General features: G+C 45.7%; 6 protein-coding genes and 1 long non-coding RNA gene across 26 annotated transcripts in view; 4 read left to right on the forward strand and 3 right to left on the reverse strand.

Moving 5' to 3' along the window:
* The first annotated feature begins 506 nt into the window (after positions 1 to 506).
* On the forward strand, positions 507 to 20,349 carry C1S (complement C1s). Of its 11 annotated transcripts, none has more exons than XM_036252632.1 (14): positions 507 to 523; positions 7,149 to 7,214; positions 7,408 to 7,503; positions 11,533 to 11,698; positions 11,946 to 12,153; positions 12,612 to 12,789; positions 14,221 to 14,346; positions 14,782 to 14,981; positions 15,687 to 15,840; positions 16,198 to 16,313; positions 16,720 to 16,798; positions 17,311 to 17,439; positions 18,001 to 18,075; positions 19,070 to 20,347. In XM_036252632.1, exons 4-14 carry the CDS (start codon positions 11,658 to 11,660, stop codon positions 19,867 to 19,869), a joined length of 2,106 nt encoding a protein of 701 aa, XP_036108525.1. In that variant the 5' UTR covers positions 507 to 523; positions 7,149 to 7,214; positions 7,408 to 7,503; positions 11,533 to 11,657; the 3' UTR covers positions 19,870 to 20,347. The 11 variants fall into 11 exon arrangements, with proteins under 11 accessions (XP_036108525.1, XP_036108530.1, XP_036108534.1 ...); XM_036252631.1 differs by lacking the exon at positions 507 to 523 and adding an exon at positions 5,192 to 5,412; XM_036252637.1 differs by lacking the exons at positions 507 to 523; positions 11,946 to 12,153 and adding an exon at positions 5,189 to 5,412 and having other exon boundaries at positions 19,070 to 20,349.
* Positions 20,350 to 30,840: 10,491 nt separating this feature from the next.
* Positions 30,841 to 40,572, reverse strand: C1R (complement C1r). Its single transcript, XM_036250787.1, has 11 exons — positions 40,461 to 40,572; positions 39,543 to 39,771; positions 38,143 to 38,335; positions 37,678 to 37,824; positions 37,380 to 37,576; positions 36,937 to 37,084; positions 36,705 to 36,826; positions 34,171 to 34,249; positions 33,660 to 33,815; positions 32,357 to 32,431; positions 30,841 to 31,896 (listed from the first exon to the last, which is right to left on the reverse strand). Coding segments are annotated over exons 1-11 (2,118 nt in total). The 5' UTR covers positions 40,463 to 40,572; the 3' UTR covers positions 30,841 to 31,126.
* A 2,403-nt stretch (positions 40,573 to 42,975) lies between these two features.
* Positions 42,976 to 53,051, reverse strand: C1RL (complement C1r subcomponent like). 3 transcript variants are annotated; one of them, XM_036250788.1, is made up of 6 exons: positions 52,949 to 53,051; positions 52,172 to 52,400; positions 48,354 to 48,531; positions 47,053 to 47,187; positions 46,846 to 46,920; positions 42,976 to 44,906 (listed from the first exon to the last, which is right to left on the reverse strand). In XM_036250788.1, the coding sequence occupies exons 1-6, from the start codon at positions 53,029 to 53,031 to the stop codon at positions 44,134 to 44,136; spliced, it is 1,473 nt and encodes a 490-aa protein (XP_036106681.1). In that variant the 5' UTR covers positions 53,032 to 53,051; the 3' UTR covers positions 42,976 to 44,133. The 3 variants fall into 3 exon arrangements, with proteins under 3 accessions (XP_036106681.1, XP_036106682.1, XP_036106683.1); XM_036250789.1 differs by lacking the exon at positions 47,053 to 47,187; XM_036250790.1 differs by lacking the exon at positions 52,172 to 52,400 and having other exon boundaries at positions 52,949 to 53,023.
* Positions 53,052 to 58,960: 5,909 nt separating this feature from the next.
* LOC118623289 lies at positions 58,961 to 77,501 on the forward strand. The gene is made up of 4 exons (XR_004958265.1): positions 58,961 to 59,071; positions 76,661 to 76,766; positions 76,879 to 77,028; positions 77,385 to 77,501. It is a non-coding gene; the product is annotated as an uncharacterized LOC118623289 (long non-coding RNA).
* Positions 77,502 to 80,828: 3,327 nt separating this feature from the next.
* On the reverse strand, positions 80,829 to 84,673 carry RBP5 (retinol binding protein 5). The gene is made up of 4 exons (XM_036250791.1): positions 84,531 to 84,673; positions 84,035 to 84,213; positions 81,351 to 81,452; positions 80,829 to 80,882 (listed from the first exon to the last, which is right to left on the reverse strand). Exons 1-4 carry the CDS (start codon positions 84,601 to 84,603, stop codon positions 80,829 to 80,831), a joined length of 408 nt encoding a protein of 135 aa, XP_036106684.1. The 5' UTR covers positions 84,604 to 84,673.
* Positions 84,674 to 86,273: 1,600 nt separating this feature from the next.
* CLSTN3 (calsyntenin 3) lies at positions 86,274 to 111,331 on the forward strand. Its single transcript, XM_036250792.1, has 18 exons — positions 86,274 to 86,605; positions 89,178 to 89,300; positions 89,750 to 89,945; positions 91,218 to 91,426; positions 91,657 to 91,806; positions 92,049 to 92,234; positions 92,684 to 92,965; positions 93,769 to 93,881; positions 96,125 to 96,287; positions 97,086 to 97,142; positions 97,796 to 97,953; positions 98,087 to 98,235; positions 103,152 to 103,378; positions 103,679 to 103,849; positions 104,660 to 104,805; positions 105,042 to 105,177; positions 109,931 to 110,133; positions 110,424 to 111,331. Exons 1-18 carry the CDS (start codon positions 86,542 to 86,544, stop codon positions 110,562 to 110,564), a joined length of 2,874 nt encoding a protein of 957 aa, XP_036106685.1. The 5' UTR covers positions 86,274 to 86,541; the 3' UTR covers positions 110,565 to 111,331.
* Positions 111,332 to 125,085: 13,754 nt separating this feature from the next.
* The window catches only part of PEX5 (peroxisomal biogenesis factor 5), a 24,604-nt gene continuing 9,289 nt past the window's right edge, over positions 125,086 to 140,400 (forward strand). For 2 of the 8 annotated variants that reach the window (XM_036251158.1, XM_036251155.1), the window contains exons 1-10: positions 125,086 to 125,148; positions 125,772 to 125,934; positions 126,528 to 126,563; positions 126,827 to 126,959; positions 127,172 to 127,303; positions 134,128 to 134,233; positions 134,710 to 134,800; positions 135,200 to 135,310; positions 135,570 to 135,662; positions 136,013 to 136,132. In XM_036251158.1, the coding sequence (XP_036107051.1) occupies positions 125,788 to 125,934; positions 126,528 to 126,563; positions 126,827 to 126,959; positions 127,172 to 127,303; positions 134,128 to 134,233; positions 134,710 to 134,800; positions 135,200 to 135,310; positions 135,570 to 135,662; positions 136,013 to 136,132 (969 nt within the window). In that variant the 5' untranslated portion in view covers positions 125,086 to 125,148; positions 125,772 to 125,787. Of the gene's footprint in view, positions 125,149 to 125,705; positions 125,935 to 126,527; positions 126,564 to 126,826; positions 126,960 to 127,171; positions 127,304 to 134,127; positions 134,234 to 134,709; positions 134,801 to 135,199; positions 135,311 to 135,569; positions 135,663 to 136,012; positions 136,133 to 140,400 lie in introns of all 8 variants that reach the window. The other 6 variants (XM_036251159.1, XM_036251156.1, XM_036251162.1 and 3 more) reach the window with 6 other exon arrangements.

A 140,400-nucleotide genomic window follows, 5' to 3' on the forward strand; every position in this document is an offset into this window, starting at 1 on the left:
CCAGGGCCAGGGACAAACTGCAGCCAAGGTACACTCCCTTAGCGGGAACAGAACCCGGGTCTCTCTGGACCACAGGCTGATGCTCTAACCACTGAACCAAACCGGCCAGGGCAGATTGTGTTCATTTTGTTTACACTGTACATTCAGGGCTTAGCAGAGCCGAGCACATAGTAGATACTCAATAAGTATTTATTGACTGACTGACTGAATTCTTATTACTGCCCAGTGAATGTCACTCAAGTTGAATTTTGTCTCAGGGCTGATGAATTAATATCTGGATCCAGGAGGCTATCTGTAACAAAATAAAATAAAAAAAGCAGGAATTATGCCACAGAAAACTCTGTAAGACATTGCCTTGGTACTCCCAAAAAGGAATAGCCAGAAAGACGGAAGGAAGTATTTTCTTCTCTGCGTTACTTTCCTCAATTTACATTACTGTGCAATTTTAGGGCTTCAGTGTAACAGCAGGAGGTTCCTTCCAGAAGATGTTACAGTCCCCACAGTACAGTGAGGAATTTGCCAGGTAATAGACAAGAATGTTTATGAATAAGGAGCTAGAGATCTGGTGTAAATGGGTAGAGGGGATGAGCCAGGGAAATATTAATGGGACCCCATTTGTATCCACAGCTTGGGGAAACATGGGTTATATTTGGGGGGTTGTGGCAGAGATTTCTAGCTGCTCTCATCCTAACTTCCTCATTTTCTGAGCACTACCTTGCAGTTAGGTGTGACCTTGTGGTTGAGTTCTAGCCAATGGAATATGAGTACAAGTTATGTGTACCACACCTAAATTTCCACTGTGTTCTAACCAAAATATTTAAAAAATGTATTTGTTATTGCATTAGCTTACTCAATTAACACAGCTAAGACTTTTACATGTCCTGCTATTATATATATAGTCAGTCCTCTGCGGGTTCCACATCTGCGGATCAAAAATATTTTTAAAAAAAAGTCCGGCCGCTGTGGCTCAGTGGTTGAGTGTTGACCCATGCACCAAGAGATAGCCAGTTTGATTCCTGGTCAGGGCACATGCCCAGGTTGTGGGCCAAATCCCCTGTGGGGGCATGCAGGAGGTGGCCAATCGATGTTCTCTCTCATCGATGTTTCTATCTCTCTCTCCCTCTCCCTTCTTATCTCTCTAAACAATATCAATAAAGAAAAAAACATTAAAAAAAAATTCCAAAAAGGTGATTCCTAAATAATACAATGTAACAACTATTTACATAGCATTTACATTGTATTAGATATCATAAGTAATCTAGAGATGATTTAAAATAGGAATGTTAATGTAATAGGAAGTTATGTGCAAATACTATGCCATTTTATTTAAGGGACTTAAGCACCATTGGATTTTGTTATCTGCACCGGGTCCTGGAACCAATCCCCTGCTGATACCGAGGGATGACTGTACCTGTAACATGGATGTTTGGGAATGAAAATGGAGGCTTAGAGATTATTGCAGTTTTTTTTTTTTTTTTTTTTTTTTTATCCTCACCTGAGGACATTTTTCGATATTTTTGTTCAGGTAGAGTGGGAGGGAGAGAGAGAGAAAGAAAGATCGATGTGAAAGGGACACATCAAGTGGTTGCCACCCACACGACCCAACCAGGGCCAGGGACAAACTGCAACCAAGGTACGTGCCCTTAGTGGGAACCGAACCCGGGTCTCTCTGGACCACAGGCCGACGCTCTAACCGCTGAGCCAAACTGGCCAGGGCGATTATTGCAGTTTTGAAGGTACTAGTTAGTTATGAAGAAGCTGAAGTTGAAGAGATGTCTTAGGCTGACTTAGGGAACTTGGCAGGATTTTCAAAAGGAAAGGAAACATGAATACAGCTTATAGAGCTTTAGGAACGGTAGCAGGAAATGGGCTTCCTATAAAGTGATCTTAAAGTGCTCTGACTCAGACAATAAATTTCAAAAAGACCACAGCTTTTCCCGGAGAGTTGTTAAGAGAGTGAGATGGTACAAAGTGTGTATTTGAGCTCAAGACCAGAGTCTCACACCTGAGTATTTCACTGGAGAGACAGGCTACCTATTGGGTTGGGTAGTGGGGGAGTCTGCTCAGCTTCCTGTGGAAATCATGAAGCAGTGGAATTCTCTGAGGATGGGTGGACCTGGCTCAGAGATGCTTGCAGAACTCAGGAGTTATTTTTTCCAGGAAATCTCCCTGCTCTCTTCCTCCACCCAAATCTGGGATAAGAATACTTGTTGTGCATTCCTCTAACATCCCATTTTTACTGCTGTTCCAGATACCTATAATCGAATAATGAAATCACTTCAAAACTTACTGAGTTAAAACAGAAATACTCATTTTTTTTCTTATATTATTTCTCATGGTTCTGGGTGTTCACTGGGCTCAGCTATACAGTTCTCACTTGGGGATGGTGTCATGCTGTTGCAGTCAGATGGGGCTGGACTCATCACGGAAGCTTCCTCAGTCATATACCTGGTGTTGAGGTTGATACTCATTGACAGCTGCAACCTCAGCGGGCTCAGCCAGGACACCCACATGTAGCTTCTCCATGTGGCCTGGGCTTCTCCACAGCATGGCAGCTGGGTTCTGAGAGTGAGTGTGCCGTGAGAACTGGGTGGGTGCAGGATAGTCTTTTCTTTTCTTTTTTTTATCCTTACCCGGGAAATTTTTGCATCTATCTTCAGATAGAGTGGGAGGAAGAAAGGGAGAAAGAGAAGAGAGAAACATCGATGTGAGAGAGACACATCGACTGGTTGACACTCACACGACCCCAACTGGGGCTGGGGACAAACTCCAACCGAGGTACGTGGCCCTGGTGGGAACTGAACCCGGGACTCCCTGGTCTGCAGGCCGACGCTCTAACCTCTGAGCCAGACCGGCCAGGGCCAGGATAGTCTTTTCTAACCTAGCTTTGGAAGTCATGCAGAGTCACTTTCACTATATCCTCTTTTGTTACAGCAGTCACAAGCCCTCAGCCACATTCAGGGGGTGTGAACATAGGAATCAAGAATTTTGGGGCATGTTTAAAAACTACTACAACTGCTATCATAGGACTTTCACATAATTTTGTCTTCCTCTCCTACTAGAAAGTAAGCCCCCTGAGGATATTGGGAATTCTTATTTGTGTTTGGATCCCCAGCATATAGTAGGCATTCAATAGGTGTTTGTCAGATGAATGACTAATTTAGCATAGCAATATTGGAGGTTTCAATAAGCTCTCATCAGAGAAAGGATGCTTTGTTTGAGAGGAGTAAAATATTTGGAGGAACTACCTTCCACATCTAATTCTGAAGACAAAGGACAGACATTAAAGTTTTAAAAATGAAATTAGAGTTGTCATTAAGGAAGATTAATTTTTCAGTTTATAGGATAGATTTAGGGATGATGACAGAGGAGGAAGGGGAGAAGTTTGAAGGCAGTCTATCCAGATGAGATGTAATGAGGCTCTGACTTGCAGGAGTGGATGTGAAAGTCATCAAAAGATAGAATCAAGCAGTCTCAGGGAGGATTGGGGGCAGAGAAGAGGAAGAGTGAAAGATAACTAAACTTTTGAACCTGGGTGGCTGGGAAAATGGTAGGGTCATTAACAGAAAAGGGGAAGAGTAAGATCACTGTTGAAATGCTAGCCATTCAAGTCCTATTTCAAATCTCATTTTTTCCATATAACCCTTCTGATTTCTCCTTAGTCAGATGCAATATTTTTCTCCTTTTAATGCCCAAGCCCTTTGTTATTTTGTCATGTTGCTTAACTTTCTCTACCTCTTACAATGGCTCTGATCCTATCATTTTTGCAAACCACTTATCGCCTAAAATAGTGCTTTGTACTTTATAAGCCATAGTACATTTACCTTTAATTATTCAGTTTGGCATGGAGAAAAGTAGTCCCTCAAATTGGCTTTACTTTGTCACTGTCTTTGTCCATTTGGGTTGTTATAACAAACTACCACGGACTGGGTAGCTTATAAACAACAGAAATGTATTTCACGGTTCTGGACACTGGTAGTTTGAAATCAGGGTGTCAGCATGGTTAGATGTGTCAGCATGGTCAGATGAGGGCCCTCTTTCTGGTCACAAAGTTCTAGTTGTATTCTTATGTGCCAGAATGGCTCGGTGGGACCTCTTGTATAAGAGCACTAATCCCATTGATAAGAGTGCTACTCTTATGACCTAATCACTTCCCAAAGACCTCACTTTCTATTTATTTATTTATTTATTTATTTATTTATTTATTTATTTATTTATTTATTTGTGGTGCGTGCCCCTAGTGGGAACCGAACCTGGGACTCTCTGGTCCGCAGGCCGACGCCCAACCACTGAGCCAAACTGTCCAGGGCAGACCTCACTTTCTTATGCCTTACATTGGGTGTTAGGATTCTAAGGTGAATTTGGGGAGGACACTAATATTCAGACTATAGTAATTACTGTTCCTTTCCCACACTTATCTTTTTTTTTTTCCCCTCTACATTCGTGTTATTTCTTCTGTTTTTCATCAAAAAAGTAGATTAAAAAAACTATCACTCTTTAGCTTTCCTGAATAATAAATGAATGGGTATTTTGGCAAACATTGTTTATAGATAGAGTCTTTGATAATAATCTTGGTATACAGTATGTTGTAGGGGTGGAATTCTTCTTGCCCCCAATATTTCTTTATAGGACTACCTCCTGCAAGGAAGCCTGAGTTTTGCCTGTGTTACAGAGCACTAGGGAAAGTCTAGCTTTCATTTGTGAGTACCTGGTTAAGGTAGGAAGTGCTAATTGGCAAATTCCATTCTACATTAAGGGCCTAGGAGGAAATTGGAAAGTCTGACCTTGAATTCACGTGGCTTGTTCATAGGTGTGAGAGTGAAAAATTCTCAAACGATTACTGGGTGAATTTCAAGGTGATATATTTATTGATGCTTCTGAAACCAGCGATATTGGAGGACACTAGAGAGGAACAGTGGTTGTCATTGGGTGAACAGACTGCCCTAGTTAGATTCCTGATCTCTTCCCCCAGCAGCCACATTCCTGGTTGATTATAGGCTTGTCAAACCTAACAGGTTAAAGAAGAAAGACCTTGCCCTGGCCAGTTTGGCCCAGTGGTTGGAGCGTCGGCCTGCGGACCAGAGAGTCCCGGGTTCAGTTCCCACTAGGGGCACGTACAAAAAAAAAGAAGAAAGACCTTGGGAATGTTAGGGGGGAAATGTTTCTACTACCTCTGAGAGATTTGTCCTGATGGAGAGAGCTCCATGATATGACTCTTCTGGTCACGCTCCATTTTGTCACTCACTTTGCCCTGGGGAGGTGGAGTGACTTAACTGACTGGTAAATGGAAAAAAATAACTGGGCATGTCTTGCTTGGCTTGGCTCTTCTTCCTTGGGGGTGTGAGCTGTCCACAGGAAGAGTATGTTCTCTGGCAGGTTTCTCCTGGTCTACTGTTGCCTGTATCTAGAAAGGTAATTCTGTTTATTTATTTACTTTTTATTTTTTGTATTTATCTTCAGATAAAGTGGGAGGGAGAGAGAGAGAGAAACATCGATGTGAGAGAGACACAACAAGTGGCTGCTACCCGCAAAACCCCAACTGGTTCCGGGTACAAGCTGCAACCAAGGTGTGTGCCCTTAGCAGGAACCAAATCCGGGACTCTCTGGTCCACAGGCCGATGCTCTAACCGCTGAGCAAAACCTGCCAAGGCAACTTTTATTGCTATTAAAGAGAATACTTTGATCTGTATTTGCTGTTTTTGTTTTATTTCTGTTTCTCTAGAACTTGGACCGGGAAGAGGGATTCTGTTATTCACCCCCTCAGAGACCTAACATTGTGAATATGATAATTATGACTCCGTGGAACATTATTGATTATTTTCTAAAATGTCCAATCATATCATGTACATGTGTATTAGTTACATTTAATATTAACATGTAAGATTCTAATTTCTGCTTTGTATATCAGCATTATAACATCAGCTGGGTTCAGAGGACCCTGAGGGTGACAATAAGCAGCGTTGTTTTTATGAATCCCTGCAATACTGAGAAGATTATCTAACATGGCTCCTGTTCTTTCTTTTTTTTTTTATCCTCACCTGAGGACACTTTTTACATTTATCTTCAGATAGAGCAGGAGGGAGAGAGGGAGGAAGAGAGAGAGAGAAACATCGATGTGAGAGAGACACACATAGACTGGTCGCCACTTACAGGGCCCCAACCGGGGCCGGGGACAAACTGCAACCTAGGTACATGCCCTCAGCAGGAACCGAACCTGGGGCTCTCTGGTCTGCGGGCCGATGCTCTAACCGCTGAGCCAAACCATCCAGGGCGGCCCCTGCTCTTTCAAGGATATCACTTGAAATTGAACTTAAAGTCAGGTAGCTATTCCTCCAGTAAAAACAGTTTATTTGGGAAAAAAGAGAGACTTGCAGTTGGGAACATGAGGACCTGGCGAGTCATGTGCAAGTTTGCTAGAACAACAAAGAGGAAAACATTTTTTTTCCCATTGATTTTTTTATTTTTTAGAGAGAGTGGAAGGGAGGGAGAGAGAGAGCGAGCAAGAGAAAGAGAGAGTGAGAGGAACACTGATATTGAGAGAGACACATCAGTTGGTTGCCTCCCCACAGCCCGGGTCTCATCCAGGGAAACCTGCAACCCAGGTATGTGCCTTTGACCAGATCCAAGACCCTATTGGTCGGCAGGCCGATTTCTAACGCTGAGCCAAACTGGCCAGGGCTAGGACATTTTTTATAGAAAGGAAGAGAAGGCCCTGGCCGGTTTTCTAAGGGGTTAGAACATCTGCTAGTGGACCATTGAGTCATGGATTCAATTCTAGTCAAGGACACGAACCTTTCTTTGCAGTTTGTACCTGGCCCTGGTAGGGGTCATGTGGCGAGAGGCAACATTGATGTTTCTCTCTCTCCCTCTCTCTCCCTTCCATGCTATCTGAAGATAAATAGAAAAATATCCTCGATTGAGGATTAAAAAAAGAAAATAAATAAGGAAGAGAAGTTAGGAGGACTGTTATAGAGTTCTTCCTTTAGGGTGTGAGAGCTCCCCCTACAGGCCCTCCGACTTCTAATCTTGGTTGAGATTTTTTTACACACTATTAGAAGTTTTGGCTTGAGTTCTTGCTGAACTGGGAAAGGAAGTGGAGGCCCAGACATGCCATTACATGTGTGATTTGTTGTCTCCTTGAGCTTTAGAGAGAAAAGTACGATATTTCACTTGGATGGCAATATTGAAGAAGAGAAGACAAAACACACATGAAGGTAAGTGGGTCATGAATTTTTCTTGCAAGTGTTAGATTCAGCAGTAAAAGGAGGAGGAATCCTGGACAACGTGGTAAGATGCTCTCTATTTTCTTGCTGTATATTGAAGCATGCTCCCAAGCCCTTGAAAAGAATGATGCTGCTATTGCCACTGTTGGCATTTGGAGATGAAGTTTTTGTTTATTTATTAAAGGCTTGCTGAGTACCAGATATATGCTGAATGCTTAGCATACATCATCTCATTTAATCATGGTCACAACAGGCCCTGACGATGATAGCTCTGTCTGAGGTAGGTGATATTTCCATTTTACACATGATGAAGCTGGAGCTTAGAGGGGTTACGTAAACTCCTTAGGCCACATAGCTAAAAACAGTTAGTAAATAATCTGAATTTACCTTGGCTCATTTATTCAATCATTCATTTCTCAGGTACTCAGCAATTGCTCTTAGTTGTAAGCAACAGAAACCAACTCTGGTAGATTTTAGCAGAAGAGGAATTTATTAAAGGTACCCTGGCCCTGGCCGGTTTGACTCAGCTGTTGGTGCGTTGGCCTGCAGACCAGAGAGTCCCGGGTTCGGTTCCCACTAGGGGCATGAACCAAAAAAATAATAAAATTAAATAAATAAATAAAAGTACCCTGGATTGCTTACAGAAATTCCAAGAGCAGGAGAGCCAAGCACGGAAGCTTCACAGCAGGAGCAATGGCTGCTCTGCTGTCATTGCAGTGGCCATGTCCTAGGCAGTTCAGCTTGTGATATTTATTCACTGGGGCTGGATGCTGGATGCTGCTTGCGAGCACAACCTCCTCCTCCATCTTGCTGCAGTCATCACTGTCCTCAGAGATTCTATAGACCCTGATTCTTGGCATCACTCTCTCTGGATTCAAAGCCTAGGCAGATGTCTCTAATGAATGAAGTGTGAGTGCATGGGCTGTTCCAGAGCTGCTAGAGTGGTGAGGGACAGGCTTTCTGCACTTACACCTTCTCTCTTGGGTGGTGGGCTTGGAGGACGTTCAAATGCTAGGCAGCCAAAGGAACAACAGGTGATCATCTGTCCATCTATTATACGAATGACACTGCTAGTCATGGTGGGAATACAAAGATGAATCAGACTCAGAATCTGCCTGCAGAGACCTGATGGGCTCATAATTCTTTTCTTCATAACGTTTACATTTATTTGGTATCATAGTTTGCAAAGCCCTTTTACTCTGATTGTTTTATCAGACCCTTTTTGACAGCCATATAAGGTAGGCAGAACTAATATTATCTTTATTTTATAACTGAAGACACTAAGAAGTTAGGCTATGAGCCCAAAATGTCACCACTGGTGAGTGTCAGAGATGGGACTTGAACCTGTCCTCTGACTCCAGGCCCAGTGCTGAGTTAACCAGAACACAAACACCATGCTTCATGTATTTCAGGGCTCATGGTCCCCCATTCCCCATTTTAACACTTCTGAAATCAGGATGCATCATACAATCAATGGTATACCATAATTTAATTGGCAACTTAAAAAAAAATCCTCACCTGAGGATACGTTTTTATTGATTTTGGAGAGAGAGGAAGGGAGAAAGAGAGAGAGAAAAACATTGATCAGCTGTCTCCCGTACATGTCCCAACCAGGGGGCGGAGGTCAAACCCGCAACCTAGGTATATACATGACCAGTAATTGAACCCACAACCTTTTGACACTCCATCCAACTAAGCCACCTGGCCAGGGTAATTGGCAGCTTTTTTTATTCCTAGTGGTATGTAAAATAAGGGAGGATCTTCATTTGATGAAATTGTAGATTCATTGGAATGCAGTCATTAAGATAGTGGTAGAGCCCTGGCCGGTTTGGCTCAGTGGTTAGAGCATCAGCCCGCAGACCAGAGAGTCCCGGGTTCCGTTCCCGCTAAGGGCATGTACCTCAGTTGCAGTTTGTCCCTGGCCCCGGTTAGAGTCGTGTGGGTGGCGACCAGTCAATGTGTTTCTCTCACACTGATGTTTCTCTCTCTCTTCCCTCCTCTCTCCCTCCCGCTCTATCTAAAGATAAATGTGAAAGTGTCCTCGGGTGAAGATAAAAAAAAGATAGGGGTAGAAAGTGATAAGGGACATAAAGGAGATCTGGGAGATCTGGGAGAGCTGGGAGATCTGGGAGGGTTTGTGAAGATACTGTACAGGCCCTTAGTCCCTTACTTGCAATTCTAAATTCCAAAAGGCTGTGAAAACAAAGTTTGGGTTTTTTTTTGCATTTATCTTCAGATAGAGTGGGGTGGGGGGAGAGAAACATCATGTGAGAGAGACACATCAACTGGTCGCAACCCACAGGACCCCAACCGGGGCTGGGAACAAATTGCAACTGAGGTACATGCTCTTAGCTGGAACCGAACCCGGGACTCTCTGATCTGCGGGCTGACGCTTTCACCGCTGAGCCAAACCAGCCAGGGGGGCGCTCTCTCTCTCTCTCTCTCTCTCTCTAAGTTTGGCACCAGCACTCATTTGGCAGCAAAATTGAACTGATGTGAAACACGTAATTTATAATTCTAAGTAATTTATAAATATAATATATAATTATAACTAAGTTATAATTTTAGTTATTCCACTTACTGTGAAGATCAATCTGTTTAGCTGCAGAAATATTAATGTTTGATAATGGTGTGTTATCCAGGCCCCTCGAGGGGAGGGAGAGGAAAAAGTGTTACCTAATATTGAGTCCATGTACTGCACTTTCCAAAAATCTTAAAATTCTGAATTTGGAAACGTATCTGTACTCAAGGATTATGGATAAGAGACTCTGGATTATATTTGAACTGGGGCTTGATTGGTGAATATAATTTAGATGGTTGGACATAGAGGGGATTTTAGGAAGAGGAAAAAAGCATCATCCCATACCAGCTTGAGTCCAGATATGTCATTGTTTCAACCATTAAATATGCTTTAAAGGCAGAGAAGACCTACATTACTGATAACTATTTTCCCTTAATTCATGATTCATAAAGAACTGGAGGGTTGGACTTTCTGGGTTTGACTTTTCCCCCACAGTATTAACCCCCTCCTTCTCCCACAAATCACCTGACTTCCCCGAAAATTCTGTAACACACCCCTTGGCTAAAAAAGAGCATTGGGCAATCCGTGAAATTCCCCATTCCTCCTTTCTCCCTCTGTAGCCCTGGATAGAGGAATCTCAGGCCTGAGAGAAGTATGCAGTTCTTGTTTCAAAAGCAGAGGGAGCTCCAAGATCAAGGCTGAGTTACCCTTTCCCTATGTCATGGTCTCCCAGCCCCCTCTGTTTAGATCAGGGAATTTCAGACATGCACACTGGGGTAGAGAATCACATCAACAGAACCAGGACAGGGAGGCCGGCAGAGGTTCCTGCAGCCCCGTGCTTCTCTCCCTGGGAGCTGGCAGAGTCGCCCAGCATGCCCACTGGCAAGAGAAGGGACTAACCCACTTGCTCCTATCACCTTCTGAAGGTAAAACCTTGAAAACGAAGAGCAGAGCTTTGATGGAGGAAAAAAGAAAGGCAGAAAACGTCACAAACGAAGGTTTTGGGCAAAAATGGAGGGCTGGAAAGAGCAGAATAAAAAGAAGGCAAAATATAGACAACCTAATTCTCTTAGGTTGACCTCATCCATGCTCACATCACCTCATTGCCTAGCGCTGTTTTCAGGGTTTACATTTGGTAAAACTTTTCTAGGAACTGGAGGAAGATATCTTATCTTTTTAGTAAAGGGGGGAAATTAATGTGGAGAATTGAAGGAGTACCTTTCTTTTCCTTTTATGTTTCTTGTGACTCAGCTGCCCCCCTTCTCCTTCCCCACCCAACCTGTCTCAGACCACTTCTCCCAAGGTCACTGCCTTCCTCTAGTGAAAGCAGCTCATTGCTCCCTCAGTGCTCATTGGGGGCATCAACAGAAATGCATGCAATAATACACATAGTAAGAGAGCTGGTTTGAAGTGATAGGGGGGTATTGTCAAAAGAGGAGGGAGAAAATGTCCAAGATGAATGGTTACGATGGGGAAAGACTCTTGAAAACATGAGTGGAAATGGGAATATTGTTCTGTGAGGGCAGGAGCGAGATGGGTGGAGTGGGGGTGGGGATGGGGAGTGAGGGTGAGAAGGAGAGCAGAAGAGGAAGAAAACTGGGAGAAAGTACTCATTCTTTTGGAGAAAAATTAGTATAAGGTCCAGAGAAGCAATGGGAGAAGGATAAGATTTAGTTTCAGTCTAGAAAATTAGTTGAAGTAGAACCAGGGAGGGTATGAGAAAGTAGGAGTCATATGGTGATGATTGGTGACATGGCTCTGTTTAACCTGTGTGTTATTCTTATGAAGGTGACACTGAACCCAGGTGATCCTCTACCACCAAAGTAGGTGCCTGTGTTTGTTAGACAAATACAGTCAGACCCGCCACCCCTTTAGTTCCAAAGTCCAGAGGTGCTGAGAGCCAGGTCCAAGACATGTGCTGCTCACCAGGGATGAACAAATTGCCAACCATGTGGTAAGTAACCACGAGTCTACAGAGATATGTACAGACTTCATTCTCTTCATCTTCTCAAGAAGACACCTCAGATCTGAAGCCTGTATTTTGGTTTGATCTATGCTTTTTTTGCTTTATTCCAATGTAAGATTCTCCTCCACATGCTGTTGCCCTTCACCCTGTGACGAATGTTGGAGCTTTGCACTAGTCTGCTGTACCTGTGTCACACACCTCTTTATATGCTTTTTTAATTTTTTTATTTTTTCAGGTGCATTGCCCTGTTTTCCCTTTTGGCATGGGTTTATGCTGAGCCTACTATGTATGGGGAGATCCTGTCCCCTAACTATCCTCAGGCATACCCCAATGAGGTAGAGAAATCTTGGGATATAGAAGTTCCTGAAGGGTACGGGATCCATCTCTACTTCACCCATCTGGACCTAGAGCTGTCAGAGAACTGCGCATATGACTCAGTGCAGGTATATTATAATAAGCACATACAAGATAGGACTGGGGGGATCAAATGAGGAGGATGTAGGAGGGAGTATCACAGGTGTACAGTGAACTAGAGTCAAATAGTCCAAAGGTGGTATGTGTTCTACTCTCTCTGTTCCTTTTTCTCTCATGTCTGTATCAAAATATTACCCTTTCCTAGCTTCTTTTTTTTTGAATCATCACCGGAGGATATTTTTCCAGTTTTTGTTCAGATAGAGTGGGAGAGAGAGAGAGGGAGGGAGGGAGAGACATTGACATGAGAGAGACACATCCACTGGTTGCCTCCTGCATGACTCCAAACACGGCCAGGGGCAAACCACAACCGAGGTATGTACCCTTGACTGAAATCGAACCCGAGACTCATTGGTCCGCAGGCTGACACTCTAACCATTGAGCCGGACCAGCCAGGGCTTTCCTAGCTTCTTTTTGACTCTTCTCTTAGATAATGGCAGGGGACCTTGAAGAAGGGAAAGTCTGTGGACAGAGGACCAGCAAGAATCCCAACTCCCCAATCGTGGAAGAGTTCCAAGTCCCATACAATAGACTCCAGGTGATCTTTAAGTCAGACTTCTCCAATGAAGAGCGTTTCACTGGGTTTGCTGCATACTATGTTGCCGTAGGTAAGGCTTACCCTTCTCTATTGACTCATTGATCCACTTAAAAGAATAGAAGCAGAATAGACATTGAACAATGCAGTGACTAAAGATTCTGTTTATAACTCTTATGAAGCATTGACTTGACTCGGATCCCTCTATGAGTTGCTTTTATTATTATTTTATTTATTTTTTAATCCTCACCCAAGGACATTTTTCCATTTATTGTTCAGATAGAGTGGGAGGGAGGGAAGGAGGGAGGAAGAGAGAGAGAGAGAGAGAGAGAGAGAGAGAGAGAGAGGGAGAGAGAGAGAGAGAAACATCAATGTGAAAGGGACACATCGAGTGGCTGCCACCCGCATGACCCAACTAGGGCCGGGGACAAACTGCAACTGGGGTACATGCCCTTAGCGGTAACGGAACCCGGGTCTCTCTGGACCACAGGCCGACGCTCTAACTGCTGAGCCAAACCGGCCAGGGCTATGAGTTGCTTTTATGAAATTCAAGCATATCTTAGTGGTGATGACAATAATGTTAACAATAGGTAATAAACAGTAATTTATTGAGCACCATTATGAAGTGGGCACTATATTAGGAATTTTACCTATATTAATTTTTTTTTTATCCTCACCCGAAGACATTTTTGCATTTATCTTCAGATAGAGCAGGAGGGAGAGAGGGAGAAGGAGAGACAGAGAAACATAGATATAAGAGAGACTAATTGAGTGATTGCCACCTACACGACCCCAACCGAGGCTGGGGACAAACTGCAAAGGAGGTACATGCCCTTAGTGGGAAGTGAACCTGGTCTGCAGGCCGACGCTCTAACTGCTGAGCCAAACAGGCCAGGGCTACCTATATTAATTTAATCTTCACCTCAACTCTTCCAGGTAGGTATTATTATCTCCATTTAGAGAGAAGAAAAATGAGGACTAGGAAAGTGAAATAACTTGCCAGGACTCACACGAAGAATGTATGGCATTCAAACCCGTTCAGTATATGGCAAACAAACCTTCAAATTCTGTGTGCTCCTATACCTAAAATAAAGTTAGAACATCTCATAAAGCCAAACTATGGATTCGATTTGACAGAAGTGCCAACATCATACAAAATAATAAATTTACTAATTGTCCCTGCAGAAGACATATCATCATGTTTAGCTTGCAGAGTGCTTTCTTTGGAGCTGAAATGCTCTGTTTGTGAGAAAGCCCTGAAATGCTCTATAAGGGAGCTCTCTGGTGGTGAGAGCTCCCTTATAGCTGTACAATGTTAAGGCACGATTCTGGAATCACATATCAGGAGAGCGATATAGAATAATACCATCCTGAAATGTGATTTGTTGAATGTCTTTAAGTAACAGTCCTTTCTTACTTTTTCTTGCCCTTATAGTTTTGGGTTTAACCTCATTCTTCCTTCTAGGTCTTTGTCCTTGACCTCGGTCTTTCTCTACTTTTGTAGATATAAATGAGTGCTCAGACTTTGCAGATGCCCCTTGTAGCCACTTCTGCAACAACTTCATTGGTGGTTACTTCTGCTCCTGCCCCTCAGAATACTTCCTCCATGATGATATGAAAAATTGTGGAGGTAAGTTTGGCATCGAGACAGGTGCATGGTCCCTGAGATTTGGGATGCCTTGAGGATTCAGTGAGGGCTTTATCTACCCTTCCAATTTTGATTGGCTTCAGCCTTGATTTGGCATCTGTTCTTAGCTGAGGGGGGAGGGGCACAAGAGTGGAGAAAGACAAGGCTACAGAATCAAGTAAGTTAATTGGAGAAGAGAGATAGATGCCTGTGAAGAGTCTACCTGGGACTGTCATAGCTATGAAAGGCTCTATCATAAGCACTGTGATGGAAACCCAATAGGCACTAGGTATCTCTACTAATATTTATTGGATGTGTAATTGCTGCATATGGGCTCCAGTGAGGGACTGTCATTTTATAAGAGGAGTCACGGAATAGGGCAGGAGCTTCTTCGTTTGAGCCTATGTTTGATTCCCTCTTTCTCTTTTTTTCTCTTAGTCAATTGCAGTGGGGATGTATTCACTGAACTGATGGGGGAGATCACAAGCCCCAATTATCCTGATTCATACCCAGAGAACTCAAGGTGTGAATATCAGATCCTGTTGGAGCAGGGTTTCCAAGTGGTGGTGACTGTGCGGAGAGAAGATTTTGATGTGGAACCAGCTGATTCAGAGGGCAACTGCCCTGACAGTTTAGTTGTGCGTGATAGATAATTAATTCTCTTCCCAACTCACACAGAGAGATTTCTCCTTAAAAATAAATCATCTTTCCTTCTGCCCTTTCTTCCCCACCTTTTAATTTTTTATTATTTTAATTTACCCCCTTTACTTTTTAAAAAAAAAATCCTCACTGGAGGATATTTTTTCATTTATCTTCAGGTAAAGTGGGAGGGAGGGAGGGAGGGAGAGAGGAAGAAACATTGATGTGAGAGAGACACATTGATTGGTTGCCTCCTGCACAACCTGGACCAGGGCCAGGGACTGAACTGTAACCGAGATATGTGCCCTTGACAGGAATCAAACCCGAGACCCTTTGGTCTGCAGGCTGACTCTCTAACCACCGGGAAACCCGGCCAGGGCTACCTCCCTTACTTTTATCCTCTTCATTTTACCTCTTTCTTTCCTTTTTAAAAAAATATTTTTTCTTTATTGATTTTAGAGAGGAAGGGAGAGGGAGAGAGAGAGATAGAAACATCCATGAGAGAGAACATTGATTGGCCGCTTCCTGCATGCCCCACACTGGAGATTGGGCCCACAACCTGGGCATGTGTCCTGAATGGGAATCGAACTGGCGACCTCTTGGTGAATGGGTTGATGCTCAACCAGTGAGCCACACTGGCTGGACTTGACCTCTTTCTTTCAGTTCTTCCTCTCTTCTGATTTAATCATTTTGTGTCCTTTCAGTTTGTTACAAGAGACCAGCAATTTGGTCCTTACTGTGGAAATGGATTCCCTGGGCCACTAACTATTGAAACCAAGAGTAATGCTCTTAATATCATCTTCCAAACTGACCAAACAGGGCAAAAGAAGGGCTGGAAACTTCGCTATCATGGAGATCGTGAGTAATCTGGAAGTTATTCTTTCGCGGTTGTGACCAAGTCCCTGGACAATGTAAAATCAATGTAGATTGTTGTATGGAGGAGTATCCTGATTACTCCCCTTCCTCAACAAGATCTAAACCTGTCAGTGGTCGCTAGAAATGCCTCGACATCTAGGAATACGTCAACTGGACCTGTGAATGCAGACAACTTGGGGGTGGCTAGTTAGTAATGTCATTATTTTAGACATCCACATTTTGCAGTGTGAGGAATGAGGTTTGAGTCTGACTGAATGATTTTATAAAGTGTGAGAGTGATGTAAATGGAACAGAGATTATCCAACTATTTGGCTAATTATTTTCTCTGTCCTTTCCAAGCAATCCCCTGTCCTCAAGAAGTCTCTGCTAATTCTGTTTGGGAGCCTCAGAAGGAAAAATATGTGTTCAGAGATGTGGTGAAGATAGTCTGTCTGGAGGGGTTTGAAGTTGTACAGGTAAAGTACTGTAAAGGGCTTCTTCCTGATCCCTAGGTGAGGATGAGCATAATGGAATTATCCAATTGTTTGCAGAATGTTTTTGTTTGAGCAAGGTATAACATTTTTGTCCATAAACAGAACAGCTCAGAATCTTTAGTCCGTCTTTGTAAGTCATGGAGCTCCTTGGCCAGGCTGGTATTATCTCTATGCCCACAGTCCTCCTGGGGAAAGGGAGATGATGTGATGGGGTGAATTTGTCTTTTAGTATCAACACCTGGGTGCTTTGTGTTATTTTGCTAAGATATCCCCAAGATTTTTGTGGTGAGGATTTCTCTGTGATCCAAGGCCAGAGATTGATTCCATTTTAATTTTATTTCTCCGTATCCCTCCTTATAAATTAACGGTGATGTCTATCATGCTCTAGGGAAGTGGTAGCTCGACATATTTCTACTCTACTTGTCAAAGCAATGGGAAGTGGAGTAATTCCAAACTGGATTGTCAACGTATGTATCTCTTTAAAATGGGACTTTTTTTTTTTTTCCTCCCAAAGAGAATCAAAAGATCAGCACATCAAGATTCAAATGTATGATTTCCCTTTAGGCTTGTGAGAGTGGGTTGGGTTTTTGAAGGGAAGCCAGTCATGGAGTACCAGCCCTGATCTGGTCCCAGGCCAGCCTGGCAGATCTCTTTCAAGAAAAGAGACTGTGGGATTGGTAGAGTTGATAGCACCATATGGTCCATTCCTGGCTTTTGCAGAGGCTTCTACCAACCACTGAGAACTAGATTCTTCCTTGTAGCTTTTAAGGGGCTATCTAATTGGCAGGAGTGAGTAATGCCAGTTGGAGAGCATGGCTATAGAGAGGCTGGTGTGAGAGTCATTTCAGGTGTATTTATGGATATGGTAGTGGGGAAGAATGAGGGCCATGGCTGGGAGGATGGAACTGGCCTAATAACTGATGACTTTTTGGGAAGAAGTGGCTATCCTGGCCATCACTCTCCTGCCTTCCTTTTATAGCTGTGGACTGTGGCTCTCCTGAACCCATTCAGCATGGTAAAATTGAAGAACCAGAAGATACTTTATTTGGTTCTATGGCTCGCTACACTTGTGAGGAACCATATTACTACCTGCAAAGTGAAGAAAGTGGTAGGTTTCTTTGACTAGAGAAAAGAGAGAGAAAGGGTGAGAGTGTGGGTGGATGAATAGCACAATTTTTGGAGTTGAAGAAGTTTGGAGAGAAATGAAGGAAATTAGATGGACTCTGTTCATCTTTTTGGCTTATTCTAAAGATAAAGATATAGTTTTCATGTGGGGCAGGGTAGGTTCCATAGGGTCATTCATAGTGAATCATAGAGGTCACTTAACTTAGTTTCACAATTAGGCAGGAATTTCTCCTACAATATCCATTTTCATTGCTTTTTATTAAATTAATTAATTAATTTTCTTTTTCCTCCTGAAGCACTTTCCCAGTCTCTACCATAATGCTCTTCTTTCTGCTTTGGAGACTGTCGTCTCATCTTCCTATTCCCCCTAGGCATGATAGAGGTCAGAGAAATTGTTTGGAAGATGTTCTCAAGATTCTTTCTAATTTATTTGGTCTAATCTCCTCCTCAAATCCCAGAGGAGTGGAGGCTCTGAATGAAAGGGGGGAATAGAAGATAGAAGAATGGGTGGTAAGTGTGTCCTATGTCCCTTGTGCTATTCCAGGGGAGTATCGCTGCGCTGGAAATGGGAGCTGGGTGAATGAGTTGCTGGGCACAGAGCTGCCAACGTGTATTCCAGGTAATCAGGGCTCAGGCTTGGGTAGAAACCATAGCCATCGGTGCATGTGTGTGGGGTCACCTTCTGAAAGTAGCTGTAATCCTCCAGGGAAAGGATTTAACAATCTGGACCCACCAGAGTCTAGCTCAGTGAGGTGGAGACAATAAAAGAAATGAAGGGTTGCAGACAGATCAGAGTTGAGTAGAGGAAGGCTCTCAGGCAAAGCCAAGATGATAATGATCCTGGTAGTAACAACAGTGTTACTGAAAGATATGGACTTAATTACATTTATTATCTCATTTAAGTCCTTGAACAAACCTCTGAGGTGGGTATTATTAATCCCATGTTACAGATGAATGAATTAAGTGCAAATTCACAAAGTTAGTGAGGAGCAGGGGTAGGCTTTGAATCCAGGTCTGAGTCCTGTTATGCTTAACTTAGAGTCCATTCAGGCTGACTAGTGAGGGATTTAGGTAAGCCAACTTTATCTGAAATAAAATTCATTTTTAGTTATACTGGGTAATGGCAAAGTAATCAAACCTAGAAATAGTCAGTGGGAATGAGATGAAAGAAGAGAACCCCCTCTCTGCCCTACTTGCATGGATCTCTAGGACTTCAGTAAAGAAGGTGATAAGTGTTTGACTCGGGCGTCAGATGAAGGTAGAATGCTTGTCTCCCCCATTACTTGTATGAGGAAAGAGTTTCCCAGCCTGGATCCCAGATGGGCACTGTCTGCTGAGCCTGGGGTGACATCTATGGGGTGGTGAGTCAAGCTGTCCATAGTGTAAAGCAGTAGTAGTTTATACACTACCTTGGTTTACCCAGTCTCTCCCATAGCCTGCTGGTAGAATTGGCAACACGGAATGTTTGGTCCTTAGGTACGTTCAGAGTGAGTCAGGTACTGAGGTGGTTGAGAAATCTGAAGCCAGACAGGTTTTTAAATGATTAGAGGACTTGTAGGAGGCCAATAATCTATTTCCTGCTCTCTCCCCACCTTGTTCTTGTTCCTTCTTAGCCTGTGGCATTCCCAGTGAGCCCTTCATAGAAAAACAGAGGATATTTGGAGGATCTCTTGCAGAGATTCAAAGTTTCCCCTGGCAAGTCTACTTTTCAAGCCCACGGGCTGGTGGGGCTCTCATTGATGAGTACTGGGTGCTGACAGCTGCCCACGTCGTGGAGAAAAACCTGAACCCAGTAATGTATGTTGGATCTTCCTTAGTGACTCAAAATCATCTGAAAAATGGCCAGATGCTCACTGCTGAGCGTGTGATTATTCATCCGGGTTGGAATTTCCTGGAGAACCCAGAGACACGGACAAACTTTGACAATGACATTGCGCTGATACAGCTTAAAGACCCAGTGAAAATGGGACCCACTGTCTCCCTTATCTGCCTACCAGGCAGCTCTTCAGAATACGACCCCTCAGTGGGAGACCTGGGATTGATCTCAGGCTGGGGCAGAACAAACCAAAGAGATAATGTTGTAAAACTTAGAGGGGCAAAGTTACCCATTGCTTCTTTATCAAAGTGCCAGGAGGTGAAGGTAAAAAATCCACAATTGAATATAAATGCTTATGTTTTTACTGATAACATGATCTGTGCTGGAGGAGAGAGAGGTGTTGATAGCTGTGATGGGGACAGTGGTGGGGCCCTTGCTATACAACACCCCAATCAAGAGAAACCCAAATTCTATGTAGCTGGCTTGGTGTCCTGGGGTCCCGAATGTGGGACCTATGGGATCTACACACGAGTGAAAAACTACATTGACTGGATAATGAAGACTATGCAGGAAAATAGTGCCCCTAGTATGAACTAATCCACACGTATTCCACCAGCCCCTCCAAGGGCTTGGACCAATCTGTTGCTTTCTGTTCCTCACAATATTCCCATTATTTCACCATGACTGAGAGAAGACCTAGAACTATGATTTAAATAGAACTTGGGTATAGGCATACACGGCTGGAGGTAGTGTTTAATCATGACATTGTGTTGGTCATTTAGTGTGGTCTAAATCTGTGGATAACAACATGGGAAGGGGACTGCTCTCTTGCACTATTCCACAGGGAGTCCCCTTTCCTGATGATTGTCTGGTGTTCCATTTCTGACTCTGAAATTTATTACTGGGCATATCCTTGATGTTTTGCTTCCCCTTTATCTGTTCAAAGTTCCACTTCCTTTATCATTCTCAATGTCTACTATCTAGTTGTAATAAAGCAGGTTTATAACCCAGTCCTGGCTGACTTACCTTATTCCACATCAAGACCTCAGCACACAGAAGGAGAGTGTGATGAGAGGGCTGTTGTGTCATGGAATTAACATACATACATACATATACATATACACATACATGCACACACATATGTGTGTGTGTGTATATATATATGTATATATATATATATTTCTAGCACCTAATATTTAAATGGCATGGAAATGGGGAATTCAGCTTTTCTCTTTTCTTCCAGTTGAAATGTACTGAATATTATGGATTAGCACAAACATCATCAATACAAGGTACCATATTCTGGTTTTGAAACTCATTACACATACCTGACCTCATCAAGAAGTCCACATAACAGTTAGAATTCGCTGTTTAAGTATAAACATTTGACATATAAATTGTTTCAATGTTACCTGAACATTAATTTTCCTTTAATACTCATTTGTATAATACAATATTATGACTTAATAAAAAAGAAAAAAAGAAATCAGCATGTTCTTTTCTGCTTTCCTGGTGGTTTCGGTCAATTAATCAGTCAAGCAAAAATGTTATCTCTGGCCCTGGCCGGTTTGGCTCAGCGGTTAGAGTGTCAGCCTGCGGACCAGAGAGTCCCGGGTTCAGTTCCTGCTAAGGGCATGCACCTTGGTTGCAGTTTGTCCCCGGCCCCAGTTGGGGTCGTGTGGGTGGCAACCACTCCATGTGTCTCTCTCATGTCGATGTTTCTCTCTCTCTGTTCCCATTTCTCTCCTTCCCACTCTATCTGAACAAAAAATGGAAAAATGTCCTCGGGTGAGGATAAAAATAAAAGTTATCTCTGGATTGAACTCTATATCAAGAAATTACAGCCAAGTCCCTGTAAGGATAAACCCAAAACTCTCCCTTCTATTTTTTTCAAGGGAATGGGGAAAAAAAAATCCCACAAAACTCCTGCCCTCAAAATGATTAGTGATGAAAAATAACAGAATAGAGACTAGTCTTTTATTTTTTATTTTTTTTATCCTCATCCGAGAACATTTTGCATTTATCTTCAGATAGAGCAGGAAGGAGAGAGGGAGGAAGAGAGAGAGAAACATCGATGTGAGAGAGACACATCAACTGGCTGCCTCCCACACAACCCCATGGGGACGGGAACAAATTGCAACCGAGGTACGTACCCTTAGTGGGAACCAAACCCAGAACTCTCTGGTCGACGGGTGACACTCTAACCGCTGAGTCAAACCGGCCAGGGAGAGAGAGAAACATAGACGTGAGAGAGACACATGAATTGGTTGCCTCCCGCATGACCCCGACCGAACTGCAACCAAGGTATGTACTCTTGACCAGAAACGAACCGGAGACTCTTTGGTCTGCAGGCTAACCCTCATACTGCTGAGCCAAACTGGCCAGGGCCATTTACATTATTTCTTAACTGTATTAAGTTGAATGCCCTTCCCCCACCTGCCTGTCATTACATGCGCAATGGAATTGACGTTGTACCCTGTACTGCAGTATTTTGGGTGGGAGGAGGGGAATTTCTCTAGCAAAAAAAAGAATTGGCCCTGGCCAGTTTGGCTCAGTGCTTAGAGCCTCAGCCCACAGACAGAAGCGTTTTGGGTTCGATTCTGATCCAGGGCACATACCTGGGTTGCAGGTTTGATCCCTGGTCCTGGTCTGGTGGTGTGGAAGGCAACCAATCGATGTGTCTTTCTCACATTGATATTTAGCTCTCTCTCCTTCTCTCACTCCTTTCCTTCCACTGTATCTAGAAATCAGTGGAAAAATATCCTTGGGTGAGGATTAACAACAACAAAAGAATTGGAAAAATATTAAGATTAAGAAACACGCTCATGATGTAGAAATTTCCTTCTTTCTCATAACTGGGTAATAGAATCTGACAAGTAACAGAAAAAAGAAGTCCACCCCCAGCGGAGAGAATCTTCAGTCTAGTTGGGTTCTGCTCCTGCTGATAGGCTGAGGTGTAGGTGAAAGAATTCTCTCATCCCAGCTGCATTGTACAGTGGAATGGGTGTGGTTTTTGCATGGTTAATTCTACCCCAGTATCATTTCCCTGGGTGAATGGCAGGGAGGGTTTAGAAATGAATCATCATCAGAGACTTCAGGGCTGGAAAGGGCTCATCACCAAGGCCTAGAAAATCATTTATTGTGCCTTAAAAGGTGTCAATCATACTGCCTTGCAAGTCACTTGGGAACAACGTGTGTCTGTTTCACCTGAAATTCAGGAAAGGACTTAACTTTTATTTTTCCTTTTTATTTTTTTTAAATCCTCACCCGAGAATATTTTTCCATTTTATCTTCAGATAGAGTGGGTGGGGAGAGAGAGAGAGAGAGAGAGAGAGAGAGAGAGAGAGAGAGAAACATTGATGTGAGAGAGACACATTGATTGGTTGCCTCCTGCACGACCCCCACCAGGGCTGGGGACCAAATTGCTACCAAGGTACGTGCCCTGGACGGGAATCGAAGCCGAGACTTTTCAGTTCGTGGGCTGATGTTCTAACTGCTGAGCCAAAGCAGCCAGGGCAAGGACTTAACTTTTTTTTTTTTGGTACGTGCCCCTAGCAGGAACCAAACCCAGGACTCTCTGGTCCGCAGGTCGACACTCCAACTGCTGAGCCAAACTGGCCAGGGCAGGACTTAACTTTTTGAAGGAGGTGAATTGTCACATTTCTTTGGTCAGAAGAAAATGAACTGGTGCATCATCTCCTCATGCTGGGGAGAAAAGAAGGTGCCCAGAGGCCAAGAGGACTGGATAGGAAGGAACCTAGTTAAAACTGGACTAGTCCAGAAGGGGCTAGAGGAATTTTGGGACTCTCTAAGGTTTTTTTTTGTTTTGTTTTTATCCTTACCCGAGGGCATTTTTGCATTTATCTTCAGATAGAGTGGGAGGTAGAGAGGAAGGAAGAGAGAGAGAAACATCGATGTGAGAGACACATCCACTGGTTGCCACCCACATGACCCCAACCGGGGCTGGGGACAAACTGCAACCAAGGTACGTGCCCTTAGCAGGAACTGAACCCGGGTCTCTCTGGTCTGCGGGCAGACACTCTAACCAGTTAGCCAAACAGGCCAGGGCTAAAGTTTTTTTTAATTTTATTTTTTATCCTCACCTGAGGACATTTTTTTGATATTTTGTTCAGATAGAATGGGAGGAAGAGAGAGAGAGACAGAGAGAGAGAGAGAGAGAAAGAGAGAGAGAGAGAGAGAGAGAGAGAGAAACATCGATGTGAAAGGGACACATCGAGTGGTTGCCACCCACACGACCCAACCAGGGCCGGGGACAAACTGCAACCAAGGTACATGCCCTTAGCGGGAACCGAACCCGGGTCTCTCTGGACTGCAGGCCGACTCTCTAACCGCTGAGCCAAACCGGCCAGGGCAACTTTTTTTTTTTTTTATCCTCACCTGAGGACATTTTTCCATTTTTTTGTTCAGATAGAGTGGGAGGGAGAGAGAGGAAGCGCGCGCGAGAGAGAAACATCGACGTGAAAGGGACACATCGAGTGGCTGCCACCCGCACAACCAACCAGGGCCAGGGACAAACTGCAACTGAGGTACATGCCCTTAGCAGGAACCAAACTCGGGTCTCTCTGGACCGCAGGCCGACTCTCTAACCGCTGAGCAAAACTGGCCAGGGCCAACTTTTTTAAAATTGTGATTCCTAGAATCAGAAATATATTCTGTGGAAACGTGACTTAATACTTTCTGCATATCTGTTTTTTTAATTAAAAATAAGAGAAAACCATTTTTCAGCTTTATTGAGATGTGATTGACAAATAAAATTGTAAGATATTTAAAGTGTACAATGTAATGATTTGAGATATGTGTGTGTGTGTGTGTATATATGAAATGAAAAAATTTCTTTCATCAAGTTAGTTAACATATCCATCACCAGACATAGTAACCTTTAAAAATTCTTTTTTTTGGGTGAGAACATTTAAGTTCTACTCTCAGCAAATCTCAGTTATGCAATATAGTATTATCACATATAGTCACCATGCTGTACATTACATCCTCAGACCTTATTCATCTTAAAACTAAAATTAGTTACCCTTTTACCAAACTCTCCCTATTTCCTCACCTCCCCACTCCTGGCAATCATTTTTCTATTCTCTATATCTATGAGTTTGCTCCCCCCCCCCTTTTTTAAAGAAGATTGTGCATGGAAGTGATATCATGCAGTATTTGCCTTTCTCTGACTAGCTTATTCACTTAGCACAATGCCCTCCAGACTCATTCATGTTGTCACAAATAACAGGATTCCTTTATTTTTTTAAAAGACTGAAAAATATTCTATATTATATATATAATTATAATATTTTCTTGATCCACTCATCTGTTGACGGACACTTTGGTTGTTTCCATACCTTGGCTATTCTGACTAATGCTGCAATGAACATGGGAGTAGAGGTATCACTTAGAGATAATGGTTTCACTTCCTTTGAATATGTACCCAGAAGTGGGATTGCTGGGCCATATGGTAAATTCTGTTTTTAATTTTTTGCAAAATCTCCATACTGTTGTCCATAGTGGCTATCCCAGTTCACATTCCCAACAACAGTGTGTACAAGGGTTCTCTTTTCTCCACATCCTGGACAGCATTTCTTTTTGATAATAGCTATCCTAACAGGTGAGGTAATATTTCACGGGGTTTGAATTGCCATCCTCCTGATGATTAATGATGTTGAGCACCTTTTCATGTACCTGTTGGCCATTTGTATGTCTTCTTTGAAAAAATGTCTACTCAGGTTCTTTGCCCATTTTTAAATTGGGTTATTTTCTTTTTTGCTATTGAGTTGTATGAGTTCCTTGTATGTTTTGGATAATAACCCCTTATCAGCTATGTGGTTCACAAATATTTTCTCTCATCTGATAGTCTGACTTTACATTCTGTTGATGGTTTCGTTTGCTGAGCATACTTTTTTTTTTTTTTAGTGTGATGTAATCCCACATGTTTATTTTTGCTTTGGTTGCTTTTGGTGTCAAATTTAAAAAGTATTGCCAACACCAATGTCAAGGAGCCTTATCCCCTATGTTTTCTTTTAGGAGTTTTATGGTTTCAAGTTATTAGGATTAAATACTTTATTTAGTTGATTTTTGTGTATAATCTAAGATAGGGACTAGTTTTGTTCTTTTGCATGTGGCAGTAATCCAGTTTTCCCAAAACCATCTATTGAAAAGATTATTGTTTCCCTTTATAATTTTTGGCTCCTTTCTCAAAAATTAATTGACTATATATGTGTGGGTTTATTTCTGTGCTCTCTATTATGTTTCATTGATCTATGTGTCGGTTTTTATGACAATACCATACAGTTCAGATTACTATAGCTTTTTCAAAACTATATATTTATTTATTTATTCATTTTTTTAGGAGAGGGGGAGAGGGAGAGATAGAAACATCGATGTGAGAAACATTGATTAGCTGCCTCCTGCACGCCCCCTACTGGGAATCTAGCAAGAAAGGTACATGCCCTGACCAGGAATCCAACAGGAACCTCTCAGTCCATGGGATGATGCTCAGTCCACTGACCCACACCAGCCGGGCTGATTATTATAGCTTTGTAATGTAATTTGAAACAAGGAAGTACTATGCCTTCAGCTTTGTTCTTCTTGTTCAAGACTGCCTTGGCTAGTCAGGGTCTTCTTTGATTCTATATAAATTTTAGAATTTTTTTTCTATTTCTGCAAAAAATGTCATTGCCATTTTGATGGGGATTGCATTGAATCTAGAGATAGCTTGGGTAGTAGTATAGACATTTTAACAATATTGATTCTTTCAATCTATGAGCATGAAATACCTTTACATTAATGTATCTTCTTTGATTTCTTTCATCAATGTTTTATAGTTTTTAGTGTATAGATCGTTCACCTCCTTGGTTAAACATATTCCTAAATATTTTATTCTTTTTGGTACTGTTAAAATGGGGTTGTTTTCTTAATTTATTTTTATTATAGTTTGTTGTTACTGTATAGAAACATGACTGATATTTTAATATTGATTTGGTATCCTGAAACTTCACATTTTTCTTTACATGTGGGAGGGAGGGAGAAAGAGAGAGAGAGAGTGAGAGAGAAACATCGACGTCAGAGAGACACACTGACCAGCCACCTCCCTCATGACCCCAACCAGGGCTGGGGACAAACTGCAACTGAGGTACATGCTCTTGACCAGAATCGAACCCGAGACTCTTTGGTCCATGGGCCGATGCTCCAACTGCTAAGCCAAACAGGCCAGGGCAAAACTTCACACTTTTATTTTATTTATTTATTTATTTTATCCTCACCCGAGGACACTTTTCCATTTTTTGTTCAGATAGAGCGGGAGGGAGAGAGAGGAAGAGAGAGAGAGAGAAACATCGACGTGAAGGGACACATCGAGTGGCTGCCACCCGCACGACCAACCAGGGCCGGGGACAAACTGCAACCGAGGTACATGCCCTTAGCGGGAACCGAACCCGGGTCTCTCTGTACCGCAGGCCGACGCTCTAACCACTGAGCCAAACCGGCCAGGGCAAAACTTCACACTTTTAAATTAAACATATTTTAATAGATATCCATCTCTGTTTTTGAACAGATAAAACATCTACATGGCTCAGAAATGGAAAGATCAAAAGAATATATAGTAATAACTTTTCTTCTCATTCCTGTCCTCCTCCAGAGCCCCCCCCCCTCATTTCTTGTATATTCTTCAGCAATATTTTACACATATAAAAGCAATGTACACTCACTCCATTTTAAAAAATACAAATGGAGACTTCTGGTCAAGATGGCGGTGTAGGTAAACACAGTGTCGCATCCTCCCACAACCACATCAAAGTTACAACTAAACTACAGAACAACCATCATTCAAAACCGCCTGAAATCAACCTGATTGGGAGTCCTACAACTACGGAATTAAAGAAGCTGCCACATCGAGCCCTGGCTGGTTTGGCTCAGCGGTTAGAGTGTCGGCCTGCGGTCTCTCCCTCTCTCCCTCCCACTCTATCTGAACAAAAAATGGAAAAATATCCTCGGGTGAGGATAAAAAAATAAAAAAATAAAGAAGCAGCCACATCGAGACTGGTAGGAGGGGCGGAGGCGGACGGGCTGGCACTACACCCACGTATGGTGGATAAAAATCGGGAGGACAACCATCCTTCTGGGAAACAAATTTCCAGAGAGGCTGGGAAGGTCCTCTCTGAGGACTAAGGGGTCCCTGTCCCACAGCAGGCACCCTGCTCAGGGTTCCAGTGCCAGGAAGAGAAGTCCTCATAACTTCTGGCTGGAAAAACCAGCGGGAACTGAGGCTCAGGAAGGCTGAGGCGGCTGGAGCCCCAGGCAGCTCCTTAAGGGCCCGTGCACAGACTTTTCGGACTCACTCCCTCTAAGCTTGGAGGGGAGGCAGCTTGAGGGGTGCCAGAGACATACAGGGGAGAACTGAGCTGTTTGGCACTGGAGCGAGGGCTGGAGAGGGGGCTTTCTCCAGGACAAATTGAGGGCCTCAAGAGCATAATAATGAACCAGTCAGAAATGAAGAATGCACAGTCAGAAATGAAGGAGGCACTAACTGAAATAAAAAATAATTTACACAGATTCAATAGTAGAGTAGGTAAAGCCAAGAAGCAACCCATTGATTTGGAATATAAGGAAGCAAAAAACACCCAATCAGAACAGCAAAAAGAAAAAAGAATCCAAAAAATGAGGATAGTGTAAGGAGCCTCTGGGACAACTTCAAGTGTACCAACATTCGCATCTTGGGGGTGCCAGGAGAAGAGAGAGAACAAGAAACTGAAAACCTATTTGAAACAATAATGGCAGAAAACTTCCCTAACTTAGTGAAGGAAATAGACATATAAGTCCACGAAGCACAGAGAGTCCCAAACAAGATGAACCCCAAGAGGCCCACACCAAGACACATCATCATCAAAATGCAAAAGGTTCAAGACAAAGAGAGACTCTTAAAAGCAGCAAGAGAAAAGCAGTTAGTTACCTACAAGGGAGTTCCCAGAAGACTGTCAGCTGATTTTTCAAAAGGAACTTTGCAGACCAGAAGGGAGTGGTAAGAAATATTCAGAGTGATGAAAAGCGAGAACCTACAACCAAGATTACTCTATCCTGCAAAGCTGTCATTTAGAATCGATGGCCATATAAAGAGTTTCCCAGACAAGAAAAAGTTAAAGGAGTTCATCACCACCAAACTGTTATTATATGAAATGTTGAAGGGTCTTTTTGAAGAAAAAGATAAAATATATGAACAAACAAAATGGCAGTGAATACATATCTATCAACAATTGAATCTACAAACAAATTGAACAGGCAGAACAGAAATATTCTCATAGATACAGAGAACATTTTTTTGGTTGCCAGATGGGAGGGGGGTTGGGGGAATGGGTGAAAAAGGTGAAGGGATTAAGAAGTACAAATTGGGCCCTGGCCGATTTGGCTCAGCGGTTAGAGCGTCGGCCTGTGGTCTGGAGAGACCTGGGTTCGGTTCCTGCTAAGGGCACATGCCTCGGTTGCAGTTTGTCCCCAGCCCTGGTTGGGGTCGTGCGGGTGGCAACCACTTGATGTGTCCCTTTCATGTCGATGTTTCTCTCTCTCTCTTCCTCTCTCTCCCTCCCACTCTATCTGAATAAATATGGAAAAATGTCCTCAGGTGAGGATAAAAAAAATAAAGAAGTACAAATTGGTTGCTAGACTGACAAACCTCAAAGGGAAGGGGGTTAGGGGTGGGAAGAAATAAACCAAAGAACTTATATGCATAACCAATGGACACAGACAACAGTGTGGGGAAAGGCAGGGTGGGGCAGAAGGGGGTCAATGGGGGAAAAATGAGGAACATCTGTAATACATTCAACAATAAAGATAAAAAAAGAAAAAAGCAAAAGAGATACAAATGGTAATATGTTATACACACTGTTCTGTTTCTTACATTTTTCATTTATCTATCTTGGAGATTGACTGGGTACATTGTATTCCATTATTTGAATATTCCATAATTTACTCTAAACTTTGGTACCAGACCTTTCAGAATTCAGGATTCTTTTTTTTTTAAATCCTCACCCGAGGACATTTTTCCATATTTTGTTCAGATAGAGTGGGAGGGAGAGAGAGAGAGAAACATCGACGTGAAAGGGACATATCAAGTGGTTGCCACCCGCATGACCCAACCAGGGCTGGGGACAAACTGCAACCAAAGTACATGTCCTTGACCAGAATCGAACCTGCGACTCTTTGGTCTGTGGGTCCATGCTCTAACTGCTAGGCCTAACTGGCCAGGGCTTGGGAAAGTTTTTTTTTGTTTTTAATCCTCATCTGAGGATACTTTTGCATTCATCGTCAGATAGAATGAGAGGGAGAGAGGGAGGAAGAGAGAGAGAGAAACATGAATGTGAGAGGGATACATTGACTAGTTGCCTCCCGCAGGACCCCAACCAGGGCTGGGGATGAACTGCAACATACCCTTGGCTGGAATTGAACCCACGACTCTTTGATCCGTGGGCTGATGCTCTACTGCTGAGCCAAACTGGCCAGGGTGGGCTTGGGAAAGTTTTAACACTGCACTGGTCTTCTTAAATTCAGGCATGTGTGGGTTGACTCATCTAAAGTTATTCAGACAAATCCAGAAGAGTCAGTTGTGTAATAACATCACAATAACGGTCTATTATAAATACTTATAAAGGCCCTGGCCAGTTTGGCTCAGTGGTTACAGCATCCACTTTCAAACTGAAGGGTTGCAGGTTTGATTCCTGGTCAAGGGCACGTACCTGGGTTGCAGGTTTCATGCCCAGCCCTTGTCAGTGTTGTGTGGGAGGCAAACAATCAGTGTGTCTCTTTCATATCAGTGGATGTTCGTCTCTCTCTCTCCCCTTCACTTTCTTACACTCTATCTAAAAATTAATGGAAAAATATCCTCGGGTGAGGAGTAACAAAAAAACAAAACAAAAAATAAATACTTATAATGCTTATTCCAAGTTTTGGGTTCTCCTCTGATTTTTAAATGTATTTTAAGGAGCATAAGTTATTTAGAAATATTGTTAATGATTCAACTTGGAAACAAAAATTTCACACCCTCCTCGCTTAAGTAATGTATAGAAATTGGAAGGCAAGCTGTTTAAAAAAGCTGTTATATTTGCAACTATGTATGTAGGAAAATCAGAATTTTCTTCATATTGTAACATCAAAACAAAATACAGAAATAAATGCTCTACAATTGTAATTATAAATGTGTGCATGAATTTAATTGTTCTCATTGCCTTCCTAAGTAAAATATTTTAAATATGACCTTACTAATTTTTTTTTCTTCTCAGCCAAGGACATTTTTGCATTTATCTTAAGGTAGAGCAGAGGGAGGGAGGGAGGAAGAGAGAGAGAGAAACATCGATGTGAGAGACACATCGACTGGTTGCCACCCACACGACCCCAACCGGGCTGGGGACAAACTGCAACTGAAGTACATGCCCTTTGCGGGAACCGAACCCAGGTCTCTCTGGACAGCGGGCTGACGCTCTAAGCACTGAGCGAAACCGGCCGGGGCACTAAATATTTTTACATTGATTAAATACATTGATTAAATACTATGTTTAACTCATTTTACACACTGGAATTTCTCATAAAATTTTATACACTTATCCAGTGGTATAAAAATGGAGCAGGACAATGATAACTAGAGTTGTGGAATATATCTTCCGCAATCCTTGCAGAAAAAGGTGACCTTTGGGTTGTCTCAGAGGAAGAGCGTGGGTGGGATTATAGAAAAGAGAATTTTTTCACAGTGTTTTTCTGCATCAGTGATTTTAATATGGATTCTTAGTGGTTATCAACAACTAGTCAGATAATTTTTATTTACACACTATGGATTCTGACTGAGTGAATTGTGGGCTCAGTCCTCTTCCTCCATCTCTTTCTTGATCCAGTCCACGTAGTTGAGTAATTTGGTGTAGAAGCCATATCCCTTGCTACACCCGATGCCCCAGGATACTATGCCCGTGGCCACCCAGCGGTCATTGTCCTGATCCTTCACAGCAAAGACCCCTCCACTATCTCCCTGACAGGCATCCTCCTTTGAAGTTGGGTCTCCAGCACAGAACATATTTTGAGAGAACACATCATTTCTTTTTTTATCCCGGAGCCACTTGTCACATGCCTGTCGGTCAGCTACAGGCAGACGGACAAATCTGAGATTGTAAGCAAGCTTTTCCCCCATTATCCCAAAGCCACTGACATAGCCCATGAGGTGTCTATCATAGAAGGTCTCATTGTCAGGGAGGCAGATGGGGAGGAGGTTAGGGCCCAGGGTGACACTATTTTCCAGTTCCAGGAGGGCGATGTCCCCCTCAAAATTGTGGGGCTCGTCCTGGCGGTAGTCTGGGTGGATGCTGACCCTGCGGATAGGGTGGTTTGCTAGTTTTGTGATCTGTTCCACGTTTGTGTGGCCCAGGAACACATCTATGCTGGCATTGGCTTGTGCATTGTTTTCCTTGGGGTAGAGGGTGTGGGCAGCAGTGAGGATCCAGCGGTCGCCCAGCAGGGCTCCACCTCCTCTCCCGTAGATGTTGGTGAATGCTTGCCAGGGGAAGTTGCCCATCTTGGCTTTTTGCCCTCCGATGATGCGCTGCGTCGTTTCCACAGGGTGGACGGGTTTCCCACACACTGGAGAAAAGAGACAGTGAAGGCAAGGACAAGTCAGTTCTAGGCCCGTCCCTCTTCCCTCCTGTGGTCAGTCAGTTCCCCTTTTGTCCCCTCTTATTGGCTCTGGGCCCTTTCCTCTGTCTCCTCCCACTCCAACAGCTCCATCGCTGGCCTATTGTCAGCCTGTTCTCCTTGTTCTTGTGTATTGCTTCCTTTTTGTTGTTGTTGCTGTTTTTATTCCTGATTTCCCATCTGCTCAGCGAAAATGCTGGAATGTCAGGACTTCGTCCAGTTCTCTGCGTCTCTCTCTCCCTTTCTCCTGGGACATCTCCTCTCTTTTCCCCTTACTCCTCATGTCAATTTTTAATTTCAAGCTGGTGTGTCTCTCTACTCGCTTTGTGTTCATTCTTCGTGCATGCTTTTCTGTGCCCCACCAGGTTGCAGAAGTCACCAGGGATGTCTCCAAAGGGTTTCCACTCACCTGGCAAACACCGAGGAATCTTCTCTCCTTCCTGTTCATTCTTCCAAATGCCCTGGGCTGTGCAGGTATACATCCCTAGGGGAGAAGGGGCAATGATCAGGCTGGAAGGTGGTGGGCAGGGAAGCCAGGTTGCTGAGGTCGATGAGCACTGAGTGTGCTGGGCAGGGGCAGGGGAGAATCAGAACCAGCGTGGACAAGGATCAAGGGAAAGGTTAAAATATATAAGGGTGGAGTATCAAAAGTATGAAGAGGCTTCATACATATATTTTTGTTTTAATGTTATATGAGAATGTTAGAGTACTTAACTATATGTTTGATATGATCCCTATTTGTGAAAGTAGACACAAACACTGGGAGGAACATATCAAGATCTTATCAGTGACTTAGTATCTTGCTAGTGGGATTGTAGATAATAATGGCAGCTACATTTCTGATTGCTGACAAGGTGCCATGCTTTATCAGCATTATCTCATTTAAGTGCCACAATGGCACTTGTAGGTGTGCATTATTATCTTAATTCTATAGATGAGGAAACTGAACTTAAATAGTTCACATAACTTCTAAGTTCCAAAACTAAGATGCAAAGTAACGGTTGCCTAACTTCAAAGCCCAGCTCTTAAGTAACACCATATATGACCCACATATAAGATTTTTTCCTTTTTTGCATGTTTCAAACCAGAAAGTATGTGATTTCTTTTATTTAAAGAAAGTTTTAAAGATGTCTATAGAGGAATTTGAGAGTAATTTAGCAAAACTAAATATGGAACATCACCACATAGCAGCCTGAGGGGTATGTGGGGAGAATACTGTGGGAGGTCCCACTGATATAATTGTAGTGGTACTGATGGTGTTGGTGTTGGTGATGGTAGTAATGATGGTGATTGTGTGTTTGTTGGTACGGATGATGGTGTTTTGTTGTTGGTATTAGTGGTGATGTTAGTGATGGTAGTAGTGATGGTTATGGTGGTGATGATAATAGCGGTGATGGTGATAGTGATGGTGATGGAGGTGGTGGTGGTGGTGTGTGGGGGGAGGGGGTGGTGTGGTGTTGGTGAAGAAGGTGGTGAGGGTGGTGATGGTGGTGAGGGGGAGCTGACTGTTTATGAGATTCAAATTTTTCCTTGGCACTCAGGTGCTTCCTTCTTCTACACTACTAGGTGCCTCTTGGCATTGTATTTTAGGCCCCAGAAGCCAGTGTATGGGGCAGATACCTTTATATTCCCTAGGGATTCTATTGGAATAAATCTCAAAAGATGTCTTGAGAAGATAAAAGGGAAAAACTGCCATTTGCATGGGTACCTACCTCGCTCGACCTCGCTGCTACCATCTCTGGTCTTCATCTTGTAATATGGTTCATGGCAGTAGTACTGGATTCTGGCCTGGTAGGTGTTCACCCCCTTGGTGGTGATATAATTGAAGAGCCCATTACTCAGGCTTCGGGGCTTCCCGCAGTCCTTGACTGGGAGAGAACACAGGGCCATGTGAGAGCTGACAATGACGCCAGGAACTTCAGTGGGAGGAATGTGGGTTGTCTGCCCACAGAACAGCCTGAGAAACTTAGAGAAATACGGTCAGTGGGGGGCACTGGCGATGGATGGGAACTGGATGGCGCAAAGTTCAGTTCTGGGTAGAGACCTCAATCCTGCTGAGATGAGGGTTGCCTGGTTCCTGAGATGGGCCATAGACTTCAAAGGTCAAGCCTCTTCTGGGGAGAGGCTTACTTCCAGACCCCCATCTTCCCTTCTCAGCCCAGGTCCCCGAGGCTGAGGGGTGGGAGGTCTCCAGGGGCAGACACATCCTGAGTTGTGACTTACTCTTGCACCTGGGCATGGCGCGATGCCACGTGCCATCATCCTGGCAGACAGCTGTGAAGGAGAGCAGCACCTGGTTCCCCTGTTTGAGCAGAGGGTGAGGTGCCATTAGTACAAGGAGGCACTGCAGCTCCCTTCCTGCCCTTCCCCACACGGCAGGGAGCACAGAGACAGTCCCCGAACTCTCAGACCTCAGCACTGCCATGGATGTGGCTCTTCCATCCTCTCTGACCAGTCCTGCCAGACCAGAGTTACACATGGGAGCAGAGTCACACAGGCGAGAGTCAGAGAAAGGGCTAACTGTCAGACTCCACCATCTTCTCTCTAGAGTCTATTTTATTTATTTATTCACTTTATTTAAAATTTTTTCTATTATAGTTGATATTCAATATTATTTTATATTAGTTCCAGGTGTATGGTATAGTTGTTAGATATTTATGTAATTTACAAAGTGATCCCCCTGATCATTCAAGTACCCACCTGACATCATACATAATTATTACAATATTATTGACCATATTCCCTATGTAGTATACATCCCTATGACTATTTCATAACTAACAATTTGTACGTTATAACCCCCCTCACCCTTTTCACTCAGCCCACAATACTACTCCCCTCAATTTTAAATTAGTTTTGAACTCCACAATTTTAAATTAAAAAAATAACAAGCCTGGTTGTGTGTTTTCTGCATTGAAACAGAAGACTCTTCCCTGAAGTAGAACCATGTTGCTCTCCCTGTGGAATTCCCTGCCAGTCTGTCCTGCATCACTTCATCTCTCCTACACTGCAGTTTTCTTAAGGGCCAGGGCCTTTCCTACAACACTAGTGCAGCCCAGTCACTTTCCAGGGTGCCTGAAATGCCACTGTGCTAAGTGCTGTAGCAGTTGAGCAGATGGCAGGGTTGAGGCAAGAAAATGGCACCCTCGGAAATGAAGAGTGTTTGGACAATATGAATGCATTTTATTAGGACCCATAGCCATCCTAGAGAGTTAGCCCTGGAAGAGATTGCAGGAGAATATGTGTGAGAACTAAGATGTCTGAGTGAAATATTAATGTGAGATACTGCATGACTTGCTTTAAATTCTGTGGTGTGAAAGATAAATAAGAACGTAAGTGTGGGTGTGGCACGGGAAGGGGAGAGTTGTAATCAGAGCAAACAGTATGTCCAGTCTTCTGGGCCCAGGACACCCAATCCTCATGACGTAGCTGGAGGCATCCTGCAGTACAGAGCGATTCATCTGGCTAACTCAGTTTGATGCAACAGTCAAATGTAAGCGCCATGGAGGCTGTGTGAATATGTGTTTCTTTTTACTATAGCTCCTGCACCTAGAACACTGCCTGACACTCAGTAAACACTTGAAATATTCGTTGAATGAATTAACTACTATGTAAGGACATGCCAAAGGTCCCTTCTCTGATTCTGATTAGGCCTTCCAAGTAGATCTATCGAACAAAGATGGGATGTCCAGTCCTGGGTCCCTGGCCAGGGCTAATTCCAGTTGTGTTTTTCAAAATGGCACTTTAGTTTACCAGCTTTTGTGAGATTGGCCAGTGGATAAAACCACCTTCTTTCTTGAGTCTGTAAAGGACAGGAGGTGGGCCCAGGGTGAGACCACCAATGTGCATAAGAACGCCCTGGAGCAAGAGGAGGAGATTTGATCTAGGTCCCTGCTGTACAAACTCATTGTGATGTGGTGTCACTCCTGGCACCCCACTCCTGCCCCTGCCTTTTCAGTTCCTAATTCTACAATGAGTTAGTAGACTGGGTCACTAATTTTTTTTATTTTATTGCTTTTTAGAGAGAGAGAAAGGGAGAGGGAGAGAGAGATAAAAACATCAATGAGAGAGAACATCAATTAGCCACCTCCTGCATGCCCCTCATTGGGGATTGGGCCCACAACCTGGGCATGTGCCCTGACTGGGAATCGAACCGGCGACCCCTTGGTACATGTATCAATGCTCAACCACTGAGCCGCACCTGCCAGGCTAGGTTAGTAATTCTTGAACTTGGTTGTACATTAGAATCACCAGCCCTGGCCGCTTTTGCTCAGTGGTTGGAGAGTCAGCCTGAGCCCTGGGTTCAGTTCCTGCGAAGGGCACATACCTCGGTTGCAGTTTGTCCCCGGCCCCAGTTGGGGTCATGTGGGTGGCGACCACTAGATGTGTCTCTCCCACATTGATGTTTCTCTCTCTCTCTTCCTCCAGCTTAATCTGAAGATAAATGCAAAAATGTCCTCAGGTGAGGTTAAAGAAAAAAAAAAAATTGAATCACCTGGGTAGCTTTGAGTAATCCTGATGCTCAGGCTGCACTCCCGATCAGTGGAATCATTCTCTAGCAGGGGACCCAGACATCAGTATTTTTTAAACTCGAAGTGTTTTCAATGTGCATTCCAATTTGAGAACTGGTAGACCAGGTGACCCTTCCAGTTTAACATCTGTCACCTGGGGTTGAGCCTAAACCTGCTGTGGGCCTGTTCATCTGAATTACTCCTGGAATGCTGGGCCAGCTCTCCCCCTCAGCCCTGGGCTCTTACCTCAACGAGCTGGTAGCCTTGTTTGCAGGTGGCAATGAAGTAGTCACGGAACTGGTACTGAGGCTGCAGGCTCTGGATGATGGTGAACTCATCTAGGGTTTTGGGCTGGGGGCACTTGATGACTGTGGCGGAGACCAGAGGGCATGTTTATTTCGGAGCCACATGCCTTCATTCTCCCTACCTGATCCTGCCCCATTGCTGGCCAGTGAAGGAGGCCCTCAGGCCACCTTACTTGAAGTGGTGTAGTGCAGCTTCCAGCCCCGGCTGTCCCCTGACTCGTCTGTGAAGAACAGCAGATCCACAGCATTGCTGCTGGTGTCAAGGTCAGCGGGTCTTTGCTTCCCACAGAACTCGCCGATGTTCCTCCCACTGGCATAGATCTGGTGGGGTAGGAAGGCGGGTCATTTCTCCAATGCAGACATTTTCCCACAGGGCAGGGGTGGTGGTAGTGATGATGGTAATCTTGCTTTGTGCATGTTTTCAGCACAAAGGGGAAAAGGGATCCCCAGGACCCACTTCCAGTTGTGTAGGAGCTTGCCCAGCTCATGTGTCATCACACATGAAGATATTCCTGTCCCAGCTGGCCAGAGGATCCAGCAGGCAGTAGGAATAAAAAGAACCTAGTGAGGATGGGAAGGAGAGGGGGAGGTCTTTCTGGGGGTGGGATGGCTGTACCTGTAGCTGGTCATAGGGGCAGTGTACTTGCTGGTGGTCATCGATTTCAAAAGGCTCCAGGAACTTGAGGTGGATGGTGTAGCCCCGCTCTACCCGGATGCTGTAGTTGCAGCGCAGGTCAGGTGGGTAGGGCTGAGGGTACTCCAGGCTGGATATGTAGCCTGATGGCTCTGTGTACAGCTCACTGCTGCACTCAACTGTGAGTGCAGAGACAGGAGGGGGTCACCGGGGCCAGCTCTGGCTGGCCCAACAAACCCTTGTTCAGCCTCTGCCTCCCTCCCACACCACCCAACCTCACCCTGGCAGGAAAATCCATCCTTCTGAAGCTCATAGCCTGGACGGCAGGAACAGAAGTAGCCACCAACATAGTTGTGACAAAGTTGTTGGCACTGGGGCTGGGGATTCTCCTCAACCGTGTTTCGCTGGGAAGCACATTCATCAAGGTCTGGAAGAGATTCCGGAAGGAAGGATCAAGCTCCTGCCAGGGGATTTCTGGAGTGGTTGGTCTCGGAGTGCTCTCTCACCAGAGGCCACAAGACCAAGTCCGCTCCTGACCTCCTGGAGCTCCAGGCCTCTCTGATGCTCTCTGGGAACTACCCAATGGGGACAGAGCTCAGGCTGGCATGCCTCTTCCAGAAAAATCTCTCTTGAGGGGGAAAATAAGAAAGACCAGGCTTCCTGCTTCTTTGGATTCAAGATTCCCTCTTTCCAGTCCCCATTCAATATGACTGAGGCCCAAAATAGGGCACCCAGGGACACTCACCCACAGCTTGGTAGTAGGCCAGGAAGCCCTTGTAGAACATGATGGTGCCATTCTCCTCATTGGAGAAGTCTGTGTGGAAGGTCACTAGCATCTTGTTTCCTTCAGATACAAATTCCTGTTTTCCTGGGGGATTGCCCAGTGGAGAACCCAGTTGCCCACAGAACCTCCCCAGGGTTTTCTTATCGGCAGAGATCTGGTGGAGGAAGGACAAGGGGTAGGAAGACGGGCTGTTGAGACTTTTTCCATGTGCAAAGTCAGCGATGGTCCTCCTTCTCTTGTCCCAAAGAGTGACTAAGCCCCACTCTGGAATGGCCTCCAGCTGGTATCCACAGGCTGGGCTCTGGCTGTTGCAAACTTCCCCAGGTGACTTTCATCTGTCTGCCTGAGTCTCCCATTGACTAACTATTTTCCTGTTCTCCTGTGCCCCTTCACTGTTTATGTGCCCCCAGCTACTTTCAGACTTTTCTTCAGTCACACCCCATCTCGTGCCTGTCTTCCACTGGAGTCCTGATTGTCTCTACCCAGCCTTTATCTTGCCTTCATTCCTAGAACCTGGACTGATCTGCTTTAATTTCTCTGCTGTTATCCCACCTCACCTGATTCAAACCATTCACATCCAGCCATGTCTTCTGACACACGTAGCTGAATGTGAGCCTCTGGGGCCCACCAGCCTTAGCATCAGCAAGCATTGCCCAGCTTCCCTTATTTCTTTCTTCATGATTCGTTAGCTCATCAAAAGCAGATGTCCTTTTCCCTACTCTGTTCCTCACTGTCCCTGCCAACAAGACCCCTCCCCCAGCACTGTAAACTTCCCAAGCCCACTGGACTAGAAAAATGTATCCTTTTCATGTTATTCTCTCACAACCTCCTGAGAATGGTATTTATTGGACATGTGTAGGATCTTTTTGAATCCTGAAGCTAGAATTTCACTTTTATTGGATGTAGGAAGATGGGACTGGGAAGGTACACTTGGTTATTACAGAGGTGAGGGGACTGTGTCCATTGACCTTGCTGAAGGCTACGCTTGAGCTACCACCACACACATTTCTCTTCCCCATGTTCCTGATGCGGCAGGCAGTCATGGTGATTTTCTCCATGGAAACAGGGAAACTGAGGCATGGTGATTTCTCAAAGACTCCCAGCAAGGAGACAGATGACTCTTGTAGACGGTGAATTTCTTGGGAATGGGGACTGTACCTTCCTCCCTCTGTGTTTCTCCCCCACAGTGCTCAATGAAAGCTTCTAAAACTGGTGGACACCATTCATGGCATTTCCTGCCTCCCAGAACTTCACTTGGCCATCAGTTCTTACAGGGCTGGGGCTGTGTCCGTGGATGAGGAGTGTACCAGGGTTTCAGAGCCACCCAGCTCTCCCTCTGCTCTCCCAGCCTGACCTCCTACCTTGACATAGTCATAGAAACAGCCTTCAGAAGGCTCCAGGTCAAACTGCCAGAAGACGAGCTTCACCCTGTATCCCGTGGGGACTGTGATCACAGTGGTTGTCTCAAAGTTGTTGGGGTAAGGCTTGGGGTACAGAGGGGAAGTCACCTCCCCAAAGAGCTCCTGAGCCTTGGGGATGGAGCCTCCCACACTGCAGAACAGGACCGGCACCAGGAGGTATAAAAGCCACCTGCCAGAAAGAAAGAGGGTGACTGGAGTGGGGGATGGGATGGTCGTACTGTTGGCCATTTTCCCCTCTGCTCATTGTACACCTCGCAGATGTTCCAGGTGGGTGTGGGTGGAGTGGGGAGGCAGGTCCCTGCAGCTGCTGCATTGATTGCTCCTCCTCAGGGCAGTGTCCAGTCCAGAGGTCATCACACTGCCTTCACCTCTCTCCCCATCCTCCTCCCCTGCCCTGTCCCATCACTTCCCACCCCATTCCTGGAATAGGGCTGGCTTGGGACCAATTAATTGAGGGTGAGGGTTTTCAGTCATGGTTCTCTCAAAGGGTTCCCAAAGGCTAAGCAAAGGCCTCTGGGAGAAACTGCCTGTGGAGTATGGAGTGGTGCATAGAGGACACCCCTCCTGGGCAGAATGGGTTCCCCTATCTTGGCACTCCCCTGCTATGAGCTGGGAGGAAGAAGGGGATGGCGGCCATCACCTCATGTCTAAGGTCTCCTTTTGTCCTCAGGAGGAGGGATGGGAAGTATGTATTTGAGTGTGTGCATAATATGCACATTGGAATAGATAAGGAATATGGGGAGGAGAAGGCTGATCTTGTCTCCCTGAAATAAATTTGGGGGCAGGGTTGCCTCCCATGCTCAGGGTCCTCCACTCTGGTTTCTCCCTCCCTCCTTGATCCCCATTAGCCTTACTCACATTTCTCAAGTCCTGCTTTTGGGTCCTAGACTCTCCTGACTGCGTCTTCATCCACTCTGTGTAGAAGGAGAGAGCGGTCATGCAGAGGAGGGAAGGGGGAAGGAGGGACTGACTGTGGAGGGGGAAGGGGAGATCTTTCCCGGAGGAATGTTGTAGGGAATGAACTATTTGCATAAACAAAACTGAAAAAAAATCTGTTTCCACTTTAATTTAGTTTTGGTTTTGAATCCCCTGATGGTGGTGCCACCTGCTGGCCTACATGGGGAAGGGTCAATTTTCAGTGACAGGAAGGCCTTGGGTTGGAGCTTCAGACTTTGGGTTTTCTAAATCTGATCTGAATTCTCCCTTTCTTCAGGGACCTTCCTAGGGAGTGCTTCTGTGTTTACAAGGTTCCCACCCAAAGTGCAGTGAAATCATAGTTGAGGGGACTCTCTTTTCTGGACTGCCGTTTTCCACTAACCCGATTCACCCTGCCCTTAGTCACCCAGCAGCCCTGGTCCAGATATGGCCAGGGTTTCGATACCAGGATGATGTGACAGGGGTAGAGGAGGGCAGCAAAGGCGTGGAAAGAGGAGAATGGAGTTTGGTTGCATTGGGGCCCTGGTTTACTTCACTCATGAATGACACTTAGACATAAAACAGGGATTGCTGTGTCAGGGTGACCCCAAAACTGCACTAGGGTCTGTTCTAAGACTCTTCCTCCCCACCTCGGTGAACTCAGGCCTGCAATGAACTTGGCTCTTACAGAAGCAAGGGCAGCAGAGGAGTGGGTGGAGACGTCCTCTTTTCCTCAGCATCTTGTCAAGACTTTGAGTCCCTGAGGGTCACAGTGGCCTAGGGCTAGGCAAAGAGAGAGGTTGTGGACCAAGAGTGACTTGAGAAGAAGCCAGACGCCTGGGAGGGAGGAGAGCTCTTGTCTCTTCTGTCCACCAGGACATAGTGTTCTGTTTCAAAGGTTTACTCTTCATGGGAGCCTTTCTTCGTCAATCCCCGTGGCTCCAATGCCTTATGGCACCGTATTCCACAGGGAGGCTCGGGCTGCAGAACAGTGTATCCCGCTTGTTTCCCTCATTAGATTAATTCCTCTGTCCCTGCACCCACCCACCCCACTCATTCATCATGAATGGCTGTCTTATTTAGTGTGCCAGGAGCTTTCCTAGGCAAAGGATGGCAAGGATTCACGAAGATGGAGCAGTTTCCCGTTAGGCAGCCACCAAGTCATCACTGAATATGGCTAGAGAGCAGGCACGTGGAAGGTGCAGGATTGACTCAGGTCTGGAGGATTTCTCCAGCAGGCTTGTATGTCAGAGCTGAGGGATGAATCTAATGGCAGGGCTGACCCATGACACGACCCATGGACTTGTCAGGTCAGGAGAGAAAAAATAGGGAGGATAAGGACCAGATCAGGAGACAAGAAAGAGGGGGACTCTTGTCTAGCAAACTGCACATTAGCATCCTGACAGCAGTGTGTGTGTGTGTTCATGGTGGGGGCAGGATGGCAGAGGGAACAGGGAAGGAGGAGGTGTTCCGAAAAGGTACGTCTTAGCTGAAGCTCTCCCATCCTATCTACGGATTCTGAGTTCTGTCCTAGTATTATGCAACATGACTGGAAATGGACAAACCTGGACCTCATTGGTTCAGTCTCAGCCTAACCTCCACTCTACCCAACCACTCAAAATAACCTTTACTTAAACATTTGACTTATGCCCTTGACTTATAACCAGAAAGAAGAAACAGCCATATAAAGGTTGCTTAGGCACTTGTTTAAAAAAATTTTTTTTTCTTTATTGATTTTAGAGAGAAAGGGAGAGGGAGAGAGAGATAGAAACATTGATGAGAGAGAACATTGATTGGTCGCCTCCTGCATGCCCCACACTGGGGATTGGGCCCACAACCTGGGCATGTGCCCTGACTGGGGATTGGGCCCACAACCTGGGCATGTGCCCTGACTGGGAATCAAACCAGCGACCTGTTGGTGCATGTGTCAATGCTCAACCACTGAGCCACACCAGCCGGGCTAGGCACTTGTTTTTTTTTTGCATTTTATCTTCAGAGCAGGAGGAAGAGTGAGGAACATCCATGTGAGAGAGACACATCGAGTGGTTACTACCCCAACTGGGGCTGGGGACAAGCTGCAGCCGTGGTACATGCCCTTAGTGGGAACTGAACCTAGGACTCTCTGGTCTGCAGGTTGATGCTCTAGCCGCTGAGCCAAACAGGCCAGGGGTAGGCACTTGTTTTAAAACCAGTATTTGAAGACATTGTTTATTATATTGTTCATTGCTCTTAGGATTTGATTCTAGGGGAAAAATTTTTCTCCCTTAAAGTAATGGTAGGTTTCCCTTTGTGGATATATCTATAATTATATCTATATCTAGATATATAAATACAGATGTAAAGATAAAGATATATATTTTTTGCCTTGGTAGGGAGAAACTTCAATAATAAAAATTAAAAAATAAAACTAATACTTGTTTATTAAATAAAATTTAGCAAACAGAACGACATGGGAAAACAAAACAGCCAGAATTATACCACTTAACCTCTGATGGATATTTTAGAATATTTCTAATAGTCTTTTGTCCTATGTACAGGTTTGTAAAATAGAAATAGCCAAATGTACTTACACATTTGAATCCAATTTTTCAAAAATTTAACCTTTAACTATATAGCTAACTTGATTTTCTAGAAAATTTGTTCTGTTTTATTCATTTTCTAGTTCTATTTGAACAAGTGTATTTTACTTGTGTCCTTTACTTTAAATCACTTTATGTCCTTAATAAAAATTAAAGAGTTGGTCATCTCAGGTGGAGCATGGCCCAGGGTGTCCAGCAGCATGGGGGTGTCTGTAGGAACATCCAGCCCACGGCTGGGCTCAGAAGATGGGGTGTCTGCAGGAGATGGGGCCCCAAGAAAGCCAGGTATGAAGCAGGAATTCCCAGGGAGCAAGAATCTGTACGGATGTGGGGATTGGGAAGGGAAAGTGGGTGTTATGGCAGGTCCTGAGGACCCCAGAGAGGTATCTAGGTGCACTGGAGAGCACATGGCCTTGGCAGTTCTGGACCAGCTGTGTCATCTGGGCAAGTCACTTTGTATTTCTTAACTTCAGGGTCATAACACATCCTTTGCAAACTTGGTGTGAAGAGTCAATGAAATAACATAGGTGAAGCGCCTGGTATAGAGAAGATAATAAAAACCAAGCTATCTCTGAAATAGCAGCTAGGAGTTGTGGTAGGTGGTGCAGCTGACAGTTTGAATATTTGAAGGTCAATTAAGGAGGCTTTGGAATGTTTGAGATGAAATGCAATGATGACCACTTCCCCTGTACACCATTTGAACAGGGGGATGAGAGGGTGGCTCTCTCCCAGGAGAGACAGATGAATCTGTGTCAGCAGAAGATGAAGTTGCAAGTGAAACTCACTGCGATGTACAGGGCATAGCACAAACTGGGCAGAGCACAAACTCACAGGGAGGTGGAGGGAGAGGAGGGGCTGGGGGACACCGTTCCTTTCTGGGATGGGGTCCGCCTTGAGCAGAGGAGGAGTTCTCTCAGTGACTTGAACAGAGATTCCCTGACCACCCCTCTCCCCACCCACAGGGCCCAGTCTTCACTTTCAACCCTCTCCTGCCTGGGGCCTCCACAGTGCTGGTGCCAATGCTCAGCACACCCAGGTCAGCCCTTCTCCCCCATCACTCCCTTGATCCAGTCCACATAGTTGAGCACTTTGGTGTTGAAGCTGTACCCTTTGCCACACCCAATGCCCCAGGATACGATGCCCGTGGCCACCCAGCGATGGGCACGATCGTCCCATACTACATAGGCGCCACCACTGTCCCCCTGGCAGACACTCTGCTGCTGTGTTTTATCCCCAACACAGAACATGTTGTCAGAAAACACGTCAGTCCTCTGTTTCTCTCGAAGCCAGGCCTCGCAGGCCTCCCTTGGGGTGACCGGCAGTCTTGAGTATTTCAACTCAGTAGTTAACCAGCCCATCTCCACACCAAACCCACTGACATAGCCCATTAGGCCGCTGCGGTAGAGGGTCTCATTGTCAGGCAGACAGATGGGGAGGAGGTGGGGGCTGAGGGGGACTCTTTCCTGGAGTTCCAGGAGGGCGATGTCCCCATTGAAGTTGTAGGACTCATTCTGACGGTAGTCTGGGTGCACAACCACACGGCGCACAGGGTGGTTTCCCAGTTTCATCATCTCATCTATGTCTGTGTGGCCCAGGAACACGTCCACCTTCCTCTTCTCTCCGGGAAAGACGCTGTCCTTGGGATAGATGGTGTGGGCAGCAGTAAGAATCCATCTGTCGCCCAGCAGGGCCCCACCTCCACGGCCATAGATATTGGTGAAGGCTTGCCAGGGGAAGTTGCCCAACTTAGCTTTCGAAGAACCCTGGGCCTCCTGGTTCTGAGCGAAGGGGGTGACTGGCTGTCCACATACTGGGAGAGGACAGGTAAGGGTGAGAAATCAGCATGCGTCAAGCCACGTTTATTAAAAACCTACTTCTGTGAAGCGCTCTTCCTCCTGCTTCCTTAGCCATTTTAAGCCACTTTCTTAGATCATGGTGGGACCACCCTGAACAAACTCACGCACCAAGCAGAGCTTGCCTTCAGTGCCTCTTGCCTCTGTTTTCTGTATCATTTCTTCATTCTTAACATCTCCCTCGACTGTTTCCCTCCAACCCACGCCAGAGCACTACTTCAGGCTGCCCTTAGGGCTTTCTGTGCATCGGGAGTAAAATCCGAGACATTTATTCAGAGGGGTTGGAAAGGTAATGTTTTGACTCAAAAGAAGAAGAAAAAAAAAGGTGGAGTTTCGCCCTGGCCAGTTTGGCTCAGCGGTTAGAGCGTCGGCCTGCGGTCTGGAGAGACCTGGGTTCGGTTCCCGCTAAGGGCACGTACCTCAGTTGCAGTTTGTTCCCGGCCCTGGTTGGTCGTGCGGGTGGCAGCCACTCGATGTGTCCCTTCACGTCGATGTTTCTCTCTCTCTCTCCCTTCCTCTCTCTCCCTCCCACTCTATCTGTACAAAAAATGGAAAAATATTCTCGGGTGAGGATAAAAAAAAAAAAAAAAGGCGGAGTTTCAAAAATGATAGACTCAAATCTTCAAATACTGGTGATGGAAATTCAAAATGGTACAACCATGGTGGAAAACAGTTTGGTAATTCCTCAAAAAGTTAAACATAGAGTTATGATAAAGCCCAGCAATTCCACTCCTACATATATACCCAAGAGAACTGAGAACAGCTGTTCAAATAGGAACTTGCATGTGAATGCTCATAGCAGCATTGTCCATAAAAGGCAAAAAGTGGAAACCCAAATGTCCATCAACTAATGAATGGATAAACAAAATGTGGTGTATCCATATAGTGGAATTCTATTCAGTCATGAAAGGAAGGAAGTACTGATACATGCTACAGTGTGGATGAACCTTGAACACATTATGTTAAATGAAAGAAGCCAGACACAAAAGACCGCATATTGTTCCACTGACATGAAATGTTTGGAATAGGTAAATCCATAGAGACAGAAAGCAGATTAGTGGTTGCCAGGGGATGAGGGAGGGGCAGTTGGAGGTACTGGGTTTCTTTTTGGGATGATGGGAATGTTTTGGAATTAGTGGTAATGGTTGCACAGGATTGTAAATACACTAAAAATTACTAAGTTGTATTCTCTGAAATGGTGAATTTTATGTTACATAAATTTTATCTCAGTAAAATAACTAAAAAAAAAAAAAAAGTAGACTTTCTGGCCTGTGGGGTCTAGGTACAGAAGTATTTTGGGAACAGAGAGCCTGTCTGTGTATCCCTAAAGCATACTGTACCAAGACAGGGTTTTCTCTTATTTCAACCCTGCCCCTCTGTCTTCTTCATTTTCCCATTTGATTAACTTTCTTTTTTTTTTTTATCCTCACCCGAGGACATTTTTCCATTTTTTGTTCAGATAGAGTGGGAGGGAGAGAGGAAGAGAGAGAAACATCGATGTGAAAGGGACACATCGAGTGGCTGCCACCCGCACGACCAGCCAGGGCTGGGGACAAACTGCAACTGAGGTACGCGCCCTTAGTGGGAAAGGAACCCGGGTCTCTCTGGACCGCAGGCTGACGCTCTAACTGCTGAGCCAAACCGGCCAGGGCCCATTTGATTAACTTTCTTCATGCTTTTGCTTTCTCAGTTATCCCTTGATCTACGAAGAATAAGGGACAAGCTCCTTGCCTCTTCTTTTCTGGGCCTTCTTGGTTTCCCTCTTCTGCCTTTATCACTTCTTTCTATTTGAAGGCTTTCCTTTAACCCCCTGGATCCTCTTCCACAGGCCCCATGTACAGCTAAGTCTTGTTTGGAAAGTAGCCATAGTCATAGCACAGGCAGGTCACTACTCACCAGGCACACAGTGAGGAACCTCCTCCCTGTCCTGTGTCTCTTCCCCAGGGTCCTGGGCTGCGCAGGTGAGTGTCTCTGAGGAGTGAAATGAGGGGCGGCAAAGAAACAGGCTCAGAATTGGGAGGTGGGGCTAAAAGAGTAGGTGCCACCGCCTCTTGGTGGGAGTAAGGCAGCTAGAAGCTGGTTCACCAGCAGGTAAGGACTCACCTGCTGGCAGCGCCTGATAGTAGGGCTCCTGGCAGTGGTTCTGGATCTGGGAGAAGTTGTCTCCAGGTATGTGTGTGGCCTGAGAGTCCACACTAACCTGGCTGATGGGCTGACTATGGTTCATACCTATAGGACCTAGATCAGAATTGCAAACTGGAAACCCAGGGACTGATTCTGGCCCATGGCCATGTGTAGTTTGACCTGTACAGTGTTTTTTTTTTAGACAGTTGAACTATTTTTCACGGATCAGTTGTCAATGCTAAAAAAGTTTGAAAATAACTATGAAAAGTAGGCTATGGGGAAACAGGCATTTTCAGACATGATTAATGGGTGTGTAAATTACTAAAACATCTTTGGAGGGAAATTTAGCAATATCAAAATTAAAAATACATTTAAAAAAAATCCTCACCCGAGAATATTTTTACATTTATCATGAGATAGAGTGGGAGGGAGGGTGAGAGAGGTACGTGCCCTTGACCAGAATCGAACCCACAACTCCTTGGTCCTGGCTGACGCTCTAACTACTGAGTCAAACCAGTCAGGGCAAAATATAATTTTGTTTCACCTAGCATTTCCTTTTCTGAGAATTTACCCTCATATGTGTGCTCCAAGTTGTGTATACAAGATATTTATAGCAGTACTGTTTGTGGCAGCAAAATATTTATCAATGGAGGACTGATTAAATACATTATGACATATCATATCAAAGGAATATTATATGGTCATTAAAAAATTAGGCAATGCTAGCCACCTGTATATGGGATGATCTTTAAGATATATCACTGAGTAAAAATTTAAAACATTGTGAATAGTATGCAACACACACACTGTTATATTTGAATGGCATAGCATGTCTTTGGAAGAATACCCAGGAAGTGGGAACCAAGTAGTTCTGGACAAGGTAGCCAGGGAATAAAGGTCCAGAGATCAGAGGAAGAATTACTTTTTACCATATGTTTTTGAAACTTTTATCAGGTGCATGTATTATCTTTCAAAATATTCTGAGTTACCAGTTGAAAATCTGAAATTTCACTTAAAATCAGGATTTTTTTACTTAAAAAATGAGATGATCTGCAAACCCTGGGCCAGTACATTGGCATGGAAACAACTGCTGGAGCTGAACAATGGCTTCCCTTTAACTGGGCAGCTCACCAGCAGGGGCTGGCAGGGGTCAGGGAAGGGGAGGGCCCAGGTGCTCCTGAGTCCCCAGTCTCAACAGTCACTCAAGCTTCCACCTGCCGAATCAAGACACCAGGGGCCATGGCTATGGGCAGAGAGTGCACCCCAGGACAGACACTCACTCACGGCTTGGTAGAGGACCAGGAAGCCCTTGTGGAGGCCAGTTGTCTTATCCTCAGAGGAGGCAGGTGCACGGAAAGTCAGCCGCAAACTGTTCCCCGAGGACACAAACTCCCTCTGACCAGGAGGGCTGCCCAGAGGAGAGCCCACCTGGCTTGGATCTTTTCCACTGGCTGTGATCTGAAAGGGAGACAGGCAGGTGTGGGGTGAATCTGCACCACAGGTGTTCACAGGGTCACATCATGGGCATCAACTCCATCCCCATCTAGCAGGTCTGCACACCTCTGGAGCTAAGAAGCTATACCCTGTGGAAATTTGCTCAAGTAGATTCCTATTCCATTATTGACTCCCAAGTTTCTTTCAGACATGACCATAGATACCTTACATGTTTCTTTAGCCTACTATAATTATCTCATAAAGCCCACCATATTTACCTTCTTTCAAGAAGCTCCTTGGGAATAGAGTCAATAGCATCATAATAACTATGTTTGGTGACAAATAGTTACTAGACGTATTGTGGTGATCACTTTGTAAGGTATATAAATACTGAGTCAATATGTTGTACACCTGAAACTAATATAATACCTGCCACTGCTTGTTTACCAGAAGGCTGGCAACTCTGATCAGGAGACTAGAGGATTCCTCTCCTGAAGATGGCTGTCCCAAAGAAATTACTTCTGCATGCTGACATTTGGGAGGGTCCCCACAGCACATCTAAGTCACCTTGCTGATAACCTTGTTGTCAAACTTGTCATTTCACAGATTTTATCTATCCATACAGAGCATCCAATATCATTCTAGTACTTCACTCTTAAATATGAACAAACAGCCAAGAATTGTTAGACATTGTAGGAGAGTCTCTAACATGAAAATTAGAGACTAAAATAAATAAAGTAAAAAAGAACTTGGACAAAGTAGAGATAATACACTCAAACATAATTAAAAACCTTTGAACATAATCCCATTACAGGGAAAAGAGTATTGTCTATTAAACAAGAACAATATTCTATAAAAAGGCACATTTAGCACTGGCCAGTTTGGCTCAGCGGTTGGAGCATTGGCCTGCACACCAGAGAGTCCTGGGTTCAGTTCCCGCTAGGGGCATATACCAAAAAAAATAAAATAAAATAAAATAAAGGCACATTTAGATATAAGCATGAGCCTTTCTTTAGATGTAAAAAAATGTCAGCAACAACAAAAAACCTCATTAAAGTTGGTATTTAAAATGAGGAAATCTTGCCCTGGCCAGTTTGGCTCAGCGGTTAGAGCGTTAACCTGCGGTCCTGAGAGACCCGGGTTCGGTTCCCACTAAGGGCACATACCTCGGTTGCAGTTTGTCCCCGGCCCTGGTTGGTCGTGAGGGTGGCAGCCACTCGATGTGTCCCTTTCATGTCGATGTTTCTCTCTCCCTCTCTCTGTTCCTCTCTCTCCCTCCCACTCTACCTGAGCAAAAAATGGAAAAGTGTCCTCTGGTGAGGATAAAAAATAAAAATAAAAAAAAATAAATAAATTAAATGAGGAAATCTTGCCCGGCCGGTGTGGTTCAGTGGTTGAGCGTCGACCCATGCACCAAGAGGTTGCTGGTTCGACTCCTGGTCAGGACACATGCCCGGGTTGTGGGTCTGATACCCAGTGGGGTGGGGGATGGAGGGAATGCAGAGGTGGCCAATTGATGGTTTCTCATTGATATTTCTTTCTCTCTCCCTTCCTCTCTCTCTAAAATCAATAAAGAAAAAATATTTAAAATGAGGAAATCTCCTAGAAAGTGGAACAAAAGACAAAGAGATGGAAAACACAACAGAACAAATGATAAAACTAGAGAATCACTCCAGATATACAACAGCTGAATTATAGGAGTTCCAGAAATAGAAAATAAAAAGAGTAGACATCTGGAAATAATTTTCAAAAATAATACAAGAATATTCCTAGACTTGAAGGACTAGATTAAAAGAGTCTCTGGATTTAAAGAAACCTGTACAACGAGTAAAGAGCAACCCACATCAAGGTACATCGTAATGAAAGTTCAGAATACTGGTAATAAAGACAATATTCCAAAAGCTCTGGAGAAAAATAACGAAGGATCAGGAATCATAATGCTATCAGACCTAACAACACTAGAGTTAGAAGACAATGCCATCAAATTTCTGAGAGAAAATAACTTCCAACCTAGAATGCAACCCCAATAAACAATTCATCAAATGTGAGGGCAGAACGAAGACATTTAGGGTTGTGTAAGAGCCTCTAAAATTTACTCCCGTATACCTCTTCCGGAGGAGAAAGTGCTCCTCCAAAAATAAACAGCGGGAGTTACTCAGGAAAGAGAATGATGATGGGATTCAGTTCCAACACAGGCCAGGTAAAGGGAATCTCCAGCACGAGGGAGCAGGGAACTCCCAGAAGCTGTGAAGGCTTAGAGAGAGCAACGAATTCAGACTGAAGAAATAAATCATCAAGAGATCTTCAGGTGGAATGTCACCAGAAAAAGGAGGACTCAGAGACTGAGTTTTGTACTTGAATGTGGTTGAGAGGAGATTTACTCTCTTGGCTAAGAATGTGGGGAGATTAGTTACAGAGAACTAAGCAAACCAAAGACTAGAACAAAAACAGACAAAGAACTCCATGTAATTATTGACTCCCGGGGAACCAAAAGTGGGAGAAAAAAAGAAAATACAATTATTGTACGCCATGGGCTCAGATGTGAATATTTTAAAGTCATAACAATGTAAACAATGATTCTACATTTAATTAAAAATGATAGTATTGGTAAACTGGGAGGATGGGGGAGGGGAGATGTAGGTGGTAAAGGTCTGAGATAAAGCTAGGTCTATCTTCTATAGTTGAAAGTTAATGGATAATATGTTTTATTTTTTAAAATCCTCACCCAACGACATTTTTCCATTTATCTTCAGATAGAGTGGGAAGGAGAGAGGAGAGAAAGGGAAAGAAAGAGAGAGAAACATCCACATGAGAGGGACACATTTACATGAGAGGGACACATCTACTGGTTGCCTCCCAAGTGACCCGACCACAGCCGGGACGAACCGCAACCGAGGTATATGTCCTTGGCTGGAATCAAACCCGAGACTCATTGGTCGGCGTGCTGATGCTCTAACTGCTGAACCAAACCGGCCAGGGCTGGACAATATGTTTTAAACAAACAAACAAACAAAACCAGAACAAGCATGCTATTGATATATATGAAAATAAATACCAGATGAATTGTAACTAACTGCCCCAGGAGAGTAGAATGAGGGTGGGGAGCAGGCTGGAGACAGCTGTTTTTAATTATAAGCCTTGCAGTACTCTGATTTAAAAAACAAAAACAAATGTTTTTGAATGTATTATTTTGATATAAATAAAACTAAACCAAGAGATAACAAAAGGTACTGTTTTTAAAGTGTCCTTGTTTTGAATAATGCTCTTATCATAAGAACTTTGGCCACAGCTCCTCTAAGGTAAACTCAGTTACCAAATCTTTTGCTATTATTCATGCCCAGCTTCCTGTCCTGACAGAGTAGGCATTCAGCAAATGCTTGATGGTGTGTGTTTAATAACTGATGTGTGAGTCCTTGCTCTTTATTCCAGGGATTGGCAGTGTTTGTGTGTCCCTTTGGTGCCAAGATGGTAGCGCAGCCAGGGACTGGGCTGCTGGTGGAGGATGTACACTTGGCCAGACCCTCACCTCCTAGGTAAGCCAGTCTGTGCCCCTAACTTAGGCTCTTCATCCATCCTCTGAGATTCAGGGCACTGCCAGCACCCACTGCCCCTGGGCTCCAGGCCAGGAGGCTCCCTCCCGCGTCCCTCCAGGACCCCAGCTCACTGTGACAGAGTCCCGCTCACAGTCCTGGGATAGCTCCAGGTCGAAGTCCTGGAAGACCAGCTTCACAGCAAAGCCCTCTGGAGCCTCGATGACAGTGGTGCTCTCTTGACCTTTGAGGTATGGCTCTGGGTACCCCGGGGATGTCAGCTGCTGGGGTATCTGCTGGGCCAAGAGCACAGAGCCCTGCGTGGGGCAAGCCTGGAAGACTCCCCAGAGAAGTAGCCACCACCTGTGAGTGGGTGAGGGCAAGATGAATCCACACCGCTGTGACCTGAGGCCTGTGGAATCATGAGGAGTTGGGGCAGGCTATGCTAAAGGACTGAGAGACCTAGCAAAGGCATTAGCAGCTGTGGCCTCAGCCCTTGAGGCCCGAGACCTCTGCCTGCTTCCTTATTGCCCCTGTCTGCCCCAGTTTCTTAGCTCCATCGTGAGTTTTCCACCATTGCTTATCTCCCTGGAGAATTTCATGCAGAGTTGGGAGCTATTTTTTTGCTTCAGCAGATCCCAACCCCACCCTGGGCTCTGAGGGAGACACGGTGATACAAGGGAGGGGCAGTTAAATATGTTAATTTCCTGGCTCCCAGCATTGTGCCTCACCACCCCCAGGGAAGGCTGCTAGAAGCTACAGCCTACTTCTAATTCCCCTCTGCATTAAATGGCAGTGAGTGCATGTGTGTAGTGTGTGAGTGTACATACCCCCTGGGGTCCTGCCCTCCCTTCTCTCCACCCTCCCTTCTCCCTACCCTTTTCCTTTCCTCTCTCCAAGAGCACACTCACATCATGCCTGGGCAGCTTGTGGAGTGGGGGCTTCCCCAGATATAATTCCACGTCTCTGAGACCAGGCATCTGGAATGTACCATCTGGGACCTTCAAGAGCACTTGGCTCAGGCCAAAGAACAAGAGGTGGGGCTGGAGAGGGCCCTGAGGGGGAGGAGGGAGCAGTTACTGGAAATGAGTTAAGTAATTCTTCTGTTCCTCTTTCTAATTCTCTGGGTCGATCGCCACCTACTGTCTGATTTGGGAATTGCTCAACCGCCACAATTGAAGAGGAAAAACTCCCAAACCATGCTGGCTCTCAGAGATCAGGGGTGGGAGGGCACTGATTCTGGACTTTTTTGTACTATTTACAAAATAGCAAATAGTAGGTTGGTGCCTTGTGAGTTACGGCTGTTGCCTTTAGTTGGCCATATGTCCCTGACCTTTCCACTCATTTATGTTATCAGCCTGTCTCTTGTAGAAATTGAAGTTTGTGACCTGTGAACTTGAGCTTCTCCTCCTCCCCTCCCTCACCAAGGGTGTCTGGGGCCCTCACTTAGGTAGTCTTTTGCATCCTGCTCACAAACTCTGGAAGCTGCTCGTCCAGCAGGGTCAGGTTGGCCCAGGGCCAGGAGCAGGCCCAGACTCCAGCTTCTGTAAGCAGATACCAGGGGCCATGACTAGGGACAGATACTCACCCATGGCTTGATAGGGGGCCAGGAGGCCTCAATGAGATGGGTGTGTGGAATGTTAGCAGCAGCCTGTTCCCCAAAGACACAAACTCCCTCTGACCAGGAGATAGCCCAGTGGGGAGCCCTGTTTCCATTGAATCAGCTCAGAGCAGACCCCCCAGCCTCGGGCTGTGATCTGAAAGGGAGGGGAAGAATGAGGAGGCAGGCAGGTGTGGAGTGACTCTGCACCACTGGTGGTTACAGGGTTATGTGCTGGGTGTAGACTCCAGCCTCATCTAGAAGTTCTGCACACCTCCGGGGCTCAGAGCTATAACTCACGGTGGCTTTGTCAAATAGTTTTCTTATCCTTTCTCTCCCCATTATTTGGGCCACAAAGGCTGCTAAGAAAGGCTCCTCACCCCCTCTAGTGCTCTTGGTCCACAATTCCTTCAGGAGATTCTCTGGGAACCTTTAGGAGCACTCCCAAGCAATCTGCTAGCCTGGGCTCACCATCACCGATGGCTAACACAGTGCCTAACTCATGTTCAGAACTGTGAAATGTGTGGGCTTCCTCTCTTCTTCCCTGCTACTCTAACCCTCTAATCCTCCTCATCCAGCACCAGGGTCACTTTAAGTACTTTTCTGCTACCACTCTTTGGACCCGACTTTTTCCTCTTCCCCTTTTCCTGCAGAATACTCCCTCTGGCCCTCAACAAAACACTTTCTGCCTCTGAATGAAAACTAGGAAAATCCAGAACTTCTTTGCTTTGTGCTTCTGTGACCTCCCCAGGGTCCTCTCCACTCCCCTTCCCCTCCGCCTTTCACATTCAGCCCCCTGCGGGTTGGTTGTAACACAGCTATCTAATAACAAAGTGAGAAACATTTAAAAATACAAACTATACTAAAAAATGGTATACTTCTGAATATTTTGTAATCCTGTAACAGTAATAAGCAGCTCCTCTCTACTCTCTCTGGGTCATTCCAAATGACCACTGTTCCTTCCCAAGCACCATTCCTCTGGGGTCTTCTCCTTCCTAGAGCCTTGTCCTTCCATCCTAGTCCAAGGGATAGTAGGGGGGCAATCCCTGTCACCCTCATTCTATGAAATAATCTCTACTTAGAATTCATGCATGCTGCTCAGGTCCCTGGTGGTATGTATGTTCTCTTCCTACTTGCTACTCTATTTTTATTTGTCCCTCACCTCCATTGCTTTCCTTCCTTTGTCCAGGACTTTATTCTCTAAAGTTCATCTGCCTCCTTGCCCTGGCCGGTTTGGCTCAGCGGTTAGAGCGTCCACCTGCGGTCCAGAGAGGCCTGGGTTCGGTACCCGCTAAGGGCATGTACCTCGGTTGCAGTTTGTCCCCGGCCCTGGTTGGTCGTGCGGGTGGCAGCCACTCAATGTGTCCCTTTCACATCGATGTTTCCCTCTCTCTCTCTTCCTCTCTCTACCTCCCACTCTGTCTGTACAAAAAATGGAAAAATGTCCTCGGATGAGGATTAAAAAAAATAAATAAATAAAGTTCATCTGCCTCCTTGATCCAAACTTCAGCTCTGACAGCCTCCTCTCCTCTGAGCATCTGTTGCTCCATCTTCCTGGGGAGCCTCTGATGCAAGAAGGCAGTTTCTTTTTTGTGTGTGTGGTACGTGCCCCTAGCGAACCGAACCCGGGCCTCTCTGGTCTGCAGGCCGACGCTCAACCACTGAGCCACACGAAGGCCAGGGCGAGAAGGCAGTTTCTTATTGGGCTTAGAAATTTTTATTGTCTTCCAAGTAATAGAGGATCAGTGGAGATGAGGACCCCAAATATCATGATCAGAGCTTTCTGTCTCCCTTATGATCACCCCAGGGAAAGGGTGCTGCAGGACACAGACAAATTCCAAATCCTGAGTTAACTGAACTCAGGGTTTTGCTGCTTCCCTCTCTTTCCTTTTTCTTTTTTTTTAAATTTATTTTTCAATTATAGTTGACATACAATATTATATTAGTTTCAGGTGTACAACATGGTGATTATATATTTATGTATCTTAAAGTGAACCCCCAATAAGTCTAGTATCCATCCGACATCATACATACTGATTACAATATTATTGACTATATTCCTTATGCTGTATTTTACACCCCTTTGACTATTATAACCGGAAATTTGTACTTCTTAATCCCTTTTGCCTTTTTCACCCATCCCTGTACCTCCTCACCCCTCCCATCTGACAACCATCAGTTCGTTCTCTGTTCCTCTCTTTCATTTTCTAGCTCTTTCCACAAGGCTGATTTCTATCTTTCCTGGTAGATCACAAAGTAGGGATTCCTTCTGTTAATTTAAATGATTGCAGACTCTGAAACTTTTTGGAAAAAAAAGCACACAGAGTAATGGAATTTTATCTTTATACTTAAAAGAAGGGAAAGAGAGTCCCAGAGGTACTCTTCTGTTCTAACAGACAACCCACAATCTCACGAGTACTTATGCTTTCTGGGAAGTAAAAGGTTAATTAAAAAAAATTATTTTTTTATCCTCACTCGAGGACATTTTTGCACTTATCTTCAGATAGAGCAAGAGAGAGAGAGAGAGAGGAAGAGAGAGAGAAACATTGATGTGAGAGAGACACATCCAGTGGTTGCCACCCACACGACCCCAACCAGGGCTGGGGACAAACTGCAACCGAGGTATGTGCCCTTAGTGGGAACCTAACCCAGGACTCTCTGGTTCATGGCCGATGCTCTAACTGCTGAGCCAAACCGGCCAGGGCTAATTAAAAATGTTTAGTAAGTAATAAGTTATCAATGACCAGACTTGCAGAATTAAAAAAAATTTTTTTTTCTTTATTGATTTTTAGAGAGAGAAGGAAGAGGGAGAGAGAGATAGAAACATCGATGAAAGATAACATCGATTGGCTGCCTCCTGCATGCCCCCCACTGGGGTTCAGGCCCACAACCTGGGCATGTGCCCTCACCGGGATTCGAACCAGCGACCTTTTGGTGTGTGGGTCGATGTTCAACAACTGAGTCACACAGGCCGGGCCAGTCTTGCAGGATTTTAAGTTGTATAGACTACATGGTTATATAGCATGAATATCTTTAAATATTTCTTTGTATAAATGAGAGTCCAAAGATGATATAAATATAACACGGAACAATATTATATATTTTCACACCAGTGAGATTGAATGTTTTTGATTCTATACTTTATCAGAATCAATTGTATGAGCAGAATCGTTTCTGATTTTCTGCAACGCTAGGCTAAGAAGGAGTACATTCTGTTCTCATCTTGCTCAGATTTATTTTCTTAGTAGTTGTGAGGCTTGCGTTTTTTTGTTTTTTGTTTTTTTTTGTGGTATGTGCCCCTAGCGGGAACCGAACCCAGGACTCTCTGGTCTACAGGCTGATGCTCAACCACTGAGCTGAACTGGCCAGGGCAAGGCTTGCTTTTTAAAACTAAGCACCAGAATTTCATTAGAGAGAATTTAGAGGTAATAAAGAACAGGCCTGAGAAGCTGAAAATGTACACAAGAAAAGAAAAAGCTAACAAATGTAATATGGGACACATTCTATCTTTCACTTACAATTGGGAGTCAGGTCCCCTCACTCCAGGGCAAGTGAGGAGCTGGCCCAGGTGAGGCCTTGGGTGTGGCTGGGGAAGGCTCCGGGAGCAGGAGGAGCAGTTACTGGAAATACAGTAATTACCAACATGACTTAAAAAAAACATCTCTAGAGTAGACACCACTTGTAATCTGGCTTAGGGATGACTGAAATATTGGAGCTAGTTTTTACCCCAGTTGAAGCTTGATATTTCTGAGACCAGGAAGTCTGCTTACCCATCAACAACGAGACTTAACTTGAAGGAGAAGCTGAATAAAGTTCTCTTGGGATCATGCCAGCTACCTATTTTTTTTTTTTTAATTCTCTTTCTTACCCTGGCCGGTTTGGCTTAGCAGTTAGAGTGTTGGCATGCGGACCAGAGACTCCCGGGTTCAGTTTCCGCTAAGGGGGAGGTTCATCCCAGGCCCCTGTTGGGGTTGTGCGGGTGGCAACCAGTCGATGTGTCTCTCTCACATCGATGTTTCTCTGTCTCTCTCTTCTCCCCTCTCTTCCTCCTGCTCTTGGTGTGTAGTGAGAGAACCGAGAGACCACCAGAGCCAAATTAAAGCCAAATAGAGAGCAAAACCGGCTGGCGACTGATTCCGAGTTCTCAGAGACCAGCCCTGGGGCCTCCAAATGTTGTGGTGCGACAGAGTCAAAGAAAGACCACTAGAGAATTGAAGTCCAAATAAGAGCCGTTTATTAGCAGGCTGGCGTCTGATTCCGAACACCCCTGTGACAGAGTCTTTTCTGAGCCCTGATATGCTTTATTATATGCCTTTTATACCTTACAGAAAATAGAATCTTCTTGGTATAATGCCCAGGGCTACAACAATGCTGTATAGAATTAGTTTGCCTTGGGGATAACAGGAGCACCCAGGCACACCCAGAACACCCAGGAATACTCAGGCATTTCAAGGTGCATTGGGTCACACTTAGCCCCTAGCAGCACAAACAGAATGCAAGCCTAATTCCTTAAGATTGTGCGGGAGGTCGAGTCTCTGACTTAAGACCTCCAGGCTCCGTGGACTCTGTCAGACACATAGCTGTCTCCCAACAATTTCTTCTTTACAAAACAAGTTCAGTTAGAGAGCACACAGTGACTTTCCCAATCATCAATTATGAATCTATAAACAAGTCAGCACAGCCCTGGCCGGTTTGGCTCAGCGGTTGGAGCGTTGGCCTGCGGTACAGAGAGACCCGGGTTCAGTTCCCGCTAAGGGCACGTGCCTCGGTTGCAGTTTGTCCCCGGCCCTGGTTGGTCGTGCGGGTGGCAGCCACTCGATGTGTCCCTTCACATCGATGTTTCTCTCTCTCTCTCTTCCTCTCTCACACTCCCGCTCTATCTGAACAAAAAATGGAAAAATGTCCTCGGGTGAGGATTAAAAAAAACAAAAACAAAAACAAGTCAGCACAATAATTTACCAATCATCAATTATGGGGTTATGAACATGTCAGCACACTCTATCTGAAGATAAATGCAAAAATGTCCTTGGGTAAGGATTAAAAAAAAAAAAATTCTCGCCCTGGCCGGTTTGGCTCAGCGGTTGGAGCGTCGGCCTGCGAACCAGAGAGTCCCAGGTTCGGTTTCTGCTAGGGGCACGTACCAAAAATAAAAAAAAAATTCTCTTCCTTAAAGCCTCTATTTCCATTTCTTTGTGTTCCCAGCTCTCTATCTCTGCCCTTCCTTTCTAGGCCGTGTGGTCTGGGAAGGAGAGTGATGGCCATGTGGAGGCACCAGGACCCGACCTCATTCAAATGAAGCGGTGGAGAAAGGAAGACTTAGTGAAGGTGGTAGAATTCACCTCCGTGGACTCCTGCACTGTTCCACCTTATCCTGAGTTGGAAACCTGGAGGTACAGCCAGTATCTGAGGTCCTGCCTTCTCATTGGATGTAAGGGTATGTAAGGTGGCTGACTGTGGACTGTGTGGCCCATGGTCCTTAGAAGTCCAGGTTGGGCCACTTCTTGTCAATTGAGGGAGGAGGCAGATGAAACCCCAGAAGAGGAAGCCTTCTACTGACACCTGTAAGTAAAAAGCCGGGACCTGCAGGAACAGCCCATGAATGAGAGGAACCATAGCATGAGCCTGTAAGAATCTGTCCTGGAAGGAAGGCTACTGAAGCAGTCACTAGATTATAAGGGTTAGGAACCCCATATTATGTTCTTGGCTTCTCTGACTATGTTTCACTATAGCTACTCCTTCATCATCCAGTCATCTAACGAGCTAGAAGCCCTAACAATACTGGTGACTTTTGCATTTATTGCCACCCACCCTGACTCACTTTATTTTTTATTTTTAGTTTTTGCTATTCTTTTATTTTTTAAATCCTCACCTAAGGATATTTTTTCATTTATCTTCAGATAGAGGGTGAAGGAGGGAGAGTGAGAGAGAGAGAGAGAGAGATTGATGTGAGAGAGACACATCGATTGGTTGAGAGAGAGAGATTGATGTGAGAGAGACACATCGATTGGTTGCCTCCACATGACCCCGATCAGGGCTGGGGACCAAACTGCAACCGAGGTACATGCCCTTGACCGGAACTGAACCCACCACTCCTTGGTCTATGGGCCGATGCTCTAACCGCTGAGCCAAACTGGCCAGACCTGTGCTGTTGTTTATTTATTTATTATTTTAAAAATTATTTTATTTTTGCCCTCTGCCTCTTCCCTGGTGCACCCGCCTGCTCCCTCGCTTCTCCCCCTTTCCTCCTCCTCGTCCCCTCTCCTCCCCTCCCTTCTTCCTTCTCCACCTCCCCCCTTCTCGGCTTCCTTCCCCCATCCCCTTGGTTCCCCCTCCCTGCCCTCGCTCTCTAAAATTAAAAAAAAGCCCTGGCCGGTTTGGCTCAGCGGTTGGAGCGTCGGCCTGCGGTCCGGAGAGACCCGGGTTCGGTTCCCGCTAAGGGCGCGTACCTCGGTTGCAGTTTGTCCCCGGCCCTGGTTGGTCGTGCGGGTGGCAGCCACTCGATGTGTCCCTTCACGTCGATGTTTCTCACTCTCTCTCTCTTCCTCTCTTTCCCTCCCGCTCTATCTGAACAAAAAATGGAAAAATGTCCTCGGGTGAGGATAAAAAATAAAATTAAATTAAATTAAATTTAAAAAAAATTATTTTATTTTTTACAGATGTTTCTCCTTTTTCACCCTTTGACCCCCTTCTCCCAATCCTAAAACCCCTCCCAGCATTGTTGTCTATGTCCATGGTTACGCATACATGTATATAAGTTCTGTGGTTTATCCCCCTCCCCGTCCCCCTTTTCTGAGGTTTGTCAGTCTGTACCCTACTTCTGTGTCTCTGGCTGACTCACCTTATTTGAATCACTCATCGCCAATTCATTTTATTGTTGTTGTCATCTCCCTGAGTGACTGATAGGTCTAGCAAGATCATTAGTGCCTTACCCACCATAAAATTAATGCTCCCTCTCTTTGTTGCTTTGGTGGACTAACTTACTCCAATCTTCCAGAACACTCATTCGAATCATCTGTTGGGAGAGCATTCATCTCAGTTTGGTTGGAACAGTCATCGTTTACACTGGTTTTCCTAGTGTGGTTATTCATAGTGTCCCCTTTCCCTTTCAAAGGTGACCTGGGTTGGACAAGCTTTATGGTCATCCTAGTGAAAGGTGCTTTTCGGTCACTTCAGTATGGTGATTGTGCTACAAGAGACCTCCCACTCACTGTCACCAGTTGCTGTGGACACTACCCCAGCCTGAGCCCTGGTTCCCTGGAACACTATCCAGCAGCTCTGTGCCCAGTGCCTCAGTCACCATGCTTCCATGAACAACATGATACTCACCTGGAGTCACACATGAGACACATGCTCACCAACATGTCTCTGCTTCTTCCCTCTCCACTGAAAGCAGAGCTTCTTTCCTATTTCGGTATTTAAAAAGTAATCTCGCCCAGCTGATGTGGCTCAGTGGTTGAGCGTCGACCCATGCATCAAGAGGCAGCCGGTTGGATTCCCAGTCAGGGCAGATGCTCAGACTGTGGGCCAAATTCCCAGTGAGGGTCATGCAGGAGGAAGCCAATCAGTGTTCTCTCTCTTACATGTTTCTATCTCTTTCTCCCTCTCCTTTCCTCTCTCCCTCTAAAAAAAAAAAAAGGTAATCTCAATGTATTCAGGTCTGAAAGGCAGGCAGGAGAGGGATGGGCTTGTTCCAAAGTTCCAAAGTCTGTTCTCCATCCATAAGAACTCAGCATGAGAAAGAGGCTGAGGACATTCCCAAATGAACCCTCCTGCCTCTACACCCCTCCCCCCATGCCCAAGGTTGGCGGGAAGGGAGGGCAGGGAGGAGCCCTCAAAGCAGAAAACAAGAAGGATTGTGGGAGAGATTTGCAATGTGCTTGGAGTGAGGAAAATGGATGTAGTGGAATAGTATTTTGCCTCTTTCTGCCTGTTGGCAGCAGTATGGCTGGCCCCATCAGAAAAAAAAAAAATATCTGTCATCAGCATGAGATCCATTTACTCTCCCAGGCCTAAGGAGAACTTGCCATTTAGACCCTGAGACATGCACATATATACATATATTCATTCATTTAACAAGTATTTCTTGAACGCCTATTATGTGCCAAGTGTTCTAGGTGTAGAATGTATGGAAATCCTTACATCCTATTTGGTCTTATGTTCTAGACACACACACACACACACACACGCACACACACACACACACACACACACACTCTTACAGATACACACTTCTCATAGAAGAATCTATTACTTCCTCTATTTTGCATGTAATAATATGCCTCCTCACAAATGTAGCAAATTATAGACCCAAACAGGGTACGTTCTGGATCTTTGTTTTTTTTTTTTATCTTCACCCGAGGATATTTTTCCTTTTTTTTTTTTTTTTGTTCAGATAGAGTGGGAGGGAGAGAGAGGAAGAGAGAGAGAGAGAAACATCGACATGAAAGGGACACATCGAGTGGCTGCCACCCGCACGACCCAGCCAGGGCTGGGGACAAACTGCAACCGAGGTACGTGTCCTTAGTGGGAACCAAACCCGGGTCTCTCTGGACCTCAGGCTGATGCTCTAACTGCTGAGCCAAATGGGCCAGGGCTGGATCTTTGTTCTTTCCAGGTTCAGGAGAGCCACAGTTCCTGGCTAGGAGGGGATGGCAAGAGAGTGATGGTCAGGAGAGAGACAATTTCTCAAATGTAGTCTTAGGATGAAGTCTACCCTGTGTGCCATACACCAACCCCAGCCACACCTGGGGATAATTTCCCATATGCATCTTTTGAGTAGCAGGCTCCTTTCTTATGCTCAAGAGAAAGGCAACAGAGCCCATTTCCCAAGATGAACCAGATGTTGGATTCAATACCCAAGGATTTTAGCACACAAAGATGCAAAGAAAAATTGCTCATATCAAAGAAGAAAGATAGGAACATAAGCAGAGATATAGAAACTTTAAAAAAGAACCAAATGTAAATTCTAGAACTGAAAGAGGAAATATATGAAATTTTAAAAATCACCGGAGGAACTTAATAGAAGAATGGAGATGGCAGAAGGAGTCAGTGACCTTGAAGATAGATAAATAGAAATTATTCAATCTAAAGAACAGAGGAAGGCATTTTTAAAAAAATGAGCAGAAGCTCAGGGGGCAGGATTGGGAGGAGGGTGTCACTGGGGGATAAAGGAGAAATATCTGTAACAAAAATAAATTAATTTAAAAAAATGAGCAGAAGCTCAGGGACCTGTGGGAAATATATATAAAAACCCTTGTTCTTGGAGTCCTAGAAGGGGAGAAAAGAATGAGGCAGAAAAAATATTTGAAGAAATAATGGCTGGAAAGCTCAATGAACTCAAAGCAGAATTGAAATAAAAAAAGCTCACATAGGCCCATCATAGTCACAATGCTGAAAACCAAAGATAAAAAGAAAATCCTGATGGCATCCAGAGAAAGGAACACACTGCAAGCACAGAATGTTTTTAATGTCACTGCTTTCTCATCAAAAACAACACAAACCAGAGGGCAGTGGAACAACATCTTCTAAAAAAATATTTTTCTAGTTAATTTTTAGAGAGAGAGGAAGGGAGAGGGAGAGAGAGAAGCATCCTTATGAAAGCAGAACATGGATGGACTGCCTCCTGCATGCCCCTGACCAGGGAATCAAGCCCATGACCTGGGCATGTACCCATCAGGAATTGAACCAGTGAAAATATTCTTCAAGAATGAAGATGAAATAAAACCATCTTTAAAAAGTTTTATTTTCTTAATTTATTTTTTAGAGAAAGAAGAAGAGAGAGATAGAAATATTGATGAGAGAGAACATTGATTGGCCGCTTCCTGCATGCCCCCCACTGAGGATTTGGCCCACAACCTGGGCATGTGCCCTGACTGGGAATCAAACTGGCGACCTCTTGGTGCATGGGTCGATGCTCAACCACTGAGCCACACCAGTCGGGCAAACCATCTTTAGATAAAAAGAAATCTTTGAGAATTTTTTGTTGGCAGACTTGCATTATGAGAGATGCTAAAGTTCTTGAAGCTTAAGGGAAAGGAATCCAGATGGAAAAACAGATCTGCTGGATGGATAAAGAGAAATGGTAAATTTGTAGGTAAATATAAAATATGTATTTTTCATAATGTCTTTAAAATACATATGCCTATTTAAAGCAACATTATAACATTGTATTGCAGGGTTTATAACATGTATAGATGTAATATACTTGGAAACCGTAGTATGAAAGATGAGGGGGACTTATATGGTTGCCAAGTTTCTTCATCCAATATTAACTCTACAAGGACTCAAAAATGAAGGATGCTGTTTTTTCCAGAGCAGTGGCTTCCTACCTGTGGTCTGGGGAGAATGGGAGGGGGTGTCCCTGAGATCCTTTCAGGGGGTTGTGAGACCAAAGTTATTTTCATAACAATACTAAGATGTCATTTGCTGTTTTCTTTTTCTCTCATGAAGTATACCAGGGAGTGACCAGAGGCTAGGTGAGGTGTGACAACATCGTCCCTTCACAACAAATAGAATGTGTGCTTATGTATCCTCGTGTTTTAAATTTCCTCAGTTTTAACTTTGTGTACAGCAAATATGAATAAATACAACCTACGTAGACAGAAGCTCTTTGGGATTCTCAATAATTTTTAAGGGTATAAAGTTTGAGAACAGCTGCCCTAGAGGGACTACTAAAAAAGAAAAGAAATTTAAAAAGATAGGCAAAAAGGTATAGCTAAAGGCCAATAGATAAATTAAAACAAAATTCTGAACCCTAAACTGGCTTAATTTGGGGGACTTGTTTCAAAAAGGGCGACCTATTAGAAATCATTCTTGCCCTGGCTGGTTTGGCTCAGCAATTAGAGCATCGGCCTGCGGTCCAGAGAGACCTGGGTTCGGTTCCCGCCAAGGGCATGTACCTTGTACCTCGGTTGTAGTTTGTCCCCAGCGCTGGTTGGGTCATGTGGGTGGAGACCACTTGATGTGTCCCTTTCACGTCGATGTTTCTCTCTCTCTTTCCCCTCCCTCCCACTATCTAAACAAACAAACAAACAAAATAGAAATTATCCTTGCCCGGCTGGTGTGGCTCAGTGGGTGAGCGTCAACCCGTGCACCAAGAGGTTACCAGTTCTATTCCTGGTCAGTACACATGCCTAGGTTGTGGGCCCCAATCTCCAGTAGGGGGCATGCAGGAGGTGGCCAATTGATGTTCTCTCTCATCGATGTTTCTATCTCTCTCTGCCCCTTCCTCTCTCTCTAATTAATAAAGAAAAATATTTTTTTTAAAAAAGCCAGCGGTTGGAGCGTTGGCCTGCAGAACAGAGTCCTGGGTTTGGTTCCCGCTAGGGGCACGTACCAAAAAGAAAGAAAGGAAGAAAGAAAGAAAGAAAGAAAGAAAGAAAGAAAGAAAGAAAGAAAGAAAGAAAGAAAGAAATCCTGGTTTATCTGAGACTGAAGGGTTTCTTGGGACATGGGGCTTCCAATCCTAAAACTGGTTCAGACCCAGGCAAACCCAGACAACTGGTTATTTCTAGTCCTTCGATCATCTATTTTGTTCCCCCTTTTCCTTAGCTAATCTAAGCCCATAATGAACCAAGGCCACATCTGCTCTATGTATGGGTTCCCAAAAATAGGTTAAGAGGACTGAATAAAAGAAATAAAGAAAACAATCTACAAAATTGTAAGTACACAATGTTCACAAAAATAGAAAACACGAGAACAATCTAAAAATAACTGTGTCCATGTTGGAGTATAGGGCCATGGGTGATATTAAAAATGTGTCTCTGTTTAATGCAATTTCTGTAATGTTATTAAATCACTTTAATAATTATAAAATAAATGTATTTAAAATGATAATTGTGGCCAGATGGCCCCTTCTAAGATGAGGTATGGATCCTGAAGATGATGCTTAGACTTTGACACCACCAGCATCTTTAACCTGTGTGATTAGTTGCCGACTCTCAGCCTGCTGGGGTTTGTCACAACACAATGAATTACAAGCAGACATGGCTAGGACTGAGGGGAAGCATCACAAGGGAGCAAATGCTTCTGATCTCTGAATGCAGTCCAATTTATTTGCAAAGCAGTTCCCTAGGTCACATGGTGTTGTAGGTAATTAAGTCCTTGAGATCAAGTCTCTGCTGACCTATCAGCTAAGCCCAGCATTCTTACTGTTCCAGCTGCCCTTCACTGTTTTCAGCGGAGATACATAATAGACACATTCACACTTGGGCCATAAACCCATTGGCACTTTCAGGGTGGCGTTTCAAACCCATCATGCATACCTTATCTATTCTCATGCATACTTGTTCTAAACCCATCATGCATACCTTATCTATTCTCATGCATACTTGTTCTAAACCCATCATGCATACCTTATCTATTCTCATGCATACTTTGGTCCTTGGCTGGCCAGGATGCATACCTCAAGGTTACATTTTGTTCATCCACCAAACCTCAACCCTACATTTCCCCTTTTTTTGTTTTCTTGTAATTGAGGAATTGCCAGGGCTGCAGTGGTCAGGAGCTTCGTCACTCAGTTTTTGGTTTTCTGCATAGAGGACACCATTCGCCAGAGGCCTTGGAGTACTATGAGGCCAACACAAGCAAGTAAACAACCAATAGCAGTAAAAATCCAGATTCTAAGATTGAAACCCTCAAACCAGTGCTTTGTTTTTTGTTTTTGTTTTTTATCCTCACCCAAGGACATATTTTTATATTTTGTTCAGATAGAGAGGGAGAGGGAGGGAGAGAGAGAGAGAGAGAGAGAGAGAGAAACATCGACATGAAAGGGACACATCGAGTGGTTGCCACCCACACGACCCAACCAGGGTCAGGGACAAACTGCAACCGAGGTATGTGCCCTTAGCGGGAACCGAACCCGGGTCTCTTCAGACTGCAGGTCAATGCTCTAACCGCTGAGCCAAACCGGCCAGGGCAAAAACCAGTGCTTTGGATTGAGCCACTGGACATGATCTGAGATTGCCTTCAAAACATTTTGTTGAGCAAGCTGTTGTATATTTGCTAACTGTGTTTCCAGAGCCCTTTTTTGATTAGCTACTTGCCCTCCAAGGTTGCCAGCAAATGCTCCTTGTGTTGCTTGACTACTGTCCAATTGAGGGAGGTGGCATTCTAAGGTAATACAGTTACACACATACTATGACTAAATTCCCAATCACAGTGTAATGTAGGGCGAGTGGCTAACGCCTCTTCACGCTCTCCCAGCCATGATACAGCTGCCTCTAAGACATCTAATCGAGCTAGAATTTCTTTATCAATCTCTGTCTGGGAAACCATATCTTTAGTAACATTGGTCATTACTTCAGCCACTGTATGTGCCATTTGGACCAATTCTGTCAAGGCCGTGACTGAAACAGCTGCAGTAGCAGCAATGACTATGGCTGAAATTATGAAAGCTATCAGCCACCCAATGAATCTCCTTTTAGGAAGGTGTCCAAATGCTTTAGCTAATAATGGGTGTTACGATTAGCGTCCAGGGTCAGCTGCGCCATCTGAGAAAGTGGGTTGAAGGGAAGATCCTTCCAGTTTATGGTAAGGTCTTATCCACCAAGCCACCAGCCACTTGGGACCTGTAGGAGACAAAACACAAGCATACCACACCCCTACACCAATAACTCTGCAGGCGCTTGCCATTCAGCCCCCTGCTGTGGATCTCTGTACTAGACTAAAGGCTTGGGCCCTGTGGTGGAAGCTTTTGGTTGAAAATGTCACTCTATAGCCATGTGCTGAAGCAATCTTGATTTAAAAAATTAAGGGTATAGATTTCCAGAGAAAGTTGATTCACAGGGGGTTCACCCATATTCCCCCTTTTTTGTTTTGTAATTAGTAATTTTAAAGTAGCATGCACACATTCAACAATAGCTTGCCCTGTAGGGTTATAGGGGATGCCAGTTTTATGCCCAATGTTCTACTGTTGGAGAAATAATTTAATTCTTTGAGATGTATAGGCTGGCCCATTATCTGTTTTTTTTTTTTTATCCTCCCCCGAGGATATTTTTCCAATTTTTTTGTACAGATAGAGTGGGAGGGAGAGAGAGGATGGGAGAGAGAGGGAGAAACATCGACGTGAAGGGACACATCGAGTGGCTGCCACCCGCACGACCAACCAGGGCCGGGGACAAACTGCAACCGAAGTACTTGCCCTTAGCGGGAACCGAACCTGGGTCTCTCCGGACCGCAGGCCGACGCTCTAACCGCTGAGCCAAACTGGCCAGGGCCCATTATCTGTTTTAATTTCCAGTGGCACCCCCATATGTGCAAAACAGGACAGCCAGTGACGCTTAACATAGTTGCTTTCCCCCCGATAGCAGTGGTTGTATGCAGAAAATTGGAATGCGTATCAACAGTAACATGTACCCAATGAAATCGACCAAGTGAAGGAATATGTATTACATCTGTTTCCCATTAGGGGTTAAACCCCAAGGATTGACTCCTGCTGATGTTGCAGTCCCTCCCAAAGGTTGGCAATCTGGGTAAGACTTAATAATATCTTGGGCTTTCAAAAGGGTCAAATGAAAGGATTTCATGAGTGCTCGAGCATTTTGGTGAAAAAAGGCATGTGAACTTTGCGCTTGCTGAAATGCAAGAGTTGCTGCTATGATGGCATCAGCCTGCTGATTTCCTCATATTAAAGGTCCGGGAGTGTGGAATGAGATAGAATATGGGTTATAAAAATAGGATGATTTCATTGGTCTATCAAAGTTTGGAGAGATAAGAATAAGGTTAATAGATGCTGATCAGCTAAAGGCTTAATAAAGGCTTGCTCTATTCTTTGTAACACTTTAACTACATATTGTGAATCACTAACTATACTTAAGGGCTCTCCTGTAAATTGCTAAAGAGCTAATATTGCAGCCTGTAATTCAGCATGCTGAGTTGACCCAGGCTCAAGGTTACTAATATTTCTCCATTAGTCATTTTCTTTCCAGGCTACACCTGCTTTGTGAGACTTACCTGATCCATCAATGAATACAGTTCTAGCCCTAGGTAATGGGGTATTACTTATTTTTTGCACCATGTTAATGTGTAATTGAGGAATATTTGGTAAGAATTTATTTGCCGGAAGAGAATAATTAATTTCCCCAAAGAAATCTGCTAGAGCTACTTGAAAGTCTATTGCCTAGGAAATCAAAATGGTAAATTATTCCTGAGAAAGAGGCAACTGAAGAATCTGAGAGTCATACCCTGTCAGTTCTTGTGTTCTTTTTCTACCTTTGGCTAATTGTTCAATAATTGAAGTTATTGTTTTAGACAGGGTAGCTGGGAGAAAGATCTATTCAAGATATTGTACTTCAGGAGTTAATTGTCCCATCAATGCTGTAGGGTAAGGCACAATTGGATATACAAATAGCCGAATAGGGTCCTTTAATAATCGAAGATGAGCTCGTTAGGTTTATATTTGAGTGTTATTTCTCTAAGTTCTTGCTGCGCCTCTTCAGATAGAGTTCTAGGCGAATTTAGTGCTGGATCACCCTTGAGAGTATTAAATAAATGAGTTAATTGCTGAGTAGTGATACCAAGCTTAAGTTGTTACTTTTACTGGAATGGTAAGTTTCTGGGGGCGAATAGTTCTTGCCCCTATTATCCACCCTAAGTATCGCCAAGGTTCTTATTGCTGTACTTTTTCCTGGAACAATTTTTTTTTTTATCCTCACTCGAGGACATTTTTCCATTTTTTGTTCAGGTAGAGTGGGAGCGAGAGAGAGGAACAGAGAGAGAAAGAGAGAAACATCGATGTGAAAGGGACACATCGAGTGGCTGCCACCTGCACAACCAACCAGGGCCGGGGACAAACTGCAACCGAGACACGTGCCCTTAGTGGGAACCGAACCCCGGTCTCTCCGGACCACAGGCCAATGCTCTAACCGCTGAGCCAAACCGGCCAGGGCTCTGGAACAATTTGTAATCCTGCCTCTTTCAAGGTCTCCTGAAGCATTACATAGGCCTGATTCAATTCTTTTGGGATAGAGTCAGCTAACAAAATATCACCCATATAATGGTATAGATAAATGGCAGGAAATGGTTTCCTTACCGGATCAATAGCATGATGGACATAGTATTGACAAATTGTTGGACTATTCATCAATCTTTGGGGTAGTACCTTTCAATTGAAACAGTTGCATTGGCTCACCATTGTTAATGGAGGGAACAGAAAAAGCGAATTTCTCTCAATCTGTTGGGACTAAAGGGATAGTGAAAAAACAATCCTTAAGATCTATAACAATTATAGGCCATTTTCCAGGAATCATTGTAGGATTGGGGAGCCCAGGCTATAATGCTGCCATGGGTTTTATAATAGCACTGATTGCCCTCAAATCATGTAGTGATCTCCATTTACCACCTTTTTAGGAATAACAAAAATGGAGGTGTTCCAGGGACTGACTGAAAGTTCTATATGACCTGCTTCCAATTGTTCTTTTACAAATTTGTTTGCTTATAGTAATTTTCCCCCTTTTAAGGGCCACTGATGAACCCATACTGGCTCTGTTGTTTTCCAGGCCAATGAAAGGAGGGGAATTTTTACAAGTTGCCCCTAGCTAAAAGGCTGAGTTTTGATAATCATTTCTCACTGAGAGAGAAGATCCCTTCCCCACAAGTTTAGGGCAGAATCCATGACATAAGGTTGAATCCATCCTTTTTGACCAGACGGACCTATCCAGGAAAGGGAGTGAGTACTTTGTTGAGGAGCTGAGTTCCTCTCACTCCTGTCACTAACAGGGGTACTGGGGCTATAGGCCATTTCTCAGGCCATTCCCTAACTGTTATAATAGAAACGTCTGCCCCTGTATCCACAAATCCCAAAAATAGTTGCCCTTGAATATTAATGGAGAGCAAGGGCTTCTTGGTGTTAATAGCAGCCATACAGAAAACATCACACTGACCAGTGCTCCCAAACCCTGCATTTCCTCTTACTGGGGAGGTGGCTCTGGGAACCCAGTATGGTAACAAAAGGAGTTGAGCTATTCAGTAGTTCCTGGTGTTAAAACATGAAAGCCCACTGCTTTAAGTAATACTTTAATCTCTCCTTCAAAATCTGAGTCAATTCCCCTGGTATCACTTGAATTCCTTTCATTGTTAAACTAGATCTTCCAATCACTAAACCTATCTTTCCCTCCTGGCAAGGGGCCATAAACTCCAGTAGTAACATCAGACTCCTTAAGGGTTAACTCTGTGGTAGTGATAAGGTCCAGGCCAGCAATCCCTGCTGTTGATGCTGGAGGTCTCCAAACCTCTGCTTGATTGGCTGAGAAAAGCTTGAGGCTGGGGGATCCGGAGAGTTGTTGGGGCGCTGTGCCTCATGCCCCTTTTCCCGTTTCCCAACAAGGGATTCTCAATTTTGTAAAATTTAGACTTACACTGATTGGCCCAGTGCAGCCCTTTGTCACATCAAGGACAAGGCTGTAGGAGTGCCACTGGTTCCTTCCCTTTTCTACATTTCTTCTGAAAATGTCCTGGCTTGCTACAATGGAAACATAACTTGAACCCTTGTTGCCCTTTTTTGAATCCTCTAATTTGCAATGTTCCGAGAGTAGCAGCTAATGCTGTGGACCAATGTGCTTCTGTCCCTACATTCTGACATGCTTTTATATATTCCCTTACCATTGAGGTTTTTCCCTTCGAAGGAGCTGAGTACAGCCTGACAATCTGCGTTACTATTCTCACAGGCTAGTTGTAATAACAATGTATCTACGGCTTCTGTATTTTCAACCTGTCTACTTACTGCTGTTTGCAACTGATTAATGAATGACACACAAGATTCCTGTGCTTCTTGCCTAACTGTAGCAAAAGAGCCTGTCCTTTCTCCAGACTCTGGAACCCTTCACCAAGCTTTAGTAGCTAAATCTGAGGCCTGATGAAACAATCTAGCATCTTGCCTAACCTGTACTGTGGGATCTAAATACTTTCCTTGTCCTAGTAACATGTCTTGCCCAATAGGAATCCCTGCCCCAAGATTCTCCATTGCCTGCTGCATGGCTCCATCCTGATACTCTAACTCCCACACCGCATATTGGGCAGGGGTCAGCGCTGTTCCCCTGAGTGCAGCCCAATCCCATGGAGTCATCTAATAACTACTAGCTACTCCCTCCAATATTCCTATAGTAAAGGAACTTTACAAACCATTTTCTATTATGCTTCACCTGAATTCCTTAAAAACTTGATAGTGCAAAGATTCATGCACAGGTTGTTGACCTGGCTGAATAATAGCTGGGAAAACGCCAAAATCTCCAGCTTTCCTAGCTCCTCTAAGACAGCCCATGATAGCTGGGTGTGGAGATGCTGAGGAATTGTCCGCAAAAGGTGGAGGAAGGGGAAAAGAATCTTCTTCCTTTGATGACAATTGGGGGGGGGGGGCTGATTCCAAAGTCTCCTCTGAAGGCGAGATTGGAGCCAGCACACCGCTGGGACTGATTTCCTTAGTGGCTGCAATGCTGTAAATACCAGTTGCCATAAAAGAAGGGTTGAAGTCAAGAGATTATACCCCAAATCCTTGCGCACCCTAAAAGTTCCCCCCACTTTGAACCACACATCAGAATCAAACGTGCCCTCCTTAGGGAACCATACGGAGCATTGAGCTGCTTTCAGCAGCTGTTTTAAGACTCGCGCATAAAGTCACTGATTTTTAGAAAATCCTGACAGGTGCTGTCTGACAAGAAATCCCCTCACAGTCACTAGGTATGCTGGCAGCTATCCCAAGACAGGCGCTCCTGACTCAGATAACTTGAGCGTACTTTCACTTTTGATCCAGATAGCTAATTCCCTTTCACATACTGTTACGTTGCTGGTCATGTCGAATCACATCATTGTGTGTTCAGGGTCACCACTTGCTGACTCTTGGCCTGCTGGGGGTCGTTGCAAAGCAATGAATTACAAGCAGACAGGGCTTGGAGTGAGGGGGAGCATCACAAGGGAGCAAATGCTCCTGATCTCTGGACACAGCCCAATTTATTTGCAAAGTGGTTCCCTAGGTTACATGGTGTTGTAGGTAATTAAGTCCTTGAGATCTTGTCTCTGCTGACCTTTCAGCTAAGCCCAGCATTCTTCCTCTTCCAGCTGCCCTTTGCTGTTTTCAGCAGAGATACATAACCAACATATTCACATTTGGGCCATAAACCCATTGGCACTTTCAGGATGGGGTTCCAAATCCATCATGCATACTTTATCTATTCTTATGCATACTTTGGTCCTTGGCTGGCCAGGTCACGAGAATGCATACCTCAGAGTTACATTTTGTTCAGTCACCAAACCCCCAACCCTAAAATTAGTGAAAAACTTTTTGATGCTGGATATATGCTTAGGCCAGGCAATATCTTTCAAGCTTGGGGAGCTTATGTCTGAAGATACCTGATGTTCTGTTGTCTCAACTTTCCCCCTTTATTACATTTTGTTTCTCCATAAGTGAGAAGGGACACAGGGAGAGGAAACAGTCTTCAAAGTTGTGATGTGGGGGTGGGGAGGATGGAGAGAAAGCAGAAGTACATGGCTGTGAGTCTAGGAAGTGCACAAACATTTTCAGAATTTGGATTTTTATCTTTGTTTTCATTTTTGAAATTTCTGTTGGTGCTGCCACCTGCTGTCCTGCATGGGGAAGGACCCAATGGTGGTGGGGGTTCCAGAATAAGGGAGGTTTTCCTGCAGCCTTCATTAGACCTTAAAGAAGAAGGAAAGGGACACCTGCCTATCTCTGAACATCACTCTTTAGATTTATTTCTAGAGAATAAATATTTCCTCACACATTTTCTGAGGAAATCAGAAGAGCTTAGATGAGTGGCTTTGGGCCAGGGTCTCTCACAAGGCGTTAATCAAGGTGTTGGCCAGGGATGCAGGCATCTGAAGGTTTGACTGGGGCCGGAGGGACTCCTTCCAAGACGGCTCACTCACATGGCTGAGGGCAGGAGGCCTCAGTTCCTTGACACATAGCCCTCTTCATTGGACACTGGAGTGTCCTCATGACATGGCGGCTGACTTTCCCCAGAGTAATCTACGATAGAAAGAGCAAGCTGAGGCCATATTGTCTTTTTAAAAAGATTTTTATTTTATTTTATTCTGGTAAGAACACTTAGCATGAGATCTACCTTCTTAACAAATTTCAAGTGTACAATATTGTTAGCTGTAGGCATAACATTATGCAGAAAACCCAAAATGTCTTTTATAATCTAGTCTTGGAAGTAGCATCGTATCACTTCTGCCATATTCAACTGGTCACACAGACCAACCCTGATACAATGTGGGAGGGGACAACACACGGATGGGAATGCCAGGAAGCAGGGATCACTTTAGAGGCTGGCTATCACAGAGGCAGACATATTATTTTAGTACAATAAATGCAGATGACCAGTTGGCAGGATGTTATTTTTTCTAGGAAGGGTTGTATTTCACATGGATTAACCTGAAGCCACAGTACCCTTGGGGACTCTGGCCCTCTCTCTCCTCTTCCACTTCAATTAAGGCCTGAAAGGCCCTTTCACCCATCACCATCATGGAGCAGGACTATAGATGAAAGAATGACCTCCAGGAGACAAACACAAGAGGAGGCAGGGCTTTGAGGGGACAGCAAAAGGTTAAAAAGGACCAAGAAGCTATTGAAAATGAGAGGGAATGGACAGGAAGGAGAAGCCCCAGACAGAATGTCCTTCCCGACCTAAGAGAGGGTAACCATACTGTGAGTCCTGAGAATCTAGAACTGTGGTCCCATACAGATTGTCCAAAGAACAAGTTCAGAGACTGGAGATTCCAGTTCCAAATCTCCCACCGTTGGGGCTTTGGGTGGACTTTCAAACCTGAAGTCAAGTCCTTTAGTAAAGGACTCTTTAAACATATTGCATATGTGGCCTTGCCTGCTTGGCTCAGTGGTTGGAGCACTGGCCCGTGGACCGAAGGGTCCGGGTTTGATTCTGGTTAAGGGCACGTACCTGGGTTGCGGTTGATCCCAGCCCCTGTTGGAGTTGTGGTCAATGTGTCTCTCTCACATTGATGTTTCTTTCTCTCCCTTCCTCCCTCTCTTCCACTCCCTCTAAAAAGCAATGGAAAAAATATCCTTGGTGATGATTTAAAAAAAATAAATTATTGTTAGACTGACAAGCCTCAAAGGGAAGGAGGTGGAGGGGTGTGGGAAGAAATAAAGCAAAGAACTTATATGCATATATGCATAACCAATGGACACAGACCACAGTGTGGGGAAAGGCAGGAGGGGGGTCGGGAGCGGGCAGGAGGGTGTCAATAGGGGGAAAAGGAGGAACATCTGTAATACATTCAACAATAAAAAGTAAAAAGCACAAATAAAAAATAAATAAATTGAAAAATATTATAAACACATTGTGTATGTGCCTTGCTTGCTAATAGCAAGGCAGTTCCACTATATCCTGCACCATCCCTTCTTTTCACATGAGGAGTTTATGGGTGAGGCTGTGTTTGTATTTCAGACAATCGACTTGTATATTACTCTCTCTTCTAGTTCCCTTTGTTTCCACCAAGAATTTAATAAATCCTTATGCAAACGGCGCAGGCTTGTCCCACCTGCACTCCTCAGAAAGTAGTGGGAAAGAGAAGGGAGCGGCAGCGTTGGTGAGGGGCGCCACCTGGAGGACTGCTTTGTGATCCAGCTGCCTCTTCCCGTGTTGAGGCTCTACCTCCATCAGGGAGTTCTAAGGATAGGCTTTATTAAGTAAGACAATAATTTCCTTATAGCTGGGTCAAGGACAGGGAGCCTGGGTTTTCTGAAAATAGCCAGGAAGGAGAGGGGGTGGGAGTGGAAGACAAGAGTAGATCATTCACAGACCAGACCTGTGAGGAAACAAAGTCACACAGAGTGAAATAATTTGCACACGGTCACTGTGACTCGTCAAGCCGTGCTTATAGCTCTGCCCTGCCTGCCTGAGTCAACGAATACCCGTGGCTGTTGTCACATGCATGAAGCAAAGAGAGAGGAAGTTGCTGGCACTCTGCAGTCTTCCAGAACAGTGGATGGAAAGACCACAACGACAATACACACACCTCTCCCCACACACCTTACGTAGAAGAGACGTGTGCAAGACAGACTCGTGAGGGTCACGCACATTCTTGTAAAACTGAGCAGTTGACGCTCAAGCCGACCCTCTGTCTCCTGGCTCATGCCCTGGGCAGAGAGGGCTGGTGAGGTCCAAACTGAGGCATGAATGGAAGGATGGCTGGAGCTTGGTTAGGGTAGAAAGATGACAGGAGATATGCTCCAGGGGATCAGGGGAAGGAGGGTGGAAGACTCTCAGGCAAGAGGAGAGTATGAGAGAAAACCCCAGGGCAGGACGGGGTGGGGGGCGGTGCTGACCTCCAGGGGGAAGAAGAGTAAGGAGCCAGGACAGGTGGAGGGAAAGTGGCTGCACCTGCAGCTGGTGACTAAGGAGTCAGGGGCCTGGACACAGTACCTTCTGTAGGGGGCCCAGTCTCTTGAATGATGTGGCTTCAGTGCAAACTGTGGCGGAGGAGTCCAAGAGGGACTCGGTGGGGGTGGAGCCTGATGGCTCCGCGCAGCTCACTCTCAGTGGCGCTGGGCTGGCCAATGTCCTGCCATCAGTTCCCTCTCTCCTGCACGGAAGACTCCTCTGGCTGGTGGGAAGGCCCACGTGGCTGTTGCCCTGCAGCTCGTGGGCTGGCTGGCAGGTGCAAAAGCGGCCATCCAGATGCTGGCATAGCGTCCTGGAGGATGGTGCTGACTGGACAGCACACTGGTCCTCATGGGGCTGAGGGGTTGATGGGGCACAGTGAGAGATTCTGGTTCTGAAGCTGCGGGGGAAGGCAACAACTCCCCTCCATCCCCATCGCCCCCAGCCAAGGTGAGGGCTATACTGTCTCTCAATCATTGGTATCAGTCACTCACACTTTGGTATAAATGTAAGCCACTGTGTGACTCAGGGGCATGGGCTCTGCTTTATCCTCAACTGTAGAATGCAAGGCTTTGCTTCCAGTTAAGAGAATTTCAATAATCAAGTTAAGAGGTAGGAGATAGTAACAGTAACAATAGCTAACTTCATCAATGCTTACTCTATTCCAGGTACCATGCTGAGCAATTTTACATGGAATCTTCACAAAATTCCTAGGAGGAAGGGTACCCTTGGTATTGCCTTGTAGGACCAGCAAATGTGACTTGTTTACTATAGGTTAGTGGCTTGTATATTCTCATACCACTAGTAAGAGGTGGCTGTTTGACACCAGAGCCTGTTTATCTGACCACTATGTAATACTCCCTCCCAATTATGGCTGCTATTTTAGGTTCATCTAGAGCCTCTGAGGCAAGTGGCTTACTCATGAACCAATGGCCTGGCTATGCTGGTGACCTTCAAATTGTGCACTATCCACTGGGGACAGAACAGAAGGTCCTGTCCTAGGGCTACCTCTCTTCCTAGAGTGGCCAGAACAAATGTAGGATAGGGGGAAGTGAGACTTGGGACTGGGTGGGTGGGGGAGAGGCAGGAGGCTGCTCCCAGATAGATGATGGGCCAGGAAGCCCTTGACAGGACAGAGGTCCCACTGTTCTTGCTGAAAGGGTGGGTTGGAAGGTCAGCTCCATCTCTTGGCCCTGGACTATAAATGACCTCTGGTGTAGGTTGATAATCAGTTGGAGCACAAGGGCCTACAGAGCCAGGCCAGAGCCATTATGTAGATGTGATTTAAGAAAGGAAGGGAAGGGGAGAGCCTGGGGGGTTCTTGCACCTCTGGCCTCGGAGGCCTTGGCTACCATTTTTGTTTCTTTCTTTCTGCCCTCCATGCAAACCCAGGTCAGCTCCATCGGAGACCTGCACAGAGCCCATTCATTTGTCTGTTGGGCCCCCTCATCCTTTCACCTCCTGTTGTACCTGCAAGATCTCCCCCACCCTCACCTGTCTATGATCATGACAGCCTTGGGGTGGCTCCAGGTCAGTGCTCGGGGACCCTGATGCCATGATTGAGAGGGTTATGTTGGGGGAAAGTTGGAAGAGAGTTGGGTGTGGGTAATCAAGGTGGTTCCTAGCAGGGGCAGTGAACTCCAGAGGGGAAATAACAACCTGTGGAAAGGCAAGAAGGGGTGGGAGGGAAGGATCAGGCCATAGCTAGGGGTGGCCCTCACCCTTATCTCTATCCTCAACCACACCAGGGACTGCTGACCTCTTATTGACCTTTGGGTATTTCAGCCTAAACCAGATGGGGTTCTTGCCTCTTAGGGGATAGCATTTGGGTGGGGGAAAGGGGTCCATATTAACAGGCCTGTGCTCTTTCTTGGGATCTTAGGATTTTCAGTGGCCTCAAAGGGTCCCCGAGGCCACTGGGATTGCCTTTGTCTTTTAGGGTTGAGAGATTTCCTTCTTCTGCCTGAGCTCCCTGGGCACGTGTCTGAGGGAAGAGGGGATAGCTGGGGAGTGGTACATGGCTAGACTTTGCTGCTCCTGCCTCCTCTTGGTCCCCTCCCAGAACATGGAGCCTGAGACCTCGGGCAGCATATGGCTCTCTGCTTCAGGGGACACATGCCTGCTCCTGCCCTCCTGTCCACTGTTGGACAGTTTCTTCTGAGCACAGGTATCTGGATTGACCTAAAGGATCATTTGGTGTTCAGGCTGGAGGGTTGTTGGTAATCATAGGGTGCTATCTTGGCCGGGTGGAGTGGGAGTGGGATGGGGCCTGGCTTAGGGCTGGCTTAGATGGGTGCAGTTATTCCACCTCACATGGAAATACACATCTTGGATTCCTAATCATTTCCCTGGGATCTAAGACTCAGGGCAAAAAAATCAAAGTCAGTCTTGGGATCCACAGCTCTGTGTTCCCCAGGAAGGGCCAGGGTGAGACCCATCCTGGGACCCACCCATCCATCTATAGCTGTTACCTCCTCCTGTCTTTTCTTTAAAAAAAATTATTTCTTTATTGATTTTAGAGAGAGAGGAAGGGAGAGGGAGACAGCTAGAAACATCGAAGAGAGAGAAAACATCGACTGGCTGCCTTCTGCATGCCCCCAACTGGGGATTTGGCCCACAACCTGGGCATATGCCCTGGCCAGGAATCAAACCCGCAACCTCTTGGTGCATGGGTCAACGCTCAACCACTGAGCCATACCAGCTGGGCCTCCCCTGTCTTTCCTCACATGTTGGTGTCCCTGGTGACCATCTTTTCTATCTGAGGATGAATGGAGCAGCCTGATTTGAATGAGGGTAGTAGGGGTCTTGTCAGAGTGAGTATACAGGTTGGGAATTCGTGTGTGTGTGTGGGGTGGTGGTGGTGGTGGAGAGACTAATGGGGAATGAAATATCCAAGAAGGTGGCAGAAGAGGTAGGACAACATGGTGGATCTTTTCTGGCTCCCACTGCTGTGAGAAGCACCCCCTGCTGTCCATAGGGGAAACAGCAGCCTGAGCTCTTCACAGCCTCAGGCTCCCACCCCCTTGTAAATGCCTCTGAAACTGCTCAGTGCTCCTCTGGATGCTTGTCCTCCTTTGGGGGTCTTCAGGCCTCTGGCTCCTGGAGGGGTGAGGTTGAGTGGAGGATGTGGACCTGCAGTGTGGATGCTCATGTCATAGGAGTTTCAGAGGATTGAGGCTGCTTCCACTTGGGCCTGCCAGTCACCATGGAGGCCTCCAAGCTTCTGGGTGAGGCCTTTTGGCAAGACTCCAGTGAGGGGCACTAAACTGACATAAAGAACACAGAGAACAGTCCTGTGGGGAGAGGCTTGGACATGCGCTGTGAACTCAGTGGCTGGAACACTGCATTGACCTGGTGACTTAGGCAATGGGTGAATACACATGGAGCATCATCCTTCTGCTTCTTGGAAACGGACAAGGTAGGGCCCAACAGCCCTCGGAGCTTCTGCTGAGCAGTTTGTCTGAGAGAAGGGCTCTCCACTCCCCACTCTACTGGGGTCATCTGCAGAGAGGCTGGGCAAGGAAAAAGCTATTCAGTTCCACTCTTGAGTTTTTTTCTTGCTCTTTTTCAAATGCATTCCAGGGTGTGTGGTAGGGTCAGTGTTTCATGCCTAGTTCTTCTTGGCCAGAGCTCCAGTGACTGCCCTGAATGTGTTGGATGGGGGCCTAGCCATTGCAGGAAGAGGGGGGCAGAAGTGTTCATCTAATGAGCACAGGCCAGGGACTTTCCAACAATTCCCCCTTCCTACCCCAGCTGGACTCTGTCCCCACCCACACTGAGTCCTCTTCTTTCTGACTTTTGTCCCACAGTACTTTTATTCTGAAAGAACCAAGGCCACTGGAGGTAGGGAGGTGCCAGAGGTTAGAGCTGGCTCTGACCACAAATAGGCCCTATCCTTCTGGGTTGTTTCTCAGGGCAGTGATTCCAGGACCGTAAGGGAGGGGACTTGCTGTTCTCAGTTCTCTGCCTTGTCCTCGGTCCCCAGTCTTGCTGGCCTTTAAGCAGAGGGTCTCTAAAGCCAGGCCTGTTGGTCTTTTTCCCACTACTGCATTCACATCCCCATGATTTGCATCTTTCTAGCCCTTGACTTTGTATTTTCCATCCGCTTCCCTTTTCATTCTTTTCTGGCCTTCTTACTGCCTGTCCTTCTCAAAGCACACATGGAGGCCAGGCCACTATTTAGAAGCTTCTCAGCCTCCCCCAGTACTGTACAATGGGTTTTACCCATTCCCTCCTTCTCCTCCATGTAGGATGAAAGTATGAGATAGCAAGGATGCATTCAGATGTTGGTAAACTGAACTCTGTATGTGTGGGGCTATGCCTTGGGCCTGGTTCTGTTGAGCATAGGAGGTTTTTCCCCCCAAAATAAGGACAAGGAAATGGACAAAAAGATTCTATTATTAGCTCCTGTTTAAATTCTTGAACCTTACTCGCAGTTTTACAAAAGGTGTGCCAGGATAGAGTTTTCACTAACCCTCAAGTGCTCAAAGCTTAGTTCTCAGGTAGAAAATAAGAGGCCAAATGAACTAAAGAGAGTGTAAATCAGTTATTCTCTAGTGCCCTTTTCCCTTTGCCTGTTTCTTTCATCCAGGAGGCCAGACCTTGAACTGGCTATGAGGTCACTATTGGGCAGTGGAGTATGAGAAAGAAAGGAATTTGGCCTTGGAGGCTGCCAATTACAGATTAACATGGGGAAGGGTGAGAAGGGACTCAGGAGGTGGGGGTAAGTGGCCTGAGAAAGGGCCTGATGATCTGGGACAATCTGGGCTTGAAGGGGCACAAGCAAGAGGAGTCGGGGGACCGGCGCTGTCTGGAAGGGCTTCAGCTCCTCTCTGGCTACTTGACCTTCCTGAAGACCTGCTTGCATACTGCATCCCTCGCAGTCAGTTCCTGGGGACAGAGTAGGCATGATAAGGAGAAAAACGTTCTTGCCCGCTGGAGCTCCTTTCTCAAGGTCCTTGACCTCCATTTCATCCTTCAGGATACATCAGCTAGAGTATTTGATATATGAGGGATTGTATCATTGTTCCAGATCCCGAACTTTTCACCCCAGAGGAAGGAAGGTAGCTGGGCCAGGGGATGTGAAATGGTGAAGTCTCTATCTCTCTAGTTATGATTTATGGACATTCATTTGACGTGTAGCCAGGGTCCACTTTGGCTACTCTATTTTTTCCTCTCTCTACTCTCCCTAGTCCTTTTGTCACCCTTCCTTTGTTGCCTTCTTTGGGGGGTGGGGAGTGGGGAGGGCAGGAAAGTAGTAGATATATCTGATTTGGGCAAAGGGATGAATCCTAGCTGGAGGCCCCTTTCCCAGACATGCTCATTTGGGTCCCATTTCCCAGACCTCATCCAGCTTACCAGGTACAACGTCTCTCCTTCCAGCCAGTGCCTCCAGCCTCGGTTAGGCACCTCCCCTTTCTGCACACAGACCAGCTGCTCCTCTTCCCAGGTTACTACGGTCTATAGGCAAGGCAGGAATAAAGGGCGACTGAGGGGCAGTCCCACTGACTGGCTGGGCTGCCCCCTTTATACCATAGCAGATGCTGTCTTGCTGCAGCCCCTTCATTCTGAGTGAGAAGGCTACTCTGATTTAGGACTCCTGTCCCCCACTCTTAAAGGCCACCGAGCAGGGTCCACAGTTTGTCTACAGTGGGGCAGAGCAGGGATGGAGCATGATAACCGAGGTGAAATTGGGGAGTGGGTGATAAAGAACGGAGACTTTGTCCTCTGGACACTTGTGGTCAACTTGGAGGGGCCTTTGGGAAAGAAGAAAGATAGGTTGGGAGTCCCATCAGGGAATCTCTTTCCTCCTCTTTTTCTGTTTTCAAGGACAGCTGAAGGGTCCCTGAGAATGAAGGATCAAGCCCCCTGAGTCAGGGCTGGGTGGGCCTGGGCACTCCAGTCAATATTTATTGAGGCCTTCCATAAGACAGACCCTGCTCAACAAAGAGCTCAGAATCTTGAACTGATAGAGCAGTAAATAAGTATTTATGATTCCAGGTAAGACTGCTGAGGATGAAAGTCAGGAGGGAAGAGCTGAATCTTCAAGAAAATAAGGAGTTAATTAGATCGGAGGTAATGGGAAATTTCTCATAAGGAAAGTAACAACAGAGAGGTAAGAAAGAGGGAAAATAGTTTTGAGAGGCTGTAACCTAGTGTGTATGTGGGAAGGACCCTAGTGTACCATGTGAAGCATATGGGCCTTATCTGGAGTGTAGGAGATTGTCACTAAAAGGGTTTAAATAGGGAGTGACATGGTCACTTTTACATGTTAGATAGGTCCTTGTGGCTACAGTATGCAGAGTGGTTTAAAGAAGGGTTAAGACTGAGGACTAACAAGGTGAGAAATCAGGACCTGAATTAGGATGGCAATAAAGAGAAAGGCTAGGAAGGAACAGATGAGAGCATGTGGAATGGCAATGTTCAGTAGAAATATAATGGGAATGCAAGCCACGTATTCAATCGAAAGAATTCTAGTAGCTACATTAGAAAAGTAAAAAGCAACAGGTAAAATTAATTTTAATATGTTTTATTTAACCTAAATTATCCAAATTTTTATAATTTTAGCATGTAATCAATATAAAAATTTCTGAGATATTTTACATTCCTTTTTTTATATTGCCTTAAAAGTCCACTGTGTATTTTACACTTACAGTATGTTTCAATTTGGATTAGTTACATTTCAAGTGTTTAATAACTATATATGGCTAGTAGCTACTATATGGGACAGTGCAGAAAAGTTATAAAGACTTATTGAACAATATGCCCTGGCCAGTTTGGCTCAGCGGTTAGAGCATTAGCCTGTGGTCTGGAGAGACCTGGGTTCGGTTTCCGCTAAGGGCATGTACCTCGGTTGCAGTTTGTCCCCAGCCCTGGATGGGTCGTGCGGGTGGAAACCACTTGATGTGTCCCTTTCATGTCAATGTTTCTCTCTCTCTTTCTCTCTCCCCCCCTCTCACTCTATCTGAACAAAAAATGGAAAAATGTCCTCAGGTGAGGATAAAAAAAAAAAAGACTTTTGAACAATTAGATGTGGTGGACACAGTCTTGCATGTGTGTGTATTGGGACCCCAGAAGTAAGGGGACATGATATATTGACTGTAACTCTTAGGTCTCTGGTCCTGCTAACCACTACCATTTATAGGGACAGTAAACACAAAAACAGGAATAGGTTGGGGTAGGAAAATAATGACTTTGGGTTTGACCTTGGGACATGCAGATGTAAACATTTTGCAGGCAGTTAAAAACTTGACCCTGGAGCTCAGGAGCTCTGGTTAGAGAATACGTGTCAAGGGCAGCCTACAGATAGTAGCAGAAGAAATGGGTGTAGATTATTGGGCCCCTGGATGGTGTACAGATAAGAGAGAGAAATTCAAGAACAAAATACTGAGAAAAACCTCAGTTTAAGACATTAGGGGAAGTAGGGTCTGCAAAGGAGACTAAATGGAACATGTAAGACGCAGAAAATAATGCAGGAGAGTGGAGTTATAGAGGGTAAGGGAAAAAAGACTGTGGTGATGAATAGGGTCAAAGGCTAGAAGGTAAGCAAATGTTTGCTCATTGGCCCGAGGGTGACCTGCTCTTTATGTCCTTTCGGCTGGTGATAAGAGAGTAGAAGTGGGGCCCTGGCCAGTTTGGCTCAGCGGTTAGAGCGTCAACCTGCAGTCCAGAGAGAACCGGGTTCGGTTCCTGCTAAGGGTGCGTACCTCGGTTGCAGTTTGTCCCCGGCCCTGGTTGGTCGTGCGGGTGGCAGCCACTCGATGTGTCCCTTTCACATTGAGGTTTCTCTCTCTCTTTGTCTTCCTTTCTCTCCCTTCTACTCTATCTGAACAAAAAATGGAAAAATGTCCTTAGGTGAGGATAAAAAAAAGAGAGTAGAAGTGGGGATCACCAGGAGCTTGTTATCCTGGGGACTCCAATCCTGCTGTGGTGGTCATTTCTCTTGGCTCTGGTTGGGTGAGGTCACTTTGCTTTGCCCCAAATTGTTAAGAAGCACCTACTTGCTCATCCATATCCCCTCCCCCAAGCCTCAGGAAAGATACCTGGCATTTTCGTCCATCCACAATCCTTAGGTCCTCCTCAAACTCAACTCCCACCTCGAATTCTAGAATGTAGTTGCGAAAGGTGCTGAGGGTCTTCACTATCATGTGGTTGCCCTGATGGTCAATCTCCTTGTCTGGCTTGAGCAGCAGCGCTATCTTCCGCAGAGCCACGTTGATGTCTGTGGGAGTTCTCTCTTAGCGAGTGTCCTCTCAGCCAGCCAGCCAGCCAGCCAGCCAGCCAGCCAGCTAGGGGTTTACCCACCTGCAGCAGCCCCTGCGGCTGTGAGCTTTCCCTTAGCTGGTCTGGACTGTGGATTTACTTCCCTCCTAGAAATGCCCCTGGCTAGAGATGGGTCCCAAGACAGGTACCAGCTCCTGAACCTTTCCACACAGTCCAACCCCCGGCATTCCCCCTTCTCAATGGGGTGGAGAGGCAGGGAGGTAGAGGGAAATAGGGGAGTGCAAAGGGTCTGGGGGTGGGGGGGTAGGCCATTACTTAGGGCTTGCAGGTAGTCCTCCATGTTCTTCTGAGAGACAAAGCAGTAGTAGCCGGTGAGGTTGGGAGGCATTGTCCAGTCTGGCCAAGTTGGAGATCAAGATTTCAGAAGAATATAGGAGACAGGGTGAGGAGGGAGGAGTGTTGTCTGTCAGGCGGGCCCCCACACACAGAGACAGGCTTGTGTAAAGATCTATGCCTACCAGGGTTTTTATAGCGCTGGGGCCCTGTTGCAGTAAGAGCTCCTACCAGACTTCCTCCCTCCCCTCATGATGAGTTTGGGGTGGTGTTTGCTGCCTGAGGGAGGGGCAGGGACTTGGCAAGGTTGTGCTTGACCTGGGCTTTTCCTGAGGAAGGAGCAGGATCTGGGGCTGTCATCCAAGACTTGTGCCTTTTCAAAGGTCAGTTTGGCTTCCAGCCCATTTCTGGCAGGCTTGGGAACCACTCCAGAGCCCTGGGGAGGTGGTGTCCCCTGGAAGGGAGCTGGTCTTGATGTATGGAGCGTGGGTTCTTCCAGGCTCACCCAGGGATGAGTTCCAACAATATTCTGAGATCCTGGGACTGAGTCAGGGATCCTGAAAAGTATGAGGGGAGAAGGTGGGGAAAGAAGGAGGACAGCCAGCTGGCCAAGAGCCAAAGTAAAGAAAATCCTATAGCGCTGGCCCCCACAACTCCTCCAGACACTTTTGCTGAGGGGCATTCAGACTGTTTGTCCCATAGGCCATCAGGAGGTGGAGAAACTACTCTTCCGGAGCACAGAGGGGGCTGTTAGTAGCCCGATGAGGTGTTGAGTTCAAAGTCCAGAGCTGAAGGTGAGGGAGGAGTTTGGTTGGCTATTCTGGGGTGTTTTACACTTTTTGGCTTGGGATGCAGGGTTTTCTTCTCCCTCTGGAGTCATTTTACCTACTATCACTCCCAGTCCCCAGCCATTGGGCAGCCCAGCTTACCATGGTGGAGGGGGCGGGTGAGCCTAAATTGTTTTGTGCCCCGCCCCCCAACCCTACCAACTTCTCTGGCTTCAGAATCAATTGGGCGGATTTATCATGGTTTAAGGTGGGAAATTCGGGGAGAGGGAGGCAGGGAGGGATGAGACTATTACTTAGGGCTTGCAGGTAGTGGGAAAAATTAAACCTGGTGGTGAACTGCCTCGACAGGTGTGTGTGTATGTGCGCGCGCGGCACAAACATCTCACTTTTCCTTCAGTCCCTCCCAGAGCCCGTTCTACCGCCCTGCTGACCACCCCTCGGTTTCCTCAGAGAGACGTGAGGCTGGAAACTGAAACGCTAGGATCTCAGGCTCAGGCTGTGGGTTTTACTTCGCGGTTCCCAAGAGGCACGCAGCAGGGACTTGCTGACGGAAGGGGCTGTGTAAAGAGGTTAATGCAGAGTTGGGGGGTGGGGTGACGCGGTACCGCTCCTCTTCGCCTCTCAGGTCTCCGTTGACGTCTCCCTTCCTCCCCTCCGGGTTTTTAGCTTCTCCATTCTCCCAGTGTCCGTCTTCCCACTCCCTCTACAGCTTTCCAGCTTCTTCCCCAGCCCCCGCAGTTCCCTTGCTCCCGCAAATTGCAATCCGGGGGAAAAAGCCCAACGCATTCGCCCGCCCCGCCCCCCCCCCCTCCGTGGGCTCCCTCCCCCCCGCTGCAGCACCTGGCCCTCCCAGTCAACCAATTGGCCCGTGGCCCCATCAATCTTCGTCTGGCTGTGCTTACGTCATCCTGCAGTAGAGGGGATGGGGTGGGAATGAGAGAGCGAGAGCGAGGACGCCTGGCTGAGAGCGAGCGAACGAGAAGCCACTGCAAGTCCCCCCCTCAATCGCCCAGGTTGGGGTCTGCCCAGCTCTGCTTTATGGACTAGCGTGGGCGGCACGCTCCTCTCTCTGCCCTGCTCCCCTCTGTCTGCCCTCTCCTACTTGGAGGTCCCCTGCATCCCTCCCCCAAGGTGCAATAAGTGGGCTTAAGGCTCCCAGGGGAGAGCAGTCGCCTGGTCCTGCCTGCCCTACACCACACCATACCATGACCCTCCTGCTGCTGCCCCTCTTGCTGGCCTCCCTACTTCCCTTCAGCTCCTGTAACAAAGGTGAGTGAGGTGCGGGGTGGGGGCACTAAAAGAGGGTATCAGGCAAAAGGATGAGGGGTGGAGGTGGGCAGGAGCCATGAGGCTCTCTGGCACATGACAGGTGTCGTTCTTCCCACCATTCCCCTTCCCATCCATTTTCTCAGACCTTCATCTTCTCCTTTCTCTCGCAACCCCTTTGCCACATCCTCCTGTCAGGGCCATCTCTCCCCATATGCTTCTTCTGCTCCCATTTGGTTCCTAATCCCATCCTGGGGTTTCTGTCTCCCCCCCTTTCCCAATTTCTCCCTGTTGGAGATATCTCAGGTCTCAGAAGACTTGCCCTGAGGGGTAACATACATCTTTGGTTGGTTCTCCATTTTCACTGGGGTGTGCCTGCTCTAAGGGTGTGTGGCAGATCCATCTGGTTCATCTCCATCCCATCCTGGGGAGAAACTGTTCCTTGCAGCTCAGCAATTCGGAGCACGTATGTTTTGGCGTGTTCCTCTGCATCTATACCCTTATGCCTGCATGCAGCTGGGCTGTGGGTTACCAGAGCTGCCCTCTCTGGCAGACAGCAGATAAATTCAGCTGGGTGAGGCTGACAGAGGGACCAGGAGGGAGGGAGGAAGGGAGAGGGTGGGGGAAGAGGGCCCAGGTAGGTGAAGAAAGGCAGGAAAGGGCAAATGTGGGTGTGTGGGAGAGCTAAATGAGTGGTGAGAGGAAAAGCTGAGAAGGAAAGGGGAGATGAGGTGTGGGAGAGAGGTAAGAAGGGGTTGGAAAGGGTAGAGGGAGAGGCAAAAGAAGAGAGGAATGAAAGGGAAATCAGAAAGAACTGATGAGAAAAGTGGGAGAGAGTCAAGGAAGGAGAACAGGGAACCTAGGAGTTAGTGAAAGGAGATGGACACAAGGAGAGAGTTGGTGGCCAAGAGGAGAGGAGCAGGGTCAAGGGTGAGCTGTGGAGAGGGTACCCAGTACTGGTCTTGCAGTCTGTCACCCCTCTATCCTCAATCTCCGACCTCAGTCTGGCTTTTTAGCCTCCTGCCACTTCCTGTGCTGCCTTCTGCACACCATCTTGTGGCTTTCTCCTCTGCCACTAGAGAAGGAGGTGATGGTGGTCATCAGCAAGAAAGGAGTAGGCTTTCAGGTACCAGAAGGCTTTTTGGGGGTGGGGTTGGAGGAGAAAATAAAAATCAGGATTTCTTGCTCACTATGACATTCTGGGGATGAGTTTCCTTTGGTGACATCCTTTTGGATGATGTGTTTCTCTGCCCATGGCCCACTGATGGGCCATCACGAATGTGCTTGGGAACCTGGGGTTTGCATGATAGGATTAGATAGATCAGACAGTGGAGGTTGGGGTTGGGAGGTGATGTAGGAAGGGAAGGAAATATGCTGTACCTTCCCCGTAGCCTCCTACCAGGCTAGTGGGAAATTGGTCCTGGCGGGAGGCACAGTAGAGCTAGGCCTGGCAGGAGGTGGGGAGATTGGCTGGTGGTTGAAGGGAAGCAGGATGGAGGAGGCAAAAACTGGGGCCAAATCATGAGTCTGTATAAAAAGTGGGGTTCAGGGAGTGTGGTTGGTGGCCTTGGGGGAGGGGACATAGAACTGTGTTGGTTATGAGTATGTTCTCTTGGCTGTGGGGTGAGAAGCAGGGAGGAGATTAGTCATGTTTCTAGGCCACTTCAATAATCCCTTAGGATGTCGGCTCTGCTGGGTTTAGTTATTTGGCATTGATTCCTCTGCTCTATTCCTGCCCCTCTCTGTCCCCCTCCTTCTGTCCTATATATTTTCTCTCCTCTCTTTTCTCCTCTTCTCTCTAAGCTGGGAGAATGGCTTTAGGTTGGGGCCTGGCTGGGAGAATTGCAGAGTGAAGGGATCAGGATTAAAATGGGGTGGTTGCAGTGGTGGTGGAGAGGATAAATAGGTTCTCAGGAAACTTCTAGATCTACTTTTCCTAATCTCAACTCTGCCCTTAATCTATCCCTTTCCTTTCCCAGGGCCTTCTGATGGCCCACCACTGTTTCCCGAATCCCCAGTCTCCACTCTTCAGCACTTGAAATCCCTGAAGAAAATTCTCTACGCTCTGACCATGTTTCCCAGGGGACATAGGGGACTCCTCTTCGAGGCAGGCTGTTGCCATGAAAATTTTTTTTTTATCCTCACCCGAGAACTTTTTTTTTTTTTTTTTATATTTTGTTCAGATAGAGTGGGAGGGAGAGAGAGAGAGAGAGAGAGAGAGAGAGAAACATCGACGTGAAAGGGACACATCGAGTGGTTGCCACCCACACGACCAAACTGCAACCGAGGTACATGCCCTTAGCGGGAACCGAACCCGGGTCTCTCTGGACCGCAGGCTGATGCTCTAACCGCTGAGCAAAACCGGCCAGGGCAATGAAAACTTTCTATCCTGCCATAGGAGAAGGCTGTGACCTCCTTCAGACCCTCTGACTTCTTTTCCCGCCTGCAGGTGCTTCTGCAGGGTGTGGAAAGGATGATGATACTGGAGTGCGAGTTTGTCTGAGTCGATGAGGGTTGTGTGGGAGTGGAGGGCGAGCTCACAGGTTCTTCCTCTCCTCTCCCTGTGGGGGATCAGCCAACAAGCACAAGCCATGGATTGAGGCGGAATACCAGGGCATCGTCATGGAGAACGACAACACGGTCCTGCTGAACCCACCACTCTTCGCCTTGGACAAGGATGCCCCCCTGCGCTATGCAGGTAATTGGGGTTGGTGGATGTTAAGGTGGGTAGAACAGAGAAAAGTGGTTGGGAGGGCAGAGGGCAGGGGAGGAGAGGGAAGATCCTGGGCGGGAGAGCAATAAGGAAGTAGGGAAGAGGCCTTGGAAACTGGAAGATGAAGTTGGCCCAAGGAGCTGAAAGGGCTGCATTGAAGCTGGTGGTTGAGTAAAGACAACCAGACAGGACATGGGTAGACAAGCCTTAAATGCATCAAGATTTTGCCAGATCTGAGACCTGGTTCCTCTGAGAGGTTACTGTTCAGGAAAGCTTGTGTTGGTATATAACTGATACTTGTTGCTTCCACATGTACGAAAACGGACAGGGGTTGGGAAGAGAGATTGAAGTAGGAACCCGAGGGAGAGAGACAGGCTGAAAGGAGATGCTGGAGGTGGTGCAGGAACCTCATCCTTCCCTACCCCCTTGGCCAGGTGAGATCTGTGGCTTCCGGCTCCATGGATCTGGGGTGCCTTTTGAGGCTGTGATCCTGGACAAGGCAACAGGAGAAGGGCTGATCCGGGCGAAGGAGCCAGTGGACTGTGAGGCCCAGAAGGAGCACACCTTCACCATCCAGGCCTATGACTGTGGCGAGGGCCCCGATGGAGCCAACACCAAGAAGTCCCACAAGTGAGGAAGCCCTGTCCCCTGCCCCCTGCTGCAGGGCCTCCTTCCTCCTTCTAAGCCCCTCTATCCATGCAGTTATTGAATATCTACCTCTCCCCTCTCTGTTTATAGGGTGTAGGGACGGGGACAGAAATATATAGTAGAACTTAGTGGGACCTAATCCTGGCTCTGCCTCTTATGGCCTTGGGCAATTTACTCAGCCTTTCTGGATCTGCTTTTCTTTATCTGTAAAATGGGGATAATGATGACGCCTTCTTTAGGTTGCTGCGAAGGTGAAAGGAGATGGTTTGTGTAAAAAGCATGCACCACAGTGCCTGGCAGATGGTAAAGGGCTCAACATGGGACTTATGATGATGAGGAGAACAAGGAGGAAGGGGAGGTGCACTCTCAGCACACACCCAAATTCCTTCCTACTGCCCTGCCGGTCCATCCGCAGTGTGCAGCACACTCACACCATTGGAACACACCGCACTCTGGGGGAGGGGGAGCAGGAGCTGGCTACAGCATGGAAAAGGCTGAGACCTGGGACTCCTTTGTTCCCAGCTAAATTCTCATTTGAGAATGGGCAAAAATTGGCAGTCAGGATTCCTGGGCCACTAAGAGGCACAAGAGATAAAACACTCTTTGTGACTCAGTTTCCCATTTGGAGACAGGACCTTTGCCTCTGGGCCCTAGGGTGCCTAGATCTTGGCTAGGGCCAGGGCTCAGCACAAAGGGTTAGCCCGAGCTTTGCTTACCCAGTGGGGACCTGAGCAGGGAGGGGCCGCAGCTGACATGCATATTGTACACGTGTTCACAAAAGGCAGCGCTCATGTTTTGTGTACCACTCATGTCAGATGACTTATGGCTTTTGTACAAATGTCACTTCCTTTCCCATGGTGGTTTTTAACTTGGCTTTTACTCTGCATCTTCCTTGATTATCTCATTGGATTTGACTTGTGAAGGACACACAGTCCTGTCTTACCCCTCATTTTGGCAGTCCCAACCTCTAGCATTCTGTTCAGAAGCCATCAAAACCAGTGTTGGTGTCACCTGGGGTGTTCTTACCCCTCACAGCAGATATCTTTAGCGCAGTTCCCTTGAGAGCCCTCTCCCTCAAGGTGCCTGGTGCCCTGGGGAGTGGGGATGGGCATTCCGTCTGCCCCAGACTCAGGGACAGACTGCCTCCCTCCTGCTCTGATTCCCTGTCTGGATTCCTGCCTGTGCCTCTCTTGAGTCTCTAGTATGAGGCTGGCTGACTCATCCTCTCCCCTACTCGTGCTCGGGCACATGCAGGGCGACTGTGCACGTGCGGGTCAATGATGTGAACGAGTTTGCCCCTGTGTTTGTGGAGCGGCTGTACCGAGCTGCAGTGACTGAAGGAAAGCTGTATGACCGAATCCTGAGGGTGGAAGCCATCGATGGGGACTGCTCCCCGCAGTATAGCCAGATCTGCTACTACGAGATCCTTACACCCAATACCCCCTTCCTCATTGACAATGATGGTGAGTCCAGCCCATGTGTGCCCACATCCCTCAGGACACCCCAGAGAATCTCTGCCTTTCAGATTCTCATTCCACACCCTCCTTCCCAGATGTGGAGCCTTTTTCCCCAGATACCTTCTTTCTAGCTTCCTGCTGCCCAATTAGCTCAGGAGTCCCCCCTTGTCTCCTTAAACTTTCTCTAGTCTCCTGATCCTCTCTGTCCTTCCCCACCCTACCCCACCCCACCCCAGGGAACATTGAGAACACAGAGAAGCTGCAGTACAGCGGGGAGAAGCTCTACAAATTTACGGTGACAGCTTACGATTGCGGGAAGAAGCGGGCGGCAGATGATGCCCAGGTGGAGATCCAGGTGAAGCCCACCTGTAAACCCAGCTGGCAAGGTGAGGAGCCTTGCTCTGTGACTCATCTTGTGAATCATCTTTCACCTTAGTCTCTTTTTGTTGCTCTGATAGTCATGAGGGCTAGGCTAGTAGTCAGGGGTGGGATATTTGGGTGCAGGCTTGTAGCTGTCATTTTGTAGGAGCCTGAGACTGTCAGTGGAATGGCAAGAGCAGAATGGACAGATTGGAGGGGCTGCCTTCCTCTTCTGTCTCTCCAATGCCCTCTCCCTCTCGCCATGCAGGCTGGAACAAAAGGATTGAATATGCACCAGGCGCCGGGAGCTTGGCTTTGTTCCCCGGTATCCGCCTGGAGACCTGTGATGAGCCTCTCTGGAATATTCAGGCCACTATTGAGCTGCAGACCAGCCATGTGGCCAAGGGCTGCGACCGAGACAACTACTCAGAGCGGGCACTGCGGAAACTCTGTGGTGGGTGTGCACCCCCGCCCCAGACCTGTCTCTTCCCACCCAGCCTCTACATGACCCTTCTCTGCTTCTTTCTTAAGAATCTGTCTTATACCTTCTTTTGCCCATCCATAGGTGTATATATTCACAGGGGTTATGGCATGTAGTTAGCTCTTGTGGCTCAAAGAGCAAATAAATATGTATTGGCAAAGATGCATAATTGTAGCACAAAATAGTCACCAGATACATTGGGGAACAATGATAGGGAGAGATGAAAAGTTGGGGAATGAGTTAATTGGAGAGGTATTCCTAAAAGAGAGATCCATTCCTCTCTTGTCTTTGAAACGCCAGAGAGGTGGTGAGATGGATTGTGGGAGATTTTTTCTCATCGATCACTGTTTCTCTGCCTGCTTCCCATTTCCTCATCTGCTGCTGCTCAGCTCTGACACTTGTGCCTTCTGGGGCTCCTGCAGGTGCTGCCACTGGGGAGGTGGATCTGTTGCCCATGCCTGGCCCCAATGCCAACTGGACAGCAGGACTCTCAGTGCACTACAGCCAGGACAGCAGCCTTATCTACTGGTTCAACGGCACGCAAGCTGTGCAGGTGCCCCTGGGTGGCACAGCTGGGCTGGGCTCTGGGCCCCAGGACGGCCTCAGTGACCACTTTACCCTGTCCTTCTGGATGAAGCATGGTGTAACTCCCAATAAGGGCAAGAAGGAAGAAGAAACCATCGTGTGTAACACTGTCCAGAATGGTGAGCCTTCCTCAGGGCACTGGTCTGAGGGTGGGGAAACCCGCTTCTTGTCCTGCCTCTATTGCTGTCTGGTCTGCGACTGTGAATGGGTCACTTCCTGCTTCACTTGTAAGATGGCAGCGCCAGGTGTGATTCTCCCTGAAATTCTTTGATTTATTCCCAGCATGACAAGTTGAGATCCTACTGCTCTTAGAGTGCGTGGCACTGCCCACTGCCATTCTCACTTACAGTTGCCCGTCCCCTGCATCCCACCTGTAGACTGCCCCCTGAATCTGCTCCCGTCACAGTCCTTCCACTGCGATGGAGCCGCCTGGGTAGAGGTGTGCTGCATTCTTTCTCCTCCACCTCCAACCCACTTTCCTCTTATGAGGCCTAGTTGGCTCCATCACTAAGTACGCCTTCTCTCTCGACTGTAGTGGTACATCCTTCTGGGGTGTGTGTGTGGGGGGGGGGCTCAGCTTGACCTGCTCTTTCCTTTCTGCCACTTTCTCTTGATTTGAAAACGATTGTCACCAGTGATATTTGTATTAACCAAAGGACCAATAATGATCTGGGAGGGAGCAGGCTGGCTGGTGTCCCCTCTCAGCTAATCATAGTGCCCAAGAAGCTCTAGTTACCACCTGAACTGGCCTCTCTCTCTCTCTCTCTCTCTCTGTCTGTGTTTGGGGGAGAAGACTAGTGAATGCAGGGGTGAGAGAGTGCATGAGAGGATAAAGAGAACCCAACATCTTCCTTCTGGTACTTTGAACCTGTTCTTGCCCTAGGCCCTGTGTTTGACCCCTACCCTTATCCTCTTCCCTCAGAGGATGGCTTCTCTCACTACTCACTGACAGTCCATGGCTGCAGAATTGCCTTCCTCTACTGGCCTCTGCTTGAGAGTGCCCGCCCAGTCAAGTTCCTCTGGAAGCTGGAGCAGGTGAGGCTGGTGCCAGAGAGATGGGTGGATGTAACTTACTTTCAGGGGAGGAGGGTCCTAGGACAGGGGTTGGAATTTTTTGGGCTGTCCTGTGCCTCCTTTTTTATTTTCCACTTTCCATCCTGACCATTATACCCCCAAGTTCTCTTGTTTTCTATTTCCAAGGCTAGTCTTCTGCAGAAAGCACCCCTGGATTAAAAGGAAATAGGAAACAAATTACTACTAACATCAAACCCAACCAACCATCTTTCCCCCTCCCCTTATTTTATTTCACCTGCTTTTGATCTAGAACCTAAACAGTACGTATTCTGACTCTCAAGCACTTAGCATGTTGTAATTGAGAAAATAAGTATTTCTGAGGTACACAGCTTGGGTTTGAGTCCTGCCAGGGGAACTTACTAGCCATGAAAACTTGTCTAATATGTCTAAACTTCAGTTTATTTATCTATTAAATGAGGATGATAAGAATTCTATATTTAAGGTTGTTGTAGGATTAAATGATGTAATAGACTTTTATATAGTCATCCCCGCTTAACAACAGGATATGTTCTGAAAAATGCGTTGTTAGGCAATTTTGTTGTCATGCAAACATCACAGAGTGCACTTACAGAAACCTAGATGGTATAGTCCACTACACACCTAGGCTGTTTGGGACAGCCCCTTGCTCCTAGACTGGGAGCCTGGACAGCATGTTACTGTGCAAAACCACACTTAAACACAAGAGAAAATGATACAATACACACACATGGTAAACACCAGAGGTATGAGGCTGCTGCTGGCATAACAGTTCATACTTTTTTACAGCACACTTTTTTTTTTATAAGTAGAAAGAATACACTCTGAAATAATGTTAAAAACCATAGTGTAGTAAATACATAACCCAGTAACATAGTTGTTTATTATCATTATCAGGTATTATGCACTGTACATAATTGTATGTGCTGTACTGTAAACGACTGGAGGTGCAATGGGTGTGTCTGCACCAGCATCACCACAAATGTGAGTGATGTGTTGCACTATGATGTAATGACAGCTACGATGTCACTAGGTGAATTTTTCAGCTCCATTATAATCTTATGGGACCACCATTGTATATATGGTAGGCTGTTGACCAAAATGTCATAATTCCACACATGACTGTAGACTGAAAAGGACTCTATACATGTTAATTCTCATTGCTATTATCTGTGATTATGAGGGATAAACTAAAACAGATGGAAAAAAAAAGAGAAGTGAAATCCTTTCTTGAGCCAACAGTTGCATTCTCCAAGCTAACCACGTGGACTAGTGGGGAGAATGGGTTTCCATCTCTTTTCTTGCAAGCACTGGTGGAGTGGCTGATTAAGCAAATGGCTGAAAAAGGCAGGAAATGGAAGAGAGAGAAAGGGAAATGAAGGGCCTGGGAAATCCACAAGCTGCATAATTGAGGGCTGTCTATAAAAGCTGCTTTTTGTGGCCCTCTTTTAAAGAGGTAGTCTGCCATTTCCTGCTTCCTGATCTGCCATGCTGCTAATATTGGTAACATTACTCCTTCTGTTTTTCTTTTACTTACTCTTATTTATTTAACAAATATTTATTAAGTGTCAATTAAGTCCCTGTCATTCTGCTAGGTTCTGGGGATATAATGGAGTACAAGATGGAACAAAATCTCTGCCTTCATTAAGCTTACAGTTGAGTTGGAGATGGATTTTTAGAAAGTAAGCAGACATATAAAAATGACAAACTGTGGTAAATGCTCTGAAAGAACAAGTAAGGAACTGAGGTAGAGAATAGGCGAAGGTAAAGTTTGGCGAACTCACCTTATATTGGATGTTCATTTCACTGAGGTGAAATGTAAGCTTAGTCCTACAGGATGAAAGTAGCGGTGAAGAGAGGGTGTTCTAGGCAGAGGGGAAGACAGATGCAAAGGCCATGAAGTAGGAAAGAGCTCAGCATATTCCAATCATAAATTATTTTGGGAAAAATTAATTCACAAAATAGTGTATTATTCCTCTTAGAAATGTTTATGGTTTTAAAGATTTACCTGAGAGTAGAATTTTCGGTGTTAGGTTGATTGCCTGATAGATTTTGCTCAAGAATGTTATTTCTTGAGTTGGGTAGGCAACAATTTCCTAGTAAGCCCTGATGATGGAACTGGGACTATGAGGGGCTGTCCCTTGATTCTCAGGAGAAGGGGCAGTGCCTTGTGTTATTTCCCTGAAGAAGAAGTGACTGAAGGGTTCTTGCCCCTTCCTGCAATCCAGGTCTGTGATGATGAGTGGCACCACTATGCTTTGAACCTCGAGTTCCCCACAGTCACACTCTATGCTGATGGCATCTCCTTTGACCCGGCCCTCATCCATGACAATGGTCTCATCCACCCACCCCGAAGGGAACCTGCTCTCATGATTGGGGCCTGCTGGACTGGTAAGTCCCTGAGCTTCTCTGTGAAGACACAAAAGGTTGGAGCCTCCAGTGGCTTAGGATTGGTGGAGCAAGGGCAGCCTGACTTCATGCATCTCCCTGCAGTTGGGCAGGGTGGTTCAGAAAGATCTCCAGTGGACAGCACGGCCCCTATATCTCCCACCTATTCAGTTGGTCATCACCTCTGACTTGGAAGATTTTCCTTCTCAGGCATCACCAGAATCTTTGTCATTTTAACCATCACAGCGATGATGATTTTCATAGCCTTTTCTGTGGTTGGAGGCCAGTAACCCTTTAGAGAACCATCAGTCTTCCAACTTTAAGCTCTTCTATTTTTTTCCCCCTTCTGGGGGGGGGAGGAGAGTGTGTGTGTTTCTGTGCGTGTCTGTGTATGTGTATCTGTCTGTCTTATCAGAGCCCTTGAGTTTCCTCAGTAACATATTTGGGAGTTTGTCTATACCAGAGGACTGCGAGATTGAGACATAACAAAAAAGAGTTGGAGCCCTGGCTGGGTAGCCCGGTTGGTTAGAGTGTTGTCCTGATATGTCAAGGTTGTGGATTTGATCCCTGGTCAGGGCACATACAAGAAACAACAAATGAATACATAAATAAATGGAACAACAGATTGATCTCTCTTTCTCTCAAATCAATAAACAAAAAATTAAAAAGAAAAAAAGGAGGGTTGGGACTCACCTGAGAGGTTGGTTATAAGTCCTACAAGGTCAGAGCAGGGATGACTTCTTCCTTCTGTCAGTTGTCCATACAACTTTGAGCTCACTGCCATCTTTTCTTTTCCTCCAGAGGAGAAGAACAAGGATAAGGAAAAGGGAGAAGACAACAGTACAGACACCACACAAGGTACTCTGTGTCAGAACTGGAGGCCAGAGTGTTCTCACCTTAACTTCCTGTTCTGCACTCCCTTTTCTGCACCAGATTTACTGGTTCCCATGCCACCAGGCGGGCAGAGCCTCCAAGAACTATAGCAAGGCAGGGTTTCCTTGGTGAGCTAAGGCCTGATGGGTGTCCCTTCCTGCCTACAGAATGAAGTGAAGGAGTTCTCTTGCTGGAGCGCAGGAGGTGGGGGTCAGTCACTCAGCAGGCAGGATCTGGGCATCTGTGAAGCTCACGCACATTCACCCTGATCTCCTTGCATGCCTCTGAGGATGCCCTCTCTTGCAGTCTCCCCCTTTTTCTTGTTGTGTCTCTTTCCCCCCTTGTTCTTGCTTTCCTTCTTCCTTTTCTCCCTGTCCCAGAAGCGTTTCTCATTTCGGTTGCTTCTATTTTTCACCCTTCTTTTCCCCTGGTTTTTTCTCTCTCTGGCTTCTCCAGTCTCCCACTTAGCCTCACTTCTCTCTCCTTCTCACCTCTCCTTTCAGTTTCCACCTTTCTCCTTTTCATTTTCTTTCTCAAGCCTTCTGCTCTTTCTTCCTTTTCCTTTTCTCTCTGTCCCTTTCCTTGTTCTGTTCCTCCGTTTTTCTCACCTCCTGTCCGCCCCTGTGTTCCTGCCCTAGGAGACCCCTTGCAGATCCACCACTACTTTCATGGCTACCTGGCTGGTTTCAGCGTGCGCTCAGGCCGCCTGGAGAGCCGCGAGGTCATCGAGTGCCTCTATGCATGTCGGGAGGGGCTGGACTATAGGGATTTCGAAAGCCTGGGCAAAGGCATGAAGGTATAGCCCCTTCCTTCAGCCCTCCCTTCCAGGCATGCCCTGTCCCACGCCCTTGTCCTTCCTCTCTACCTTTGCTCCCTTTCTCTCTCACCTCTTGGGCCTGCTCTCAGCTGTGTCTGTGTCTGGGGCCCAGGTCCACGTGAACCCCTCGCAGTCCCTGCTCACCCTGGAGGGGGATGATGTGGAGACCTTCAACCATGCCCTGCAGCATGTGGCTTACATGAACACTCTGCGCTTTGCCACGCCTGGCGTCAGGCCCCTGCGCCTCACCACTGCCGTCAAGTGAGTGTGGGGTGGGGCGGGCAAATCACAGAGCAGAGACAGACTGTCAGCCCTTTGGCTCACCTCCCTCACTTAATGGATGGGGAGATTGGGTCCCCAGAGAGGACATTTGACCTGCTCATGTGACCTAGCCTGGACTAGACTGATTTTCCAACAACTGATTCATTACTCTTTCTACTGAGCCACACTTCCAGGATTTGGGGGTTTTAATCTTCTCTGTGCCTCTCTGCTGATATGTAAAGTGGGACAGAGAAGGTACTGGATTGGGAGCTGGGAGAGGTGACATTAATTTTGACTCAATGAACTAATTGCCTCCAAGACACTGGGCAAATAGCTCTAGTTGCTCTACCTATGTTAATCTTGACTCATCAAGCTCTTGCAAGATCAAATTGATTATCTAAGTCTGGGGGCTGGAAACTTCCGGGCAAAATCTGGTCAGCTGCCTGTTTTGTAAATAAAGTTTTATTAGAACACAGACCTGCCCATTCATTTGCAGATTGTTTATGGCTGCTTTTCCACTGTGATAGCAGGCTGAGTAGTTGGTACAGAGATCGTGTGACCAAAATGCTGAAAATATTTTCTGTCTGGCCCTTCACAGAAAATGTTTGCTGACCTTTGAATTCTAAGTAAATTATTTTGGATTCTTATTCTTATTTTTGTTGTTAATCTTCACCCAAGGATATTTTCCCATTGGTTTTTAAATAGAGTAGAAGGGAGGGAGGGGGAAACATCCATGTGAGAGAGCCACATGACTGGTTGCCTTCTTCATGACCCCAGTGAGCCAGGGATGGAACCTGCAACCCAGGTACATGCCCTTGACTGGATAGCGAACCTGCCAGCCTTTGGTCCGTGGGCCAACACTCTAACCACTGAGCCAAAGCAGCCAGGGTTATTTTGAATTCTTTAAAAGAAAATTACTTCAAGGTTTAAGTATATTTGGTTTTTAAAAATACAGATTACTTGAGAAGTAATGAAAACATAATAGTTACGGACACAGAGTCTATTACTAGCTTTTTTGCATTGAGCAAATACTATAAAGCAGGTATAACAATAGAATCTAACTCATGGAATTGTTATGATAACAAAATGATATTATCCAGATTAAACATCTGGCAGAGTGCCTATTCTGCAAATACTGGCTCTTATAAAGGAATTTTCACCCCTCATTATGGTTTATGGGGCACTTTTTAGGAGATACTGCCATCTAGTGGGTAGATTGCATAATGTAGGAGTCAGGATTATGAGTAAGCATTTTCTTTACTCTGCCTCAGTTTCTCCATACGCTGTATAAAGATTAAATACCTGACTTGTCCCTACCCTGAGAGGAGTGGGTTTGGAGAAGAGAGCACTCTGAGCCCTAGACAGTGACTGGGTGTAATTACCAGGCCTCATAATTAGAGTAGTGGAAAGTGGGGGCAGAGGCTTTTGGGAATCTGGCTGCTGGTCTGTGGTGTGGTCACAGTGTGGCACTGAGGGCCACAGGTAAATGAAATCATGTGGGCGTAGGTCAGAGATGAGGATGTGTCCTACCACGTTCTAGTCACAACTCTAGTTGTTAGAGGGTTGTTACCCAGCTGTGAAAGGCTTAACCCCCCTCAGTCGACCAAGGGCTAAGTCCGAAGGGAGGCCTCTGTCTTTTAGCTTAGTGGGGAGCTCTGCAAGGGTCCTCCCACAGGGGGAGGAGTTGGCATCCTCTTTGTTGATGGACTTATCTGAATCCCTTCTATCTCCCTTATGCCCAGAGAACAGCCTTATACAAGGGCTGGGAACTGACTTGTCCTTCAGTATAGGAAAGGGGCCTTACTTTCTTTCTGAGGTTAAGAAAGAGAGAATTCTCATTTTTCCATTTCTAGGATTTCCATGTGGTTGGTTACTGATACCCTAATACTTCCTTGAGATTGTGGAAGAAAATATAGAGGTTGTGTATGTGCATGTGAGAGTGAGTGAAACAGGGAGAGACAGATACCTACCAATGCCTTCTTTTCTCTGATGCATATCCTTGCCCTCATCCATGTGGCTTCCCTAACTTGGTCTCTGTCCTTTTATTTATTTATTATTATTTTTCTTTATTGATTTTCAAGAAAGAGTAAGGGAGAAGGAGAGAGAGATAGAAGCATCAATGAGAGAGAACATCAATTGGTCACCTCCTGCAGGCCCTCTGCTGGTGGTTTAGCCCACAACCTGGGCATGTGCCCTGACCTGGAATCAAACTGGCGACCTCTTGGTGCATGGGTCGATGCTCAACCACTGAGCCACACCGGTCGGATGGTCTCTGTCCATTTCAAGCCAGGTTTATGCAACTGTTCAGTCAATACCTACTTGTGGCATTAAGCAGTAATTCTAGAACAGATGCTACCCCATCTTTTTCTCTAGCGTTATCCTTTTTCCATAGCTCTTACATTTCTATCAGCTTGCTCTAACCTCTACCTAGAAGTTCTTTCAGCACCTCAAAAAAAAAAAAGAGCTAAAGCTGAAATAATGAACTTCAAAGCCCGGACTAACCTCTCTACCTGAATTCTCTATTTCTGTAATGGTGTCTCTGTTCTTGCAATCATCCAGACTTGAACCTTCTGAGTCATTTTGGATGCCTCCCTGTCTTTTTCTTCTGTGCCCTATCAATTGCCAGGTCACCTTTGTGCTGGCTGTCTGGAAACTGTCTCTTCTCTTTCTATGTCTGCTGTTGCCACTCCAGCTCAAGCGCTTATCTCCTCTCACCTGGCCTGCTGCAGTAGCTTCCTAACTAGTTGACCCATCTCTAGCATTCTAACTTCATTATTATTATTATTGTTATTATTATTATTGTTATTTTTATCCTCACCCGAGGACACTCCATTTTTTTTTTTTTTTTGTTCAGAGTGGGAGGGAGAGAGAGAGGAACATCGACATGAAAGGGACACATCGAGTGGTTGCCACCCACATGACCCAACTAGGGCCGGGGACAAACTGCAACCGAGGTACGTGCCCTTAACGGTAACTGAACCTGGGTCTCTCTGGACCACAGGCCGACGTCTTAACCGCTGAGCCAAACCGGCCAGGGCTAGCATTCTAACTTCAATTCATTCTCTGCCCTGAGGCTAGTTTACTGATCTTAAATCAGAATTTTCTTCACATGTCACTGATGAAGAAGACATCAATGGCTTTGTTTCGCCCCCTGCACCAAAATTGCACTCAGAACTCTCCACTATCTGGCCCTGGCCTTTCCTGTCTTATGTTTCTCTACCCCCCTGAATAAACTCCTCACCATCTGTGAAGTGAAGTCCTCCTTTCTTGAAAGGTTAGCTCATTGCTACATTTCTTGATTGTTCTACCCTCCCTTGCCAAATGCCCTGTTCCCATCACAGCCAGGAATAATCTCTCCCTCTTTGAATTCTCATGGGTTTTTTTTTGTTCCTCTCACATGATGGTGACCATGCTGGCCTTTGTTTTAAGGTTTGTGCCCTGGCCAGTTTGGCTCAGCGGTGGAACGTTGGCCCGCAAACCAATGAGTCACAGGTTGCAGTTCCTATGGAAAAATATCCTTGGTGAGGATTTAAAAAAAAAAGATTCTCTGTGTTGAGGTTTGTGTTCCATATCTAATCTCTCAACCAGATCAGTGGTGCCTTTGGGTTGGGGCCAGCCTCATGTTCCCCTTTGTGTCTCTTTGGATTGCTATCTTTTGGAATCTGTGCTCCCAGGGTCCGCTAGGGCTGTTTCCCAATAGGCTTTGATCTGGGCCCCTCTGTATGACCATGCAGATTGTCTTAGGCCCCACTCCTATGGCATAGGAGCTCAGTAAGCCGTGGGCATTGGTCACTTAAGGGGGTTTGAGCTTACTGTGTCTGCGGAGGCTACCCTTCTCTCTTTCAGCTGCAGCATCCAGCTGGACATGCTCAGGTACACTCATAATGGTTCTCAGAAAAATCAGGTCAGTTAGCACAAGCATGTGGATCATAGGCCCTGCCTGTGAACTAGCAACTTCTCATGAAGACTGCTTGTTCAAGGAGATACTTCTTTATAAATAAACTTGGTTGGTGCAAACCCAAATGGTGGCTGTGGTGTAGTGGAAAGATTGTGGACTTGGAATGAGAAGAATGATTTAAGCCTTGACTAGGACATGTATTTCTGATGTGGCCAAGATGCTTGACCTAAAAGCTTTTCTTTCTTGTCTCTATTCTACAGCATTGAAATACAGTTAAATGAAGTACTATGTGTAAAATGCTTCATAAACCAGCAAGTGCTGTGAGAATTATTATAGATGAACATAGGATGGGGCTACAGTGGATCTTGGGAGCATGTTCCTGAGCTGTTGTGCTGTTGGTTGGTTCAGCCTGGCTGAGTTTTCTAGGGAGAGTTTGTGTCAGCACAAGATCAGTGAGGCCTCATGGGAAGGTGGATGCAGGTCCCAGATAGTCAAATTAGTTTACCTACCAAAATGTGTTACTCTGATATTAAAAGAGAGTAAACAGAAGACTCATCAAAAGGAGGACATCTTTTGATAGGCCCCTGCCCCCTTTTATGGTTGCATATTTTGGGGCATATATCTACCAGATAATGTACTAAATATACTTTTAAAAAAAAGCCTCCTGGAAAAAGAACTGTGTATATATGTATGTACATTTTTGTAAGCTCAGCTTGTAAAATACAGTGTTGGGCTAGGACATTGATGATGTGGTCACCCCTTAGGTTAGGGTTGCCTGACCTTCTGCCCCTGATCTTTCCTGTAGTGGCATCCTCCTGGGAGACGGTATCTCCCCAGTCAGCTCTGCTACTGGGGGGGTGGTGGTGCAGATACACTATCCCCCTTTGCTCCCCTCACCCTCCCTACATGGGGCACTCTATGTAGAGGTGGAGGGAGGCCCAGAGGGATGAAACAGAATATAAATTATAAGGGAGGGAGCTTTGGGGTCACAGGCTGACTCTCCCCATTTCTCATATAGGTGCTTCAGTGAAGAATCTTGTGTCTCCATCCCCGAAGTGGAGGGCTATGTGGTGGTCCTCCAGCCTGATGCCCCCCAGATCCTGTTGAGTGGCACTGCTCATTTTGCCCGCCCAGCTGTGGACTTCGAGGGATCCGAGGGGGTCGCTTTGTTCCCAGATCTTCAAATCACTTGCTCCATTTCTCACCAGGTGGAGGCCAAAAAGGATGAGAGTTGGCAGGGCACCGGTAAGAATGACCCCAGGGAGTGATGTCATCCAGAGAAGGGTCCCTATCTAGGATCAGAGTAAGGGAGAAAATCTGGAGCTGGATGTGACAGCAACGTCATCCTGTGTTTGCTTGATCAGAACCACTTACCATTAGGAAGAAGAGCCAGTAGGAGGCTCACGGGTGCACGGAAATTTTGGGGTAATGGCGTTCCTGAAAATGATGCTGACTGCTCTCAGGGAATGACCCTGGAAGGGGAGGAAGAGTTACCAGAAGGAGGGCCTTCAGCTCTGACCCAGATCCTGACTCTCTCCAATCCAGTGACAGACACACGCATGTCGGATGAGATCGTGCACAACCTGGACGGCTGTGAGATTTCTCTGGTGGGGGATGACCTCGACCCTGAGCGGGAAAGCCTGCTCTTAGACATGGCATCCTTGCAGCAGCGAGGGCTGGAGCTCACCAACACATCCGCCTACCTCACCATTGCCGGTCAGTGGGGCCTCAGAGCCCGTCCTCTTTTTCTGTGTGTGCTCCTCCCCATGATCAAGTACTGGGAAATCCAGAGGGTTCCCCGTCCAGGCCCAGGGATGTGGCCAAGTGACATTTTGCACCTTCCCAGCCTGGAAGATCTTTTGGCTTCTAGATCGCCCCTAGAGGAGATGTGCCGGGGTTAGGCTCCGAATGGTCCTCTCTCCCTGCTTCTCTCCACAGCCTGGTGCACATCCACTCCTCTGGCTGAGCCTTCTCTGACTAGCTTCCTAATCCTCTGGCTGTTTGATACCAGCCGTCCTGTCCGTCTTCCGTCTTACTAATCTTATGTATACAGCATAGCTTTCAGTTAAGAGGTCATCTAACTAGTTAGTGGTAATGATTTGGGAACTTCCATAGGAAGTCTGCTGTTCTCTGAAGGATCCTCCATAAAGAAGGATGGGAGCTGATGGGCATAACCAGTTCCCTCCTATTTCCATTTCCTTTCAGAGCCTCCCTGATGATTTCCGTATTTCCTCCTCTCCCTCCTTCTCTCTTGTTTGCCACCTCCCTACTATGTTGCAGTGTTCTGATTTCCTTCTTTCCATCCCTACTCAGAAGCTACAAAGCTATTAGAGAGGAAACACAGCCTGCCCCAGTCAATTAGAGCCAGGTGAAGGGTGGAAGAGACCATCTCTTCCTCTGAGAGCTTGGGTGCCACCCCTGTTGAAGGGTGGGGCTAACCAACTGTAGGCTGGTGGGAGTCAGAGAGAGAGTCCACCCTGGGCCTCTCTGCTGGCTCCTGCACTGAGCTGCTTCCTCGGCCCCCAGGGGTGGAGAGCATCACTGTGTATGAAGAGATCCTGAGGCAGGCTCGTTACAGGCTGCGGCACGGAGCTGCCCTCTATGCCAGGAAATTCCGGCTTTCCTGCTCAGAAATGAATGGTCGTTACTCCAGCAATGAATTCATCGTGGAGGTACCCAGAGAATTTCTTTCCTTCCACAGCTACCCCCTGCTGGGGAGGAGCCAGGGCAGAGTGGACTGAAACAGATGGGTGGTGGGAATGGAAATCACAGGAGGGAGGACTCCTGGGCCCGGTGCTGCTGGTGCGTGGGGGAGCAGCAGCTGTGGGGCAGTGGTAAAGAGGCGGCTTTAGAGAGGTGGAGCTGGGCCTGGAGAGGAGCACTTGCCCACTGAGCCCTCCCTCCCCAGGTCAATGTTTTGCACAGCATGAACCGGGTTGCCCACCCTAGCCACGTGCTCAGCTCCCAGCAGTTCCTGCACCGTGGTCACCAGCCACCTCCTGAGATGGCTGGACACAGCTTGGCCAGCTCCCATCGAAACTCCAGTACGTAAGGCCGTGCAGGGTGGGTGGGTGGCAGGGGACTGGGCTGGGCACAGGCATCGTCCCCCTCCATCCCTGGGAGGGGAGGACAGGGTGGAACAGTGGGTTCTCTTCTCTTGTGGTACTTGAACGCTGTATTCCAGTGCCTTTTCCCCCGGATCATCGACTTTTCCTTGTGAAGAACGTGAGCCTTGTGGCATTGCAGGGGCACTCATGCTTGGAGTCACAGAGTCAGTGTGGGTTTAGGCAAGCCTTTGTTGTCCTCCCACAACATTATCGAATTAGCCCTGGACCTAGGGATCCTTGGTAGTGAAGTTATCAAGTATTATTAAATACCTATTATATATTAGCACTATCCTAAAGTACTATTAGGAATATAAAAGAATTATAGGATAGATACAGTCCCTGTCCTCAAGGGGAAAGTTGGCTTTATTGCACATGTAATTATGTGCCATTTACAAAGTCATAAGTCTATTTCTAAAACAAAATATGCCAATATCCAGATGGAGTGCTGCCATTCAAAGCAATCCCACTCCCTGGCCACCATGGTCCTTCACCAGGGATGCACCTGTTTAATTCCCAATTTAAGAGTTGCTAAATTGTAGAAAAAACTAGAAACTACAAGTATAAAGAAGAAAACTTAGCCATAATTCTATCATAGAGGGGAAACCATTTTTATTTTTTCTTTTAAATATGTTTTTATTGATTTTTCAGAGAGGAAGGGAGAGAGCGACAGAAACATTGGTGTGAGAGAGAAACATCGATTGGCTGCCTCCTGCACAGCCCGCACTGGGGATCGAGCCCACAGCCCAGGCATGTGCCCTGACCAGGAATTGAACTGGGTCCTCTCAGTCCATGGGACGATGCTCAATCCACTGAGCCATACTGGCCGGGAACCATTTTTGTTTGTATTTTATTATTATTTTTTAAACAGTGTTTATTTTGTTTTATTTGTTTTCTTTTGATGTTGTTGTTAATCCTCACCCGAGGATATTTTTCCATTAGAGAGAGGAGTGGAAGGGAGGGAGGGAGAAAGGGTGAGAAAAGCATTAATGTGAGAGAGACACATCGATTGGTTGCATCCTGCACGACCCCAGCTGGTGCTGGGGATTCAACCTGAAACCCAGGTACATGCCCTTGACTGGAATTAAACCTGAGACCCTTCGGTCCACAAGCCAATGCTCTAACCGCTGAGCCAAACCAGCCAGGGAGAGTGGAAACCATTTTTTTTTAAATCCTTACCCAAGGATATTTTTTTTCTATTTATCTTCAGATAGAGTAGGAGGGGGAGAGAGAGAGAGAGAGTAAGAGAGAGAGAAACATTGATGTGAGAGAGACACATCCACTGGTTGCCTCCTGTACAACCCCAGGGCCAGGGACGAACTGCAGCCGAGGTACATGCCCTTGACCATAATCGAACCCATGGCTCTTTGGTCTGCAGGCTGATGCTCTAACCACTGAGCCAAATCGGCCAGGGCAGTAAACCATTTTTAATATTATGGTATATTATGTGCCAGTTTTTTCCTATACTTTTTTAAAAAAAAATAAAGTTGGGATCCAATTATTTTGTCATATGAGATATATGCCAAATATTATAAAATAAATCTTCCATATTATTAAAAACCACAAAATGATTCTGATGTTGCTAAAAGTGATTTTGGGAATTCCTTTTCAGATTGCTCTCTAAGCCTATTTATGAGATGTATTTATTTTATTTTATGTGTTTAGGACACACCTTGCGTTGGGCCCGGCTCAGCATTGCCCAGCTCCGGCATCCGCGTTTGTCAGAGTTGGCACTGGATGTCGTTTTACGTTTTAAAACATTAAGCCACACTCAAAGGGCACAGAGTTGTCACTTTTGAAAAAAAGTCAAAGGGTGTATCACAGGCTCTGAAGGCAATTCCCTAAGAAGTTCCAAGAGTGCTTTCTTGGAAGAGGTACATGGTCAACGACCACTACCCTGAAAGCACAGCACTTACTTCAGTCATGCGATATAAGAATAGTGAACACATCACTGTGTGCCAGGCACCATGCTCCTGGGCTTTTACACATATTAACTCATTTAATCATTACAAACAACAGATGAAATAGGAACTAGACTTATCCCCTTTAAAGGCAGGAAAATGGAAGCCCAGAGAGGTTAAGTAATTTATCTAAGATCATACAGCTAGAAAGTGATAGAGCCAGGATTCAAATCCAGGCAGCAATTCCAGAGCCTGTGCTCTAACCATTGCCCTTCATACCCTCGCCATTTATGTTTGATGCTTTGAAAAAACATGCCCTGGCCGGTTTTGCTCAGTGGTTAGAGCGTCGGCCCATGGACCAAAGAGGGCGGGTTTGATTCTGGTTAAGGGCACGTACCTTGGTTGCGGTTCGGTCCCTGGCCCTGATTGGGGTTGTGCAGGAGGCAACAATTGATGTGTCTCTTTCACATTGATGTTTCTCTCTCTCTCTCTTTCTCCTTCCCTCCCTCTCTCTCTTCCACTCTATCTAAAGATAAGTGGAAAAATATCCTTGGCTGAAGATTAAAAAAAGAAAAAAAGAAATGTTGATTGTAGTTTTTAAACTCTTGATTTTTGACTGTAGCTAATTTAAAAATCCTCCCATCTCCCTGGCCTCCTGGCTCATTTTAAACTAATTAACTGTGCTCATTGGCCTACAGTAGAGAGTCTGCATTTTGTCTTTTCTGCGGCCATTTCTTGGTTCTGGCAGTGAGCTTGTGATTCCTTTCACCGGGCCAGGGGCTCAGAGGAACAAAGGCATTTGATTAGGGCACAAACCAGAAGGTTTGGCTTGTCATCACTGTGCCTAGCATGAGTTAACCTGCTGTGGCCTTCACTCTGAGGGGAGGTCTCCACTCCTTCTAGAGCCTGGGCTTAGCTACAGGGACATTCTGCTGGTGGGGTCACCACCCCCCTTCTTGCTCACTGATGTGGAGACTTGGGAGGGACTATTTCCTGCACATGGGCAGAAAGGTCATCTCTCTCTCCTTTTTCCCTTCTCCCCAATCCCAGGCAGTTGAGAAATGCTGATCCAGCCAGTCCCGTCTCTGCCCTGGAGTCAGTGCTGAGGGAACCTGTCTGCCCTGCTGGGCAGTCAGCTCTAGCTGGAGAGTGGCCCCAAGTGGGCTCTGGGTCAGGTCGGGACTGGGACCAACTTGGCAGAGAGCCATCAAGTGGCCTCAGGGAGTGTGGAGGTGTGAGGCTAGTGTGCTTGCTCAGGCCGGGCACTCTCCACACACCTGGTTGGCACTGTGTGTGGTGGCAGCGTGTGTGCTGCTGGCAGCAGGTGCGTGGGGCTCTCCTGCTGTGCTTCTCTGCGCTTGGCTCTGTTTCTTAGAGGCTGTGGATAAATTCAAGTCTGGGAGGTATATCTGTTGCTTGGAACATAATTTGTGTGTGTGACGCGTGCATGTGATAGTCCCTCATTAACAGGACTGCCCAGAGTCTGGGCCTCGTGGAGCCTCTGTGGTCGGGTTGGCTGCTGTGAGCAAAAACGGGGCAGGGGCGTGCGCCATGTGGAGTGCAGTGACCCAGCTGCCTGGGAGGGTGCTGAGCCTGGGTGTGAGTGTGTGGGATCTCTACCTCCGACTCCTGTCCCTGGGGCTGTGGGCTCTCCTGCTTCTCCCAGGGCTGTTTGTGTGTGTGCAGAAGGGGGGCAGGGCCATGCTCATGGCTGCTCGCTCCATGGCCCTCGCAGTCCATGGCTGTGCTGTTTACATCTTCCTTCAGGGGGTTGCCTGGTCTGCCCAGCTGGCAGGGAGCTGGGTGACTCTGCACCTATGGCTCTTCTCTGCTTTCCTGGAGACCCTCAGGCATATCCCATCGATCCTGCTGTGTGAGCAGGCTGCCAGGTGGCTGGTAGGGGCAGCTGTGTGGGCCAGCAGAGGCCTGGCTCTGGTTAAGGTTGTGGGGACCTTTGTCCAGCTGTGTGCTTACACGTTCTTCCTGAGTGTGTTCCTGGGGGTGCACATCTGCTTTTCTGCCTTCAGCTCTAGGGTTCGTGTGAGAGTCCCCAAGCCCTTCAGTGTCTCACTGCCCTTCGCAGTTCATGACCCCCTGAGCCTGGGCCTCAAAGTAAGGCCGCAGGACCAGAGGCATGATAGGGCCAAAGGGAAAGGGGGTGTACCTCGGGGGGAGGTTTGGAAGGAGCAGAAGCCCCGAATGTCCAGGAGCCCTGAGCCCATAAGGAGAAGGGAGGTGGCACCAAGTAGGAGTGAGCTCAGTCTAGGTGGGTAAGTGAAGGGGCTGCTCCTTGCCCCTTAGACCTGTCCCCAGCCTTGGACATTCTCTCCTTCCACACCATTAAGCCCATGTGACTGTCCCTCTCTTTTCCCCACTGGGCACTGAGCACTTCATTCCTAGGCCAAGTGGTGTCCCAGGAGGATGACCTTGGCAGGTTCCAAGCCTTGCCCTTTGCCCACTGAGAATAGGGCTGCTCCTGACAGCACTGGGCTGGGATCCCTTTCTTTCCCTGCCCTTCCCCCCACTTTTACAACCCTTCTTCCCTCTGTCTCTCTGTCCCTTAGCCCTAGTGACAGCCACTCTACTGACTGCTTCTCTCCTAGTCACTGGTACTTCCCAGGTCTATTTTTTCTCCAGTTTCTACAGGGTAGTCTCCTCTTATGGGCAATCATGGATCCTATCTTCTCTTACTCAGAGAAGCCCTATGCACAGGGCTCCCCTTCCTGCTCCCTGTGCTGAGTCCCCTCAGGTGAGCCTGGCCGCCATCTCCTCACCGCATGCTCTCCCTACAGTGGTCCCCAGCGCAGCGACTCTCATCATTGTGGTGTGTGTGGGCTTCCTGGTGCTCATGGTCATCCTGGGCCTGGTGAGAATCCACTCCCTTCACCGCCGCATCTCAGGGGCTGGTGGGCCCCCAGGGGCCTCCAGTGACCCTAAGGACCCTGATCTCTTCTGGGATGACTCCGCGCTCACCATTATCGTGAACCCCATGGAGGTGAGTGGCCCTGGGGAGTGAGAGGCCTAAAGAGTCGAGGTTCAGCTGGAGCATACACAGAGAAGACCCCTAAGGAACGACCAGGCCCTGGAAAAAAGCTCTGGGCAGAGCCCCTGAGCAGAGAGGAGAAAGGTTTGGCCAGGGGTGGGGTGGGAATGTGTGTGTGTGTGTGTGTGTGTGTGTGTGTGTGTGTGTGTGGTAAGGAGACTGAGGGAGTGTGGCCCTAAAGGAGAGGCTGTGGGGTGTGTAAGACCACTGAACCCTGCTCTCTCCACTCCTGCCTTCTCTAGTCCTACCAAAGCCGGCAAGCCAGTGTGGCGGGGGCTGCCGGTGGCCAGCAGGAGGATGAGGATAGCAGTGACTCAGAAGCAGCTGACTCACCCAGCAGCGATGAAAGACGCATCATTGAGACTCCCCCACACCGCTACTAAGGCGTACACACCTCCCCAAACAGAGAGAGAGAGAGAGAATTCTGCCCTGGTGAGACAGACACTCCCAGAAAAGAGAAAAGGACACTCTGAGAGAAGAGAGACCAAGACGGAGAGAGCTTGAGTCATCCTTTAATCTCAAAATCCCAGTGGGCCCCACTGGAGTCTACTCTCCCCATTCCCCAGCCACCTCGCTCCCATGCCTCTGTGCTCCTCCCCCCGCCCTTGTGGAAGACTCTGGCTGCCTTTTCTGCCCCCAGAGCAGCCTTTCCCTAGCTCACCCATGTCTCTATCTCTCCCCCACTAGCCATGCTCTGCATTGGGAGGGTTGTCAGTAGCAATGACGGGGGCCAGGGGTGGGATTGAAGGAACCCTCTACTCTGCCCTTCCCTACTCTCCTATCCGTGAGGCCTTCCTCCCCCCAGCTTCTTCCATGGGGCCTTCCTGCTCCTCTTATGATCCCCCATCTCTCTGTCCATTTCACTTGGGACCCCTGCCTCTTCAGTGTGCCCACTTCCCTTCCTTTGTCGTCCTCTTTCCCCTACTGTCCTTGCCTGAGGCTCTATAGCCCCTGCCCCTTCCTACCTGACCCGGTCATGGCTAGGTTGTGGGGGTGGGAGTGGGAATAGGGGCCCTGATGTATTATATATAATGTATATTTTTTCATGTTGTTGTGAGCACAGCCCCTGTGTCCATGTGCAGCTCACAGCCTTGTGTGTGCGTGTGGCATCGTCATGTCCTGGGGTGGGTGTGGTGAGGGAGGGGACACACTGGAGGGTTTTCAAATAAAACAACCAGAAAAAAGCTCCATGAGCTGTCTTCTGCTTGCCTGATCCCGTGTGGGTACTGTGTGGGAGGCTGGCCCTTGGCTCTTGGCCCATTTGAGTCTCTGAGCTGGGCTGAAGTTAGGGGGGCAGGACTGCTTGTCTTGGGTGCCATCACCAGGATGTCAGGCCACTGGGAGGTAAGTCAGGGTCACTGACTTAGCTCCCACTGACTTCTTCTCTCAGCACTCCCTGGGAGAATATATGTAATTCAGGGGATGCTGCAAGATGCCTCTGCTTTGTGGGGTCACTGTCAGTCCCTACCCGTCTCTTGGAATATTCATCTGGAGCACATAGGCTCCTAGCCCAGGAGGTGAGGGCAGGCAGCCCTGCTATTTGTCACAAGACAGAATGGGCTCTGAGACATGTTCCCTGGTAGTAAGGAGCAGTAACCAGATGAGGTTGTTTCAGAAGAGGGACCTGTAGTGGGAACATCCTTCCTGTGCTGTCCTGCCCCAGGAAATACCAGGGGTCCAAGTCTTAATTCCTTTCTGTAGGATGAGGAGTTTTGAACATCATCAATGGGATGGAGGTGGAGTTCACTGGCCCATCCCATGTCCCACCCAGCACCCAGTCCTTCTGCTGGGTGCCCCATCTTTACCTATGGCTTCAACTACCTGCTGTGTGTGGATGCTTCCACATATATTTCTCCCACCCAGACCTTTTTCCTGACCCTTATTTACAACTACCTATGGGTATGTCTACTCAGGCATCGTGTGCCTCGGACTCCACCTCAGCCCACATTCTGCTCTATTCTTGTTTACTTCTCCTTATCGCCTTCCACCCTGTTACCTAAGCCAGAAACGTGGGTGTCAGTCTAGATTTCTCTCTCTCCCTTCACCTATGTCCAAATGGTGATGAAATCCTGTCATTTTAAAATCTCCCCATGTGTCTCTTTCTTTCTCTTTCCCCTACTGCTGTTGCTGTCTTGATTCACAATCTCTTCAAGATAAGCCTGATCTGTTGCCAGGGCCTCCTACCTGCCTCTACCTGTTCCTGCCTCTGGTGTTTTACCCCACTCCAGCCCAAATCTGGGTCTGAGTGACCTTTCCAAAGTGCAACTCTAGTTATACCATTCTCCTCTTAGAACCTTCCCTACCTCCCTGGCAGTGTCAGGGTTAAATTCTGATGCCTGGGAGGCCCCTTAACCCAGGTGGGTCAAGCTTTGCCTCCCTCCCTGGCCCTTCTCTGCCACCACTCCTGCACACCTGGGCTCCGGTCACACAGACTAGCACTTCCCCAAATTCACCCTGCTCTTTCTTGTCGCTGTGTCTTTGCACATACTGTTCCCTCTGCCCAGCATGTCCTTTCCCCTCTGTGTGCTTATGTTCTATTTAACTCTTCTACTTTGTGTGCAACCTTCTACTGATCACTGAAGACCCAGTTCTGATGTTGCCTCTTCCAGGAAGTCTTCTGTTCTCTGGCACCTCTTGTTTATGCCTCCATCACAGCACTTCCTGCTAGGCTGCGGTACATGTCTGTCTCCACCACTAGATTTGCTGTATCCTCAGCAAACTGCACAGGGCCTGGCACATAGTAGGGGCCCCATAAATGATGAATGAGGTGATGTATGTGGCTCTCACACAGAGAGGCTTATTGGTAGAAGGGGAGAGGAGAGAGTTCCTCTGGTGGCCTCTGGCATGGGAGGTTAGTGCACAGAGGACAGAGGTGCTAAACAGCTGCCCTGAGGCAGCCTCCCCTGTGGTGGGGCTACCTGGATGCCAAGCTGAGGTTTTCATGTCTGTGGCAGCTCTGCCTGTTCAGTCTGAGTCCTTCAGAGGCTCAGGTGATGGCTCAATAGGTAGAGAGGTAGGAGAGTTCGTGGTCCTGAATTTCAGTGTGTTCACCCCATACTCCTCCCCCTTGCCATCTCACCCTTCCTGGCCTCAGAGACCACAGCTTCCCCGGGCAGAGGAGCTGAAGCCAAGTGCATCCATTATTCTGTGCTTGCCCTTGAAGCCCCCGCACTGTGGCTGCGACTTAGGCATCCCGTCCTTATTCACCTCCAGTAGAAGCCACAGCTCTAGGGAGCTGGTGGGGGAGAGGGAGAGCTGTCCCCTCTTGATGTACACACATCTGCAGCATAGAATGGCAAATGGCAGTGTGGAGTCTTTCTTAGCATCTGTCCAACCTTGGCTGGACTTGTGGCCTTTCTGGATCATCTGCCTCCAGGATGGGATTTCTTCTAAAACACACCATTCTACATTAGTTTCCTGGAGACTCTCCAGACTCAGAGCCTCCCAGCACTGACACCCCAGACCCCAGTGTATGGTTACTGCCACCTCTCTCTGTGACAACTGGAGATGTAGAGGAGCCGTGGGTGGGGATGGTGGTATAAGTAGGAGCCTGGGGGCCTGGAGAAGATCTCTAACTCTTTGTGCCACCGAACAACTGCTTTTGCTTGGTGGCCCACCTCTCTCTCTCTCAAACACACACACACGCACACACACACACACACACACACACACACACGAAACAGGAATTAGGCATAAAGCAACATGCCAACTCTGATCATGCAGAGAAAGGACAGCAGGCAGGAGTCCAAATGGGTTTTTATTTTGTTGCTCAAGATTTCCTGGAAGGCTGTTCCATAACCTGCCTCACAGAAGCTGGTGAAGACTCAGGGTGCCAGGCCTCGCGCAGCGTTTCCAATTTACCTATTCCCATTGAGTCTGAATAAGCCAACACATCTCCTTTAGCCTGACTTCCATTCTTTCCTTCTGCACTGGAGAGCTGTTTTCCTCTGAAGTCCTCTCTACAGTGAAAATTAATTAGCTTTCTGTAAGATGCATAATGGAGAGCTATGTCCTTGGGAAAAGCCATGCTGTAGAGGCAGATATGGTAACTACAAGTTCGAGAACAAAGAGTGTCCTTCCTATTATCAGATCAGAGACCTGAAAACTTACCCTTGTGCCTTCCGGGTGGTGTGTAAATGCAGGAGGGCTCTGCCCACTTCATGAGTCTCCATTCTACCCTGCAACCTTCAGGCTTGCACCAATAAGCAAGAATTTGGAAACCTCCATTTTCCCACCCACAGCTCGGACCCTAGGGACTTTGGGTAGGTAAAGAATGACACTTCTGCCAGTGGGAATGCAGACTGGTGCAGCCACTATGGAAATCAATATTGTGTTTCCTCAAACAATTAAAAATTGAACTGCCATTTGACCCAATGATCCCACTTCTAGGAATGTATCCTAAGAAACCTGAAACACCAATCAGAAAGAATATATGTACTCCATCAAAAATCTATTAGACTTAATAAATGAATTTGGCAAAGTAGCAGGATACAAAATTAACGTCAAGAAATCGACGGCATTCTTGTACATCAATGATGAACTCACAGAAAGAGAAACTGAAAAAAACAATCCCATTTACCATCGCTCCAAAAAAATTACGATACCTAGGAATAAACTTAACCAAAGAAGTAAAAGACCTATTTGCAGAAAACTACAGGTCATTGAAAAAAGAAATAGAGGAAGATATAAAAAAGTGGAAGCACATACCCTGTTCATGGATTGGAAGAATTAACATCATTAAAATGTCTATACTACCCAAAGCAATCTATAGATTCAATGCAATCCCCATCAAAATACCAACGACATATTTCATAGAACTAGAACAAATACTTCAAAAGTTCATATGGAACCAAAAAAGACCCCGAATAGCCACAGCAATCTTGAAAAAGAAGAACAAAGTTGGAGGGATCACAATACCAGATATCAGGTTATACTACAAAGCGACTGTAACCAAAACAGCCTGGTACTGGCACAAGAACAGGCATATAGACCAGTGGAACAGAACTGAAAACCCAGAAATGGACCCAAGGCAATACGCTCAATTAATATTTGACAAAGGTGGCAAGAGCATACACTGGAGTAAAGACAGCCTCTTTAATAAATGGTGTTGGGAAAATTGGACAGCTACATGCAAAAAAATGAAACTAGACCATCAACTTACACCATACACAAAAATAAACTCGAAATGGATAAAAGACTTAAATGTGACCCGTGAATCCATAAAAATTCTAGAAGAAATGTAGGCAACAAAATTTCGGACATCATACGCAGCAGAATTTTCACTGATACATCACCTAAGGCAACAGAAATAAAGGAGAAAATGAACACATGGGACTACATCAAACTAAAAAGCTTCTGCACAGCAAAAGAAACAATCATCAAAATGGAAAGGCAACCCACTGTATGGGAGAACATCATTGCCAATGATGTATCAGATAAGGGGTTAATTTCCAATATGTACAGAGTGCTCATACAACTCCACAAAAGGAAGACAAAGAACCCAATTAAAAAATGGGCAGAGGAGCTGAATAGACACCTCTCCAAACAGGACATACAAATGGCCAAGAGACATATGAAGAAATGCTCAACATCACTAATCATCAGAGAGATGCAAATTAAAACAACTATGAGGTATCACCTCACACTTGTCAGAATGGCCGCCATCAACAAATCATCAAACAAGTGTTGGCGAGGGTGTGGAGAAAAGGGGACTCTAATACACTGCTGGTGGGAATGCAGACTGGTGCAGCCGCTGTGGAAAACAATATGGTGCTACCTCAAAAAATTAAAAATTGAACTTCCATTTGACCCAGTGATCCCACTGCTGGGAATATACCCTAAGAAGCCTGAAACACCAATCAGGAAGAATATATGTACCCCCATGTTCATAGCAGCACTATTTACAATAGCTAAGATCTGGAAACAGCCCAAGTGTCCACCAGTAGACGAATGGATCAAAAAGCTGTGGTACATATACACAATGGAATACTATGCAGCGGTATGAAAGAAAGATCTCTTATCCTTTGAGACGACATGGAGGGACCTGGAAAGTATTATCCTAAGTGAAAGAAGCCAAGCAGAAAAAGACAAATACCACATGATCTCACTTATATACGGAATATAATGAACATAACAGTCTGAGGAATACAGTAGACCCAGACACATGGAAGTAGGGCACAGACTGACATCCCTCAGAAGAGGGGATGGGGGGTGGGGGGGTGGGAAGAGATAAACCACAGAACTTATATGCATGTATGCGTGACCAATGGACATGGACAACTAAGCCGGGTACAGGGTGGAGGGGGGTGGGGTGGGGGGTGCCAATGGGGTAAAAAGGTAAAATATCTGTAAGAAAAAAATAAATAAATAAATAAAATTCAAAAAAAAAAAAAAGAAAGAATATATGTACCCCTATTTTCACAGCAGCTCTATTTACACTCGCTAAGATATGGAAACAGCCCAATTGTCCATCAATAGATGAATGGATAAAAAGCGGTGGTATATATATACAATGGAATACTAGGCAGCTGTAAGAAAGAAAGGTCTCTTATCCTTTGAGATGACATGGAGGGCCCTGGAGAGTATTATGCTAAGCGAAATAAGCCAATCAGAGAAAGACAAATGTCACATAATCTCACTTATTTGTGGAATATAATGAACAAAAAAAGCTGATGAACAAAATAGACCCAGAGACATAGAAAGGAGTATGGTTCAGACTGACAAACTTCAGAGTAGAGGGATGGGGGGTGGCGGGGTGGGGGTGGGGGTGGAGGGATGAGGTAAACAAAAGAAATTATATGCATGAATGCATAACCAATGGACATAGACAACAATGCAAGGGGGGCAGGATAGGGGACACATAGAGTGGCTGCCACCCGCACGACCAACCAGGGCCGGGGACAAACTGCAACCAAGGTACATGCCCTTAGCGGGAACCGAACCCGGGTCTCTCCGGACCGCAGGCGGATGCTCTAACCGCTGAGCCAAACCGGCCAGGGCAAGGGGGGCAGGATAGGGAGGAGGGTGTCTGGGGGGCGGGTAGAAACATCTGTAACAAAGATAAATTAATAATAAAAAAAGAATGACACTTCTGCACCCAGTCTCCTAGGAGCTATAGAAGATCTCACATGCCCTTCAGATTTTAATATCCATGTTTGCTTCCCAAAATGTGTCCCCTGGGTCCTCCAGACTTATCACATCTCAGGGCTCCTCTGGACTATATGCTGATCTGGTGAATCCCTCAGATCCTGGGACATCTCAGAGGGGTGTCTGAGGATGAGTTCGTGTTCACTCTTTCTCTGTGCACTGTGGGTATGGTTTTCCAGGTTCCTGGGAATCCTCTCCTCACCCAGCACCCTTTGGGCAAGTCCTTGGCGAATGGGCGGGTGCATCTGACAGACATAGGGGAGGAGCTGGCGTGATTATTTTCACAGCACTGGTATCACTGCATCTTCTGTGGCACCACGCTCTCGCTCCCTTAAAATACCCATGTACTGCAGGAAGAGAACAGATGAGGGATTCAATTCAGCAACAGTGGGTGTGGGGGTGATGGAGACTCTGGGATGTGGTGGACTTGACTTTGTGAGAACAGGAGTAGGAATCCCATGATGCCGGGGTAAGGATTCTAATCCACAAGGATAACGTAATGCCTGTCCCAAACATCCAATCCCAAAGCCCTGACCCAGATTTCCCAAGTTCTCTCCCAGGTCTGCAGCCCTCTCCTATCTCCCCATTGGATGTGGCCTTCCCCCGAAAACACGTGCAGTTAGGATTATGCTTCGGTGTCTCCATGGGCTGCAGTGTGGCTGGCTCTGGGGGAAAGAGGCTGCTAGTGGGCAAAGGCAACATTTGAGAAGACCTCTAATTTTAAGTTAGGCCTCTGAAGGAAGAGTAGTCTTCCTTCATTCTGTGGCGCTACAGAGAGGGTAAAATACAAAAGGCATGAAGCAGTGAAGAGAGGGTAATACATTTTCCAGACAACAACTGGTCAAAGCCCCAGCGTACCAGGTAGACTTAAGGGGCTCATGCTACCTCGTCCTCATCCTCTGATATTTTAGCAGTCCCTTCGCAGACCCAGGGCCAGGGACCCTCTCTCTCAGACTCTTGACATGCCATCTTACTGCTTTGAGGAAATCTTTCAGTACAGAGGGCCCCCCTTGCCAGGTGAGGTGGCGAGGAGCAGGACTGAGAGCTTTGCTGTCAGCTCTGCCTCTGTTCAAACTCTAGCAACTTAGTGTTTGTTCTTGGTCTTTAACGTCTCTAAGCTTTGGTTCATCACCCAAAGGGGCATTGCTTCCTCAAAGGGTGGAGTGAGACTTCAATACAAAGTTTTTCTGGAGTAACTCAGAATCAGCATATTACACGTCAGCCACAGTAAAGGAAGTCTTTAAAAGCATGAAGTCCTGGAGACAGCAGGATCTCTAAAGTTCTTTCCATCCAAAGCCCAGGCAGCACGGGGTTGTGGTTTTGAACACATGCATTGGAGTCAGACACACCTGTCTTTTTTTCTCCTTGGCAGCTTATAGAAGCTTATTGTGGCCAATACCCATAGGACAGTGACTCTTTTTATAGTTGCCAGTGTGCTTTAAACAGACATGAGGTTATTTTTTTAATAGACAGGGGCTTTAGCAATGAGAGCTGCTAGGTTCTCAGCAAACAAGAGCTCATAGGCTTTTGGGTGCCAACTTCTGTGGGTGACCTTGATCTACATAAGCAAAGGTGACCTGGCACTGCGGTTAACACAAAAATAGAGATTAGTTCACTAAACAGGTGATCTTTTGATCACATCTCAAAATGGGTAGGATCTTGGCCATGAAAACTTTTTAGGTAAGACACTGGTGTGTAGAAAAATAATATAAATGGAGCTACTGTAAAATGGAGTTGGTGCTGCCATCCTATATGAACTGCCCTGCACATCTTACTCCTCAAACCTTCAGAATATTGAAACAGGGCAAAATAACCTTTGGACTGGGACTAAGGCAACATTGTATCCCAAACAACTATTTGTAAAGATAATAAGAAAGCAGCTATTATGACTACTAGACTAAAAATTAAAAACATGTTTGGAATTAGCTTATTTGCACCAATTGAAATGCCATCCTTCTATTAATAATGTAATTGTTCCCCTTCCCTTGTCATAAATACCTATTGCCTTTGTCTCCTAATTGGAACACTATTTGGGTTTCTGCCTGAATCAGTACTTCCTGAATAACTATACCTTTTTGATCTCAAATAAATGCTTGTTGCCTCTCACTTTGGCCTTTTACTTTTAGGTTAACAGGTGGATGGAATAACTTTTTTTTTTTTTTAATCCTCACCCGAGGACATTTTTCCATTTTTTGTTCAGATAGAGTGAAAGGGGGAGAGAGAGAAAAAAACATCTAACATTAAAGGACACATCGAGTGGTTGCCACCCTCATGACCCAAACAGGGCTGGGGACAAACTGCAACCGAGGTATGTGCCCTCAGCGGGAACCAAACCCGGGTCTCTCTGGACCATAGACCCTAAAGTTCTAACTGCTCTAACCACTGTCTTCAAAGACCATAAACCTTTAGAGCGCTCTAACGTTCTAGCCGCTGAGCCAAACTGGCCAGAGCTGGAATAACTGTTTGTACTGCTGTGCTTTCCAGACAGGTTTTCAGACTCAGCCTCAAACCTCAAAAGGAACTTAGTTGCATTTTTGAGCACGTGTGTGTGAGCTTTGTGCAGGCCCAAGTAGGCCATGCCTGGTCAGCCTCTTACTCCTTGTGAACTGTATCATGGGACCTGGGAATAAAGTAGAAAGTAGCCAACATCTCAGATCACTAGGCTTGTCCACAAGCTCACAAGAGTTACCTCTAACCATCTCAAGGTGGATCTGAAATTGTAACCTTTATAATCCTTTGGTTAATTATGCAATCCTTGGCCATGACCTTGAATTTGGGAGACCCAGATCTAAATATGATCTAAAACAGTTATGGAAATTTTACTAAGTCTGTAGAGGAGACTAATTGTTAAGGAAATTTTAATCTATTTAAGTGGAGTTAAACATCAATGTGGCTTTAGTAACCAAGAGTGGTATATTTTTCTTCCAATGAAGAGATCAAAAGGAGTGGGGATCTCTATAGAGAATATATAATTTTCTTATTAAGAAAGAAAAATAATTGAACTTACTGCAAACCCAAAGTCTCAAGAGGGCAACTGAAAAGGCTCATGTCTAAAACATTCTGACTGTAAGAATCATGTTTGCTCAAAGAGTGAATGGAGAACTGCTTAGAAGCAATAACAACAATGGATTTGGTCTTACTCTTAGAACCAGAGAGGTAGAAATTGAAAGAAAAAAATAAAAGGCTAGTTAAGCTGGAGAAAGAGAGAGATTTCACTGGAAGAAAGGTTTACGGTCTTTGAAGACAGGCTAGACACACATGAAAGTAACATGAGGTCTCAGAGACCAGGCAGGTATAAAAGGGAAAAAAAGCTTTATGTGGGTCTGATGACTCTTAATTAGAGGATTAGAAAAGAAAGGACATTGACCTGGTTAGAGAATCAGGTAACACAAGAAACATATAGAACAAATGCAGGACCTCCTTGGTGTGGGAAATTTGCTGAGATTGAGGTGGGGGCGCAGTAGCAGTCCACCTACCCAGGATGGGATTAGGTGGAACGAGAAAGATGCCCTGCACATGTGAATTATGAAGTGGTCCAGCTGAAAGCCCCACCTTGCAGCCAGCAGAGGTAAGTAACTCCAACTCCACCAGGAGAATGCTCAGTGTGTTCATTGGTGAGAATTACCCTGGCAGCACATAGCCCCACAGGTCCGAGCTCTCCAGTTCTATTCTTCAATCTGACAACTAACTGTATTATAGCAGTAATTTTTTTTTCACCTAATAACCTCAGCCTTCCTGAGATGGCCAAACTGCTCTACTGGGGAGGAGTTGAATTTAGTATAGAGACAGTGAAGTAAATCATAGTATTTATATATTTTTTAATCCTTACCTGAGGACATTTTTGCATTTATCTTCACATAGAGCGGGAGGGAGAGAGGGAGGAAGAGAGAGAGAGAAACCTCGATGTGAGAGAGACACATCGACTGGTTGCCACCCACACGACCCCAACTGGGGCCGGGGACAAACTGCAACCGAGGTATGTGCCCTTTGTGGGAACCACACCCAGGACTCTCTGGTCCGTAGGTTGACGCTCTAACCACTGAGCAAAACTGGCCAGGGCTAAATCATAATATTTTTATGTTAAGTTTAGTTAAGATAAGTTTTTTTTTTTTTAATCCTTACCCAAGGATACATTTTTCCATTTTTATCTTCAGATTAAGTGGCGGGGGGGGGGGGGCATCAAAGTGAGCAGGACATATCAATTGGGTTCGATTGGGTGCCTCCTGCATGACCCTGACCAGGGCAGGGGACTGAACTGCAACCAAGGTACGTGCCGTTGACCGGAATCGAATCCTTAACTCTTTGGTCTGCAGGCCGACACTCTACCGCTGAGCCAAACTGGCCAGGGCTAAGTTTAAGATAAGTTTAAGAATCTGTGTGAATTTAAGTTAAATTAAGCTTTGTATTTTCACTTGAAATATCTGTTGATTTTAGAGTTATGATTTTTTTAGTTGAAAGGTATAAGACTGCTAAAGCTTATACACATTATTAGAACATTTAAGATAAATCAAACATCTGAACATGGTAAATCAAGTAATTATATTTACAAGAGTTGCTCATGTTATAAGAAAGATTTTTCATGTGAGGATCTTTTGAAATGTTTGAGGAAAATAAACCAAATACATTAAGCATATGAATATGATCTAAAACAGTTATGGAAATTTTACTAAGTCTGTAGATGAGATTAATTGCTAAAAAAATTTAAATCTGTTTAAGTGGAGTTAAACATCAATCAAAGAAAAAGTAGAAGTAATTTAAAAAATTAGTACATTTATAAATAGAACTGCAGGATTTATAAGTTGAATTTAAAGGCATAAGTAAAACTAGATTTTATACTTGTAATTTTAGTAAATTAAATACTAATGTAAACCCAGGTAACTGGAAATAGTCTTTTCCACACACATTATATATTAAAAATAGTCACAGTGATGGGGTGTTTGTGGATCTTGTATCAGTTGTTGGATCAGAAAGAGTGATGGATGGATCTAAACAAATCTGAGATGGAGAAGACATGGCCCAGAGAAGACTGGCAATACAATAAGGGAACTCCGACCCAGGACACAACTGGGAGGTGGCCCCTCAAAGCTGCAGTAGAGGCCATGATAGAACAATTGAAAACTGGAGGATTAAAATAGCTACACAAACCTCTTGACTAAAAAGTCCTATCAATGGAGTTTAATTTCAAAGTCATTGGCACAGCCTGGCACTGGTGACCAGAGGGTGAACTGTTGTAGAGATCCCCAGCTGCTCACCAAATCTTGGTCCAGCTCAGCATGGGTGTAAAGCTAAATTACATTTGCCAGCCTCCTCTGCTATTAAGATGGCCAAATGACTGAGCATTAGCCAATGGAATGTGAGGATTACACAACATCAAACCTCTTGATTGGAGAATCATATTCTCAATTCAGTTTAATTTCATAGTCGTGGGCATAGCCTGACACTGAAACGGATATGTCCTCCATTACTCTTTTTCTCTAGTTACGTCTAAGTCTCCACTATGGGCTTTGGCTGCACAGTTACACAACCTCTTTCCTGCAGATCTATAATTCACAAAGCATAAATAAAAATGATTATTTTCATTTAATAAAAATTACAACTTTTGTGAATAGAATTTAAAGTCGAACCTGGATTAACAAAATCTAGGATTTTAAATATAGAACTTTAATAAACTAAATATTAAACCCAAGTAACTCGATTAGTTCTTCCTTAGCACCATAGGCTGGCTATGTTGGACTTGTGGGCCAGGTTTATGTGACGAATTCTATGGCTAGAGACTAAAGCTCTACATGGCTTATAAGCAAGGTTTCTCTAAGACTGCAAGGCAGTGGTACATAATGGGTAGATATTCGGAGTTATGTCTGAATTAAATTTTGACTTCCTAGTTGTGTGATTTTGGATGGTTTATCTGTAAAGTAGGGTTAATAATACCAATTTCATAGGGGTATTATGAAGATTACAAGCACTAATGAAACTAAAGTGCTCAGAGCAATTCCTAGATTTTAGTAAGCATTCAATAAACATTAATTATTATCATCTCCCAAAGAGCTGGCCATGTAGTGAGTTATTGCTGATCTGTTACTAATCTCCTAGCAGAGCAGATTATATGTGTGGTTTGGGTGGCATTGGGAAGAAATCTCTAGTTGCCTTGATTTTGAAATTCTACCACATCAACACTTTCGGTTAAATGTTGCTCTCTCCAGAGATCCTTTTTTTTATCCTCACCCGAGGACATTTTTCCACTTTTTGTTCAGGCAGAGTGGGAGGGAGAGAGAGGAACAGAGAGAGAGAGAGAAACATCGATGTGAAAGGAACACATCGAGTGGCTGCCACCCGCACGACCAACCAGGGCCGGGGACAAACTGCAACCGAGGCACGCGCCTTTAGCAGGAACCGAACCCCGGTCTCTCAGGACCGCAGGCCGACGCTCTAACCGCTGAGCCAAACCGGCCAGGGCGAGATCCTCTTTTTTAAAGTATACACTTTCCAGAGAGTATCCCTTCCTTCTTGGCTTGGTTTAGCTTGTTAGGTACTAGGTATCTGCTTTACAATGGTAACTTGAGAACAGTGAACAAGCAAGGGCTGGGATTTGTGTACCAGGGGAAAAAGGTTTTGGGTTAGGGCCTCTGAAAGAAGGTGAAAAGGTAAGAAAAAGAGAAATTTTGTACAATCTTCAGGTCTGTCCTGCCATTCAGTTCCCCTGATATATCAGAGCAGTTTCTCTACCTTTTCAGGAATAAGTTTACACAGCTATGCTGCTCTGGTCCCCTGGATCCTCCACCTTTGAAATCTGCAGGACAGCCTGAAAACATGCCTGGCTCAGGGTGCCACCTGCTGTCTACCTGTCTCCTCTCCTGCACCCTGGGCTGGACTGGGACTTTTGTTGGCATTAACCCATTCCTGCTCATCTACCAGCAGCCCTGAGCACCTCCTGCCCTTCTTCATGATATCAGGACTCCCTTAGTCTTGGAGCCAGGTGAGATTTCAGGGTTTCTCAGGGACCTTTAAGTTTGACACCAGAGCCAATCCTGTGGCAGGTGGGTTCTGAGGCTTAATCCGTGATTTAATATCCTTTCTTGAATCATATCTGTGCTTTCCCAGTTTGGAGCACTGGGAATAAGCCCACCATGGTGACCTTGACCAGTGGCCAAGGAGGAAGGAGGGAAGAGGAGTGACTCACTGTATACCTTTCCTGTAGGTTACCAGCTTGAGGTCTCAGGATGCGTTGGACCCTATTTTAGTCTCTGAAATTTGTCATCATCCAGTGCTATTTTCCCCACTACGCAGAGGTAGCAGAGGGTTTGGGGAAAGGCCCCTGTCTCCATGGAAACTGTGACATGGGCCGTTAGGGGCAATTTAGAAGGGGGCAGGCCTAGAAGGCCAGGGAAGGCCCCGGCTTTGAACCTCGCAACTCCCGCGTTACACAGTGCGCCCCCAGGGAAGAGCCAGAATGAACTGAGCCCAGGGTTTCGCGCCATCGGCTTTTACCAAAGCTAAGAAAGCCCCTCCTAGCTCCACTCTTCTTTGAGCTTCCTTTCAAACAAGTCCTGGAGTCCGAGATCCTTTTAAGAGCTCCAAGAGCTGTTCAAGACTTCCCCTTTAAGGCGCTCTTCCCCTTTAAGGCTTACGGCTCCTCCCGTTACGCTGCGTCGCAGTCTCAAGGCCCCGCCCCTTAAAACAGCTACTGGGAGGCTGCGACCGCCGCGCGGCGGTCACGGCCCCTTTAAGCCTGAGCCCCGCCCCTGGTTCCCCGCCCCATCTTTTCCTTTCCCACTCGGGCCCACACCTGGTGCCCCTGCGGGTCGTGTAGCGTGGCGCGCGACGGTGAGCGCAGGGCCGAGGGGACCCGAGGACACGTTCACCGAGATTTCCTCGTCCTTGCGGTGTCCTCCCGGGTCCCCGGGTCGGGGCTGGAGCTGCGGCTGGGGCGGGGGAGGTGGGGTGGTCCGGAGCGCTGGAGGGGTGGGCCTGGCTTGGCGGGGCTGGGGGAGGGGCTCAGGTGACAGGGGAGGCCATGGTCCCCCCGCGATGCTCGCCGGGCACCGTGGAATGTGTGGGACTGGCGTTACGGTCAGCGGCGTTCCCACTCTGCTCTGCCAATGCCCTGGTAAAGCCCAGTTGCGGAATTGTACCCCCGTAGTCTCCTGGGGTCCAGGCCTCTCTGATGGTTGCCTGCCAGCTAGTCCCGCCGCCTGAGACTGCAGTCGTGGAGGCCGCTGGGGGGGTGGGGGCTGGCTGAAAACTGGCCCTTGGTGGGGGGCGGCGGCGGGAGGGCAGCTGTCCCATCTCGGACTCCTGACAGGTGGGGGCTACAGCAGAAGGCGCGGGGTGGAGACTGTCCAGTGGCTAACCTGAGACAGACGTCTGTCTGCCTCCCCCAGATACGGGCTGAGTTGTGGGTTGGGTTTGACTACCGGACCTCAGTACCTAACCTTCCCTGCCCTCAGAGAGCTGGCGGTCACCATGGCAATGCGGGAGCTGGTGGAGGCCGAATGCGGGGGTGCCAACCCGCTCATGAAGCTGGCCGGGCACTTCACCCAGGACAAGGCACTTCGGCAGGAGGGTTTAAGGCCTGGTCCCTGGCCACCAGGAACCCCGGCCCCCGAGGCGGTGAGTGTTTTTCAGGTGGAAAGCCCAAGTAGTGCCTTGGGATGGAAGGTACCTATGTACATTTAACTGCTTTCTCTATTGCAGCGATTTTCAACTGGTGTGCTGCAAGAATTTTTAAACAGCCAATACCTGACTCTTTAGTCAGGGGCACTGATCTCTTTTCCCTTAGGTTGTCAGAAAAAAAAAAATGACAACAGCCAAAACAACAATAGCTGTCTGCTCTGGATGAATCAGAGTTATACCTATTTTTTTTTTTTGTCAGAACATCAACAAATATATTTTTTGGTGTGCCACAGAATTTTAGTAATTAGTTATATGTGCCATGAGATAAAAGAGATTGAAAATCACTGCTCTATTGTGTTACAAATAATAGTTACCACTTAATAAGTGTTTACTAAATAGTATACTAAATACTATGAATTTTTACATTAATGAAGGCAGTCGTTTTATAGATGAAGAAATGGAGGCTCAGAGAGGTTTTGTGATTTGCCCGAGGTCATATAAATGGCAGAACTGGAATTGTAACTCATGTTTAACTTAGTTTGTGTATCTGGTCTTCACCACTGTACCATATTCTCTCCCTTCTGTCTTAGGTCGCTAAACCTTTGGGGGTAGCCTCTGAAGATGAGGTAAATATACCAGTCTCTTCTGTTGCATTTTTCTTTTTCCAGTTGTGTTTTTACTTTAAACTTGGCTCACACGTATTTCAATCTTTGGACTTTCCTGACTAAATGAAATTTGCCTTGGACCTCCTGTATTTTAAAAATGTATTTCTTGAGTATTTCCAAATCTATAGTTTTTGTGTTTTCCTTTTCTTCTATTTGACATTAGTAACCCCCATCCAATGGGCCTGTCTCTTGCTGGGTTCATCTCACCATCTCTCTTCTGACAGTTGGTGGCCGAATTCCTCCAGGACCAGAATGAACCACTTGTATCCCGTGCCCCTCAGACCTTCAAGATGGATGACCTCCTGGCAGAGATGCAGGAGATTGAACAGTCAAGCTTCCGCCAGGCACCCCAGAGAGGTGAGTCCAGAGTCTGGTGGGAGGAGAGATCACCATTTTCTGTGCAGATAGAGCCAAGGGGGTTCCATATTTGGACGCTGCTGGCACTTGGAAACTGAGATGCAGAAGGAGAAAAAAGGAACAGTGTTTTCATGTGCACTCAGGGTTCCTTAGGCATGCTAGAATGATATATATTTCTTTTGTTTCTTAGTTCTCTCCTTTTCTCTCTTAAGCACCTGGTGTGGCAGACTTGGCCTTGTCTGAGAACTGGGCCCAGGAGTTTCTTGCAGCTGGAGATGCTGTGGATGTAACTCAGGATTATAATGAAACTGACTGGTCCCAAGAATTCATTTCTGAAGTTACAGGTGAGGCTCATCATGGGAAATCTAAAATGGTTCCTATGGGGCAATTAGTGTTTTACCCTGTTACCCTAATTCATGTAAAGGTATATAGTGATTTCAGCTGCTTATTACTTTTTTGGATTCTTGACTCATTTCTATGGGGGCACTGAACCTGATTTCCCTTAGGTGATGATAATAGGGAATTGAAATTTATATTAAACAGATGACTGGGTTTGAACTGGATAAGAGATGAGAAAGATGAGGAGAGAGAGGGGGGGGCAGAAAAAGAAAGAAAGAAAGGGAAGGGAAGGAGGAAGGAAAGAAGAAAGGAAGGAAGGAAGAAAGGAAGGGAGGGAGGGAGGGAGGAAGGGTTATGTTTACTTCTTTGTTACCTGGAACTTTGGTGGAGAGATTGGATGGATTGCAGTGAAGAGAGATTTAACATAATCTGTGGGATTCTGGCATTAAGTCATCTTTAATAGGATTGGGCCTTGTAGAGTGAAATTGTTGAGTTCAAGGGCTGAAGTATAAGATCTTGGAGGTTAAAGACCATACCCTGATGATAATAATAAAAATTAATAATAGCCAATGTTTATTTACCACGTTTTAAAGGCGTTGTGTTAAGTGCTTTAAATGCATTACCTTTTTAATCCACATAAGAACCCTTGAGATAGTTACTGTTTTTATTCCTAGTTTATAGATAGAAAACTTTGCCTAAGGTGACACAGCTTTGTGAGTGGTGGATTTGGGATTTGACTTTGGGTTTGAATGATTCCAGACCCTGTGGGTTTAACCATTATACAGTAGTACTGCCAGGCCTACAGCTTCAGCATTTCGGGGTCTCAGCTAAATTTTCCCTCTTTGAGAGCAGCTATGCTCACTGCATCCTTTGAGATTGATTTTTCTCCCCCTAAGCCTGTCTGATTAGGGGCATAGAAGAAAGGCATTCTCTTCAGTTTTCCTCTGTACTGATTGCTCTTAGAGAGAAGCATTGTTAGCCTTTTTCCAATTTAAGGAATCAAGAATAATGAGAAATTCAAATGGAAAGTTGCAAAAATTCTAGACTCACATCATCATAGTTCCTGAATTTTTCTGAGATGATTAATGGGACCTAATTGATTCCTCCCCCCATAATTTTTATTCTCCTAAAGATAGGGTTTCCTCCACACACAAGGGAAAACTCCAAAATCTAACAGCTAAAAGTCATCTTTAATTAAAGCGAATGGTCTAGCCCTGGTTGGTGTGGCTCAGTTGGTTGAGCATCCTCTCATGCACTGAGGTTGTGGGTTCGATTCCCAGTCAGGGCTTATACCAGGGTTGTGGGCTCGATTCCCAGTAGGGGGCGTGCAGGAGGCAGCTGATCCATGTTTCTCTCTCACTGATGTTTCCCTCTCTCTAAAAAAAAAAAATCAGTTTAAAAAAAAAAACTAATGGTCTCTTATCATGACTTCCTTTCCCACCCTTAAATTGGAGTTTAAGGTAAACAGTAGGTGCTCATGGTTTCATTAATAGTGCTATACATGTTATATTCTTAAACCCATTTGATTTTTACAGTAACACTTACAAAATAGGTATTCCTACCCCCATTTTATGGATAAATAAACTAAGATTTGGAAAGGTTAAATACTCTGTCCAAAGTCATTCAGTAACAGATGATATTTGAACTCATGTCTGTTTGACTCTAGGCTCCATACTTAGAACCATTACACTGTCATTGAGAAATCTGAGCTGTAACAGAGACCCTCCACTAGACTGAAACTCAGTGTTTCATATGAACCCTTAGACATAAGTGCTGTCTTTTATTACTGAGAGACTTCTATTGTAATGTGTTGGCATCAGTCATTTTTCACAACTCAAAAAAAATCATTGCTGCTATAAGCATTGAGCCTGATGAGATTTTTGTTACAATTACCTGAATTGTTTGCAGCCACTGAAATCTTCCTTAGCCTGTAAATGAAAAACAACTTTACAGAAACATACTGAACCTGTCTTACCTTAAATCTGTTAAATCTTCTTTGGAAGACCTCTCTTTTCTTCTTTTTTTTTTTATCCTCACCCAAGGACATTCTTGCATTTATTTTCAGATAGAGCAGGAGGGAGAGAGGGAGGAAGAGAGAGAGAAAAATATTGATGTGAGAGAGACACATTGACTGGTTGCCACCCACATGACCCCAACTGGGACCAGGGACAAATTGCAACTGAGGTACGTGCCCTTAGCAGGAATCTTAACCGCTGAGCCAAACAGGCCAGGGCTCTTCTTCTTCTTTAATTTTTTTTTTTTTTTAATACTCGTGAGGACATTTTTGCATTCATCTTCAGAAAGAGCGGGAGGGAGAGAGGGTGGAAGAGAGAGAGAGAAACATCGATGTGAGAGAGACACATCGAGTGGTTGCCACCCACATGACCCCAATTGGGGCCGGGGACAAACTGCAATTGAGGTACGTGGCCATAGCGGGAACCGAACCCAGGCCTCTCTGGTCTGCGGGCCAATTCTGTAACCACTGAGCCAAACCAACCAGGGCTCTTCTTTTTTTATACATTCTTTTGTAACCATGCCTGCTTCACAGAGGCAGGGACACGGGAAGCTGGAAAGAGAAGTTGAGCTATTTGGAGTCTGCCTTCATAAACATGTCTTATTGCAACAGTATATTGCTTTGTATGTAGTGGATTTCCATTATTTGGTGAATGAAATGAGATCTAGGAGAAAGAATGAAAGGAAATTGATTTTCTAATTAATTTTTATTATAACATTTGTGGGCGATATGATTATATTGATGATATAGATTACCTATTACTTTATGGATAAGTAGACTGAGATGAGAGAGGGGTATATTCTTTAACTTCTTATTTTCTTTTTTTTTTTTTTTATCCTCACCTGAGGACATTTTTCCATTTTTTGTTCAGGTAGAGTGGGAGGGAGGGAGAGGAACAGAGAGAGAGAGAGAGAGAGAGAAACATCTATGTGAAAGGGACACATCGAGTGGCTGCCACCCGAACAACCCAACCAGGGCTGGGGACAAACTGCAACTGAGATACGTGCCCTTAAGAGAACCAAACCCGGGTCTCTCTGGACTGCAGGCCGACGCTCTAACCGTTGAGCCAAACCGGCCAGGGCAGTCTGCTATATTTTTTGATGGAATTTGCCTCCTGACCCTAATTTTCTGCGGCCAATAATTCTCCATCTCATGACTGCTCAGCTCTAGGAATGAAACACATCTTTAAGGAGTTTTGAATTTAAACAGCCTCAGCTAACCTGGTATGTGAGGTTCAATGATAATCATGAGAGATAAACCTCTACTTTCATAGGAAAAGCAATGGGCAGCAGTAGCAGAAGATGATTGCCGTAGATCTCCCCTGGATGGCAGAGGAAGAGGCTATGGAATAAAAGGAATAACAATCTTATTGTGATGTTTCCTACTTTTGGTGTGAGTTTGCCATGAGCAGACAGCTATAACAGAAATAGCTAATATTTGTTACTTTGTGTTTTATGTATGCATTATCTCATTTGGTCTTTTTAAAATCCTCACCTGAGGATATTTTTTCCATTGTTTTTTTTTTTTTTTTTTTTAGATGGGTGGTGGTGGTGGTGGTTGGGGGGGGGGGGGTAGAGAGAGAGAAAGAGAAACATCCTGTGAAAGACACATTGATTGGTTGCCTCCCACACGACCCCGACTGGGACCGGGGATCATACCTGAAATTGAGATGCATGCCATTGACCAGGAATCGAATACTCGACTCTTTGGTCTGCGGGCTGATGCTCTAACTGCTGAGCCAAACCGGCCAGGGCTCATTTGGTCTTTTTTAACAATGCCTATAAGATAGCTATTGTTTCTATTTTATAGATCAGGAAACAGAAACTTGGAAGGTTAAGTAATTTGAAGATGCATGGTGAATAAATTGTGGAGTTGGGATTTGAGTGCAGGTAGGCTGACTCTAGAACCTACATTCTTTACTACTGTTTTATTTAGCAAACACAGAAACTTTGGTGGATAAGGGTAGGAAGTTCTGAGTTTGGAGTAGATCTGCCTAGATGGAATGAACACATAATGAGAAATTGAAAGAGATGAACATTCTGAATTGGATATTTGATATCTAGGTGTTGGTTTTATTTTTTATTTGTTTAAAAAACCTTTTTTTTTCTTTATTGATTTTAGAGAGAAGGGAAGGGAGAGGGGGAGAGAGAGAGAAACATCCATGAGAGAGAACATCGATCGGCTGCCCCCTGCATGCCCTTCACTGGGGATTTGGCCCATAACCTAGGCATGTGCCCTGACTGGGACTCAAACTGGCGACCTCTTGGTGCATGGGTCATTGCTCAACCACTGAGCCACACGGGCCGGGCTAGGTTGTTGGTTTTAACTCTACTAATCAATGTGACCTAGGACATTCCTTTTTCATCTGTAGGCTTTCCATCTGAGTTGCTTCAATCTCAGAGGTGTTCAAATGGGTCTGATTTTCTGTAAGAATTTCTCAAAAAATATTGTGAAGGCGAAGGTATGTTTTGGTAATTTTATTTTGATTCCTTTGTTGGAGCAGGTTTCTAATGCCAGAAAATTCTGATTCTTGTGGCTAATATGGCCAAATATCAAATTATAGATATTTGAGGAAGTCTTTTCTCACCTCTGGGATTTTCTTTTTTTTTTCTTCCAATTTTTATTAATTTATTTTTGTTACAGATATTTCTCCTTTTTTCCCCGCTAGAGGGGTTTTCTTTTAAGTTATCTCATGTCTGTTTTATAGTCCAGGTGCTTTGTATTTTATTCTGTTGCTTCTTGTCTTTGAGAGGAGCATTTCTGAGGAACTGTCTTTTCAATAAGGAGCACTTGTGGCCTGAGTATGCTTTTGTAAAACACTCTAGTTGAGAGTAAGGAGGAGGGACTGGTTATTTTTCAACAGAATGGGACAAAGGAACTGGGAAGTATTATAAAGTCTTACGTGTTTTAGCATTTCCTTATTAGGTCTCGACTGTTGAGCCATCAGTCTAGTTGGGGCAATGGAAAAATAAACGCTGCCTGTGAGAGCTAGTGAGGGAATTCTGGATATAAATGTTGGGAATCTGTGAAGTTAAGAGACAGAGTCCATAATCAAAAAATTGTCAACTGTATCTTTTATTATATTAGTAATATACTATTTATAATTAGGTATATTCTGAGAGTCTTGATTCTTTATATTTTTAGATTTTGACATTACTTTCTCAGATTTTGAGATTATTTTGTTGAAATTATTCAGGCAAAGTCTCAGTTAAATGGAATATAAAGTTCTGCTAAATGGTAATACTCCTCAATATTAAAAGCAGTGACAGATCTTCAAACTGGACACAAAGACAGGATATCGGTCCTAGTATCGGGTTTGGAAAGATATGGACGCAGAGCAGAATACTGCAGGCCCATGCCTTCTCTTTGTTTACACATTATCTTTAGGGCTCCTTAGAATAATTTTTCTCTTTAAAAATTTTTTTTTTTTTTAATCCTCACCCGAGGACATTTTTCCACTTTTTTGGTCAGATAGAGTGGGAGGGAGAGAGAAGAAGAGAGAGAGAGGGAAACATGGATGTGAAAGGGACACATCGAGTGGCTGCCACCTGCACTACCAACCAGGGCCGGGGACAAACTGCAACCGAGGTACATGCCCTTAGCGGGAACCGAACCTGGGTCTCTCTGGACCGCAGGCCGACGCTCTAACTGCTGAGCCAAACTGGCCAGGGCTAGAATAATATTTCTTTGCCTTTATCCCCTGGCCTCAGAATAGTAAAGAGCAAAGTCCTGGAGATTGAGAAACAAACAGCTCAGTACCCTCATTCAATCTGTTGCCTTGATATGTTTATTTGGATGTTGCAACTGTGCCCTTTGTCACTAGGACTAAGACAGTTTCTAGAATTAGACTTAAAAACTTAATCAAAAGTGACTGAAGTCAGAATAGTGTTTATCCCTGGGGGATGGAGGCATGAGGGAACCTTTGAGGGAACTGTAAATATTCTGTATCTTTACCTGGGTGGTGGTGATTTGAGTGTATTCATATGTAGAAATTAACGAAGCAGTGTACTTAAGTTTGGTACACTTGATGAACTTTCATGTTTGTATTTTTTTTTCCTTAATTGATTTTAGAGAGAAAGGAAGGGAGAGGGAGAGAGAGTTGGAAACATTGATGAGAGAGAACATCGATCAGCCGCCTCCTGCATGCCCCACACTGGGGATTGGGCCCACAACCTGGGTATGTGCTCTGACCAGGAATCAAACTGGCGACCTCTTGGTGCATGGGTCAATGCTCACCCACTGAGCCACACTGTCTGGGCTCATGTTTATATTTTACATCTCAATTAAAAAATGAAAAAAAAAAACAAACCATCCAGTGAGAAGAGTAGAACCATGTGTCTTTAATTCTAGCTCAGTGTTCTTCTCAGATTCTTTTGGTAGGTATATTAAGGTGAGATACGAGGCTCCTTTCATTGGGAGGGTGAAGAGAACAGACCAGAGATTTGGTTAAGGAACACAAGCTCTTCGGTCCTCCCTTAGATCCTTGCTGCTTCCCAGCAGTGCCTTCGAGGAAGATGGAGGCCCTAGAGCCTGCTATTTCTTATTGAGGTTTCTGGCACTTTAAGCAAAGGTTTGGTCCTTACTCCTTTCCCGAGCTTTTTATTTGGTCTCCTGGTCCCAACTCAGTAAATTTCCATTCCAGGCTCCTTAGGAGAGTGGGTTGGATATTGAAGTTTTAGTAATATTTTCTTTTGACCGGGGTCTTTGCGGGATAAATTAGGATTTTGTCTGCTTTGGTTTGGTCAAGTTAGTACTCTTTTTCCCTGTCCACTTACTGAATCCTGTGTGATTTCCCCAACTCTCTGCTCCTTGCAGACCCTTTGTCTGTGTCCCCTGCCCGCTGGGCTGAGGAGTATCTGGAACAGTCAGAGGAGAAGTTGTGGCTGGGAGAGCCTGAGGGAACAGCTGCCACTGGTCCCTGGTGAGTGCAGCTGCTTCTTCCGGGATGGATCCCTGTGGAGGGAGGACTGGACAGTTTTCCCAGCCTCCTCACCCTCCTCCATCCACATCCCAAACCAACTTGCAACCCCTTCATTTTGTACATTAAGGTTTTCACCTGTATGATCTCTAAGAATCCTAACTGTCCTAACCAAAAGTTCGTAACTTTACCTTATGCACCCGGTTTCCTTTTTAATTTGGAGCCTGTCTATTCCTCTCTGAAAAGATATGTTTGGGAAAGGGAGAGGTAAAAGGATTTAACAGTGTTTTACCACTTCTGCCCAAATGTCCTTCTTTATTGTAAATTGGAATTTGTACGTCCTAAGCAAGAGAACAGAGTGCTGTCACACTTTTTCCCCCCATAGGAACTGTGATTGCCATGGGCTGGGAGTGAAGAATAGCATGGGGAAGGTAATGGCTAACTAATGTGTAAAATTAGTTTGTCCTTACCTGTTCCAGGTATGATGACTATCATCCTGAGGAGGATCTGCAGCACACTGCCAGTGACTTTGTGGCCAAAGTAGATGACCCCAAATTGGCTAACTCTGAGGTGAGCCACAGCCCACTGCTACTTTGCCCAGCAGAGCTGGTCTTGGAAGTCAAAGGTCTTGCTTCTCTTACCCCAGTTCAGTTCAAAGAGAAGGAGATGAGATCCTTGGTCCATTCCTTCCTGTCTGGAGAATGGAGACTTTGGATCTTGCTTCTTCCTCTAACATTCTTTCCCTCATTTCCTTGCCTGCTAACCCTTTCTCTTTTCTGTGCCTTCTCAAATCTTTAGAGCCAGAAATCTCTTTCTTTTTTGCTGTTTACATTTTTGAGAGTCTTTAGCATATCTTGTTTGCAGCCTGATATTGGGGGAGGGGTAAGTGCAGGCTCCTCTTGGGTATGGTTGAGAGTGCACACCTGGAAGTTTTCTCCCAAGTGGCCTATGTGTGTCTCTGTGCCCCAGTTCCTGAAATTCGTGCGGCAGATTGGTGAGGGGCAGGTGTCCCTGGAGTCCGGTGCAGGGTCGGGCCGAGCTCAGGCAGAACAGTGGGCAGCAGAGTTTATACAGCAGCAGGTAGGACATTGTCACCTTCCAGTTCCACTTCAGAGTCAGCTGGTGCCCTGGGCCTTGGGTTCAGTGTTCAGCAGTCCCAGATGGGGAAGGGATTTTATTACCAGCTTATCTTGGTAGCATCCAGGTCCGAGTGGGTGGGAAAAGGATTCTGAGAATGTTCTCAGAAGTGTCCAGGTTGGTGGTGTTCAGTGAGTATGTAGTTGGTATTTAGTGGGTAGAAAGTTGTTGTTGGTGGTATGACCATCCTTCTTTGTCACAGGGTACATCAGATGCCTGGGTTGACCAGTTCACAAGACCAGTAAACACATCTGCCCTTGATATGGAATTTGAACGAGCCAAGTCAGCTATAGAGGTGAGAACAGGTAGTTCAGGAGCAGATACCCCATGAGAAAAGACTCCATTGGAGCGAGTGGGTTTGTTAACATCAAAGATGATGAACATAGAGTTCTTGGATCATCTGTGTCAGAATTGCTTGTGGTGAGGTGGGCGCCTCTCAGAAATGTCAATTCCTGGCATCACCTCAGACGACTGAATCAGAATCTGGGGGTAGGATCTAAGAATATGCATTTTTAAAAAGCTCTTCAGATGCTCCTAAACACATTGAAATTTAAGAACTACTGCCTTGGGAATCATTCTAGAGGAGCTGAAGGTAGGGTGGGGTGGTCATGATGTATCCCGTTTGTCTATCTGCCTTCCTTACAGTCTGATGTCGATTTCTGGGACAAGTTGCAGGCAGAGTTGGAGGAGATGGCGAAACGGGATGCTGAGGCTCACCCCTGGCTTTCTGACTATGATGACCTCACAACTGCTTCCTATGATAAGGTGAGAACTAGATTTTCAGATTGCAGGATTTTCTTCTTTAATCCTGATTTGGGTACTCACTTTTAAGTAATTATTTTCGTAAGCCCCTTTCCATGAAAGGAAGTCTAAAACATTCCCTTCCCCCTGCTGTCCTCTAGTAATCGAGAGGATGCTTTATTGTTAGGCTATAAAGGTTAATAGATCAACCTTGTTAAATAACAATGATTCAGTGATGGTATACCTATGATAGAGGTTTGCACATGATATAGGAAGAGCACAAACAAGGGAGCTGTGCTTGGGAGCTTGAGAACATTTATGAGAAGATTGATAACTCCTTTGGTGTGGAGTGGTAGTTGGTAGACTCTCTCTGTGCTTCCACACCTTAATATCTATGTGCTTTTTTAACTCACAAACTTACTTTAAATTTTAATCTATTTCTTGAGATTAAAACCACTTGCCCCAATTTAGGGTGTTTTCAAAAGAAACATAAATGTTAGGAAATAAATGTTAGGTAAATTTCCCAGCAGTCAGTGGTGATGATCAAATTTTGCATATAGCATATACTATTGACTTAGAAGTGTATGTTATTTCAGGGTTATCACTGTGAAAAAACACTACTGTGGGTTGTAGGGCATTTGGAGATGTGGTTGATAATTGAGCTACTGAATTGAAGCATGAGTGGGAAGGGAGAGAATTGCTTTCTTTTTTTTTTTTTTTTTTTTTATCCTCACCCGAGGACATTTTTCAGTTAGAGTGGGAGGGAGAGAGAGGAACAGAGAGAGAGAGAGAAACATCGATGCGAAAGGAACACATCGAGTGGCTGCCACCCGCACGACCAACCAGGGCCGGGGACAAACTGCAACCGAGGTACGCGCCCTTAGCGGGAACCGAACCCGGGTCTCTCAGGACCGCAGGCCGACGCTCTAACCGCTGAATTGCTTTCTTTTGTAGAAGTCAAAATAGGAACTGGGGAGGTGAGTAGTGATGTCTTTTTCTCAGCTCAGATCTGTTTGGGGAGGGACTCAGGGGCTGGAACCAGGAATTGAGATAGAAGGCAGAATACTGAAGGTAGATCTTAACATAAGGGAGCTGGGCAGAGATAGAGACAAAGTTCAAGATAACTTTAAAAAGGCAAGGATAACTTTAAAAAGCCAATGAAAAAGTTAGTACTAAGAGAAATATGAGTTTGTTTATTATCTCAGTCCAATTTCTTGAGAGCTATCCAGTAATATAATGGAAAAGAGAGTTTATTTTTTGAAACCCTGCCCTATGTTTTACCATAATAAGATATTCTTCTACAGCTTTCTGATGAAGGAGAACTTTAGGAAATACCTGGAGGTATTACTATTTTTTTTATCCTCACCCAAGGACATTTTTCCATTTTTTGTTCAGATAGAGTGGAAGGGAGAGAGTGGAAGGGAGAGAGAGAAAGAGAGAAACATCGACGTGAAAGGGACACATCGAGTGGCTGCCACTTGCACGACCAACCAGGGTCGGGGACAAACTGCAACCGAGGTATGCGCCCTTAGTGGGAACTGAACTCCGGTCTCTCTGGACTGCAGGCTGATGCTCTAACCGCTGAGCCAAACCGGCCAGGGCTAGAGGTTATTACTTTTATTAATTTGTATTAACAATTTGATAAGTTGCATAGGCCCTGTTCACTTTTAAATGTCAAGTTATAAAGTTTTAGACAAAATTTCCCATGCTTTTGATATAGACATAGCACTAGTTTCATATAAGCAGCATTTTCTCCTAGCATTTTTTTTACTCGTATTAATAATATGCTAGGCAGAATAAAATTTTAAATTAAAAACTTAAAAACTAGATTCTTGAACCCCATTTGATGATGTTGATACCTTGGGATACTGCAAAATTAGCATTCGAAACATTTGCATTGATGTTTACAAAAATATGCTTTACTTGATTACTCACTAATAATGAACAATCCTGGTTTTATCTGGCTTTGTTACTGAAATATGTCAGTTCTTTTTTTTTCCAAATGTGGATCTGTCTCTGATTGTCAGGTAAACTCATGGGTCTCTGAATGTACTAATTTTTATTGATGGTCCTTTAATTTTTTAAGACAACACCTATATATAGCTCAAGCAGATATTGTATACTATTAGCAGAAAGGAGAAGTTTGTGTGATGGGATACATTCTTCTTCTTCTTTTTAATCTTCACCTGAGGATATTTTTCTGTTTGTCTTCAGATAGAGTGGGAGGGAGAGAGAGAGAAACATCAACATGAGAGAGACACATTGATTGGTTGCTTCATGCATGACCCGGACCAGGGCCAGGAATGAACTGCAGCCGAGGTATGTGCCCTTGGCTGGAATCAAACCCGTGACTCATTAGTCTGCTGGCTGATGCTCTACCACTGAGCCGTACTGGCTAGGGGATACACTCTTAGTAGTCATCCTATTTTTGCAGTGTGATTCTATGAGATTTTTGAATAGACCAGAAAATCATCAGACCCAATGATTGACTTGAATTAGACTTTTTGGTATGCAGTAGTGTTGAAGATAGCTCTAGAGTACTCTTTCTTTGATCTAAGCCAATATTCTAATTAAAAAAAATTCTCTTTGATTAGCATTTGATAAAATCTCAAGGAGGATAGATAGCATAAACAGGAGGATACTTGGAGAACCCTGTGGTTGCTACATGATGGCACTGACTTGCATTGTCTGCTGAGGATAATACCTATTTAGGAATAGTATTTTAAGCTTTTTGGTAAGGCTTTGGTGAATATTCTCACTTGATGCTTTCAGTAGCTCTGAGAGGTAGGAGTTTCTTTTATTGGGAAATTGTGTTTAGATGACAATGATCACTGTTTCCTACTGGCTGGTTTAAGACATGGACTGGTGATGGACAATAGTTGAGGATGAATACAGAAGGATTTATTTTGTTGGAACTTTAATAGTCTAAAGTGGGCGTCGGCAAACTATGACCCACTGTTAAATCTGACCTGCCACCTCTTTTATATGGCCTGTGAACTGAGAATGTTTTAACATTTTTAAGTGGTTGAAAAAAATGGAAAGTAGTAATATTTTGTGACATATGAAAATTATATAATCCACGCTTAATTATTTAAATACATCTGTGGCTACTTTCTCACTACAATGGTGGAGTTGAGTAGTTGTGAGAAAATATTACCTGGCCCTTTACAGAAAAGGCTTGTTGATGCCTGGTATAGGGTCATTTTCTACCTTCTGCGATTTCTTATTGTACAGAGATGTCTCAGGAACATTACCTATTATTGACATGAATATGCTTTTCATACATTTACCCCAAATCCATCTTGTATATATCTTGCTTCTTTTTTTAAAAAATACATTTTTATTGACTTTTTTTTTTTTTTAGAGAGGAAGGGAGAAGGGGAGAAAGATAGAAACATCAATTGACTGCCTCCTGCAGGCTCCCTACTGGGGATCGAGCTCGAAACCTGGGCATATGCCCTGACCGGGAATCAAACCGGGACCTCTCAGTCCATGGGACAACACCCAGTCCACTGAGCCACACTGGCCAGGCCTATGTCTTTCTTCTTCTTCTTCTTTTTTTTTAACTTATCTTTATTGTTGAATGTATTACAGATGTCCCCCGTTATTTCCCCCATTGATCCCCCCTCCCCAATCTCACACCCTCCTGCCTTCCCCAAACTGTGTCCATTGGTTATGCATATATGCATAGAAGTTCTTTGGTTTATCTCCTTTCCCCTTTCCTCCCCCTTTCCCTTTGAGGTTCATCAGTCTAACAACCAATTTGTACTTCTTAATTTCTTCATCCTTTTCACCCATTCCTCTCCCATCTGGCAAGCAACAAAAAGTTCTCTGTATCTAGGAGTCTGTTTTGTTCTGCTTGCTCATTTTGTTCGTAGATTCAATTGTTGATAGATATGTATTAATTGCCATTTTATTATTCATATTTTTCTTCTTCTTCAAGATGACCCTTCAACATTTCATATAATAGTGGTTTGGTGGTGGTGAACTCCTTTAGCTTTTTCTTGTCTGGGAAACTCTTTATATGTTCATCGATTCTAAATGATAGCTTTGCAGGATAGAGTAATCTTGGTTGTAGGTTCTTGCTTTTCATCACCTTGAATATCTCTTGCCACTCCCTTCTGGCCTGCAAAGTTTCTTTTGAGAAATTGGCTGACAGTCTTATGGGAGCTCCTTTGTAGGTAACAAACTGCTTTTCTCTTGCTGCTTTTAAGATTCTCTCTTTGTCTTGAACCTTTGGCATTTTGATGATGATGTGTCCTGGTGTGGACCCTTTGGGCTCATCTTGTTTG

Source organism: Molossus molossus, unplaced genomic scaffold, assembly GCF_014108415.1.
Source record: "Molossus molossus isolate mMolMol1 unplaced genomic scaffold, mMolMol1.p scaffold_m16_p_10, whole genome shotgun sequence".
Taxonomy (NCBI): Eukaryota; Metazoa; Chordata; class Mammalia; order Chiroptera; family Molossidae; genus Molossus; species Molossus molossus.

Bases quoted from the DNA above. Each gene is read 5' to 3' on its own strand.
- C1S (XM_036252632.1), top strand. From the start codon at position 11,658: ATGTGCTGCTCACCAGGGATGAACAAATTGCCAACCATGTG. The intron at 11,699-11,945 runs GTAAGTAACCAC...TTATTTTTTCAG, and splicing joins AACAAATTGCCAACCATGTG to GTGCATTGCCCTGTTTTCCC. The intron at 12,154-12,611 runs GTATATTATAAT...CTCTTCTCTTAG, and splicing joins GCGCATATGACTCAGTGCAG to ATAATGGCAGGGGACCTTGA.
- C1R (XM_036250787.1), bottom strand. The intron at 38,336-39,542 runs GTAGGAGGTCAG...TTCCTCCACCAG, and splicing joins GTTTCTATGACTATGTCAAG to ATCTCTGCCGATAAGAAAAC. The intron at 36,827-36,936 runs GTAAGGTGGCCT...TCTCCGCCACAG, and splicing joins GCTGCACTACACCACTTCAA to TCATCAAGTGCCCCCAGCCC.
- C1RL (XM_036250788.1), bottom strand. From the start codon at position 53,031: ATGGTACATTCCAGATGCCTGGTCTCAGAGACGTGGAATTATATCTGG. The intron at 48,532-52,171 runs GTGAGCTGGGGT...TCTCCCTTTCAG, and splicing joins GTGAGCGGGACTCTGTCACA to ATCACAGCCAGTGGAAAAGA. The intron at 46,921-47,052 runs GTGAGTCCTTAC...TTCACTCCTCAG, and splicing joins CTATCAGGCGCTGCCAGCAG to AGACACTCACCTGCGCAGCC.
- RBP5 (XM_036250791.1), bottom strand. From the start codon at position 84,603: ATGCCTCCCAACCTCACCGGCTACTACTGCTTTGTCTCTCAGAAGAAC. The intron at 84,214-84,530 runs GTAATGGCCTAC...GAACTCCCACAG, and splicing joins GGACTACCTGCAAGCCCTAA to ACATCAACGTGGCTCTGCGG. The intron at 81,453-84,034 runs GTATCTTTCCTG...CCTTGCCTATAG, and splicing joins TGGATGGACGAAAATGCCAG to ACCGTAGTAACCTGGGAAGA.
- CLSTN3 (XM_036250792.1), top strand. From the start codon at position 86,542: ATGACCCTCCTGCTGCTGCCCCTCTTGCTGGCCTCCCTACTTCCCTTC. The intron at 103,379-103,678 runs GTAAGAATGACC...TCTCCAATCCAG, and splicing joins TGAGAGTTGGCAGGGCACCG to TGACAGACACACGCATGTCG. The intron at 105,178-109,930 runs GTACGTAAGGCC...CTCTCCCTACAG, and splicing joins CAGCTCCCATCGAAACTCCA to TGGTCCCCAGCGCAGCGACT.